Source organism: Saccoglossus kowalevskii, chromosome 2 (genome assembly GCF_978046115.1).
Source record: "Saccoglossus kowalevskii chromosome 2, keSacKowa6.1, whole genome shotgun sequence".
Taxonomy (NCBI): domain Eukaryota; kingdom Metazoa; phylum Hemichordata; class Enteropneusta; family Harrimaniidae; genus Saccoglossus; species Saccoglossus kowalevskii.
Window position 1 is genome coordinate 5,367,849 of NC_140642.1, and position 144,179 is coordinate 5,512,027.

The window sequence follows — 144,179 nt, forward strand, 5'->3', positions numbered from 1 at the left end:
CATTTGTGTTTGTAAAATCTTCATTTGTGTTTGTAAAATCTTCATTTGTGTTTGTGAAATCTTCATTCGTGTTTGTGAAATCTTCATTTGTGTATTAAAATCTTCATTTGTGTTTGTAAAATCTTCATTTTTGTATGTAAAATCTTCATTTGTGTTTGTAAAATCTCCATTTTTGAATGTAAAATCTTCATTTGTGTATTAAAATCTTCATTCGTGTTTGTAAAATCTTCATTTGTGTATTAAAATCTTCATTTGTGTTTGTAAAATCTTCATTTGTGTTTGTAAAATCTTCATTTGTGTTTGTAAAATCTCCATTTTTGAATGTAAAATCTTCATTTGTGTATTAAAATCTTCATTTGTGTTTGTAAAATCTTCATTTGTGTTTGTAAATTCTTCATTTGTGTTTGTGAAATCTTCATTTGTGTGTAAAATCTTCATTTGTGTATTAAAATCTTCATTTGTGTTTGTAAAATCTTCATTTTTGTATGTAAAATCTTCATTTGTGTTTGTAAAATCTTCATTTTTGTATGTAAAATCTTCATTTGTGTTTGTAAAATCTTCATTTGTGTTTGTAAAATCTTCATTTTTGTATGTAAAATCTTCATTTTTGGATGTAAAATCTTCATTTGTGTATGTAAAATCTTCATTTGTATTCTTAAAATCTTCATTTGTATTCTTAAAATCTTCAAATAGAGATTTGTCAAATACAAATGAATATTCCATGAATACGATTAGAAATGAAGATTTTAGGAATACAAATTATAAATACAAAATTTAAATACCATCTGTGAGTGAATAAATGAAGGCAATGTACAATAGAAACAACAGTTTTACAATAACCTGCTCCATTGGTGCATCAAAGGAGGTCTTCGATCCATTTTATATCACGTGTTAGCATTGCAACTATATAAAGTGTAAAGTAATCTCACGACTACTATCAAACATTATACAACAGTCATATGAATGTGCAAGAAAAGCATTAATGTAGCACACTCTAAACGCGTTAAGAGATGACTCACATCACAGCTGACTACTGTAGGAGTTGAAACAAAATGTTGCAAGGAGAACACTTTCAACCTCAGTAGTGACGTCTCTGGTGGTCATTATCTACGTCGTTCTAGTAATTGTATGACCTAGGTGATAACAATTATCAACTAGTCGACATTTTGAGTGCACAACTTTACCACACTGCTCTAGAGAAGTACTTTAATTTTGTTTTCTGAATGTTGTAAACGAAGTCCTGTTCATTGGCATACAGCTCACAGGCACGAATAAATTTACGTAGAATCTTAATAGAGGGCGCTATGATACTCACATCATCGGCGTAACTTAACTTGTTGGCAAATGCATGCTCCAACTCGACATCCACAAAACTGGCTGTTTACTTCACTTAACTCGTCCATGCAAATATTATTAAAACTCTATTTGACACATTCAACCCAGTTTACATAAAAGTACCCCATCTAACGCAAGCAGTAATATTGGCCGCAATACTAGCTCAATAAGCGAATAATGTGGGCTGGAAATTTACGTTTTACAAGCTTATTGAAAGAAGTTCAATTTTGAACTTGTCGAACGCTTTAGATGCGTCAAAAAACGAATAATCCACTGCCAAGATAATTATAATAACGGATGATCTCCTTAAGAATCAGTATGCACAAGCCAGTATGTCAGAGTGTTCTTAAAAAAATCGAGTTGATTGTCCGTAGTCTAAGCGCACATTTCACATCGTTCAAACATAATATTCTTCAAACATAAGACATCACAGAGGTAATCACGATTGTACGATAATTATTTCTGCTCGTTATATCGCCTCTTTTTTTCTTGAAATAGGAGAATGTGACAATTTCCATCCCGCATGGGGTAATACCACTAGAATTGACAACAATTGAATGCTTAAGGTTTTCAGCAATAAGACCATCAACACCAGCTGACTTAGCAGGCAATAATTGGTCAATATTCGAAACCTCATTCACACGTTAAAAACACGTGTAATGTCATTACTAATATTGGAAAAGTGAATTAACACAGAACCCTATAGCTTCAAAGTGGCTTGCCCACATATCCGCAATTGTCTCTTCACCAGTTGCATCGCCAACCGTAGACGAAGGAACTGAATATGCATTGACGTAAAGCAAGTTTGAATTTTGATCTCGATGATTTCATGGTATCAAACACAGTCCGCTATACATTGGAGATACGCCACAACCAGAGACAGTCCCGCGCTAAACGATCATTCCTCCCTGGTACGTCCTAGGATTGTGGGTAAAGTGTGACATCATACCCACTATTGGTATGCAAATGTTACGCATACAAATCTCATAATCCTTGTATTAGCATATTTGTTCATATTTAACTTTGGACCAATCAAAACGCCTGCGACGTTTACAGACGTAATCATTATTTGAATCGGTACTGAAAATAAAGGCCATGGCTATACATAATATTAACACAAACAACGGCACGATGCAAACTAACAAAATAGATGCAGTGATCAATCCATGAAATCATACCATGCGCCCTACTAATATCGTCGACACTAGTGTCAAGCAATACAGTGACCGATATTACAAGTCCCGCCTGTTGACAAAATTCCTGGATCTCGTTGCCAAAGAACGACCGTGTACAGGGATCAGTATTCCAGTCCCTCATTACAAAGATATTTTGCGTGTCTACCTGTTGGGCACCCGGTAATCATGGGTCATCGAATGTGTTAATTCTAAATGCGGTACCCATGGACTTTCTCCATAAATTAAGGGCAATAGAAGCATTCTGGTGGTATCGACAGCTTTCACCCCAAAGGCATACAAGCATATATAGTGGATAAATATCCCATATTATCCTTAACAAGCCAGTGTTCCTGCAACAGACATATGTCATGTACACCACACACAGTGTAAACAAGAAGTCTGCTGGACTCAATCAATCTAATTTAAAAGTTACAAAGTTAATTCAAGACATAACGACAAACATAGCTCATTGGGGGGGATAATGTATAACAGCCAGTCATTGTTGTAACTCGATGTTTTCGTAATTCGAACAATTCAGCATCTCCAGCAAAGGAGTTCACCGCGCGGTTAAAAGTCATTAAGGCATGTGCAGGTTTAAACAAGAACACAAATCTAGGTTGTCCAGGAACCCGTATGTCTACATCAAAATAGGGATGGGGAAATGTTCAAAAGCGCTGTAAGTTTTGTAAACAGATGCTTCGCACCACCAAATGAAAACGCCTATTTTTTCTTTTGATGTTACTTACATGTTTTACTTTTTTTTGTTACCCATATATTTATTGCTAACAATAGATAGAAATGTGTATTTTCTAAAGATGTAATAATTGTCACTGTTATTGTAACTGTTGCATGGCATTCACCAGACCATTCTTATGTGTATATTGCCAATTTCTCTGTGTACTTATCCCAATATTGAAAAACTATTGTCTCTTCTCTCAACATTCCAACCTTGTATTATTCGTCGCTTAGCTATATACTTGTTACAAGCATTCAAAAGACGAGATAATTACAAGACAAGTTAAAAATATCTTAGTGATTTATTCATTCTTTACATGTAAATTGATTTATAAATATTATTTTCTTCTTTTTTGTGGTGTTGTAATTAGTAGTATGTGTTTCTTTTTCTCTGTAAAAACACCTCTACCTATGTATTTTTAAATAAAGTACGATGGGTAGCGGCCCAGTACTGAATAAAGATTGATTGATTCTTATGTGTACACAAAATAGCTGCATTGATTCCAGGCTGCTGTACGTGTTACTTGAAAGTAGCAATAATGTTTTTAATTTAATGGAAACTACACACATATAGTACGCATCGGGATTCGTTGTGGAATTTCCAGAGACCGCTGTTCCAACGTGAAACAATATTTACTGTTGAGAGACTGCCGCAAAGTTATAGAAAATGCCAAAACATATAGCATCAAAGTTCATCAAATTTAATGTATTTTCTGGGATGATTATAATTTGTCCAAAGACATAGAATTTGAAATAAGAAATATCCATGCACATATAACCTGGAATCCAAACCTCTTCGCCTAATTATAGGTAATACAAAGTACATATAAAGGTCAGACCTACTTAGAGAGCTGTGAGAAATACAAAAATAGAACGAAATAAGTATCTGTGCAAACTTGGTTATAGAATTATTAAACAAACAGAAGGTTTGTTCAAACTGCCTCTGGTGGATTAATTGGAATTAGCTGGTTTGGCTGGTTTTATAAATATTTAAAATTTCATATATAATATGTTGAAATACATCTTCGCCAGCAACCCTCGTTTGTTCGATTCGTGGCTGGAGGAATATGTTTACATTGATCTCACGAAACCGTGCGGTTCAGACGACGGTCAAAATTAAGAAAATGACATAATTTGTACTTTTTGCACTAAACTCATCATACTAAAGTGTGTTTATCAATATTTTATTAGTTAATTAGTAGTTACCGTGACAACTCAGTTGTAGAATATATACGGCGCCGATTAAAGTCTTACTAAGTGCGCAGAAATATAACGATATTTTGTGTTGTTGTCATGGTGACTGAAAGAGGGAGGCATGCATAACGAATTTTAATTACTTTGTTTCGTGTGTTTTTCATCAAAGCGTTAATCGATAGCAATCGAGCCGTGACACAGGCAAGTTGTATGGATCAGTTTATCACATCAAAACATTCGGACGCGCGCCATCTAGACGCACTCTAGTTTGTCTTATACTGGAGATTTGTATAAGGTTTCACGGACAAATATGCTTAAATTATGAGACGTTTATGAATCAAAATTAAAAGAACATGGCATTTAAAATAAAATTTAAAATTTGTTTTAGGTGACTTGTCATTTAAATCGTTTTGAAGTGAACGTTTCAGTAACACCATGCTTCGCACAGTCGCTATCAACAGACACAAACCCCTGTAAACCTAGCATAGAAGTGTATGTAGTCCGTATTAGCGAAATGTTTCAAGATACCAAAATTGAAGCCGAATACAATTGGTATTGCACTCTATCGGTTTTGACGAACATATTGAAATGAGATGCCGGTCATATTGCAAATATATTTATATATTATTCATTTATTCAAAAAGTCACTTGTTTACCGCTTGTTGATCTTTCGTTAGGTATCTGATTAACTTGTGTCAGTCATAATACACAAATGACGTCATTAGATTATAACAGACGTTATGAGACGTTTATGAATCAAAATTAAAAGAACATGGCATTTAAAATAAAATTTAAAATTTGTTTTAGGTGACTTGTCATTTAAATCGTTTTGAAGTGAACGTTTCAGTAACACCATGCTTCGCACAGTCGCTATCAACAGACACAAACCCCTGTAAACCTAGCATAGAAGTGTATGTAGTCCGTATTAGCGAAATGTTTCAAGATACCAAAATTGAAGCCGAATACAATTGGTATTGCACTCTATCGGTTTTGACGAACATATTGAAATGAGATGCCGGTCATATTGCAAATATATTTATATATTATTCATTTATTCAAAAAGTCACTTGTTTACCGCTTGTTGATCTTTCGTTAGGTATCTGATTAACTTGTGTCAGTCATAATACACAAATGACGTCATTAGATTATAACAGACGTTATGAGACGTTTATGAATCAAAATTAAAAGAACATGGCATTTAAAATAAAATTTAAAATTTGTTTTAGGTGACTTGTCATTTAAATCGTTTTGAAGTGAACGTTTCAGTAACACCATGCTTCGCACAGTCGCTATCAACAGACACAAACCCCTGTAAACCTAGCATAGAAGTGTATGTAGTCCGTATTAGCGAAATGTTTCAAGATACCAAAATTGAAGCCGAATACAATTGGTATTGCACTCTATCGGTTTTGACGAACATATTGAAATGAGATGCCGGTCATATTGCAAATATATTTATATATTATTCATTTATTCAAAAAGTCACTTGTTTACCGCTTGTTGATCTTTCGTTAGGTATCTGATTAACTTGTGTCAGTCATAATACACAAATGACGTCATTAGATTATAACAGACGTGATCATGCTTGTTCATTTCCAAAACAACTGGAACATATGTACGTAATTAAATACAAAAACGCTCTATATTGCTGACTATCAGCCTGAATTGTCACTGTAGTTTATCTTTGAACTGCTAGCAGGTAACTATTTTCTTCGTCACGGTATACGCTGTGGTTACGTGGTGCGGCGAGAGACAAAATATGTGCGAAACTCACAACATATGTTGGCAGTGTTGGTTACATATTCCAGGTCATCAGATCGGGGTCAATAAACTTTATAATTGATGTTCGAGACGAGTGGTCGACTCTCACTTTTGCATTTTTGAAACGGCATTGGTATGCAAATTTGAAAGTATACGTCACAACTCACGTGTATTATTATATTTCCGGCAGTTACGTGCAGGAGCAGACGCGTGTTTGCTGGCGTTTTCGCGTGATTCCTTAAAACCCCTGTATTGGACTATGCTTGCTATATGATTTAAATGATTATTACGCCAATTATGATGGCAGATATTTCGGGAAAAGGCACGAACGTGGGGTGAATGGAGTACTTGATACATCATAACAACAATGACCTCTGTATTGACGTCTTCTTCATCGGCAGCGTTGCATTCATCTGGCACGCGCACGGAGGCCACGGAGATATGGGAGCTTCGGGAGCCGAATAAGAGAAGTTCAAATGGGGGAGTTGTGAATCCTGTAGCGATACGTGAATATCCCGAAACCTCGCGTCGACTTCCTGGCATAACCGAAAGACCTAACCAATCAACAACAGCCGCTACTAAAGGGCACAAACAGCCGTTAGCATGGTGCGAATTTATAGTCAAACGTCCAAAAATTGCTTTTGGTGAGTACATTTGTACATGTACATGTACATTTCCAAAAAAGACGGCGTAGAGAGTAGTAAGCGATCGGTTTTAATATCATACCGGTGTCAGCATGATGGATTGCATTAGGGGCGCTATGCAAGGTAATTACTCCTACCCTACACAATGAATATTAACATTGAAGTTCTGCCTTACTCTTCAACTTCGTTGCACACTAAAATGAATGAAAAACATCGCTGTATCAAACCTAATCCTCTCTATAAAGCCCCAGGCTCACAATTGACAATCGTATCTTTATTTTGCGTGCGATAACGGTCAAGTAAGTGTTCAATGAATTCTCGGAACAGCCAGCACTATGGTAGATCATGTTAAAGTATTTGACCGGTTCGGTTTACCTACACGGAAACTGAATGTTTTGAAAACGACTCTTTATATTTGATTCTGACATCTAAGTATATGGCACAGCGAGGGGTTCAATGGATAAGCGAGGCTGGTTGTTCTTTCAACCAATTTTTAAATCATCGCATAAAATATTATTTTATCTGATGTTTATTTTTTTAATTAGTTTTTCTTAAGATTAATAATTATATATCTACCAGCGGAATTAGTCCCAATATATCATGGTCTAAATAAACCTTGTAAATATAATTAATTAATAATTATTGACAAAACATGCGTATTTTGTCTGCAGCCGTGTAGTGAGTGTTTTTGTTGGTGCTCTGTAAATATGCGAGTTCATTCTGAAATCACTGGTGTGTGAAATGACAGAACGATCCATTACAGCATAGAGGTTAAGATAGACAGACCGTTAATTCCACTGTATTATATAGCATTTATCCCAAAGAATTACAGACCGTAAAGTTGTATAAACAGCATCATTTTCATTATAAAAATGATAAATGAGCAATCTTGTATTTTTTATAACAATTTGACGACATTGCGGAAGATTTAATATCCAATTATTTTGGATACAATTATTGGGAAATTTTTCTACAAAGAAATACAAATTTAGCTGTAACTGAATTCGCCATTTTTAGAAATACGTCATTGGTGTCTGGTGCGTGTATCTCACTAATGCAATCTGTTGAAATAACAGCTGTGGCAGCAAATATCCCACCGCCTATACTATTTGTATACGTTCTTTGTCGTGCAATGCATGCATATATATGTGTATAAAATCGGCGCATTTATCCTATGTCATGCATTTATTTTTGTATTCTCAATGATTACGAATGGCAAAAAAACAATCACAGGACCAGCTAAATAAACAAAGAATTACAAAACATATTATATTTAATGCATACATGCAAAAGGCAAGGTTAAACAAAACGTATTACACCAAATTTTGATTTGAACTTGCGGAAAGAACTAATTATTGCCAAACATTACTTGGTAAATATAAAAACTTGGTCAACCAAATATATAATCAATTACAAACGTTTCAGTTTCAAATCTTGACACCAGAGGGCGCAGCTATTGTTGTCCGCTTGTAAATAATCGGACACTTGACACATGACACTTACCTTAGAATTGTCAGTGTAATTAGATACATTTGATGTTAAAATACAATCCGACATATCACTGATTTGCATGATTCAGTAATGTCATAATTTTCAATATCTCTATATACTATGTTATACCATTCATGTAAATCTGATTGGTTCGTGCAAGCAGATTGACCTTTTGACATGATTGATGATTGGCTATCGCAAATAAGCCAATATCTCACAATACTCAGATTGGTGGTTTTACACAATATTGTTTTGAATTATTAACAATTATATTAATTTAAACATTCCAAGTAAAAATGTATATGTAAGATCTTCGTTTCAAATTCCCCGAATCTTAACTTCTCCGTTCACATAAATTTGTTTCTCTAGTGAGCGATTCGTCAAAGATTATGAAATGACAACGGTTTAAAGTTAATTGGAAATTTTGTTACCAATACAAACCGTAAATATAGTGATAACATCAAAAATAAACACCCAACCTTCCTATATAATGAGCATTTCACTACAGAACGAAACGACCACTCGGGGCCCAGTCACAATACAAATGACGGTTACAGTGAGGGTAAAGTATCAATATTACAATGTTTCCCCGATAAGCACAGCGTGATGCTCACAGTAGTGCAATAATCTTTGCATTTTCATTTCGAAAACTCACCACACGTCATTCAGACACAGGGCCGGGCATGTTCGGTGTAAAATTACAGTTTTGGTTTTGAAAAAAAATAGTATGAGTTTACATATTCACCTTAACTTGGTGATGCATATACTCTGGTTTCTACTACCCCTCCCCACCATATTCAAGTAGAAACGTTTTTATGAGCTCCATTTTTATTTTTGACGATTTTGAACTGTTCGCACTCGCTTTGTCAGTAGATAATAGCGATGCCAATTACAATACGAATGGTGGAATCAAAGCATAGCGTTTTGATTTGGATTCGATACGAATATCCAGATTGTCTGCAGCATTCAGTGACAGGTGTATATTACAAAAATGGAAATTACATTTCGCTGTTTTGTAGCAGCAAATTTAGCAAAACGAAATCTCATTTGTAACCACACTACAAAATACAGCGATGTTTGTGTTGATCGTCTTTCGACCAACGTAGTCGTACGTTTTGGGGGTCAGTTTCATATAAAATTGTGAATTTTTATTAAATATTTAATAAGTATGTTACATAGCAATCCACTGATCACTGAGTTATACATTTTATTGTGCCAAAAGAAAAATGAAGGCACACGTCCGCAACTTTTAGGAGTACAAGCAAATCGTGTAGCCGGACCGTGACATGCGTGAGATGCTAGCATACGGAGTTAACACCTCCGGTTGAAATGATAACAGCTGTCTACAAAGTACTAGTAAACAACTACACGGATCATGTAAATTACATTTCCCTCGACGCATTGGTGCAATTACTGAGCCGCGGTTTAAAATAAAATGCACACGTTACGTGCAAGGTGACAAATCATTGATACACTCAATAACACTGGTCATATGTAATGTCGATGTGATGCAGAGTATTCACCAATTTTAAAACTTCAAAAATATTCGTCCAAATTAAAAATAACTTACTGGACAAAATGAAAAATGACGTGTTGATGCGTATACGCAGTCAATTTGTTTCCGTGATCAACAAAACAAAACTTGCGTTAATAGTTCCATTATATGAAATTGTACTTCAAGATATTAAAAGATACAGAAAAACAAATTAAAAAGTAGGTTACTTAAGGTGAAGCGGAGAAAAAATGATATCACGGAAAATTCTAGAAAATGGTACAACGTATGAGAAGCAATGTATTAATGTGAATATGCGATAAGTTGGTACTATAATTGACAGCTGTTAAAACAAATCATTGGAAATGTTATTGTATAACTATTGTTTATAATGAGTTGACAATGGTAACCGTTAAATATTTATTATTAATAAATAATATGTTAACATTTCATGATTATGTTTTATAGTATTACTGAGCAGTTGACATGGGATGATTTAATCGTTAGCCCCAATCGTTAAAAACTGCATTGAAACAAATAGAAGATAAGTTTGGAATTATATTGTGTTGCTCAACTTTAACTTGAAATCATTGTCAAATGTAGTACTAACTCGATTTTTTCTTTTCTTTTCGTTACAGGTGTAACCCTGTGTTGCAATTTTTCATTTTTTCTCCTAACTATCATACTAGTCGTGTCTGGACAAAATGTTTTCCCGACTGTTTTTACTGATTTGCCGCTACAGCTAAAATACGACAACCAATGGTTACGGTTCATGGCATGGCAGGCCAGGGACAATAATTTCACGAGATATGTCCATACTGTCGACAGTTTGGGTTATTCCGCCGGTATTCGTTCAACTTTGTACCAAGGAATAATCATCGTCTACGAATTGCCGGGTGGTAATGTGCTGAGCAAGACGAGTTTAGAAGCAATTCGTGACTTGGAAAACGAACTGACTGCTAAACCTGGTTATGTCGATTATTGTCAACTCAACAGGCTTGGCAATTGCATTAAACCGATATCAATCGTTCGCTTCTTCGACGGTACATACGCAGCGCAGCACCCGGTGTTCAACGATACGAATTTCCAAAACATCCCTGCGGTGTTAGCGGCAGCAAATTCGGTGCCTAAACTTCGTAACATGCTCCAGTTTCACCTTGGAAAAGACTCGGTGATCGACGAGGTCAATAGCATCGCGATGTCTTCCTTAACTCGGTCCATCATCCCACATGGCTTGCCATTAGAAAATATGTCCGATGAAAAAGAAATGACCAAAATTGTAGACAACTTCATCACATCCACATACGAATCACGCCTACAAGAACTGAACAGGAACGGCTATGGCGGCTTGCGGATATTCTATAACTCACGATTACTTTGGCAGAATGCAGTTAACAAACAAGTAGAAAAGGATCTAGTTTTAGTGGCAGGAAGCATCGCTTTTATATTTGGTTTCATCTGGTTCCAAACTAATTCCCTTTGGATAACAGGATTTGCAGTTCTCGGCATCATTACGTCCTTTTTCTGTGCTAATCTAATCTACCGGTACGTGTTCGATTTTCACTTTTTTGGCGTATTTCACATTTTAGCTATCTTCATTATCCTCGGCATCGGGGCTGATGATCTGTTCGTTTTTATGGACACGTGGCGAGCTACGGAATTTGTGGAATACCCAGGCCTAGAATACAGGCTTTCTGATGCCTACAGACGAGCTACGGGATCCATGTTGGTGACGTCACTTACTACATCTATTGCTTTCTTCGTGAACGCAGTGTCCCCTCTTCTCGGCGTTAGTACATTCGGGATATTCGCGGGAATCCTCGTACTTGTCAACTATATCACCGTGATCATATTTTTTCCAACAGTAGTGATCACCTACCATCTGTTTTGGCGCGATTTCCTTTGGTGCTGTCACAGGCCCTGCATAAAACGCCCAGTAACCAATGAGAGTATGGAAGTCCTGAATGAGCAACGAAATAAACAAAAAAACATCGTTGTAAGATTCTTCGTTGGACGTTACTACAGATTCGTAACACATAAAGTGAGTCGCTGGAACATAATTCTCAGTTTCGCCGTTTTAGTGGCCGGGTTTGGTTATTCTGCATCTCTGCTTGGACCACAAGAAGAAGGGGTAAGATAATAAATGACGAGGAGCAAATATTCTTATAAACATAAAGTAAATTTTTAACCTCGGAGGCATTTTTTGTGTGTCGTGTGGTTCAAGTCTATTTGCATGTTTCGTTATTACGCATTCCTGTAACATATATATATTATCCAATATCATTATTTGGATGTAAAACAGAATAACAATTATTGTGATTGGCAGATGAATTAGTGTTGTTACCACCCGGATGTTTCCAATTACTTTATCACAATTTCTAGTATTTCCCGGATTAAAGTTACTTTAACTGCGTCAGATTTCTGTCGACTTTTCATTAATTTCAATTACTTTACGCTCTGACAGGTTCAAATTTTCAAAGATGGTAGCAACTTCATAGAATTTGCGAATAGGCGCAGAGACTCTTTCAAACCAAGCATGAATGATCGTGTGTCTAATGTGAATATAATCTGGGGATTGAAAAACCAAGATTTATCCAGATGCCACCACACCGATTACGAATGTCCTGGAGACACAATTTGGGACGATAGTTTCGATCTAAATCCACTACCTGCCCAAGCTGCATTGTTGGTAAGTTCGGTAAACGAGACCGATTTTACCTTTTTGGTAAACTGTACTGGTTTCATGCAAGTGTTACTTCAAATAGAACATATTAATTTATCATTTTAGAAACTGTTTTATAAATGTTTAAATTAGTCCATAATTTACATATTTGATTTTTCATATATCCGCAATTATAACTAAATTATTATCTAAAATCAATGCATGACATAGCGCATCACTTTTTCTGATTACGTACATTTATTTCAAGTCCGTTTTTACATATAAATGATATTTGCATTACTGTAACAGAAGTTTTGTGACCGACTTCAAGGGCTGACTGACAAGGAAATCGATGATCTTCACGTACGTCGTGATCTTGTGACTGGTCGTCCCCAGGTCAAGTGTTTTATTGAAAACATGGATACATTCTACAAGGTGAGACATCTGAGCATACAGGTTCCGTAAGAACGGGTTCAGTATTAGTATAATATTTGTATTTGTGATACATACCTTAGCCAAAAAATTAGTTACCAGTCGATGTTGATGATTTTTGCCGACTTTTGATGATTACAACGATTTTCACCATCTCAAATTTGAAATAATTACCAAAACGTGAACTTTTTAATAACAAATCATTGTTAATGACATAATTCCCGTCATGTTTTTAGTGACTTTAATTAAGTATTTTAGGTGATTGGAGGAGTCAGGCGGTAAATAGTGCAAATCCATTATAAGAGCACATTGGATTGTAGGAAAATCAATGTTTATCAACACAAATATAGAACATGCGCGGCGCGACGACTGCCGCCCTTTAAGGTGGAATTGTACTTTCAGTTTCACAACTTTATGATATTCGATTGTGATACAGTTAACATTTCACTTTAATTAACGGCATACGTAACTCTAAGTGCGATTATGGTTTCTCCGTCTCAGAATATAACACGTGTCAATGGCTCAACCGTGAACTGGAGTTTGCCGACCAGTGAAACCAAGATACGCTCACTGATGGACGCAAATCCTAGCATCTTTAATACGTCCCAGCTACATAACACATATTATCGATACTTTGAGACTGGACTTGGTTTCTGGCTCACACGCGGATACACAGGAAGAGCTAACCCTGATAATGAGGCTTTCCAAAATTACATTGGGGAACAAGAGGACCCAATGGACACGCTGAGCACATTGACTGGGAATGGTAAGTATGTGAACTGAAAATCATCAATTCAAGGGAAAGTACTAATCAGAATGTTTGCTCAATAATTCAGATGTCCGCCATTTAACTTTGGAAATGTGATTTTTTGAGTTACTGATGAAATATATAGTGTACATTCATTTTTTGCGTGTAATTTTGTGTAATTATTTGGCCGGCAGTATATGAAATACACACAGCTTAAACACATGTAGCTTGTAATACTTATTATCACATTACATAGTTTGTCCATTTTTTCAGACAAATACGGAACTCGATTACGCTATGCTGCAATATCCGTGACGACAACGTTAATGTTCGGGAGTATTGGTTACAACGACGGAATTCCTATTATCGATGCTTGGGAACGTTTTATTAACACCGAGGTAAATATAATATACTTTATAAATCATCTGTAATTCATGTTGTAGTTATCGTCGGTTCACCTGTAGGATTTCCCACCATTGCGCACGAAGTCCAAACGTTGTGTGTGATAAATCGTTCGTAAATTGAAGATGTGTGTACACGACCAGTTGTTAATAACAAAATCGGCAAGACATAAGACTATGTTTACGTCATCAACATAGATCAAATTAGCTGAGGGCATTCATTCATTATTTTAGTCAGAATACTAGTATAGACATATTAAATATTACGTATGTTCAATTGAAAAGACTGATAGACATTATAAAATTATCAAGTCAGCTTTAATTGTCGCTATAGGTGTGCCACTAAACAAATACATGTACACTGAGAGTGAAAAAGACAAATCTAAATTAATTAAGTGTATAAGTTTTCCCCCAAAAAATATAGCAATATAATTACTTTATCGGTCCCTAACATCCACAGTCAGCTGGCGCACACGTGATAATAAAATAAATACGATATTTAATATATGGGGGCCGCCATCTTGAATGACGCATAAAACTAAATATGAGACAAGTTGTGAAACACATTTTTCAGATTCCTACAAATCAGGACAAAAATACCAATCTTTCACAAAAATACGGTCCGTTGGGGTTATATTAAGCCAACCGATAACAAAATTCGGCCGAATTCGTCGTTTTTGTGTGGAAAAATCCCTTCCATACGAACACCTAATGGTTTCATTGTCAAAGTAAATAACATTCGAAAATCTAAATTCAGATAAATTTGTCCCAGCTATTAGAACACAATTATAGAGCTTTTATAATACTAATTTAAAACTCACTTCAAAACCACCAAACTTCTAGATGATTATTTCTGTGAAGAAATAGTATATTATTGTGCATGTGTTGAAAGAAAACAAAAACCGTTATTTTTCCATGTACTTGAAATATGTCATGGTAACACAATATTTGAACTCATAGTTCATGAATGAACTCCATCTCATTACTATGCTTGTATTGAAGCTCCACATGGTAAATGCTATAAATTGAAGATGAGTGCGACAGTATTTGATAGTGTTCTGAAAGACAAGTATATTTACTATTCATCAGTTCAAATTAGGCACCAATGTTTTTGTAAGATAAATACCTAAATCAAGGAGTTTCTGTAGACTGCTTTTCCACTGCTGTTTCAACTTGTTTGTATTCATATTAAAACAAACTTTGATAAATGAAATAATATTATGTAACAAAGGGCAAGGTTAACTTTAATTTCCGATGTTAACTTTGATTTCTGATGTTTACTTTGATTACTGATGTTAACTTTGATTACTGATGTTTACTTTGATTACTGGTGCTATCTTTTGTAGATGGCGAAGATGCCTCCATCAGTTTCAAATGGTTTCCAGTGTACCTGTGAAGGCAGTTTTAATTTATGGCACTGGATAAAAGTACAAAAAGTATGTACTTCATTCCTTGATACTGTCTATTCTGTATGTTTTTTTTTTTTTTATTTAATTTAATTTTGTTTTAAATTACTATCATGATAATCGTGACATGCATTGCAATTGTGCCAATACACGGTTGTTCAAATAATCCAATATAAGCTTGACTCGGTATGAACATTCTTAACTGTAGAGCTGTAGAAATTTGTGGAGATGTAAGGAATCAATCGAGATAGCAGAGTTGCTGTGGTAGTGATACAATCAGAATATTTATTGGTGTTGGAATGTGGAGATTAAAGTAATATTGCCTTGGAAAGTTAACACGTACACAATTGAATGCAGTTGTTATGTCATACGTATGGCAATATTTCTTAATGTAGACCACAATGTTTACAGAATGTTATTCATTTGAGTACTTCCTTATTGATGACATAGATTGGGTGTAATAGGACCATTGGGTCTGGGTGAGTGAAATGTTGTCAGTGTGATTACAAATTATTATACTGCAATATGGATATATGATTAGAATTATAATTGGATATCTTTAAAATAACGGAAGATATACGCGTTATAATGTGTCTTATTACTGCGTTCATAGAAAGCGTGTTTTCACTGATGTATATGACGGTTAATTAAATCTCAATTAAAAATCTGATTTTAAAAATGAGACCCATGTTCGTATAAATTTTATCAAAAATTAGTACTTTTCGAAAATTACATTCTGTCCTCTTTAATTATTGTCTATGCGCCATTCGACGTGAGTACAATTTGTGATATACACACAAGTCTAACTTTAACATTCAAGAACGTTAATTGACTGATTCTATTGTGTTTTTGAACACACATTATGTAATGAATGTCAATTGCGTAGGAAACACTGCAATTTTGTCAGAAATTAATCTCCTAAACATGTTGAGATTTATGCTATAAAAATAACTGAAATATGGAAATTGCAAAATAAACGGTCGTGATCGAGAGGTTTTCTTGTTCAATGTGTTTCATCGAGATGCGTGTGATGAACACAGGTTTGGCATCATTTAAGTTTTTAAAACCGTCATAACGTACCTCAGAGCCCTCCAAGCTGAAAATGACCCAATGCAACGAAACATCATCTACAGCTACCGGACATTCTGACCTCTATCCGTTCCGTTAAACTTTTGACTTAGTTTGGAAAGTGATTTGAAAAAAAAATAACAGAGGATGACATTTCAAGTCAATTTGTTTCTATTGTTATTCCTAAGTCAAAAACTGTATTTCGTTCATCTAGTATAATTTAAAATCAAAATTATGTGTGTCACCTATGCGTATTAATACGCAAATACACATATAAATATAGAAATATTTATTAATAGAAAAAGTATTTTAATGCTAATACATGTATGTCGTATCTGAATTGTATTTCCCTTTTTATTGGTAAGTTTATCGACTATGTCGTGTTCGACTCGTGCTGTAACTGAGGCGTGCTGCACGACAACTGTGGTGCTTTATAATAATAATCTAATTCAGTGTATGCACATTTTTGTTCCCATGAGGCACAAATACCAATCTTAGTTTAATTAGTGTGTTTCTCAATTATTCATGTGGTTATTGTGGTTTCTATGGTAACATTCGTCAATATTTGATGTACTATTATATTCATAACGAGTATGTTTTCACGACGCAACCGTTATATCACAACTCTCAATGATGTACATATTTCACACATAAAACAAAAACAAGGAAATATATAGGCTTTATCTTTCGGGTAGTACTGTGAAGTAAATTGATAAATATGTGTATCATTTTATTTCAATTTCAACAGACGCTAGCCGACTCAGCCATTAAGGGGATTATATATGGAATAGTTTTAGCTTTTCCAGTTCTCGTCATAGCAACACAGAACATTATCTTGGGCACCATGGCAACCGTATCAATCGCTCTTACTACGGTGTGCGTGGTGGGCGTCATCCCCATGGCAGGATGGAAACTTGGTGTGAGTATTGTGCATGGCTGATGGCTATCGGCGTCATGTTTGTGACTCGCTAACTGTGTACATTATACTCTTATTTCAATTGCAGTTTCTTAATCATGTCACATGACAATTAGTGCTTCCAGTATAATGATATATTCTTCTTTGTAGGTTTTGGAATCGTTAAATCTGTCTATCATCGTTGGTTTAGCCGTCGACTACGTAGTTCATCTTGCTCAGGGATATCACCTATCACAGAAGGAAGATCGTCTTGGAAGACTACAAGACACACTGGAACATGTCGCCGTGTCAGTCGTTTCTGGGGCCGCCACCACGCTTGGGGCATCACTGTTCATGCTCTTCGCTCAAATTATATTTTTCATGCAGTTTGGTATCTTCATGTTTGCCACCATCGGTTTCTCTCTGGTCTTCTCACTCGGCCTTTTCACCACACTTCTGGGGATTATGGGACCCCAGGGACAGACGGGTTCTCTAGTACTTATCTACAATTGGATTATTGGTCGGAAAAACGGCGACGTTGAGTGTACCACTTGTGACGGAAAGGGGTACCATGATCCGAAACACTATGACGTACGATCAGTAGCTCTCAGTCCGATCAACAGCCCGCTGATTAGCTACAGACCATCATTATGAATAACCTTTTCACCACGAGACTTTCGGCACTTTTTTTTTTGTATTCTTCAATAATTCTGGAAATAAACCCTAATTTTTGAGTATACAGACGAAATTTCAGTCAATTTTCAGTTTTTACTCAAAAATTATTTTGAGTATTTTTGTCTTCTGAAGGAAGACTATAAACGCGACTATTTTGTGAATTTGCGATGAAAAGCGGGTACTGTTGGTGAAAAGGTTAAAGCAAGTTCTGTTGTCGTTGTTGGTGGTGCATTCACCAAACTATATTCGTGAGCGGATATTCAATAATAGTTTTACAGAGAAATTATCAGACTGATAATTCATTAATACACTGCCTGATATAAATTCACAGTGCGCATGTATTTAATCGGCATACTATGGTATTTTCGTGGCGATGTTGTTTCATGCGCTTGGTGCTGAGTAATGCCGACAGTACTCATGAAGCTGAATAACTATTGAATAGTGAGTTTTGCTTCCTGTTAAATATGTGTTCAGTAACTGGCTGAATGAGTGGTATAGGAGGTACATGATTTGTATTTCGGTATTTGTTGATAAAACATTTACATTTGTGCTAAAACTTAACTGTTAATTGTGGAAAATTATGTGTTAATATTTTTCGCTTTTATTGTATATGCCTTGTATGTAAGTTATTTTTTGAGTATTGATTATCAAGGAAAATTTGTCAATTTAAATGTAGTATATCGTCAAATTAGGCGAGTTTGTTCAGCACTGCACGTGTCACGTCATAATAAGTTTCCAGTCAGTATTCAATTTAATTGATGTGGTCAGTTTTTCAATGTTTGATCAAGGATCAGATAAACCATTTTTTTTTTAGAACAGTGCTCATGATATTACCAGTATTCAATGATGGTATATTGTTTATTGATTCGCATTTATATATTATGTTTATTTACTGATACTTTACAATTTCAAGAAGGCTGATACTTGATACAAGTATAGCTAAATAGCTTCTAGGCGATGTTAAAACACCACCTCCCTCCCTCCCATGTGAACTATTCACACAAGTCATCATATACATGGGGGTAGTTGATATAATCAATGCCATTGTTTCAGTGTATCACTTATATTCGAAATTGTCGTATTGTTTATTGTATGACGCAGCAAAGCTGTGCGTTCAAGGTATTCGCGCCCACATTTATAGGTACTATCCAATCAAGGTATATTTAGTCATTTGCCATATCAAGTTAGGTCGCTTGATTCAACCTCGGGATCAAGGCACTATACCCGGGCCGTTGCGAAAGAAAATCAGGTTATAATCATAGAGTAATGTGATGTAATGTTTGGAAAGAAAACACTGTTTATTGTACTGGAATATGCCTTTTATATCTCCCAATAAAATCAGGCATATTTGCAAACTTGTATTGTTTTCTGTTTTGTTTATCATCGCGGACATTGCGTCATACTTTCACTGCACTTGAAGAAATAATTCTACTGGTGTAATTGACGTTGTCTTCACTACAGAATTTGGACACTGTAAATCGTTATTGACTAATTATTAACTTCGTGTATATAGGCGAGTCAAGCAAACATGATTCATTCTGTGGTAAAGTCATTTCATCATTGTGAAATTCTTTCGTTTTTATGCAGAAAAATGCAGTATTTTGCCAAGTAAAATCATGTTTATTAAATTTATTGTTCATACATGAGTTGTGAACACACTACATAGTTTGTAATTTTATTCAGCTTTTTTCAGTCATAATTCAAGACAAATGAAAGGCAAAATATAGCTTTTTTCTGTAATATTCTTGTGTAATCGGTAATTATGAAAATTATTCATGGGTGCATAAGGCATACAGTCTTTGTCGTAGTGTTGATCATACCAATGCAGCCACACTACTGTTACGAAAAGTAGACGTAGTACTGAGTTCTTATTCGCAAAAGGGTTGCACTTGCACTTGTAAGGTACATACCTTACGTGACAACACAAAAGAATTGCATAATATAAATCGGATGCAAACGCAGCTTTTTCTACTATTGACGTGGATATGTTAACAAGTCTCGTACCTGTCAAGACCAATTTCCAATATCACACAGCTTACTAGGGCAATGTATAGACTGCTTACAGGTAGATTTCTCCCAACTTCTCTTGCAATTTTATGTGTTGACATCGCATTTGGTGTATGAATTAGTATAAATCAAATACTTTTAATACCACAGACACAGCATATGACTCGTTTTTTAAGATGTTTTCTAGGATTTGTGATGCGCACGCGCCGTTCCGAGTTAAAACTATCAAAGCAAAAGCTAGCACTAACAAGTGGATCACTAGTGCTATTAAAAAAGACTGGAATTCTTACTTGGCAAAGACAAGAATTCTGACAAAATCCCAGAACAACTAAATATTATAGTTAATAGCGACGATCATATTCTTTCTGATCCTATTGAGGTTATCCGGGGCTTTAATACACATGTTGCTAGTGTTGGTGAAACTATTGCAAACAGCTTACCTCAAACCTCGGCCTCTAACATCTTTTAAAACTATCTTGACCGACCAAACGTAAATACATTTTTTGCCACCCAACTACTGTGAGTAAGGTAACACACCTTTTAAATAACTTGGACCCAATGAAGTCTTGTGGCTGGGATAACTTGCCACCTATAGTTTTAATTGATGAGGCAGATATTATTATTGCTCATCCCTTGACACATATTTTTAACAGATCTTTTTCCTCATTTCCCAATATGTTGAAAGTTGCCAAGGTAACACCAATTTTTTAAGAAAGGTGAAAAGCAGGATGCTAGTAATGCTAGACCTATTTCAGTAAAATATTGGAAACCATTGTGAATCAGCAATTTGCTACTTATCTTGAAAAATATAATATACTTCACAAACATCAATACGGATTCAGGAAAACGCATAGCACAAAACTGTCCCTAATTAATTTGGTAAATCATTTGTTACGTAATATTGACCAGGGAAAGCCCACGCTAGGTATATTTATAGATTTCAGCAAGGCCTTTGATACAATCAATAACAACATGTTATTATCAAAGTTAGACCATTACGGGTTTAGGGGGCTCTCACTTCAATAGGTCAAAGATTATCTTCATAATAGGTCCCAATATGTACATTGCAATGGAATATCATCATCTAAAACAAGCATTAATTACGGGGTACCCCAAGGTTCTGTTCTAGGCCCAACATTATTTTTACTCTATATATCTTCCCAATTCCACTATTTTTGTTAATTGTTGCCTCTTTGCTGACGACTCCAACTCATTCCATACTCAATTTACATGATGCAACCTCCCATTTAAATGATGTCCTGCTATGGTGTGATGCCAACAAACTTTCCATAAATAAAAAGAAAACGAATTATATTATTTTTAGTAGCAAGCAAAACTTGTCTAATGGAACTAGCTCAATTAGCATCAGAGGAGAATGTGTTCAGGAAGTCAGGATAGTTTCATTTGTTGGTGTTTTAATGGATAAACATCTTAATTGCTCATGTCACATCGATCTCATCAACAGTATAATTAGAAAGTGTGGCCTATTATATAAACTTAGAAAATTCATACCCCTTAACCTTTTAATATTGCTTTATAATTCCCTAATACAGCCGAATATTACTTATGGTCTGGAGGTTTGGGGTAATACATATCACTCACACTTAAATACCATTTATATGACCCAGAAAATGTTAGTTCGCGCAATGACGTTTAGTTCGTTCACTGAACACTCGGCCCCTTTATTCAAAAAATTAAACATCCCTGATATCTATAAAAAGGAAAAATTAGTCACTTGTACTTTCATCCATGACTTAATCCACCATAATTCTGCCCATAATATTAATAACTATTTCAAACCTATCCATCATCCATATCAAATCAGACAACTTCACAATCAAAATCTTTTTGTTGAATATACCCATACAACATTTGGCCAGTAACCGGTGACATACTCAGGTGCAAAAATATAGAATAAAATCCAGGCTAAAATTAGGTCAATTATCTCACGCAGTTCGTTCAAAAAAATGATTAAACAATTATTATTGACAGAAAACTAGATACATATGATTTTGTCCTCTACAATAAATTTCTTCCCTATTGCGACGTTAAGTCAAGCTTCTGTTAGCATAACATACAATTATATAGTGTCAATGCTGTTTATGAATGAGAACTCGTCATAATCAGAACTCGTCATAATCAGAACTCGTCATAATCATACTCGTCATAATCAGAACTCGTCATAATCAGAACTCGTCATAATCAGAACTCGACTAGCATCAGTGACTATCTGTGTTTCTGCATCAAAGTATTCTAGTGTTTCGGCACTTGCGAGGCGAGTCTCTGCACTTCTCTGTTTTCTGCCAAATTTAAATGGTACACCTTTGTTCGTTAGCTGTCGCAATGATCCTGGCACCGTCGTTAAATCAGAAATGATGAATGTGGCGCTGTAAATTCATCAATATGTTTCTCTACCATATGTATTTCTATATGTATGATTCATACCATATGTATTTACCTGGTAATATATGAAATGGTATGTATGTGATGAAAATGAATAATAAAGCTGATATTAGACGGCATTACGTAATCACTTGAGGGATAAAAATGCCAATACTCAGAACAACAACAATAATAATAATTATTATAATGTAGGTGAAAGTATGACCTAATTATTGGTTTTCAAGCGTCAATTAAGGGGCCTAGGATGAAATTCTGTATGAAATTGTTGGTCTTTTCAATATCATTCCTGACACTTTCTCGAACATACATTTTTTTTTTTATTTATCTCCAGTACCCAGTAAATTTGCGAGAGTTTCGAATTTCAAGAAATCAATATACTGTACTATATATATGAATTCCAACAAATGTTTCAAAATTACGAGTACTCGTCATTGTACATAGCGCCCTCTTTTGAGAAACCGAGCAACGAACAAACTGATCCCCAGCTGTCCAATGTTTTTGTGCATAAGTGAAGTGGACAAGTAGATTTCAACGCTACGATGTGGTCATTTTTCTCTCGTGATCCGACTAAAGACTTAGCTTGTGAAATAGGCGAGAAGTGCAGTTTAACTGAACTCGAAGATAAGTCAATCTGGAGGCTCCATGAAGGGAAACGGAAGGTCAGTTTCACTTCCGGTTTCGCTGCACGTCGTTTTACACACGTGAATGACGTGGCCCATTATAGTAGCTGTCTGGCACATGTCCTTTACTTGTTTATATGTTTGTTACTTATATTATTATAGAGTCGCACAACTACCTGTAAACAATATGTTATACAACTATAGTTATACCAGCCACGATCAACGATGAGCAAGCTGTTAATTATTATATAAGCATTTCTATTAAGTCATTATTTTTAGTATTTTAATGTATTGATCCAAATAAATATGACTTTAAAGAATTATGATAGCATTGAGGTACATTGTACACATTTAAATTATTCTATTTCTCGTTTAGCTTTCAACCATGTGTCACTGCCGCAATATTTTAAAATACAGTTTATACACTTGGATGAGTGATACAGTCAGACTCATGGAGGCATGAATTTTTTTTATGAGAATATTTTTGTAACATCCCCCTCCCTTTGAGTCTCTTAATGTTATTCAATTATTCATAATGTAACCTCAAAACAATATATAATGTTTTGTAGTAACTTTATACTCTATTATACAATGTGTATAGCTAGCCGCAACTTCAAACACCTATATATGTACTAGTAGATTATCTACCTAAAAGAATATTATATTTCATGCACTCACTGGCTGTGGAATTTTTTGAAAAAAACTGCACAAAATTGAGACCCTCAATACAAATTCCTTGGCTGGTCACACAGCCTCTACACACTGTATGCAATCTAAATAATCATGTACTGGTATTGTCAACAGGATAATGGGGAACCAGTGTCTGTATTTGTATATGGCATTAAAGGAAGCAATGAAACACAGGTAAGTCCAATCTCTGTGAAGTACTACATAGTTTATTATTATGTACAATTTCTTTCTGAGGAAGTAAATTGATTACAAATATTATGATTTGTTTATGTGCTTTATCTTGTGCAAGCATATTCTTTTCTATTAACCTTTGACCTCAAAATTATGAACAATCATTTTAGTCTGTTTATCTCGCACTAAGAACAGATCTGGATAAATTGCTGTCATGTAAGAAACTGAATCTGACATTATTCATAATTGTCTGAAATATTGCAACGGATTATTTTAATTAGGAGCCAATACAGCAATCAAATGTTTACGGAACATCATGGAAATTGATTATCTGTACAAATGCATTTAAGCTGCTTTTGTTCAGATGATGTGAGGTTATTATGAGAATATCGCAAAGTATTCACAAAGGCAGTATGGTGGTTGTATCAAGCAACGCATAGTGGAGGTTGATGCATTAGGCCAAAAAAAAAAAAAAACTTATGTTGCTCTCAAGTCGAAAAACATTTTTTTACTGCTTAAAATGGTGAGTTTTTAATATTTGGGCCTATTAAAGAAAAAAAAAAACGTGACCCGATATTTCATACTTTTAGGTTGGTCGCTAATTTTTTTTTTGGCCTTACCGCAATGCCAGAGTATATACATTTTCCCAGCTTGTACTAACATTTTAATAAGAGAAAGCAGATCGAACATTTCGTGCTGAGAAAACTTGGTACATGGATGGTCTTTGACATTGCACAGACCTTATTAGTTTTACATTAAAATCTTTGTATATTATTTACTTGATTTGCATAATAATTAGTCAGTTTTCAGATTTTCCATCAATATGTCAAGTACTTATCTTATTTCAATGCATCTTGGTACATAATTACTCTAAGACAATGTGACGTTCTAAATAGTTTTGAGTTTATATACATCCATAATAATTACCTAATTTTCATAATAATTAACTTTCCAACGATTTTTTTGAGAATTAATCATCACATTATAATGAATATTGAATAATGAATTATATTGATAATTCAATTATCATTAGCCAATTTCTGATATCTTAAAAATTAAATTGAACTTGTGGTCGAGGTGCTCTGGAATAAATTAGACTGAAAACCATAGATGTAAAATCAAATGTATTTTCTGTAAGTATTTTAAACTTCAATAATGTTAATCACATTGTGCATCTCAAATAGCAGACAAATATTAGTTGCCAAGATTCTTGTTTGAACAGCTACTGTGGAATACTTTATTTTCGCTGGAATTAATTTTCACTGAAAAGGCTTTTTGGGCGTTTTGCTTGGAATTTATTTTCATTGATTTTTCATGAGTTTAATGTGAAATATAGGAAAAAAAGTATATTCGCTGGATTTTATTTTCACGGAATCATCCCTTCAGCGAAAATAGCGAAAATAAATTCCAAGCAAAAATAAAGTATTCTACAGTAATTAATTTTTAATATGTCTTCAATACACAGGAGTTCTTTCTATGCTTTCTTTGATTTGGTTTATACAGGTTCTATTATGTTAGTACTATGAAAATAGCTGTGTGACTAGCCAAAAAAGTTTTGGATGTTTTTAGTACTGGTAATAAACTATTTGATGTACCATACTTCTCATGTAATAATTCATGTTATCTGTTATTACTAAACTTACCTGTACTTGTATCTTTTCAAGACCCAGACTGCAAAAACTGCTTTTAAACGGATAAAAACGCTTAGGCATCCTAATATACTGATGTACATTGATGGATTAGAAGTAAGTAAAGGACATTTGTGTTATTACCTGCCATAAGTGTTCAACGTCTACATAAGGATGGTCGCAAAAACATTAACAAGTTTAATCCAAAGCAAATTCTCAATATTTTGCTAAGCTATAGTGTTTCATCAAATAAATGACAAAGAATAAATAAAAAAAAGAGGCGGGTACTAAAATTGTTTCCATGGAGATAATGATAATGCGATTCCCTTTAATGTTGAACCCTACGCTGGCGGCCATTTTGAATTGAAAATTGGTCAAAATTTGTGTCTTTAAGAAGGAAGAAAAAAATGAGAATCATTAGTATGTGTTTTATTTCTTTTTTTTATTTCAGACAGAGGAAGCTCTTTATATTGTGACTGAAAAAGTACAACCATTAGAATCTTATTTAAAATTACAGAGTGTTAAAACAAATGAATTATCAATATCATGGGGACTGCATCAAATTGTGGTAAGTACACACCAACAGCCATCTTTTCTACTGTGTTGGATGTCACATTCATCATCTGTGAATTATTGTATTTATTTAGCCAGTACTTGTGTTAGACTGGTGGTCGTTACTGTAAAACAAACAATATAACAGAATTATGCAATATAATAATTTGACATGTAAATTTTAAATGCCAGTTTGTGAACAAATTTCAAAAGAAATTATGGAAATTCATTAAGTTAATTAAAATAAATTGCCTATAGTACATGGCACACAATGAGATAAATCTGAATATGAAACAAAATAATTTTGCAATGATTTTGGGGTTGGTTTGCAATGATTGTGAGGGGGATGCAGCAGCATGTATTTGAATGCATATATATGCAATTTCATGCAATATTGCATCTCAGAGGCTCACTGTAGTATTGTTGATGTGCGGTAGATAGCATGGGGGGGGGCATAAATTAAAGCTATGTTCAAGCAAGTGTTTCTTGGATGCTGATAATTACATTTCTGATTTCTTTTATAGAAAGGGTTAAGTTTCCTTGTAAACGACTGTCAGCTGATCCATAACAATGTCAATATGTCGTCCATATATGTAGATAAAGCTGGTGAATGGAAATTGTTCGGTGTTGATTATGTTTACCCAGCTGATCAATTTCCTCCATTCAAAGCACTGCGGGCATTAGAGAAATATGACCCACCCGAGAAAAGTGATGCCCAAAGAATGAAAAACAAACGTTCAAAGTGGTAGGCAACTTTAATATTTTTGACTTTCTGTTATCAGCTTAATCTGATTAAAATCCTATAAAGTTGTAGAATCTTTTTTTTCCATCATTCAATTGTCAAATGATAATAACTGATCGGGATACATGTCCCACAGTAGTTGCTTACAAAACCAATCAGAAATCATGTTTCCTACTAGTTGCTTACAACAGCCAATCAGAAATCTTGTTTCACATTAGTAGCTTACAAAAACCAATCAGAAATCTTGTTTCACAGTAGTTGCTTACAAAAACCAATCAGAAATCTTGTTTCACACTAGTTGCTTACAAAAACCAATCAGAAATCTTGTTTCACACTAGTTGCTTACAAACAGCCAATCAAAAACCTTGTTTCACAGTAGTTGCTTACAAAAACCAATCAGAAATCTTGTTTCACAGTAGTTGCTTACAAAAACCAATCAGAAATCTTGTTTCACACTAGTTGCTTACAAAAACCAATCAGAAATCTTGTTTCACACTAGTTGCTTACAAACAGCCAATCAAAAACCTTGTTTCACAGTAGTTGCTTACAAAAACCAATCAGAAATCTTGTTTCACACTAGGTGTGTACCTTTCATGCCTATAACAACCAAGTAGAATTAATTTGTCATCCTAATTAGTTGTTACGTCTCTAGATAATTTCTGCTGTCCTCAAAAGTGCATATTTAATTTTAAGGGCAAAAGAGGGTCAGGTTGGATTAGGAGTGGGCTACAATGGAAAGTCTTTTACTAATCAACAACCAATCAGGATTCATCTTTCACACTAGTTTTTTAGTTAACATGTATGGAGTTTTACTATTTCATTATATACAGTATACTTGTATGTTCTAGGGCTGCTGATATGTGGGGACTTGGCTGTTTGATTTGGGAAGTTTTTAATGGCCCATTACCAAGAACAGCATCACTGAAAAATGTGGGAAAGGTGAGAAACTGTAAAAGTGAAACACATTATAGATGATTTATTTCAATCATGTTTGCTTGATGATTTGTATATTAATTAAAGACTTTTGAAGTCTGAATTATCATTCCCTTCACATTTCTACATATATGTTTTGTATTTCTAATATGTTCTAATCTATTCTGCATATTTCAAGCAAATATACCATGTACTGTAGATGTGTTAGTCGACTTGTTCGCGACTGTAATCATAATATGATAGAATAAGTTATAGTTTCCATCGGGGATTAAATTATTGGAAAAGGAGTATAAAAATTTCCATTTTGTCATCGGTATTTGGTACATAATAATTATTAACTGGAATTTTCCTGACTGTATTTTCAATTCATACATTGCTTAATGTATTTATTTCACAGATTCCCAAGTCACTGTTACCCAACTATGCTGAGTTGGTGGGTGCCAACCCATTGTCAAGGCCGAACCCATCTAAGTTTATTCAAGACTGCCGTTCTCCAAATGGATTTATGAACAATAGATTTGTAGAAACTAATTTGTTTCTTGAGTCTATACAGGTGAGAATTCTAGTTTGCTTCACAGAGGTCTTTTATACAATCTGGATGTTGCTATGACAACTGTTTAGACAGATTTCCTGTTAATACATGGCTTTCAATCACTGTTCATTTACAAATCATATCAACATTAGAGCGAAGTGTTTCTCAGCATATTTTTGGTGATTTTTTTAGTAACAGTGGAGATATTTAGTAAAATATATTACCAACGAATCACTATGTGAACCAATTACAGCTACAAAAGAATTTCTCCTGAATAACCTCGCTACTTTGTCTTCTTATCAAATCTTAGATTAAAGATGCCACAGAGAAAACCAAGTTTTTCAGCAAACTCAATGAGGAATTAGAAGATTTTCCAAGTGAATTCTGTCGATATAAAATACTTCCGCTACTTCTACAGGCATTTGAGTATGGCAATGCTGGATCAGCAGTCTTAACACCCTTGGTTAGAGTGAGTATGCATCAAAGACACCTGATAATGACCTGACCTGACTCGACACGACCCGACCCGACCCAACACAGAGGTTATAAATTATTTATAAACTTAAATATCTATGAACTCAATCATAAGTTACAGATTGTATGAGTTTATGTAGCGACATAGACTGTTCTAGTTAGTTCTAATTTATGCATAAGTACTTCATAGGATGGAGAGTGGTGCCCGTCAAAAATTGTTTCTTTAGTATCCCCGGTAGTTAGTGCAATAAGCAGTGAAAATGAAAAGTGGATGGGTAATTCATAGAAATCATTTTTTCCCTCATTTATTCTTCAATTGTTAGATTCTTGTTGCATGGTGTAGATTTTGATATTTAATTATCAACAATCAAATAATTTATTTTGATTTATTACAGCTTGGGAAACTATTAGAAACTGAAGAATATCAAAAGAAGATTGTGCCATGTGTTGTGAAAATGTTTTCATCAACAGATAGAGCAACACGCATTAAATTACTTCAACAGGTAAACCGTTCATACATTTAATAAAGTAGTTGCACAGTATTGGTATAATGTATTAGTTGCTTTAAACCTTTAGTATGATATCACTGTTATACAACAGTAACTGAATGTATAACATATGCTATATTTGAGTTTGATCAGAGTTTTGAGTTTACTGATGTTGCATCAAGCATATCCCCATACCATTTACCCTTATATTGCAAAAAATTAGTTTTCAGTGTGGTCTGACCCTTCATAAATGAACACTGTATGTATGTTTTCTGTATTATCTTTCAGATGGAACATTTTATTGAGCATCTCACTCCAGCTGTTGTCAATGATCAGATATTCCCACCTGTCAGCCATGGGTTTATGGATACTAATCCTGCTATTCGGGAGGCCACTGTCAAGGTAGGTGTCTTTTAGTTACGAATTCATTACTCTAAGAAAGCTGAGCCTCCTACTGTGTACAGTTTTTCCTGTGAGATTCTGTCATTCTGTGCTATATATGTTATCCATCGTTGTTTGTTATACATAATGTTATGCTTTTTAGTTGGATTAGTTACTTTCCAATGTCAAGGAAAGGGTCATATAAAACTTCTCATTCTTGTTCGCAACTGTAATCATTATATGTAATAGTCTCCATCGGTCATATAACACTAATATTTCATTAAGACAAACTGTGCTTTTATTCACATAAGGCGATGCTGTTAATGGCACCAAAATTGAATGAAAAAAACCTCAATGTAGAAGTATTGAAACATTTTGCCAGACTCCAGTCAAAAGATGATCAGGTGGGTTCCTGGTTACACTGCACTACATTGCCTTGTACCACTATGTATTGTACCATACAATTACACTAAACCTTCTGGTATCACTAACTCAGCGATCTCCTCAGAACTTTTCAAGCATGGACCATTACTTTTCAAAAAATATCGTACTACACATTTCCCAGATTTATTGATAGTGCATGTTTCCAGAATTTATTAAAAAATTGTGTGAACTCACACCTTTATTTGCACTTCCTGAATTTACTTACATTTACATGCATATGTGGTACTTTTGCTTAAATTAGTTTTCAAGGAAAACAAAAAAAGCTTTTGATATCATAATGATAATTTATTTTAATGAGAATTATGACTGACATGTATATATGCAAATTATTCATCAGTTAACATTGGTATGTAAATTGTCAGTCATACTAAGGAAAATACTTGCGACACCACAAACAAATATAATTATACTATCGGTATTACTATTGTTGTTTTCAGCCTGGAATTAGAACAAATACTACTGTTTGTATTGGTAAGGTTTCTGGACATCTGACTCCTCAGGTCAGTAACAGTACTATGGGCATACAAATTACAAACTACTTTTGTATACTCTCAATAATAAGACATGTTTTGTATTCAAGCTATCTGTCCTAAGAATAATTAAAATATATAATAATTGTTCATAACTATTGAAGTTGATCTGTTGAAGAATCTATTGCTCAATTACAAAATTTCAATTTATCAATTTTATTGTTAAACGCTCATTTGTAGATGCGACAGAAAGTATTGGCATCAGCGTTTCAAAGAGCTTTAAAAGATCCGTTCCCACCAGCAAGGTCAGCAGGTGTGCTCGCTATGATATCAACGCAGAAGTACTATGCCTTGAAGGATATTGCGTATAAAGTACTACCAACCTTATGTAGTGTCACTGTTGATCCAGATGAGGGAGTCAGAGACCAGGTAAGCTCTCATTTGTATATTATTATTAATATACATACTTTCATTTAAAGCACTGTTAAAAAATAGCATTTAACAGATTATTATGTTCTTAATACATCTTTCCATTGATGATGAACTTGGAAAATAACTAGATTATCAATTTTATTTTTAGGCATTTAAAGCAATAGACATATTTCTGAAAAAGTTAGCAGAAGTCTCAAAACATCCAGAGAAAGCAATTGAAATGGGTGAGTATTGTAATTCGCCAATAATATACATTGTATTTTCATTTCAGAAAATCAAACTCAGGCAGTGAAGGACCAATAATGTAGAAGAAGCGATAACTTTGTACCGGTATGACATAGTGAGCAATGGCAAAGCTTGTGTAATGAACTACTTAAAGTTCATTATTAGCCATAATATTTTGTATTTATTAACACATCACATGCCTCCATGGGTAGCGGATAATAATGGTATATAATGGCATCTAAGGGCAATGTATTAATAATATTTAAATTACAAAATATAAAAAGGCCTATACAAAACATGAAAGAGCAACAAAAAAAACAATATTTTACTTGCCTAGAATTAATTTGAAGTTATGAAAGACAGCGAGCATGATAGACATGTTTATCATTGTAGACGTGCAAGCTTACAATAGTCTTACTAAGGTTAATTGTTTACTGTATGATTTTCCCTTTATCAGCCAAAATTGATGAATTGAGTTCACACTCCCTATATATCATTTCTATTTTAGAGTCTGACGTGAATGCTGCTGCCAATACAACACACAGTGCAACTGGTTGGGCAGGATGGGCAGTCTCATCAATTACATCAAAGTTTTATAGGGGTTCAAAGAAACCCAAATCACCAGACACAAAAACACCAGGTAAATATAAATTAATTAGATATTCGAGTTGTGAATAAATGAAAAAATAGCAGTTGTTGCTATTACTGTGATATCCTATCGTATTTACTCTGTTGGAAGCAAATGCACTTAATACATGGAAGAGGTTTATGTTTCAACGATCTAGCATACGATTTTTTGTTGATACAATGTATGTGCTTTTATTGGACATGTGTTTCTAATAGAAAAAAATACAGAGATGACAAAAACTTAGAACAGTCGGCAAAACCTGTAATGCTTTACGTGTTTTTGAGCTTCCATGACAAATTTAAGAAATCTACATGTAGGTCTACGGTATTTTCACTATCATCCCTCCTTAATTCCTTGTATTATAGCCATGACTGCCTCTGCTAACAAACAGCCAAATAAACCAACACCATCTATCCATAACGATGATGTCACTCAAAAACACCATGATGTCGAAGAGGAAGAAGAGGAGCAAGAAATTATTGAAGTTGAAGAAGAGGTTCATGATTCTAATTCAGATTATGGTGAAGGTTGGGAAGAGGATGACGACTGGGGTAGTATGGATGTAAGTTTACCTAATATCTTGGACTTGTACAGTCATGTCAAAGGTCATTCTTCAATGCAGAATGATGCAGCTATTTATTCATATTCTAGTCTTTTGACCACATTGAGTTTGCATTGGAAATATAAGATGACATGAAAGTGCAAATATTTAGACAAATCTGGGTGCTAATTGTTAAATTGAGTAATCAAATTTAGTTACAAACTAAAAAATATTCATATTGATGAAAGAAAATCATCTTTTTGCTACATGTATTCTGTGTTTTTGTAGGATTTCTCAAGCCCATCTCAAGTATCAACAACAAAGAAAAGTAGTTTTGCTGTCAAGGAGGAACCACAGATTTCAGTGGGATGGGATAACAGCTGGGAGGATATAACAACAACAAAACAAAAATCATCGCTGTCAAAACCTGCATTGACTTCTAAAACTGGCACTGGATCAGTTCCTTCAAGGACTGGAGGAATGAAATTAGGACTGAAAAAACAAGATGAAATTGCTGATGTATGGGGTGATGACTGGGGGAAAATACCGTCATCTTCATTAAGTGCAAAAACAAATGTTTCCAGTAAAACAAGCAGGACTATGAAATTGTCTAAAGATGACTATAGTGGCTGGGGAGGTGATGATGACTGGGGAAGTGTTGATGCTAAAAAGACAAATACAAAGGAGGATTTCAGTAGTGGTTGGGACGATGACGTAGAGGATTGGGGTTCCATTGATGATGTTACCGGTACTCTTGAAGGATCTCAGGTAACTATTCCTTTAGTAAAAATAGTATCTGTGAATTCCTCCTAAATTGCCTTAAAATTAAAGGAAGGAACAGAAACAAAAACCATTAAATTAATGTCTATATATATGGCCTCCTTGTGTTGTATAGTATCACATACATAATAGATATCTACATGTAAGTAAAAAAAATAGCGAGACAACACCCAAAATTAATTATTATTAATCACTAAATATATGTGGATATTTGCATATCAAATTATAATCTAACACTGTCCCTCAACGTGACTCAAAGCCATTCTTGTGATGTTTTTTGAACACTGTACACACAATTTATATCATGAAAGGTCTCTTATAAGACTTTAGGAATTAAAAATGAGCACCTTGATAATGAGCCCTGTTAAGTTAGCATGCACAGATGCCACTTGCATTACTATGCTTAGACAAACACCTGACTAATCTCCAGGCTCAGTCAATGACATCCTAGCCCTTTCTGGTGGGAGATGTGCAATCAAGCTGGAGCTTTTAGTAAGCCCAACACTTTCTGTTCTGGGTCCAGGGACTTTCCTCAAAGGCAGTTGTGAGAAAGAATCTTCCCGTATGTATCTTTGGTAGCAAGTCTTCAAGGTGCTACATTTTTGGAGCGTTATTGAACTCTATATATATGTGTTGTTTCTTTGTGAAAAACTGGTTGTGGTGAGCGAGACCCACAATCCTCGTAGATTTACATTTTTACATGATTTAACCAAGTAAAACCTTAACAAACTGGTTTTATGTAATCTATATTTTGCTTATTATTCTTAAATAGTTGAATGAAGAACAGATGAATATTTCCTTGTCATATAAATTACATAAAAAGAATACTGTCTGAAATATGCAAATTTTGTGCATACTAATGAGCATATTCTGATATTCTAGTATGATTGAATGAATTTGTGATCTTCATTTGCAATATTACTAGCATTTTAATTACAGTGACCATATGCATGATACTTTTACACTGTCCCTTGTAATAATTGCATGCCGGAATTTAAATTTGAAAAAAAAAAATAGCTGAGATTATTTTTCATTTTGTCTTGCATGTTACAATAGTCTTCCCAGGCTGGTGGTGGTGGTAGCAGTCTTCCAATGAAATCTAATCCAGTTTGCAAATCTAAACCACCAGTTAAACCACCACCAGGGTGGAATGATAATATAGACTTTAAGGAGGACAAACAGTTTGTAACAACCAGTAGTTATAACTGGGGTGCAGAATCAACTGCAGACTTTTTTAGTTCATCTGGGATTGCATCCGCAGAGGTAAAGATCCTTTTTGATTCTTGTCACATTGAATCAGTGGTAATGCCAATCTGATTAAAATCTTAGTTTGGGCTTTATTTTTTCATTGTTTAATTTATTTTTTATTATTCATTGCTGTCAGTTTTTTAAAAGTTTTGGTAATCATAAAAGAAATAATGCAAAATAAGATGTATGGAATAATAATAAAAAGAAACAGTACTAATAAAATTGAAAAAAATATAATTTTAATCAGATTGGAGATGTGCACGAGTTTACAAAATGCTGTGGTGATATATATTGGAAGCTTAACAGCTGACTGATATTATATTTACCTTTGACTTGACACAAATTAAGTTTGTGAAGCTGTACGCAATTGGTCAAATTTCTGTACAGTGAAACAAACACTGTCATCTGCGCAGTATGGCCATAAAGTCATTGATGCAATGGTGTTACTATATGTGCGTTGGTGAACGTTTTTGTCATCGGAAATGTACATGATTTTTAGGAGTTACGCAATGTCACTTGAGTTACCTTGACTTTGTTTACCCTGAGAAAAATTGCCACTGTTGTTATTGTAAATTTGCTTATACAATGTATGTAGATTCTTAGCTATCACTTCTCTATTAATGTTATAATGCATCACTTATTAGCTAACCTTATTAGTCTTATAATTCGGTCTCCGTCCGTGCGTTCGTCCGGAGTCATATCTCAGAATCCCTTGGGCCGATTCCGTTCATTCTTTGCATGTGCCTAGTACTTTATCTGGGACATATGCACATGCAGTGGTTTAGCGATTCGATTCAAAATGGCCGACTGGCAGCCATCTTGTTTTTTGAAAATGTTGTATTTTGGACATGCTTTGTCAGTTTTCATTCAAATTTGGTACATAGATTATACATGTTAGGATATATGTCCATGACATTTATTTCACAATTTGATCAAAGATGGCCGACTGGCAGCCATCTTGTTTTTTGAAAATGTTGTATTTTGTCAGTTTTCATTCAAATTTGGTACATAGATTATACATGTTAGGTTACATGTCCATGACAATTTATTTCGTAATTGGATCAAAGATGCGGTATCTTGGAAGTGCTCTGTCAGTTTTCATTCAAATTTGGCACATACATGTACATGTACTTTATACATGTTAGGATGCATGTCCATGACAATTTGTTTCAAAATCTGGTCAAGGATGGCAGATTGACAGCAATCTGACTTTTTGGCCTTACTACTATATTTCCACAATTTATGTACCATTTTCATTCGTATTTGGCACATACATCATACATATCAGTGTGTTTCATAATTAGATCAAAGATGGCCAAATAACGGCTGTTTTTATTTTTGGCCATATTACTACTACACGGAACACATGTTTTGATGTAAATAAACAATCTGTTGTATACGCCACTTGGAACTCAAGTTTCAAGGACACGCTCATGACAACCACCCCCGCTTTAATATGACAAGCACAAAAATTTCAAAAATTTAACGGGGACTGTGTCATTTTCAATGACTTGTTATTAGTAGTAAGGCATTTTACAGACAGATGAATTCTATTTTTCTCGCTGCCACATGTATGTTATATAAACATAATCCTTCTACTATTCATGTTAAGATGCACCATGGGAGTACCACAATGGACATAGTGATAGCCTGACACCTATATTTAGGTTGTTACAGTAATAATTTTCAGGAACCAATTAAGACATTGCAGCAGTGGTTGACAGAGGAATCAATCGGCAACAGCGCCAGCAAGTGGTGATTTCCTCTAGTGAAGCTGTACACAATTGGTCAAATTATTGTACAATGAAAATACAGTAAAAACTCTGTTGCATATTGAAAGCTTCAGTGTTGTTGAAAAAATAGAGGTATTTCAGGAAGTGAAGTCATAAAACAGGAGGGGTCTTGGCTGTTGAGTGGTCAGTGTCAACAGGTGGTAGAGGGAAGTGTGTTAACCTACTACTTCAAAATGAAGCAGCCCTTGACACACCACTGTCTGTGATGTTACCTATACATAATGTCAACAAAATGTCTTATTTTATCTACAGAACACAGGCAAACCTAGAAGTTTCTCAAACAAATCCTCAATGCAGAAATCCTCTATGACATCCAAAGTGGAAGTGAGCAGCAGTGGTTTTGAAGACTGGGGTGATGGATGGGGAGCCGATGAAAACCAAGGTACACTACATGAAGAATTCATTGCTTGACTTCTCAATCAAAATAACAAATACTATGGTAGTGAATATTACCAAATTATTTTAAAATACCTGCTAATCCAATCCAAAATATTTATGGAAAATGTATTAAACCTGTGTGGATAAAAGTGAGACTTGATTTATTTCAGGTCTCAGCAAAGCAGAGCTGGCACGGAAGCAACGTGAAGAGAGGAGGATACAGCGAGAAAAAGAAATTCAAGCAAAACGAGAAGCCAAAAAAACTGGTGGAATGAAACTTGGAGCCCGAAAATTTTAATTTTCATGATGCTTATTTACACTGACTGTTGGGCTGAATCTTGGGAATTGTCCCAAAATGCAATAACGTGGTCCTTGTGATGTTTAACATATGGTACTCATTGTGTTTCAATTAACATCTAATTGTTTGTGATTTTGTGGATCTGCCACACAACTGAACACACTGAATCAGTCTCTGCCACAGGCAAATATTCTTGTATTCTATAGTGACACTCAAAAACACTAGAAAGATGAACAGAGCATTATGACGTCACTTAACCAGAAAACGTTTGTTTTACTTTGTTTTTTGCGATTTATTCAGATAATTTTAACAGAATTACATCCCATCGCACATTTCTCATGCTAAATATTCTTCCCTCAACAACGCCACCAATGGCAGAAATCAGTTGAGGCTTGGAGAATTCCACACAACATAATCACTTGTCATCTTTTGTAGGTCACAATACTTTTCATATCGTTTCAGTTTCCATAAGATCTATTTGAGTCTCTTGCCATATGTCTACTATGGGAGTGGTGTACAAAATAACTTTGTAATAAAAATGTAAATACTTTTTTCTTTTAACTGAATATAAAAAAATAAATATGATTCGGTTGAAGTGTACATCATGTGTGGAGTGATCTTTGTAACGTAGCTTAGATTCTGAATACCAGACCACAAATAGATCAATCAACTTTCTGATGATAGTCTTCAACCGTGGTAAGTCAAGAAGTGATAAATAACATTTCTTGGTATCACATGCCCTCTCGCAGCTTCATGAGTTCTGACTTGACCTCAGTAATTTCAGCGTTGAGCTTTGCTTGAGTTTGTCGTAGTGAATTGACAGCGTCTGCCGAATAAATCACATCAAAATTTGTTTACACTCACTAAAATGTACTGTAAATATTAGCTGCTAGAAATTTGCCTGATGTAGGTATTTGCAAAGACCTCGCAGTGAAAATGTTCTTCATATGCATTCCCCATGATGAAGAGACCTCAGTGAAATGCTCACTGCTACTAAACATTTGTTGTGATTCGCTCTACTTGTAAAGTTTTGTCTTGCCTTAAAGTGATAGTTTTTATAGATTTGATAAGACAGTTGTACATTTACTTGCAAGCTAGTAACTGTTAACTCGAACAATTATTATAGTTGAAGGATTTTTGCGATGATGAAATACTGTTTATTGCATCCATTTAGAAAATACATTTCTTATTCTGGTTAGAAAGCAATAAAATAACTACAGGAGAAAAACAAACTGGGAAATCATAAATCTAATAGATTTGGAACGGGAATTGATTAAATTAATAATTAACTTATTAGTAATTGGTCAAGTAACAATACATGCACTTTTAATTCTAACCTTCCACAAGCTCAGGAGAACCTTTCATTTGTTCCACTATGGCCAGAGTTTCTGTTTCTGGGTCTACGCCCTTCTTCTCGGTTCCATCAGGACCCCATTTCTTTTCCAAATAATAAGTCTCCACTTCCTGCAAAAATGAGCGTTATTCTCACAATTGTTATTAAATGATTATTCTTAGGGCCTTAAATCTCAACATTTGGTTTATTTATTCACCAGTCTATAGTAGCATTCACACACAGCTGCTTAGCACAGGTTAAATCTGATTTGTTTTTAAGACCCGGTCCAGATCCTTAGCTACAAGGTATGTGCGAACGTATTCATTGTATTCAATTGGAAGATTTTCTATTATATTCATAACTATTCATTTCGGTATGCAATTTCCGACAAGACAATGATGAACACATCTAGGAACATTTTTCTTGAGAAAAATGAACTGACGGTGAGACTGTACTACCCGGTACTTCCTGTCAATCTGCACTTTCTGAATACTGTAAAATACTTTATTTTGGCTGGAATTAATTTTTGGTGTAATGTATGGAATTTATTTTCACTGATTTTTTGATGAGTTGAATGTAAAATATAGGAAAAAATTCTCCGTTCAGCAAAAATAAATTCCAAGCAAAAAAAAGTATTTTACAGTATGTGTTGGTAAAACTGTACATACTAGTAGTTAAAAGGACTGAAGATTTGTATATTCTTAACAAGTTTGAATGTTTGTTAGCTTGTGTTAACTGCTGTTCCCGCCTGTGTGTGAAGCAATTGCATGGGTCTAGCCACAGTCCCTGTATATGCTCTTTTTAGCATGGGCTAAGAGGCCAAATACCTCAGCTCATGCTAAAAAAACGTACGTGAATGCTTAGCACAGGGTAAGAAATGCTAAGTACGGATTAAATCTGGCCTGTTTTTAGGATTCAGTCCAGGCCCTTAGCACAGACTAACAAAGTTTATGTCAACGCCTTGCACAGGCTAAGTATATGCAAACGTATGAGATTACGTAAGCTTAAATCTATTATGATTTCATTTATTTACTAACACACAACATCAACCCCCATGGAGGGATTTTGTGAAATACTTTATTTTAGCTGGAATTAATTTTCGCTGAAAAAACTTTTTGGGTGTTTTGTGTGGATTTTATTTTCACTGATTTTTGAAGAGTTGAATGTAAAATATATAAAAAAAAGTATATTCGCTGGATTTTATTTCACTGAATCATTCCTTTAGCGAAAATTGCTGTTTTACAGTATTAGCAAAAGAAAAATAAATATGATAGAAGGACTAGTTATTACTTTTGTCAACGTCAGTCAAATTGTTTAGGAACTCTTTGTCATATACATGTACCTTGTTCTTGGCAATTTATTAATGTATACAACCATTTTATTTATTTTCTCAACTATCAAATTTTGGCTGAAATTTTGAAGTACAATAATACCCTTTGGAGGCTGCACATTCATTTAGTCGGCAGAGCTCCAGAAGGAGTACCTACACTTTATGCAAATTTTTTTAAAATTATGCTAATTTATTCATGACGTAGCAGTTTCTGTGCTCATGAATATTCATTAATTTGTGGGTCAATACATTTTAAAAGGGGCGATATATTTTTTTGGGGGGAAGAGTTAGAAAGGGGGATTAGCAATCCTTAGGGGGTCAATACAAAAGAAGGGACCCATTTGGAGAGCAGCCATGCTCCTTGTGTCTGTTGTTGCACGTGACCTACAGCTGTCAACTGTGTTCGTTCTTCGACTGTGTTCGTTCTTCGACGACTTCGACTGGCTTCCACATGGGGTAGTATTCTTGTGTTCTATTTGACTTGAGTTTTTGAATCCGCTGTTTATGTTTTTAACGTCTTTCATGTCTTTTGTAGGAGTGTCCAATCCGTGATTCGAACTTGCAATCTTTGAGTTCCCAGCGCACTGTCTTGTCCTCTGTACCACGAGTGTCTTCACACAGGAGTTAGGATTTAAGTCCTATTCATAGGAGCACTGTCTTCACTAGCATTCAAAAATCTAACTAAACATACTGGATTCGAACCAGCGATCGCTCACATTGCTGACATAGTACAAATCAACTGAGCTGTGTGGGTAGTCATGCAAATTAAATAATTTGTTGTCATATTTAGCTTTATTGCCAAATGGCGTTTGCGAGAAAAAGATGGGCAGGCAAGGGAATTGAACCCAGGTCCTCCTGATCACTATGCAGAGAACTGACCCACAAGACCACATTGGATTGACTGGATGTGGTTGCATTTGATAAGACTATATAGTGTGTATATATATAGAAATACAACATATTTCTATTATTGAGTTACAATTGTCCAAAAAATTGCCAATTTTGTGTTTTTACTTGTGTAAACTATATGCATGCCATAACCCGTTAGTGTACATCTTGCCAATTGGGTGTTTGCCATTTGCGTTGCCCATACCTGACCCGACCCTAACCCTAATGTCAAGACACATTCCTGTTAATAATTCCGTTGCCCATACCTGACCCGACCCTAACCCTAATGCCAAGACACGTTCTTGTTTATAATTGCTCAATAATGATACTCTGTTGTGCACTGTCTGCGGGTAAGTTGCATTGATGTCAACTGATTAAACAAGTCGCATTTAAGTAATTTCCACTATTAACAAGTGGTTAAATTGTGACAATAAATGTGTGGACAAATATTTGAGATTAATTTTGGTGTAGACAACTCTCGTTTAATTATTTTACACCATTACAAGTTGTTAAATTGAGAGAATAAATGTCTCAACAAATATTAAATACTTAGTTTGATGTAAACAACTCACGTTTGATTAATTCCCACAATTACAGGTTGTTAAATTGAAAGAATAAATGTGCGGACAAATATTTTAGACTTATTTTTGTGTAGACATCTCTCGTTTGATTAATTCCCACAATTACATGTTGTTAAATTGAGAAAATAAATGTGCGGACAAATATTTTAGACTTATTTTGGTGTAGACAGCTCTCGTTTAATTATTTTACACCATTCCAAGTTGTTAAATTGAGAGAATAAATGTATGGACAAATATTTTAGACTTATTTTGGTGTAGACAGCTCTCGTTTGATTAATTCCCACAATTACAAGTTGTTAAATTGAGAGAATAAATGTGCGGACAAATATTTTAGACTTATTTTGGTGTAGACAGCTCTCGTTTAATTATTTTACACCATTACAAGTTGTTAAATTGAGAGAATAAATGTGCGGACAAATATTTTAGACTTATTTTGGTGTAGACAACTCTCGTTTAATTATTTTACACCATTACAAGTTGTTAAATTGAGAGAATAAATGTATGGACAAATATTTTAGACTTATTTTGGTGTAGACAGCTCTCGTTTAATTATTTTACACCATTACAAGTTGTTAAATTGAGAGAATAAATTTCTCAACAAATATTAAATACTTAGTTTGATGTAAACAACTCACGTTTGATTAATTCCCACAATTACAGGTTGTTAAATTGAAAGAATAAATGTGCGGACAAATATTTTAGACTTATTTTTGTGTAGACATCTCTCGTTTGATTAATTCCCACAATTACATGTTGTTAAATTGAGAAAATAAATGTGCGGACAAATATTTTAGACTTATTTTGGTGTAGACAGCTCTCGTTTAATTATTTTACACCATTCCAAGTTGTTAAATTGAGAGAATAAATGTATGGACAAATATTTTAGACTTATTTTGGTGTAGACAGCTCTCGTTTGATTAATTCCCACAATTACAAGTTGTTAAATTGAGAGAATAAATGTGCGGACAAATATTTTAGACTTATTTTGGTGTAGACAGCTCTCGTTTAATTATTTTACACCATTACAAGTTGTTAAATTGAGAGAATAAATGTGCGGACAAATATTTTAGACTTATTTTGGTGTAGACAACTCTCGTTTAATTATTTTACACCATTACAAGTTGTTAAATTGAGAGAATAAATGTATGGACAAATATTTTAGACTTATTTTGGTGTAGACAGCTCTCGTTTAATTATTTTACACCATTATAAGTTGTTAAATTGAGAGAATAAATATGCGGACAAATATTTTAGACTTATTTTGGTGTAGACAGCTCTCGTTTAATTATTTTACACCATTACAAGTTGTTAAATTGAGAGAATAAATGTGCGGACAAATATTTTAGACTTATTTTGGTGTAGTCAACTCTCGTTTAATTATTTTACACCATTACAAGTTGTTAAATTGAGAGAATAAATGTATGGACAAGTATTTGAAACTTATTTTGGTGTAGACAACTCTCATTTGATTAATTCCAACAATTACGAGTTCTTAAATTGACAGAATGAATGTATGGACAAATATTGACCATTATATTTGTGAGTAAATACCTGTTGTTTAATTAATTTCCACCTCTACAAGGTTGAGAGAATAAATGTGTCGACAAATATTTGATACTTATTTAGGTGTAAGAACTCGTGTTTGACCAACTTCCACCATTGCAAGTTGTTAAAATAATGAAATAAATATACTGGTATCATTGGATATTTGATTTAATTGTGAAACTTTCTAACAAAATGTTAACTGCTGGCTTCGAACCCTCAATCAACAATTCCGCAGACACGGTATAAATTCAACAACACCACAGAAGATATTCGTCTGTTGCCTGAATTGTTTTCGTAATATAGGGAACGCCATCGACACTTTAACAAAACTTACCTTGACTTGGGTCTTGTTTATCTCTTGTCACAATCTGGAAACTGTTGAACAAATTGCGCGTCGTCCAGTTTAAGACATTAGTTATTTTATTATTTATTCATTCAGTTTTGTATGGTGGAGTTTTGTGAGGTTTATTATTTTTTTGCGACGTTCTTTGTTTACTTGTTTACGGTTTGAGAGATTTCAGTTTATTTGATTTACGTTTTTACGGTAGCTCTGAGCGGGACTCGAACCCACTGTCTTTTCAAGCTAATTTTGTTTTATTTTGATGGCACGCTTGTGTACCACGCCACGACGTTGGTCGTTAAGTGGTGTTCATTTTTCTAACTACTCCAGTGTTCCGATGAGTTGAACGGAAAAGCCAAAACGATTGCTGGTTTCTGACACCGTCCCTCAACACCGTCCCTCAAGAGGGACGGTGAGGGACGGTGTTTCTGATTGCTTCGGTTCTGGTGAGTGTGTATCTAGTGTGATTCGAACCCATGTCGTTTGTATTGGGCGTTTTTTTATTTCCCATGTTAGCTACGCCGTAATATGCAACCACTTCCCCGTTTTATTGTGATTTTGAGTGTTTAATGATGTCTTCCTCACGCGTCACGCCATGACCCAGTTTCAACCACACGGCCATTTTGCAACACAGTTCGTGACCCTCGGCGTCACCCGACTGACTATATGAGCGTTCTCTTCAACTGTTAAGCTAGTAGGATTTATTACCGTTATTATCATTATATTGTCACGTGATTTGTTTTACCTTATGTGTAATGTCTTAAGTATCTTTATTGTAATTTGTATATACCAATTCGTATATACCGAGGAAACGACCCCGATTGAAGGTCATGTATTTTATGACGTCACCAATTCGGGTGTAGGTACTGCTTCTAGATCTGTGCCCTTAACACACATACCAAGAGCATGGGGATAACAAAAACTGAGGCTCAGTCTCCCAACTAAGGGACTGTGTGTAAGGCTACCCCAAACGCAGTGGAACCAGAACAATGGCTATAACAGAATGGAAATAATACCGTAATACTAATGCTCAAAATCCCTGCCAAAGTACTTTGAAAAAGTCTGCAATTGACCAATTTCCTCCCTCCGAAGAATTCAATCGGGACACCCGTTCCTTACCTTTGACAGTGTATTGATATCACTGGATAATTTTGAAATGACAGATTGGGAAATCTCAATATCACGTTTCAGTCTGTCCCGTTCATGAACTTCCTTGACATATTGTTTTCTAAGTGATTCCATAAGTGTGAATGGAAAATAACACATCCAGCGTGCCTTTGATGATTCTAAAGTTAATCTCTGATTCGGTTCTCTGTTTCGAATTCAAACACTCGGGGTTGATCACTATTTGTTTCAGGTTGAAAATTTAAAGTGTTCTTTACTGGCTGGTCTGTCAATGTTGTGTGTGAAATACTAGTACAAAAAAATATGTATCTAGTAAAAATATACATTTACAACTATATACGCGAATTAAACAGTGAATATTGTCGAATTTGACGCTAACTTTGTTTCAACCCGGAAGTTCTTTTAACATAATGTCTGCGCCTGTGCTGAAACTCGTGAGTACATATAAATGTTTAAACCACAATAAAATGTGTTGTATTTCCCCAAATTTTGTTCTGGTGTTACTAGGACTGCAGTATAAACAGTGACTCGTCAACCTACTTGGTCATTTAGCTTTAACGTCAATCACGTACAATGGGGCGTCAGTGCTATCTTCTGCTGATCATTCGGCCCCACGAGTGATAAGCGGTAGAAGGCCAACCAACATGACTGTACTCAGGGCTTTGCTTCGCCCATCAGGACGATGTTCATCTCATTGACGCTTAAAAACACGACGAAGCAAGCAAGTGTACTGAGCTCCTGTGATACCGAAGTCTAACTATGGCCACTATGAAATACTACTTGTTTTTGTGTTTTCCCATGAATCCCTCGTTATGTACATGACCTGAGACTGTGCCACATGGATTATTTTACTACCGAGCGATCCATCAGAAAAATATAACCCTTACATTCCAAATACAGTAACTAGACGACAGAGAAGCAACTTCTAATTCCTATTTATGGACATAGGTCAGACCACAGTACCTCGATTCACACTGTCAGACCATGGAAGGTAGGGGAGAAAGATAGCTATTGTTCTCCCCTATTCTATGCTTTGACGTGAATACCGGTAATTACCGGTAGTATTCAAGTCAGCTTAGAAACAGTCAGAAGATAACAGAACATTTTTTACTTCATAGAACGGAGCAGTCTATCATCTACCCAATCTGGAAAACAACCAATAAGTATTTTATTTACGGTGCCAGGCCTTATCAATGATCTATATCATGTGAACCATTCTGTGCTTGTACATTGTATATTGTTGCCTCTCTTACTAGTTCAAGTTATTCAGTCCCCAACCCATTTTAAAAAAGCGGAAGTGATAATGCGGTGAAACGAAAACATAGATATTGATGATAATTTAAGGCTTGAAACAAAAGATATAAATTTTAATAAAACTTGTCCTGTCTTCTCTCCTATTTCCTTCCATGTTCAGAAAAAGACTGTGTCAGTACTGAAAAATAACTCACAAAAAACAACCCTTTCATTCACAATACAGTAGAGGAAAGAGAGGCAACTTCTGATGTGCATGAACAAATTGTTCTGTCCTAAAAAAGACAAAAATCAACTGTCCATTTCAAAAATAAATTTAGACGTGAAGAAATTGAACAAAAAAGATGGCGGTAATATGTCAGTCTTCAAAACACTGCCAGAACTAATCGCAAATGAGATTAAAAATGCTTTTCCATTCTGTTTTCACACCTTTCATACCTCAACTGCAGTGAAGAAATCATTTTTCTTATTTTTACTTTTCGTTCCAGTTTATCTTTAAGAATATTGTACAGTACACAAGTCAATGTGTGTGTTTTTTTACCTCGGTACATGTATATATATCATACTCAATGTAATTTTTGTTCTGCATTCCCTGAGGTAGCCCAGGACTCAGAACAAGTTTGTGAAGGAAACAGTTCATTCTATGAGTATAATTTTGGATATGACTGATTCTAATTTAGCTGTTGCCTAAATCAGGACCCAGAGAAGCTTATTATCACACTCCCAATTCATACAATTTTGAAGAGATTTATACATGTAGCACTTCTCCCTTAATGTATCATGTCATTGTGTTCAGAAGAGCCAATTTGACCGCTTAGGTCATTTTCAAGGCCTGCAAAATAAACAACAATGAAATCAAGTTAATTAAATAGTATATGAATAAATTAATCCTGATCTTGAGATCCCAATTCATGTTTTAATCTGTCCAGGAAACCATGGAAGATGATTCTGATTCTGATTGGAGTGAGGATGAGCATAGTGGAAATGAGGACAAACAAGCCGCCGATCCAGAATTACAAATAATGGTTTGTTAAAAATAGTGCATTATTTTTCAAAGAAAATCTGTTGAAAAATTAGATTGATAAGCTGATTGTTTCAAGCAAAGAATGTTTGTCAATTTAATATTTTATATCTAATATGTGGTGCAGTAATAATTGCAGAGTGATTTTCTTCATTTACAAAACCGATAAATGTCACTTTATACTTGAATACATTTTAACCACTGCCGATTACAATTCAAATTACAAATTTATGTACATACTATGAAAATTCTTCATCATGTATGCTTATGTTGTGACATGGAGCGAGGCTATTAGGCACTGCATGCTAGCGTGGGTTTGAGTCATGCATGCAGTACGTGTCTACCTTGATTTGACATGGTATTTATATTACAATGTACCGGTACCATGCTGTTTATTAGATGTTACATGTAGCTACCGGTACTATGAATTTACAATTATTTGGTGTGTTTTTTTTACGACGTTGCTAGCTATTCTAAAATTTGAAATAACAGCTACATTGCATGACGAATGCTCTGCATATTAATAAATGCTCTGAAAATATGTATTTGAGTAGCAAAGGAAGCATTGTTTTCTTCTTCGTAGTTTGGCAATCATGTAATCATTATAAATGTTGTCATTAACAAAAAGATATGTTTGTTTTACAGGCTGCAATAAGGAATGGTACGTATTGTTACATCTTGTGTTTTGATGTTGCTATAATCACATCATGTATACATTTTGTTACCTTGCCCGTACCATCAAAGATGGAAGGGAAAGGTATATTAAGGGAAAAATTTTGTCCGGCGTTGTCGTCGTTGTCGTCGTCGTTGTTAATTGTTATTGTGTACATAATAACTTTACTAATTCTATTCCAAACTTTATCAAACTTTGTCACCTTATTCATCAGTATAAAGTCTTCCTTGAGTTTGAACAACAGATGTCCTGTATGAAAATATCATGCAAAAATTGAGAAAATCTGATAAAATATTTTGACTGTTTCTACTTGACTGATCACTGGTGATACACATCAAAGGTCACTGATCTCAGTGGAAATATGCATTGTTGTATGTGTTCAATGAAGCAAATGATTTATCTTGTAATAATATCCTTGGTAATGTATCTCAGAATCCCATACTGGGTTTCAAAACCAACTCATGGAGAGATTGCACAGTCTGATACACATTTGCAAATCTACCAATAAAATCTTTACAGAAAACAAGATGTCAGAAAATCAATATAAGCACTGCTATGAACTGGGTGCCAAACTTTGATCAAGATCTGAAGCTAATAGAAAATCTGTTTAGTCAAAAGTTATCAAATCAAAAACAATACATAAAAAATACATTATAAGCAAAACATTTCATCCACATTTTAAAAAGAAAATTATTCTAAAATATATGTATTCTGTATTTGACAAACAGTTCATTCGACAAATGAAAACTCACAGGAATATGTTTCAGCTATTAGAACAGAATGATAGAGTTTTTATAATACTAGTTTAAAAACGCACTTCAGAGATTGCAGTGTTTGAAGATGTAGTTTCTCAGGAGGCAACAGTACTGTTGACTTCTCCCTCCACTGGACACCAACTATTTAAGTTGATTTGCATACAAAGCAGAGTTTGCAACATGATAGCTATTCATAAAGGGTGTTTTTTTTACTTTTCATATAATACAGTAGTCACACAATGAGGCAGTTCATATTTGTCTCAGTGAATCATTCATTTTTGACAGACACCTGTACAAAATACTTGAACTGAAGCCAGCTAAATTTTTCTGTTATCTTGCATGTTTTATGAATCTATTCACATCTAAATGCAGCACTTTTTTTTTGCAATGAGACATTTGTTTTTATTCTAAAATATCTCAATTACTTTCAATAAAGCTGGAAATTATGTTCCTTAAAATAATTAAACAAATAAGGCACCAATGTTTTTGTAAGATATTTACATCTTTTAAGGACATTCGGTAGACTGATTCCCCACTGTTGGTTCAACCCCAAAACTTGTTTGTATTCAAAATTAATTATGACAATGCATATTTATATTGAAACAAACTATGATAAAGGGAATTATATTATATAACAAAGGGCAAGGTCACCAGAGTTCAACTATGTTTATAAAGGCAATGATTCATATAGAAATAGGGCAGTGTGATTGGATAAACGAATCAGTGACAACGCCCATTGAATGCTACAATGCTACACTCAATCAGCATGTATTACATGTTTAACCACAATATAACCCAACAGAATTCTGTACATTCTTGGACTGCCCCAAATGATGCTCTGATTGTAATAAAATAAACTTTCTTTATTATGTATCATTAACACATTGCCTTCTGACGCCATTTTTTTTTCATTTATTTTGGCTATCTATGTAAATTCCAGCAATTGATGTGTTAACAGAATCCATCATATAGTCTAATCTGTGTTTGTGACCACATAAAAAGATCCAACCTCCATATAAAGACCACCTATCTATAAGAACCATTTTAATGAAGTCCATCACTATACACAGGTTTTACTGTACTGTTAATGTACTTCAAATAATTATGTTTTAACCCCCATACACTTTATTTGATATCAGCTGTGATTTTCTTTCAGAGTTGTCAGAAGTTACTTTTGAAGAACTTCAAAAGCTAAAAGAAAGGGTTGGAACAAAAGTGTGAGTATACGCTGTGAAATTATTGCTAACAAACTCCATGTTATTCTACCATACATGAAACCATCTCATGGTCAGAATGATGATCGCCTGCCTGTCTTTTAAGCAAATGGTGTCTTTGTGGTCACCATCATTTTAGGATATTTAAATTACTTAAATAATTAATTATTTGTGTCTTACTGTTGTTTTTCTCTGTGTTTGATGTTTTTAATTTTTGCTTTTGTTTGATGTAATTTTTAGTAGTCAGTGATATTAGCCTTTGGCTAGGTATTTCAAACTGAATTGAATTGACTATTCTTTTTTTCTTCATAATTCAGTTATAAAGAAGCCATGCTTGGTAAAAATAAGACGACAGTGGCAGAAGCAAGGAAGAAAAAATTCAAACGAGACAACAAGAACAGGTACTACTGGTATTATAAACCACACAACTCTTTGTCTCATATCTATTGTTCTAAGAGAGAAATATACTTGTATATAGTCGACATTTACTAGTTTCTTTGATCTAAGGAATGCCGGTTACTAGGAGAGGACTGTTTATTTGTTGAAAACTGTCTGCATTTACTAGTAAGGTAACAGTTTTATTCAAGCATCTGAGCACTACCATGGATTTGATCCAATGATTTTCAGCTGTGTGGGTAACTCTACTGAATAAACATTTGTGACGGAATGTGACAAGTTGCTCACTATTATACCTACCATGATACACCTTTCAATACAAGATGGTGGCCTGTCACAGATCTTCATCGATATTCATTTCAGATACATGTACTATCATTTCCAGTACATAGATTTTCATTTCAAATAGACATATCGTATAGCTGAATCGATTTCATTTAAAATATACATTAGTATTTATCAATATTCATTTTTCAAGTTGAAGTGCAGTTGATTAAGTCAGTTAATTATTATTTGCCAAATCTTGCATTGGAATTTTTGTTTCAACAACTATCTGTACCTTTGATTGATCTAATTTATTGGTACAGTTCAGTGGCATGTATTTTCATAATACTACTTCACCTTCTGACGGCAGTTCTGTCCAATCAACCTTCCGGGTAAGGTCATTGGCCCATTACCCTTCTACGAAAGGAGTTACTTAACTCACACATGTTGTTATCACACACAAACCATGACAGGGCTGAAGAAAACTCTATTCAGATTTGTAGCGTAACTTCGTTATAAACAATATCCTTCTTTGTATGTAACAAATGACCACATTTTAAGAGTCAGGTTAAAGTCCTTGGTACTACTACACACTACATGTACCAAACCTCAAGCATAAATCTGGCCGTCTATTAACATACTAGTATGGCTACAATAGTAGTAAAAATGTAATAATATCTGCTAATTTGCATATATGCTAATGACTACTTCACATAAATATCGGTTTTTACAATCACTCACTTAGCCAGTGACTTGATATTGACAATATGCCCAAATATGGACAATAACGTATGTTGTAATGTATTACCACTGAGATATGTGATGTGAGCATGCATGATTACGTCTTTTCAGACCAAGAGAAATGTCTTCCAAAATTCCAGTCTCAAGATATCGTGAAATCATTCCAGTCAAAAAACAGGTAAACACAGAGTGATATTTTTTAAACCTAAATCATATTATTTTTTTTTACATTAAAATTTAGCAGATTTTGGATAAAAATAAAGAGATATGGTCATATTCTGATTGACATCAAATGTGTTTCAAAAAATAATGTCAAACAAAATAAATAAGGTATTTGTCACAATTTATGATGACGATCCACAGATGGAGTTGTAGAAAACATTGTTGTATTAAAAGTTTAGACATTCCTGATACGATCCAATAATGGCAACACATAGATGCAAAAAGAAAGAACAAGGACTTATATATTTGCTCGTACAAGCGTCTGAAATGATGAGATGAGAAACATTTTTGCATACATGCATTTTTCAGGTCCAGCGAGATCCTAGATTTGATGATCTATCTGGGCAATACAAAGAGGAAGTTTTTAACAAAAGATACGACTTTCTTAAAGATATCAAAATGGGCGAAAAAAAGGTAACCAAATATAATATCGATGCTGGAAGAAATATTCATCAGATCAACAGGCAAATTTATATTCAAAAGTCTGTTTGTCTGAGAAATGGGTTGACAAGAACAGGGATTAATAATATGGATGGGTGATACTGAAGTTGTACTGTTTACAAACGACAGAGCTGACACCAGAGTGCGCTGTATACTGAACTAATTTTTTTTTATGTGAAGCAAGTTTTTTATACGTAACAAATCTGTTCCTTTCTCTTACCTACAATTTCTTATTAACTGATAGCTGGTTGAAAAGAAGTTGAGAAAGACGAAGAGTACCACCAGGAAGGAAGAATTAAAAGCCCTTATGCAGAGAATGGTAAGTTTATTTTTGATTCGGACAACTGACACTTGTCATATACATTGTACATATAGTTGATTCCATAATGAGTTTTTCAAATGAAGAACTTTATAAAATACTGAAAACCACTTTAATTTTATGACAGATAGACAGATTTAGTGACAGTTAACTACTCAAATCATTTTATTTTTTATAGGAATTTATGCAGTTTGATAAATTTTATTGCATATATGATTACAAAATGTTGTGAAAGTCACAGGATCCCAGAAAATGTTTTCAATGAGTTTCATTGCAACATTAAAGCAGTTTATAGTATATCTTTAAAGGGGAACCGCTCAATCCCATGGATTGCACCAAAGAATCATGGGACACTATTGTTTATGTTGTTTACAATGTTAATCTATCTTTTGTTATCCATTGTTATTTTAATCCAGAAAGTAAATTTGTTGTGAAATTAATCTTAACTGGAAGGTGCCCCTTTAAAGTCAATTGGTCACAGTGATTTTTACAAAATTATAAAAGCTCAAATATCTGATTCACAAGTAACAGGGATTTCTCCCTTGGTCACCATATTTTGAACAATCTGTACTACATGAGGAAATATGACACACTATGGTTTTGTTTTTTCTCATAACAGAAAGATGATGAGAGATCCCAGAAACAAAGAGAGCAAATAAGAGCAAGGGAGATGGAACATAAACAGAAAATCAAAGGATATGTAAAAGAAGGAAAAAATCCTTACTTTTTGAAGAAATGTAAGTTTAATATTTTTTCCTGTTGTATGTTAGATGGTGTATACCTGGCTATATCATCACTACAGTGGCAATGTGTACAAACTTTGAAGTGATCTAATACCTTTTTTTTTCAACAATGTGTGTTTGGATACATTCATAAAACATTCGGTACATTCATAAAACTAAACAACCATTCCGAAGGGTTTGTTACGTAGAATTTAGATACTGTATAGCAATTTAATTTCATGGGATACTTTTTTTGTTGTGGATTCAATATAACATATTTGTTTGAACGTAATGTGTGGCACAGTAGTTAGCATGTCCACCCATCATCAGAGAAATTGTGGGTTTAACTGCACACTGAGCAGTGCAAAATGTGTACATTTATCAGCCTTGTTGGATTTGTATTTAGGAGTATAACTGATGTATTCCTATCAACACAAGTGTATTATTAAGTTGTGCACTCCTTCATTCCTTTGACTGTAAATGGGCGCCGAGCCTGTTGACAGGTAGTGATAGCATAGTATCCTTAATCTGATAATTCAGGTTCTCAATACTTAATTATCTTTAAAAAGTTCATGCTATATGTAATTTTAATGCTATTATCTATTTCACACAGCGGACAAGAAGAAACTAGAATTAGCAGAAAGATACAACAATCTTAAAAAGAAAGGACAGCTTGACAAATATTTGGCCAAGAAGAGAAAAAGGAACGCTCATAAGGATAAAAAACATTTACCAACAAGAAGATCCCTGCCTGATGATAGATGATGAAATTTGACAACTTGATAACATACTCACAAACTACACATTATTAGGGTTTGACACATCTGTAAGCCAGCCATATTCTCAAATTTCAATAACTTTGTCTGTGGAATTGTGCATCTGTAGCTTATTATGAATATACCAATTGTGAGTGGGAAAATATTGATTGAAATTGAGCCAATATAATAGGTAGGAATAAGTGCTGGCGTTGTATGTTATAGGTGTGTACAATACATTGTTTACATATACTGTTTTCGCCTTTCCATGTGTGTTCATACCATGAGACATTACTGTATAATATTTATTGCTCGAAAATAAAAATCATAAATTCTGGCAATTTTAATGAAAACATCGCACTATCTCAAATGTGGGTCAATTTTAGTACTTCTTGGCAAAAGTTAGTCGATTATCTTCCCGTTCTTGTTTCTCTAGTTGTTTCCTTTCATCAAGTTCAACAAGGAATTTCCTATATTCATCTGGGTCTATTTCCTTCACTACTTTGATACCCATTGACCTTGCGGAGCCGATGATGGAACCACAAATCCTTTCCAATGATTCCTCCTGCCAAGCCTCGTCTTCACTTTTTATTTTCGCTATCTCGTATACATGTTTTAAAGTTACCATTCCTGCAACTTCATTGCCTGTAGTAAATAAACGACCATCATGAATAAATTGCCAAGGCTGTATTGCAGTTGTATTGAAAATACAACCCCCTAATTCAGGTTGAGTCAGCATATGTAACTTGAAACACAAATGCTGTGGCCCCTTGATTTTTACACTTTTATTTTGTTTATAAAATTCCATAATTATAGTAAGATGTTTTTCAAGATATCTATTGGTAATGATGATGTGCCAGTGAGTTATGTCATAGCAAACATTTGCATCATTGGCATGCCATATCAACTAAGAGGACAAACACTTTACTCTGGAGAGAACCCTGCCACCAAAGTTTACCATACCATAGGCAGGAGATAATCAAGTAATGTTCACGACTTGCATTGGTTACACATTTACTATTGCAAAATGTGCTTATTTCAATGGCAACAAAATGCATACAACAAGTATCCCAGTACATGACATTAACTCACCTGGAGTATTGGCTGCTTTTGACACCCCTGCAGCTGCTTTTAAAAAATATGACACAGGTGGTTTATTCATCTTGATTGTGTATGTTCTGTCTGCCTGGGAAAAGACACAAGTACAAGATATATTCACAAAACAGTGAAAATCAAAGTGAGGTCCTTCGAGACACGTCTTTTGCAAAATGTTGTTCTGTCAAATTATAAAATGAAATATTTTCGGGTTCAAAATTTAATGGTATATTTGAAAATAAGTGACATTATGCTCAGACACTTTTAAGGGATTTTCCACCAATCAAAAACATTCATATTCAGCCATAAATAATACCATCCATCCTTAGGATTAAATCACCCCAGTTGTCAAAATAGTCACAAATCTTTTTTGAGACTGACATTTCAGAAACTGGCATAAGCCACATCCATCAATTGCAAAGATTTGGCTTGACGTTCTGCTTCAATTTCGTTCATATAAAAGCTCAAATTTCCCACATGACTTTTCCCATTGATGCCTTAATACGAGTGCCAACATTTTATTCAAAAAAAAATTATACAGGATAAAAGTCTAGAAGTGCACAATGCATCGACTATGTGCCACTTTAGAAAATGCATTTCTAAAAAAAGGTGATTTGTTTTGAATATACAGTACATTTATTAAAGATGAAAGCAAAACCCACAATAAGTATGCTACCTTGACATATATTTTACACGGCAATGGAATTCCATCTTTTATTTTGCTAGTTTTTTCATTGAAATCTTTGCAGAACTGACCAATAGGTATTCCTTTCTGAAATACAAAACAAGAACATTGCAGTCAGAATTGGATTACATCAAATGTGACCATTTCACCATGTTCACCAAGAGGCCATTACGTAGCCTTCACTAAATAAATGCATATAGATGCTAAGTAGGATCCTGCTGGGACGACAAGCTAAGACCATTGATAAATGAAATAAAATGGAAAAAACATGTATAGAGTTAGACAGTATGCTGTGTCCCATCAGTGAAGTAGTAAATAAGACTGATCTTGACGATCTGTAGAAGGATAAAGACGCCCCGTAACATATAGCACATACACCTCATATTTAATTAATTTGTCTTTTGGTCTTTTGCTCTCACCATGAACAAAACTGGGTAAACAAAAGATTGTAGTGTGAACATACAAATAGAGTAGTTTTATTTTGTCCAAAAGGCAAACAGAATATACCATTGTTAATGTGAAATACTGAAGTCTGCTTAGCACACAAAAATGATTTGTGTGTATAATAGTAGATAAGTACAGTGTAAGCTGAACATACATCATGATTTCAGAAGACCTGAATGTAAAAAAAGTCACAGAGATGACCATTCGAAAGTCACGATCTAATTTGAAAAAAATATCCGCTTTTAGATGATGTATAGGTTATTATAGTAGCATGATTGATTTTTAACTCTTTTTAGCCTTTAATTGTGTATCACCATAAGTTCCTCATTATTAACATATGCATGCAATTTTGGGGAGATAAAATAAATCGGTTTATGTGCACTATGCATTCAACCCCCATCTAAGGAGTTTTACTTCAAAAGACATTCTTTTGTACGATCTTGTGTATATGTTGTGTTTTGGTAGCCATTTTTAGAGCATTGCTCAGTGTATGGAATATAAATGATTAATAATTAAACCTAATGTTGATGTGTCACTTGTAAATGTCTACATGCATGGTCAAGGTATTAAATGGATGCAAAACAAATTTATTATTGTATTTTGTATGGCTATAGACCTGACAATGACCTGACCTGACCTGGCATGTATTACTTAAAGTGTCACCATGACAACTAAACTGACCAGCATAGGTGCCTGGTTATGGATAATACTGAGTGGCACACAGATAAAGTACACCAGTTTGAATAGCTGTGTTGCTAGACAAGTACTGATGAACACCTAGCGTTATCTTTACAAATGACAATGTCACAAGTTTGAAGAGACAAAATAATATTAATCATCCTATACTTGTGACAAGTTGCCATAATAAAACTTGCAACTGTTAAGATAGAAATAAACAGCTAAGCAGTCAACATTTAGACCACATACATTGTTACATGTACCTAGTCAAAGAAGCAAGATGGGGCTGCTTTTCCGTACTGGTGATATAGTCTTGTCTATCGTCTTTATCTGCACAACCATGGCGATACTCGATGTCTACATGATTATGGAACAAAGTAAAGCAGGCATATTCCTCATCGCTGATGTATTCACACTTGCTGTCTGGATATTATTTTGTGTGTTGGCTACAAAGAAACTGACAAAACCGGCACCGTTTGAACAGCAAATTATTCAAACTGAGCTATGGACCGCCATGGTTCAATGGGGCGTCTTTATCCTCCTACAGATTGTCAAGATCATCCTTATTTACTACTTCACTGATCTGAATCAGTTCATGGGACACAGTGGACTGTCGTTAACTCTATACATTTTTATTCCCAGTCTGTACATTGTGTTAGTGGGTATCCACCACAACGTGAAGCCATTCTGTCAGAGAGGGGTCAGTCTTCGAGATGCCGTTGGCAAAACAGTGGTTGATCTACTAGATATCATTGACATTTTCACCATGTTATGGACCTTTGATCAAGCAGTGGACGATGTTGAATCTTCTATGGCATGGGATATTTTCATCTTTGTATATAGCATACTGATGTTACTGATCATGCCACTACTTTCTATCCATAACATTCGATTTGAGACGCCCATTGCTAATGCTGGAGATCACTCAATCCCATACAGCATCTTCTACGAATGGATAAGTTTAATTTTCGTGGACTTTGTGAACTTGACTATACGTCTGATCAACTGGCTCCATTTTGGACATCTTGCCGAGCTCAGCATGGTACTGATTGGTAAAAACTTTGTCAATCTCTTCCAGGAATTCAGATATTTTGTTTTCTTCTACAGCCCCATGGGACCAAAAAAGTGTTCGAACTGCAACCTTCGTTATTCTGAGTGTGATTTGCCAGCGCATGAGATCAGCTGCAAGAATGAAAACAGCATCAAACCCAACTACTGGAGACATACATCCACTAAAGCTAGATGTGCAAGAGAGAGAAGTATTCATCCAAGTGATGTGGATGTGGAGGAAACCAGCAACGGACAGATAAATCAAGCAGTGGATATTACAGAACTGAATTCAAGAAGTACAACTCCAGTCAGTAACAAAGAAGAAACAGAAGAATCAAAATAAAAGAACATGGTTGCTATTATTATGATAGAAAGATGACCACATCCCATCATGTAATGAAGATAAACAACAAAATCATTGAAAAGAAGAAAGACACTGGTATATAATGATTTTCATGTTCAGAGTATCAGCAACAGATGTGGCATGCGATCCATATTGATTACTGATTATGAATTGTGAAATTCTAGTCACTTTATTTTTTTTTTTTTGTAAATTTTTCTTGTTTATATTCACGATGTGCACAAGAGTCATACAACAATACAACTGTTGATAACACACATGTACATATACAACATATATATCAAATACAATCAACAAAAATGGCCTACATTTTTTTTTTACTGTATCGTCAGACTTATAAATAAGTTTACATGAATACTGATGATAATGCCGCCTGTGTACTGACTGATAATCTGTTGATAACGAATCCTATGTAATAACAAATGCTCTTTAAACTGTACATACATGACTTTGCTATCAGATCAGGAGATAAGGAGTATATTATAAACCACTTTTGTGAGAAAAATTTAATTTTGTAGTATTCAAATATGACTGGGATCACACCTACTTTTGTGTTATTGTGTCCTCACCAATGCAATTAGATTGCCAAATTTATAGTATTTGCCACATATTCATGAGTCGACATGGATACAATGTATTTTTAAACATCGCTATCAAAAGGCATAAAAATGTAATAACCGATAGTTTCAACTTATCAACACATCTATTTCATAGCAGTGATGTGAGTTTGTGATGTAGATGGATGTAAATGCAATGTTGGTAAAAATAATTTCTCTATTCTAAAAAATAATATTACTACACATTACTACAGTTATTGATATGAATGGATTAAACTCTATGACATTTACAGAAGTACTATGATGCTATAGAAGCCATGAGGTATTACAACAGTTATACATCTCAATTCTAATACTGAAAAAATAACAGTATTTGAATTATTTTTGATATAATGGCTTCAACTTGGCCATGCATGTAATTGACAATTTAAAAATAAATAAATGTACATTTATAGTGTACCCTGCATAATTGTATTGTTTAGTTGTTGATGTGCCAAATGAGTATCAAGAAAATCAGTCTATGCATAGCAGACACACATGGAAGAAATAAAGTGTTATTATGCCTATGCATGTAGAGAACAATGCCAAAGCCTTCATTATTGGACTTTGTTCAGAGGAACTAAGCAAGAAAAACTAATTTATTACATGTATGTCATATTGAGATTTAGAAAAGGCCACTCATTGGTCATGTTGTATAACAGTATACAGTATTAAAAATGTCATGGATGTCTAGGATACACAACACAAACACATTTTTCAGTGGAACAACAAAGAAAAGTACAGATCAAATATGTCTGCTATGTTCATAAAGTGAAATATTATTCTCAATATTCAAGAGTCTCAAAGCAGGTCTACTGCCCTAATGTAGGCTCACTGGAGCTGAGAGTCTCAAAATGGTTGCACTGCCCTAATGTAAGCTCACATGAGCTGAGAGTCTCAAAATGGTTGCACTGCCCTAATGTAGGCTCACTGGAGCTGAGAGTCTCAAAATGGTTGCACTGCCCTAATGCAGGCTCACATGAGCTGAGAGCACTGCACTGCCAGAATTTTTAAATGCTGTGACACTACTAGTATATCTTAATGGTGGTTGTTATGGCAAATCCAGTTATAAGGGCTGTAAATATACTGTACACTGTATAAATAAACATTTTTGTGATTACAAAAAAAACCTGCCCATCATGAAATTCCGGTTTATTAAAGGGCGGTGGTCATTTGAATTTCATGTAAACAATGTACATGCGTTGTATACGTCACTACGAGTTTCATATAGAACAGAATAGAATTCTTTATTAATACCGTAAAGATAATGTGACATTTCTTTTTTGGTTAACAAATTAATAAAGTTTTTGCATTGTTGAACTATCCCTGAATTGTAAAGGTAAGACAATTTACAATATGTAAGAATATGGTATATGTAGTTTATTTATGCCGGTAATGTATTTCTTATGTTGTAACACTGTTCAATGTACTTTATGGTTTCTTTGATTAGTGAAGTGTTCTTATTACTCATTATTTGTATGAATTTAGTATTGTTTGTCATATCTTGGAATCCATATATACAGGATTTGGCTGTTTAATATAGAACGTCTCTGTTGTTTACATATAAGGTGCATTCTGTTGTTAAATGTTTTCATCTTTAATTTTGGCACAGTTTTGACAAGTTCTGCTTTGTAGTGGTATTTTAGGTTTTTGATGACGACCAGTTTCAATTTTCAGTTTGTGGCAACTCATTTTAAATCTTGCAAATGTCCCTATTGCTTTTCTGTCATTGAGTTTTTGTAAATAGGTTTCTTGTTGGATGTTATTTGAATCAGTACTGTTCATGTTTGACATCCATGTATTCATATAGTATTCCTTACATAAATCTTGAAAGTGTTGTTTTGTTGTTCCTATATCAACAGGATTGCCGTTATTTTTTTTTTCAGATCATGTAGTTTTGAAAACCAGCTATTTTTTAACACTGTATTCTCCATCTTTTTAGGCACATAATATGCTATGTTGCTTTCATCAATGGATTTTAGGTGTTTATAGAATCTGAGAGCTTTGTATTGAATGTTACATAACAGTGGTAGTCGCCCTGTGTCCATTCTTACAGCAATGTTACTGGTAGTGTTATTTACATTTACTATATGCCTATGAAAATTCAGGTGATATCTTTCTGTGCTAGTTTTATCCCATCTACTCCATTTTGTGTATACCGATAGTCTCCATATTTCCTCAGCATATGTTAAAATTGGCAGTTGAGTTGTTTCAGGCCATTTTGTTTTCAATTTTACATGGTTGTTGTTACTACCACTGAAAAGATGGAGTTGAGCCCTTTCAGTTTTCCTAGCCTTGTCAGATAACCTGTCTATTGTATTGTTGCATTCACTGAACCATTTGTATTAAAATTCACTTCAAAATATATGTAATGTGTTGTTTTATCTAGTTCCTCATTGCCAACTTTGATATGCATCCTATCTGAGTTGTGTCCATTTTTGGCAAATATAATTGATTTGGTCTTGATTTGTAATCCCCATTTATTCAGGTAGTTGTGTGTAGTATCAATCAATTGTCATAGTCCTGGCACACTCTCAGACATAAGTACAATATCATCTGCATATAACAGGCATGGGTTTGACTTCTTGTTCAATGATGGTTGATTTGATGGTTGTTTGTTTAGTTCATCGATGAGGTCTTTGATGTATATATTGAACAGTGTTCAGCCTTGTTTCATTCCAACACAGGGAGCCCATGAACTATAATCAACTATACGCAGTCTCTATAAGGGGAGAGGGGGATATCGGCTGGTATCTAGTGTAAAGAATAGACAAGGGATGAAGACTCCAGCGAGCTCATATTTTTTAAACTGGAAAAAAAAGACGAACAGAATGAAAAATAAAATCTCTAAAAAATACCAGGTTGAAGAATATTAGTTGCTCTTGTAAATTTCGCCAAAGCCTTACCTATATCTGCAGAATAAATCAAGAAAAGTACACAAATTGACTTCATTTATGAATAATTGGCCCAAACGCACGGCACAGTTGGAGGCATGGCCTGTTTAGAATGTGTCAACAACCAATCATAAGACTGGTTACAAACCACACCGAGGTTACGACTCGGTTAGCCTCGCTCAACTGGAATGGGGTTGTTATTATCACTGTCACCGAACTTTAGTTTGTATTTCTTATTGTTGTACATGCTATCAATTAACTTGTATATAAGCCACCATTTATATTGTTGCTTTGTAGTTTGTACATCAATCCTTACATCAGTATATTTTTTTTTCTTTCATCTTGATATTTTTTAATCATGCAGGTATGTAGTGTGATGAGATATTATCTGTTGTATGGTGTTTGCTTCAGAAACCACCTTGATTTGGGCGTATAATATGGTTTTTGTCTAAATATTTGATCAGTCTTCTGATTAGTACTGCATAGAATAGTTTGCCAATGTTGCTGTTGACTGATACACCTCAGTAGTTGTTAGTGTTGAGATAATTACCCTGTTTATGTATTGGTGTAAGAATACTAGGCAGAGCTCCAGAAGGAGTACCTACACTTTATGCAAATTTTTTAAAATTATGCTAATTTATTCATGACGTAGCAGTTTCTGTGCTCATGAATATTCATTAATTTGTGGCTCAATACATTTTAAAAGGGGCGATATATTATTTTTGGGGGAAGAGTTAGAAAGGGGGATTAGCAATCCTTAGGGGGTCAATACAAAAGAAGGGACCCATTTAGGGTGCAGCCATGGTCCTCGTGTCTGTTGTTGCACGTGACCTACAGCTGTCAACAGTGTTCGTTCTTCGACTGTGTTCGTTCTTCGACGACTTCGACTGGCTTCCATGTGGGGTAGTATTCTTGTGTTCTGTTTTCCTGACTTGAGTTTTTGAATCCGCTGTTTATGTTTTTAACGTCTTTCATGTCTTTTGTAGGAGTGTCCAATCCGTGATTCGAACTTGCGATCTTTGAGTTCCCAGCGCACTGTCTTGTCCACTGTACCACGAGTGTCTTCACACAGGAGTTAGGATTTAAGTCCTATTCATAGGAGCACTGTCTTCACTAGCATTCAAAAATCTAACTAAACATACTGGATTCGAACCAGCGATCGCTCACATTGCTGACATAGTACAAATCAACTGAGCTATGTGGGTAGTCATGCAAATTAAATAATTTGTTGTCATATTTAGCTTTATTGCCAAATGGTGTTTGCGAGAAAAAGATGGGCAGGCAAGGGAATTGAACCCAGGTCCTCCTGATCACTATGTAAAGAACTGACCCACAAGACCACAATGGATTAACTGGATGTGTTTGCATTTGATAAGACTATATAGTGTGTATATATATATAGAAATACAACATATTTCTATTATTGAGTTACAATTGTCCAAAAAAATTGCCAATTTTGTGTTTTTACTTGTGTAAACTATATGCATGCCATAACCCGTTAGTGTACATCTTGCCAATTGGGTGTTTGCCATTTGCGTTGCCCATACCTGACCCGACCCTAACCCTAATGCCAAGACACGTTCCTGTTTATAATTGCTCAATAATGATACTCTGTTGTGCACTGTCTGCGGGTACTGTAAAATGACTAATTTTCATTGGGTTTAATTTTCACTGATTTACCATTTCAGGCATATTAAGTGGGTTTTAAATTCACGGTTTCGTCATTTAGATAATGTGTTCTATGCTAAATTGTACATATTCACTGTGTTTTAATTTAGCGCATTTTCCAGTCAGCGAAATAAGCTAAATTAAAACCCAGTGAATAATTACCCCATTTACAGTAAGTTGCATTGATGTCAACTGATTAAACAAGTCGCATTTAAGTAATTTCCACTATTAACAAGTGGTTAAATTGTGACAATAAATGTGTGGACAAATATTTGAGATTAATTTTGGTGTAGACAACTCTCGTTTAATTATTTTACACCATTACAAGTTGTTAAATTGAGAGAATAAATGTCTCAACAAATATTAAATACTTAGTTTGATGTAAATAACTCACGTTTGATTAATTCCCACAATTACAGGTTGTTAAATTGAAAGAATAAATGTGCGGACAAATATTTTAGACTTATTTTGGTGTAGACAGCTCTCATTTAATTATTTTACACAATTCCAAGTTGTTAAATTGAGAGAATAAATGTATGGACAAATATTTTAGACTTATTTTGGTGTAGACAGCTCTCGTTTAATTATTTTACACCATTACAAGTTGTTAAATTGAGAGAATAAGTGTGCGGACAAATATTTTAGACTTATTTTGGTGTAGACAGCTCTCGTTTGATTAATTCCCACAATTACAAGTTGTTAAATTGAGAGAATAAATGTACGGACAAATATTTTAGACTTATTTTGGTGTAGACAGCTATCGTTTAATTATTTTACACCATTACAAGTTGTTAAATTGAGAGAATAAATGTGCGGACAAATATTTTAGACTTATTTTGGTGTAGACAACTCTCGTTTAATTATTTTACACCATTACAAGTTGTTAACGTGAGAGAATAAATGTATGGACAAATATTTTAGACTTATTTTGGTGTCTACAGCTCTCGTTTAATTATTTTATACCATTACAAGTTGTTAAATTGAGAGAATAAATGTGCCGACAAATATTTTAGACTTATTTTGGTGTAGACAGCTCTCGTTTAATTATTTTACACCATTACAAGTTGTTAAATTGAGAGAATAAATGTGCGGACAAATATTTTAGACTTATTTTGGTGTAGACAACTCTCGTTTAATTATTTTACACCATTACAAGTTGTTAAATTGAGAGAATAAATGTATGGACAAGTATTTGAAACTTATTTTGGTGTAGACAACTCTCATTTGATTAATTCCAACAATTACAAGTTCTTAAATTGACAGAATGAATGTATGGACAAATATTGACCATTATATTTGTGAGTAAATACCTGTTGTTTAATTAATTTCCACCTCTACAAGGTTGAGAGAATAAATGTGTCGACAAATATTTGATACTTATTTAGGTGTAAGAACTCGTGTTTGACCAACTTCCACCATTGCAAGTTGTTAAAATAATGAAATAAATATACTGGTATCATTGGATATTTGATTTAATTGTGAAACTTTCTAACAAAATGTTAACTGCTGGCTTCGAACCCTCAATCAACAATTCCGCAGACACGGTATAAATTCCACAACACCACAGAAGATATTCGTCTGTTGCCTGAATTGTTTTCGTAATATAGGGAACGCCAACGACACTTTAACAAAACTTACCTTGACTTGGGTCTTGTTTATCTCTTGTCACAATCTGGAAACTGTTGAACAAATTGCGCACCGTCCAGTTTAAGACGTTAGTTATTTTATTATTTATTCATTCAGTTTTGTATGGTGGAGTTTTGTGAGGTTTATTATTTTTTTGCGACGTTCTTTGTTTACTTGTTTACGGTTTGAGAGATTTCAGTTTATTTGATTTACGTTTTTACGGTAGCTCTGAGCGGGACTCGAACCCACTGTCTTTTCAAGCTAATTTTGTTTTATTTTGATGGCACGCTTGTGTACCACGCCACGACGTTGGTCGTTAAGTGGTGTTCATTTTTCTAACTACTCCAGTGTTCCTATGAGTTGAACGGAAAAGCCAAAACGATTGCTGGTTTCTGATTGCTTCGGTTCTGGTGAGTGTGTATCTAGTGTGATTCGAACCCATGTCGTTTGTATTGGGCGTTTTTTTATTTTCCATGTTAGCTACGCCGTAATATGCAACCACTTCCCCGTTTTATTGTGATTTTGAGTGTTTAATGATGTCTTCCTCACCCGTCACGCCATGACCCAGTTTCAACCACACGGCCATTTTGCAACACAGTTCGTGACCCTCGGCGTCACCCGACTGACTATATGAGCGTTCTGTTCAACTGTTAAGCTAGGATTTATTACCGTTATTATCATTATATTGTCACGTGATTTGTTTTACCTTATGTGTAATGTCTTAAGTATCTTTATTGTAATTTGTATATACCAATTCGTATATACCGAGGAAACGACCCCGATTGAAGGTCATGTATTTTATGACGTCACCAATTCGTGTGTAGGTACTGCTTCTAGATCTGTGCCGAATACTAATGTTTCAGTTGTCTGGGTATGACGCGGTGTGACTACTGACCATTAATGAAAAATATAATTTAGGAAACCTAAGCTGCCTTAATTTTTTTGGCATTCAATTATTATTAATTATTACAGATATTTTAAAATTGGCAAACCCTTTTCAAGTTTCAATATTCTAAAAAAAAAATTTGATACGACAGCGCCCTCTATAACGTTTTTAAGTAATAGAGTCAATGCAATTTGCGTTCCTACAAATGTTAATTACTAAGCATCTGTTTTATTGCTATAATTACACATTATATTACTATTCGAATTACATTCATATAGATTCACTGAGTAGTTACAGTTTAACACAACATGGCCATGTGTATCCATATCTCACCTGACCGAGAACTGGGCCGAGAGGTGGTCCTGGAACCGCTTCTCCCGCCTTAATGTATGTTCTGATTACATTGCTTGGGACCACTTTCTTCTTCTGAAGCGCCTTTGTTCCCGACGATGCAAGTCTTGAAGTCCTGGACATAGTTAGCTTTAAAACGCCGCTCATGAACTCAGTGTCACATTTGTCTCAGTGCGCCGCCATCTTGTTTACCGCATTCATAGGTGGTCTGTCAAAATCCCTGATCACATGGAACAAATATGTCGTTTGTATTTTTGTGAAATGTTATATTTATAATGAGAAAATAATATATAATTGTAGTGAAAAACAATCACCTTAAAATAGTGTTATCAGAAAACTGAAATACTGCTGCTGTATGTACAGTAACTAATTGCTATTTTGGCGGACACCGAACTGCATCACGGTATAACTAGTGCATGCATCACAGTCTCGGATATGTACGTTTGGCGTTCGTCTGTTTGAAGCTTTCTGTTATGTGCATGTGTATTTTTTATCACCATGATTCCAACAATAAATGAACTCAAGAAACTTAAAGTAGTTGACTTAAGAGAAAAGCTAAGTTCTTTCGGACTTTCGACTTCAGGTTTGTGGATATTATATTACGTTCTAGTATTATTTACAAATCCAAACGGTACTACCGGTGCAGATTAAATATTCTGTTTAAGTTTTTTTCCTGGGCCTATTGTGTTGTGGTTAAATCTACATTGAAGTAATTATAACGGCAATTTTTAGGTATTTTGTCAGTGATCACTTTACCACGTCAAGCCTCACTGTAATTCTACAAAATGTACACATAGTGTAGTGTTTGATTCTCCCCGGCGTCATTCTATACTTTATTGATTGATTGATTGATTGATTAATTGATAAAAATGAAATATTTGTTATGGACTACATACCTATAAGGTGTGTGTATGGTAGCGGGTAAGAGTTCCTTAGGGCTCCCTCACCCATAACTCTAAACCAAAACCCTGCCCCTCCAGTACCCATCCTCCATTTCAATTATATGTACACCTTTTTTGGTCACTTATAATTATTTGGAGTTTTATTAATTGGCCTATTAAATTACATTAAGGGACTGGAGTATTAGGGTTGGTGTTCAGGTTAGGGATGAAGGGGTCTTACGGAATCATTTCTGATTCGTCTCGGGTCCACACAAGTTCATTTATCCCCAAATCAGTTTGTCTTATTTGTTAGGTTACTAAAACATGTACTACTAATTTGTTCAATACAACATCCAAACAAACTTGTATATAATCAGTCATTTAAGATGGTGAATTAAAAAGTTTTGTAACCATAACATCATCCTCCCATTCACATCAGTATCACATAATTACATGCTATTGTATTGTAATAAATTACTTACTACTACTGTATCAGCTGTAAATAGTACAGTTATTAGTCCGTGACTATGTGCATCACTACCATCTTGTGTTCTGTTTTATGATTGGAATGATTTTTTCATCAGATAATGTTTGATTAACTCGAAGACATGAGAAAAATGTCTTTGATTAACTACAATCGCAAAAATAAAAAAAATCAATATAAGCAAGTTTATTGTTGTAAATATCCATCACTATTTACAATGCAAATAGAGACCCTCATCTCCACCACGAAGACAATATCACAAATAATATTAGTATTTAGCTTTTAAGTTTTATTACGTGGATGTAATATAATTATCGCCAAATGAACGGACCTGTAATCTGACCTGAGATGTGATATTGCAAGCACTGTGAATGTTCCGTGAATAAAATGCCTGCTGTGTTATGTTACATGTTTGGTGTAGTAGTATGATTGTTTTGAAGATGTGACCAGAGACATGACCTGATGCATGAACTTATGTTTAAAATTACATTCTGTCTTTATATAGATAAGTTCTATGTTACATGCGAACTCGCTATCACTAGTCAAATGTACTCTGCAAACTGACAATCAAGAGTCCTGTGTTATTTGCAAACTCACAATCACCAGTTTCTGTCTTACCTTGGAACTTGTAATCACCAGTTCAGAGAAGCAACCTAATTCGCATTGGATATTGCCACATCTACATACCTTGAAATACCTCAGTAAATGTTTTTGACTGTCTTCGATATGAATTGAATCATCATGATACAGCCCAAGTTTTGATTATCCGCCCCTCTTGAACATTCTTTTGTCTTCCAGTGCATTTGTTGCATCATGGACAAAACGATAGTGCCAGACGACAGCTTCCAGCATGGGGAGAACCCTGATTATGACACACTTGCATAATCATTACCTACCCATAGGGTAAATGGTAATCTAACATACACTGTAACTTTGCAGCTTTACTGGTTTTGGTAAAACTCTTGCTCGTAACTATACATGTATATAGTTTTACATGGCATGTGAGTAGGCATTTTGCCTGGACACCCATATGATCAAGTACTAGTAGACAGTCAGTTTCCCTGTCAAGACAGTAACTATGGTTGCCTGGAATTAATAGAACTACCGTAAGAATCTTGGTTGCTACTGTGGTTGATCAACTTTGTCTATCATGTGCTCTGATACATCAGTTATATTTTTAGTGAGATCTCATAATCATGACAAACAATATAATTATGACATCTTTTATTGTAATTACAGGTCTGAAGCCAGAATTAGTCGCAAGATTACATAGCTACTATGAACATGAAGAAGAGCAGAACAAAGAAAGTGTAGGTTAGTATCCAGCCAGAAAAATACCAATGTTTAGATCATTAATGTTGTTAGATGAGGAATATTTAAAAATGTACAGAGTACTGTATTGTGTGAACTAAAAAAAAAATCATGATTCATTCATGTTTTGTTGACAGCAGATTAAACCCTAATTATACTTTCCTGACCCTTCATAACATGTATTGAAGAATTACCCTTATTTTGAGATTTAGTTCACTTGAGTATTTCTACACATGTATTGAAGAATTACCCTTATTTTGAGATTTAGTTCACTTGAGTATTTCTACACATGTATTTCCACGCACATGTAATCCACAATTTCTTTCATTACTGTTCCATTGAGTTACATTTACTGCAATCTAAAAATCCTAACGATAATTTCCTTTTCTTGTCTTGTAAAATCAGAGGAACCACCAGTTGACACTGTTCCAAGTAGTGAAGGATCTGGTGAAAGAAAGGGATTAGAGGGTGACGAAGCATTGCAGTCAGAAGAGGCTCTCAAGCTCATTGAAAGTGAACAGAAAAGAATTTTAGAGCAACAAAAAGAACTGTTAGCACAGCGTAAACAACAACAGCTTGAAGATGAGAAACTACGGCAACAGCAAGAGGCTGCGGCTGCAGCAGTGCTGGATGAAGAGACAAGGCAGAAAGTTTTACAGCAGCAGCAGTTGATAGAGCAGCAGCGAATTGCAGATGAACAGAAAGTGAGTTTCTTCCATACTTTATTGACATGTATCTAACACCAGAATATACAGGCATGGAGGCAATTGCCTTGGTGCTGTGTGAATGCCTTGATGCCCATATTAATTGTCTTAGGCATTTTTAGAAATAATGGCCATGAAATAAGGTACCCTTAGAATACCTAAGTTGAAGCCCCATAACATAGAAGACCAGGTCAAATTGATACATTTCCAGTATAAATAGTCTCTTTCTTTCATGCAGTTATTTTGGTGATCCACTTAGACATGTATTGCAGCAAATATTGTATTATTGTAAAACCATTTATTTTCACCGACATTTAATTTCACCAATTTGTGAAGTGAACAATAAGGGTTATTGTTATTTTAGATGTGTATTTTAGATCAAATTAAATGATAAGCATGTAAATGTATTTGTACTTCCGAAACTTTGTTTGTAGAAATTCCACTATACCAATGCTAGCTAGAAGATTCATTAAATGCATATAATTTTTATAACTTTTTTCAATCGTTGGCTGAAAAACAACTGAAAAAACAATGTTGATTTGTTGTAGTTACTGCAACAACAAGCTCTAGCACAGCAGCAGTTGATGGAAGAAAAGAAAAAAGAAGAAGAACTCTTACGACAGCAACAGATGGCATTGCTGATGAAACAAAGGGAGGAGGAAGAGAAAGTCAGACAGCAACAAGAAATGATTCGAGTACAAGAAGAACACAAAAGACAACTACAGACAAGACGTGAGTATTGCAGTATGCATAATTACCATGGTTTATGAAATATAATTTTTTTAAAACATAACTGTGACAAGGCTATGTCACATCAGTCAAAATTGAAGGATTTGTTGCATGGTGGAGTGGTGAAATACAATTGACTGAGGTACTCAAGTGTTGTCCCAACCTTGGCTGTACATCTACTTAGTACAAGCACACATGTGCATATGATTTGTTTAGTTTACAAAATAATTAAAAATAATTTCAACTAAATTACAATACTAAACGTATTTGTAATGCTATTATATATCCAAGCATTATCTAGTGACTTCACGACACATTGTGATGTTTCCATGCTTAAAACCCTACAAAGTTAACCTACAATGTAGATGGAAATTTTACATCTATGCGATGCTTATAACGGTATTGTTGCTTAATTCCAGAACCATTGTTACCAACACCAAGTACACCAGCAGGTCCGCTATTACCAACACCACAGCCACCTTCAACAGCACAGACAGGACAACCAGTTTCAACAGCAGCAGCAGCAGCAACAACACCACCTATGCCTTTGATGGCAACGCCCATACCACCTCCACAAAATAGAGGTCCTCCACCAGTAAGTCATCCTCCCACAAGACCTTTATTGCCAACCCCAGACATGCAGGATCATGGTCCTCCACCTCCAAGAGGGAGAGATTCAGAACCATCACCACCTCCAAGAGGGCCTCCTCCTCCATCTGTCACAGATAATGACGATAGTTCGAAGAGGCCAGTGAAGCTGCCCCAAGCACTGGAAAAAGTACTAGCATTTAAAGATGTCAGGAAAAAAGAAATAGGAAGTTTTGAAGATGAGGGTGAGTATTATACTAGAAAGATTCAATGCTGGTACTGACTAGGTTGGCTCTTTTTTTTGCATGGCCCTGTATCAACAAGGCAGTATGACTGTATATTATTGTACTACTAGTATATGAATTGTGATTACCGTAAAACCTCTATTAGAAGCTGCATCTCTAATATAAGTCGCACCCATTCTTTTTGAATATTTGAGAACCAAAAATTCACCATTTCTCATATGTGTAGATACTCTAATAGAAGCGGCATCCCCTCTGTTGCATTGTACCATTTTAATAGAAGCTGCAGCTAATACAGATTTTACAGTCGTCAGAATAGCTGACATGTGGTTATAATGACGATAGACAAGTTATCTATTCATGGATTGCTATTTTTTAATATAAAATAATTCACATATATACATGTACAAATAATTGTACAAATTTCTACTCACTACTACTGTATTTGCTCTAATATGTCAGCAATGTATTTATGGTCAAAATAAGTCGTGCTTTAATGATCTAGCATACAATAAATGTATTATTTTGGTTTATGTGTGCCTCTATTAAAAGTGTAACGGTACTTATAATACAATAAAGATGGTACCCCTATATTATTGCAAGCTTTGGTACAACCAGAATAAGGCAAAGTCTTTTAGATGAACCATCTCCTCTATAATCACCATCAAGGTAATGAAGAAAGACATCATTTTTTATTTACAGTGGTCAAAACACAAGCAGCCGAGAAGGGGCGAAGTTTTCGTGAAGTTCCAGACATTGAAATTGAAGACCTAGAAGCGATAGAAGATGATGTCGGTACAACGAAAACAAATGAACCAGCAAATAAAGAAGTATGTAATTTTACTCAATGGTGTACATTTATTAGTCGTTACTTTAAAACCAGTCTAATGTGTTTACTGTTATAATTTTTTGAATGCTTTAAATTTGTTCATTTATAAAAAAAGATATATCTATTGCCTTTTAAGTGGTTTTGATTTATCACAAGACTGGGTGAAAAATTTACATATTATCTGTAATGACTACTTGGTCAGCTATATCTGTTTGTTATTTTTGTTACCTCATTGATTGCAGTGTATCATATTTTTAAGAGTACTGGTACTCATTTACTCTTCTCTGTCTGTTATCGCTTTAATTGGAGAATTACATTCACAGGGGTCTGTATCTCAAACATTTTGTTTATTTAGTGACCAAGTGAAGTTTGTGAAATATGGACTGTCCAAGTTTGTTAGAAAAAATCAAATGTTTCAAAAAAATGGTAGACATCAAATCAGCGACAATCCCTGGTTTTGGGTAGTGTCTTTATTGTCATGTTAACAATAATCATTGTGTTCTAACAACTAATGAACCAACTATTTCTGATAAATAAATTTTTTTTGCAGTCTAAAAACAAAAGGAGGAAAATGAAAAAGAAGAAACGAAAGAAAGCCAAGCAGAAAGAGGAGGAAGAGAGGAAGGTAGCTGTATCCGCTGCTGCAGCTGATGGAGATGATGATGATGATGACATAGAAGTCGAGTATATCCAAGAGGACCTTGCATCAGACTTCATGGATCCAGCATTCAGACATTTTCAGCATGTCTTTGAAGCTTTCAGGGTAGGGTATCAAAAGCTGCATTTTAGTGCATGTACCATTGACGAGAGTTATAAGACTTGTTTTCTTGTTTTTAGATATACCAGGTAACTGCTACTACTGTCACCTTCCACAAAATAGTTTCTGTAAAAGATGTTGATCATACAGTATAGTATGTCATCACTCTTTATGTCTGATTGATTCAAACATGAATACTGATTTTAGAGAAAGTGTAGTAAAATCTATAATATCTAATTTTCTTACAGCTTACAGATGAGGTAAAACCTGAAAAAGAGGAAAAGTCAAAAAAGCATGAAGAAAAATTACCAAAAAAGGCAGAAACATCTAAAGAGTATAGTGACAGTGACAGTGATAGTGATGATGTAAGTTAATTGTTTATTTAATTACTGTACTCATCTAGCTTAGTGCCCAACCTCTAGAAAACATGATTTTTATGGTGAGTACCCTGGGACGCTAAATCGGACAGGTATGGTATATAATAACATGGTAATTTGTTTTGTATCCTTGTCAGAAATAGCTATCCTGGCCTAGTTGTACTCCCTGCAACATAGTTGTTACTGTATCCCTTGTTGGTCTTCAGCAGTTTTGTATAGATACATGCACGTGTAACATTCTCAATACCAATACTTGAAAATAATATTTTCTACTGTTTTTAGGATGTTATCAGAAATGACGATGACAAACCTAAGATATCCAAAAAGAAACTAAGAAAGCTGAACAGATTGAGTGTTGCCGAACTGAAGCAGTTAGTTAGTAGACCCGATGTCGTAGAAATGCATGATGTCACGGCACAAGATCCAAAGCTACTTGTTCATTTGAAGGTGAGGCATAATATTTCTATGATGTACCATAGTCTCGAGTAATGACATCAGACGAAGCTCACATTGTCAGTATTGACATGTACTGTCTAATAATAACAAGTTATACTTAATGAATGAATTTGACTTGATTTGTTGCAATTGGATTTGTATACCAATCCTGGCCTCATACCAAAAGTGCTTGACATGTGTCTGTTGTCATTGTAAATCACCAAAAATTGTTTAAATGTATGTCCGTTCTTCCCTAGGCAACAAGGAACACTGTGCCAGTACCTAGACATTGGTGTTTCAAGAGGAAGTACCTACAAGGTAAAAGGGGTATTGAAAAACCACCATTTGAACTGCCAGATTTCATCAAAAGGACAGGAATCATGGAGATGAGAGAGGCGTTGCAGGAGAAGGTAAGATTCAATCCCTGCCTGCTTATTTATTTGTTTTTAGCTCCTGCTTGGCACAACTACAAATGAGGGCTAGTGGAATGATCAGATTCTGTGAGTGAATTATGTGGGTAATTACTTGTACAAGGTTTTCTCAGCAATGAACAGTTAAGTTCAATTTCATTAAAACTTGTACATCATGCATGTTGGGTTTTTAGCAAATTATTTTGTTTTGTGATTACCAGGTACATTCAATTTCCTATATTTGCCTTTCTCGCAATGTGAATGAAGGAAAAGATACAAAAATGTATACAAGGAAAAAATGTCTTTCATTATCATTTTTTCTTATAGTAACAATAATTAGTGATGTGAATTAAATGCATGTTTCTTGTGCTTTATATTTTATTTCATTAAAATGAGTTACATTCTTTATCAGTATGTCATCATACAATGTATGTCACCTAGGTGAAATTTTAGTGTGAATAGCATGTATAAGTACTTTTCAAGATACAGTTAAAAATTTGGCTAGAAGAAAAAATTGTTAAACTGAAAAATGACTGCACATACATAAAACAATGAAGACATTAGCAACCAGTTTTAAGCATGATATTTCATTAGATTTTTAGTTATACTGTTATTGAAGAGAACTTATAAATCATTGTTCATTATCAATCCTTAAACAATTGGATTTTTTATTTCTGCCTGAAAACTGCCAGAGCAATAGCAGTGATAGTCGCAGAATGTTCAATTCTCTGTTCTTGGTGAATATTCCGTCTTAATATGCATAAAACAAGCAATTTTTATTTATCCAATAGTAAAAGGTTGTTGGAAGTGATTCTGACTCCTTCTTGTCTGGCAGACCTTGCAAGAATTTTCTTATGTGCTTTTGTGATACATTGTATAGTTACTGATTTATTGAAAAATATGTCTTTTTTTATTTACAGGAAGAAGCAAAGACAATGAAATCAAAGATGAGAGAAAAAGTGAGGCCAAAGATGGGCAAAATTGATATTGATTATCAAAAATTACACGATGCTTTCTTCAAGTAAGTTGTACCGTTAAAGTCCTATTATAAACCGCAGTTTATATTACAATGTATCAATTTAAAAATTGGGATCAAAAGCTCAAGTTCAGGGTGCGGTTTCTATTACGTACATATTGCAATCACTAAATGGGCGTGGTCATTTTTTGTCCACAACACATGCACAAATCAAACAATACACCGTACAATCTCTTGAATAGGCGTCGGGGAAGAGTGAAAGGCCTTACAGTACTCATTCCGCCCAACCTCCCGCTTTTATCGCTTTTTTTCCCGACCGCTTATCGCTTAATTTCCGACCGCTCGCTGCTTTCCGACCGGAAACCGACCGCTTTTTTTCCGCTCGCTCGCGTTCGCTTTTGTTCGCTCGCTCACTCCTGCTATGGCTGGCTTCAGAAACATCGTCCACTTGCCAGCCGACCGCTGGAGTAACAATGATCGTACATTGTATGTATAAACTTAAGTTTTTATTCGTAATAAATTTAGGTTTTAATGACGATTCAAAACACAACGCCTATTGCTTCTCTGTTTTGGAACAAAGACGCCTTCAAATCACTTGACACATTGTAACGTTTGCTACGCAAGTCGAACTGTGACCTGTATTTACATATTTACGTCCTTGTGTGTGTAGTTCAAGCAGCTATATAACTGGTCAATCGCGATATGTATCGAGTACTAGTATTTGTGTGTTGTGTGTGTGTTTCTGTGTGTGATTTTGACTAAATTTATTCCGAACGGCGCTCAAAATAATTTGACACTTTGTTATTTTCGAACGCAACTCACACTATGACCCTTACTCAATTTGCATAAGTAATACGAATGCTGTAGTTCAGAAAATCTATTGGTTAACTTTTGCTCGTGTCTGGGTGCGCAAAACAAAACTGCACATATAATTATCGCATAGCTGAATTTCTACAAATCAATTGGACTTAAGCTACTAGTATAATGACTGTGACGATTAATCGCTTGTCTGAGTACATGCGGCGACGAATTATTGGATTGGCAGCAGCCGGACGAAAAATGAAAGAGATCTCGAAACAGTTAATTTGTTGAGGAAAACAAAACAAACGCGGCCAGTGATACATTTTGAAAACAAAATTACAAAATAAACGCAATCAGAGACGCCGACCACGCGCGTTGGAAATAAATAAAACGTGTTGTGACAGTCTCACCAAACTCTTTCACTCGCGCAATATAATTATGTTATTTCCCAAAGCACTTATATTTAATACATTGACGAAAAACACCGCAAGAAAAATGTAAATCAGGCTTGTAATTACTAGTAACTCTACTCGAACGCAATGTTGATCACTGTAAAAGTGGATAAATTCGAACCGTCATCAAATTCAAAATTCAAGCGATCTCGTTGAATGTCAAAAATAAACTCGATGTTTAGAAAGACAAAAACAACACCATATTAGAGTGCAAAAAAAGTTAGCAGCAAAGAACGAGAAGTGCATGTGGGAAAGCGATGAGTGAACTCGAGGAAAATTATGCTGATGTGAGAACAAGCCATATACTCGCGGAGTACTCGCTAAAACATCGAGAAAATGTGCCATTTCAAAGGGCACCCTTACAAATAATGTCTGCGATTGTGTGAACATGATAACGTGCAAACAAGGAACAGAACTCTTGGTCCACCAAGGAAACTTAGCGATGATGCAGTTAGATGTATACGGCTGTTGAAAACAGAGACTCCTTCGATCTCATATAAGCAGGTTCACGTGGATGTATCATTTTCAACTATTACCAACAACGCTATGATGACAAAGACATTGTGAAATTCTTTTGTTTTTATGTAGAAAAATACAGTAATTTTACCAAGTAAAAGCATATTTATTAAAATTGTTGTTCATACACGAGTTGTCGAACACACTACATAGTTTGTAATTTCATCTAGCTCCTTTCAGTCACGATTCAAGACAAATAAAAGGCACAAATATAGATAATATAGCAAATTATTTTTTTCTGTAATATTCGTGTGTAATCAGTAATTATGAAAAAAAATTATGGGTACATATGAAATAGATTTCGTTATGAATTATTCTTAATATCAATTTCTAAATTATTTTGTCAAAATCAGTTTTTTTTCCAGGTTTTTTCCCCCAAAACGAAAGAATTTCATAATTTCGGGAAAAGTTTTTTTCTTACTATTATTTATAGGGAACGGAAAGTCTTTATCGTAGTGCTTCGCCTCGGTTGACAATGAGCTCTTCGGGTCGCTAAAACTGTATGTCCACCTCTGTTGGGGTGAACATTTGTATTATTACACTGAATAAATCTTAGAACAGAAATGGTGGCACTCAATTATGGCAATCTTCCAGCTCATCGTTAGAAAGATTTTCGGAGGCAAATTTAATCTTGAAGGATTGCAGGAAATTGACCCTTACCGATTCATATTTATGAATTAATCGGGATTCAGGTATCATAGTGTTTGTAACAGGAAAAAAAAACGCTTTCGCGTGGGATTTTTCATGCAAACATTGTGAATGGTTCCTCGACACTGATATTCCTTTTTAACTTTCAATTTTTCTAAGACGCGGCAAACCCTGCTCATGATCGGAGACGTCGTCGAGATGCAGGTGCGATTCCTCTTAGCAACGCGTTCTATTTATTTCCAAAGCGTGTGGTCGGCGCCTTTGATTGCGTTTATTTCGTTCTTTTATTCACGTAATCTATCACTGGCAGCGTTTGTTTTGTCGCCTCTCACAACTTAATGTCCAAGCTGACTTTGTTTTGGCTGTAAGTGAACTACGTACAGCTCATGAAAGTATTTCGCCCAGAGTTCGCAAAAAACGGAATACCCTGCAAAATTTGAATCCTTTATTTTATAACGAGACATTGGGCGCAAACATAAAAACCATAATTGTAATTCAACAGGTTTATGTAACGTGTTAGTCCGCTTGCCAGCCGCCTAGTTAAAAAACGCGATCTCCAGTGATGTCAGCTTCGACAACTTCGGACAAGTAAGATGGGCGCTGGCCGACATTACATTTGCAAGTATTGTATTTGCTTGACAAATTGTACACTACGGTCATTCTATAACAATCGATCAGTCGTTTTTTTCACAGTCTTACTATTCCTGCAGATATTCTTCAATTGTTATAGGTGCCACGGATTTTAACATAACTACATGTACATCTTGATCCGTGTTAAACCCAAACCATGCGTGCATGACAACCGTCACCCGACACACGGTTACTCAACGAATACCGTACTCTACAGTAGACATTTTTCGCTCTCCATCAAAAATAGAATGGTTTTATTTCATATTAGTTGTGTCTGTGTCAGTGTCGTATTTGATTTCACATGTTTGGTTCGATCTTGTTTATGGTGGACATTATTACTAAGCGTATGTATTATTACCAATTTTACATGGCCGTGTGATCCACCGTATTTTTTTCAACGGTCGTTCTATAAATTTCTGATTGTATTTATTCTTATTTTAATATCATAAAAACAAAAATGATACACTTGTACATGAAACAGTAGGTAATGAACTGTAAATGCGGGCGGTTGCGCTGTCAGGCGAGCGAGCGAGCGATTGCGCGAGCGGATACTTCCGGATTTGCGCGGTCGAAAAAAAAGCGGAAATTGCGCGGTCGAATTGAACAAAGCGAGCGAAAAAAAAGCGATCGAAATCCGGAAGCGGGCGGGAGGTTCGGCGAAATGAGTACTGTATTTTGGTTCTAAAATAGGCGTTACGAAATGTTGAAAAATTACAGTCAATCAAACAAAATTTCCACATGATACAAAAAATACTCAGTATTTTTAATGTAATATGCATTTATTTTTTTAATTTTCTTGGTAACGTAAAGTATATTCTAACAGAAGTTTCAAATAAAAACACGAATGCACTGCTTAGTAGCAAATGATCACAGAACGGTAGCTCGATCCGGCCATGCTGCGGGTCACAAGTGAATAACTTGTTTTCGAAGTGTTGATATTGGTGATTATTATTTAGTAGTGATTCGAAATGATTCGAAGTGTTGATATTGGTGATTATTATTTAGTAGTGATTCGAAGTGTTGATATTGGTGATTATTATTTAGTAGTGATTACAATAACGCACGAAAAATAAATTCGTTGAATTGTTATAAAATGCAAGTAAAATTCAACTTAGTTTCCCTGTAAGCGAATGATTTCAGTCACATGTAAACAGCCGATACGATATCCGCCATGTTTTTGAATGCTCATGTGACGTATTATTGATCGGATAGGTCAAGTCGCTAATTAACCAATCAAAATGCTGGATGGTGCCCACGTGTCTAAATTACATAGCTCATTTAATTATGTTAATGACAGTTCAGCGACCTCATGGTGAACGCAACACGGAAGAGATTTACCGATAATGTAGTGCGATCTTTTGCCTTTGATTTCCATGGGAAAACGGCATGATTTTTTTTTAAACCAAGAAATTATTTGTTTTCGAAAGATAAATTATTCTTCAATGCTTAGTTTAACACTTTTACGGTGATAAAAGTTCATTGTCTAAAACTTGTGAAACACAGACGTATTCAGAAAGAGTATTGACAGAGGTCGCCGCCAGAACAAAAGCAGTTTCATTGCCTGTCTGACATCTTATCACCGCTGAACAATAAATAGGTGTGAATATTTTTAGGCATGTTGTCGAAACAAATGAATAGGATTAGGAACAATGCCGTTTTAGAACAGCTGGTTGAAACAATGAAGTCAGTCACGGTCTTGTTGAATTGGGAGTGCAGTTAGTAATAGGTACTTTTAAAGTTTTCAATTTTTGTTAAGAACTCTTTAACCCCAAAGCCGGAATTGGGGTTGCGGTTACTATTACGTATGCGGTTTATATTAGGACTTTAACGGTGGGGATACTAAATAAATTGTTCTACACTACTACTTCATGGATACCTTACATTTCGGATTATTGCGCGTTTCCCTAAGTGGAAAATAGGTTATTGCTTTGATACTTGGCATGTAGGTGCCTTCAATTTACTATTTTTGGCAAATATTTTTAAAGTCTTCTTGTAGACTGCCAATATTTTTGGAACAACTTTGCTACCATAATGTTCTTGTAGGATAGCAGAGCTATTTCGACTGTCAGGTCTTGTTTTAAAAAAAACAACAACATTGTTTCCCCACACTGAAGGTGACCTTTTAATAATCTACGAAAAGCATGCCCAACATTAAACTCACAAATATTTGTGATTGATGGGAACTCGGCAACATTGATGAAGTCAAGCCCAATTGTTGATTGTAAAAATGACATTCTACTTTTTACAACTATTAAAAATCAAAAACTATCACTTGTGGTGAGAATGGTTTTATTGGTGGATCAAAGTTCAGGAGTAGTTACTGGTGGGCATGCAGTCTTTTAATAATTTTGACTGACTTGACGTGACTTAACTTTGACGTGTCTATAAATGCTCTGCTTCAATGTTTTATAATAAATTCAAGTGGACACCACGTGGTAGAAAATGAAATACTGTTTGAGAAAACAAGTCGTGGCTTTCTCACAAGATCTCGGCTGCCATTTGCAAATAAGGCAACTTATAAACATTCAATGCAGTCACTTATCTAACATTCCACCATGAACTTTAACAGGAGTGCATTCGCGCCACTCCCTCGGGGTGCCCAAGTGGTGTGGCAGTAGTGACCTTTGCAACGTAAGGGTTCCCAGAGGAAAAATAATCCTTGGAAGTAGTGTCACGTGATCGCATTGGTCCACTGCTATGCGATCGAAACTTGCGTAAAATGTATAAAATTTATTTTAAAATCACGCCCAGTTGCATTTTATGTTTGAAAAAATCACTTAAACATGTTTTACCTATCAATTTCGTCATTCGCTATCTTTTTATCAAAAACTGGGCAGGTGCCAGGCGCCCCCATTGTCACCACAAGGCGACAACACGAACACACTCCAGGTGTATTTTATACTTCTATTTTCTGTATTTATTCAGATGGCAAAGCAAACCCAAGATGACTATTCATGGTGATTTATACTATGAAGGTAAAGAGTTTGAAACTAGGTTAAAGGAAAAGAAACCAGGGGAGTTATCTGATGACCTTCGAACAGCACTTGGAATGCCAGTTGGTCCAGTAAGTGTCTTACTTTTAAGCTGGGTATAATTGAATACTATGACTTGTGTGCACTACACCATGAAGCTGTGTTTTAGTATATTGTTTTTGGTATACTCAAGCAAAAATTTAATTTGCAAATTAACATAGTCATCTAATGATAAATGCTGTATTTTAATCATGGAAATAATTGTCATTTATGTAATAAATGATCGCATCAATTAATGCATTTCATGTTCATCTTTCAGAATGCTCATAAATTCCCACCTCCGTGGTTGATAGCAATGCAACGTTATGGTCCACCACCCTCCTATCCTAATCTGAAAGTTCCTGGTCTCAATGCACCTATACCAGAAGTAAGCTTTGCTCACCATTATATGTTGAACTTGTATTTAAATGCAGACATTAGAAAGAACAGGGACAGCCAATGTCTCATCTATCTTTGTATTTAAATGCAGACATTAGAAAGAACAGGGACAGCCAATGTCTCATCTATCTTTGTATTTAAACGTGATTTGTCCAACCATAACAATTTTTGTCAACATGGTAAGTTGATGATGAATGTTTGAAAAAAAAAATTAATAATAAAAGTAAATCGTGCTGAATCCAAAGTTTGAAGCAAAGCAATTGTGTAATGCTCAATGATGTGCATTTCATTCACAATACTAGACCAGGTCAAATTTAGAGAAATGTTTTCAGAGACTGTGAAGTTATGCCATTGTAAATAACCTACTGTGATAAATATTACACACAGCAATCAGGGTTGTGTTGCATGGAATACTCAAACATAAGATACAACAGCAAAGATACCAGTGTTTGCCATATACATGTACCTGCTCATCTACAAGTTATTTAAAAAATTATTTTCTAATGAGTATTTCTAGTATGTATATTGTTTAAAGATTAACATAATTATACAGCTGTCTTTCTATTCTGTTTAGTAAATGATTACTTGCTTCGTTTTTTTCCTTCAGACATGTTCTTTTGGTTATCATGCTGGTGGCTGGGGTAAACCACCTGTTGATGAATCTGGTAAACCACTTTATGGTGATGTCTTTGGTACAAATGCTTCCGATTTTCAGGTAATTCTCTAACTACAGAATATCTTTAATAGTATTTCCAAATTGATCAGTATTATTGTAAGATGATCTAATTTCATGATGATTATAAAACAATGACCTGAATGTTTCTGTGACTGTGTTTTCTGACATAGATAAAATATGTTATAGGTCTGAGCAACAATAAAAAATGTGTCTGTCTGTTGATTCTCATTGTTAACACTGGGGGCGCTGTCTCAAACTATGTACCGGGCATGTGTAACATGTTAAACTTCCTAACTATATTTAGTCCCCTTTCGGACGTAGTCCGAAAACGGGGACTTATGTTTTGCCCTGTGTGCGTCCGTGCGTGCTTCCATGATCACCTGTATCTCGAACATGCATGGACCGATTAAGTTCAAACTTCAATCATACATCACACATTATATGGGACATATGCACATGCATTTGTTTCATGATCTCATTAACGATAGCCAAATGGCGGCCGCTTTAAGGCCGAAAATGCATTGAAATCACACATTTTCACCATTCCGAACGCGGATCTCAGTTATGCATGGACAGATTTTGTTCAAATTTGGTACATACATTAAACATAATAGGACCTTGATGCACGTCTTTTTTTTTTTCGGATCAAGTTCGAAATGGCCGACTGGCGGCCATTTTGTTAAAGAATTCAGTTCTGGATCCGTATCCAAGACATGTCTGGATTGATCAAGTTCAAACTTCACACACACATGGTACATCATGTCACAAATAGATATGTGCATTTGTTTCATGATCCGCTTAACAATAGCTGAATGATGGCCATTTTAAGGCCGAAAATGCATCAAAATCACGTATTTTCACAATTCCGGAACCAGATCTCAGTCATGCATGGATGGATTTTGTTCAGATTTAGTACAATGTGTTGTACATATGCAGGTGCATTTCGGTCATGATCTGCTTTGAATGTATATGTCATTGACAATGACTTGTTTTTATTGAGAACTCCCTAGTAATAAGATATCCTAATATATCCTCCTCGTACACTTTTGTTAAACTTTAGTTTCAGCAGTGGGCTGAATGGAATCTACCTGTGTTAATGACTATAAATATTTACATTTTTCAGACACCTAGTGAAGAGGAAGACATTGACAAGACACCTTGGGGTGAGTTAGAAAGTGAATCAGAAGAAGAATCAGAAGAGGAAGAATCATCAGAAGAGGAGGATGAAGTACCTGATGATACAGGTTTAATAACACCAGCTGAGGGGTAAGACAAAATACCATATGTGGTATTATTAACTAGTCAATAATTACCATGTTGTGTTTTATACAGCCAAACAGCCACCTGTAAAGAGTGACCACCTTTGTGCAGTCCTTTTGCTGTTTACACATCAAAGACACTGGATATAAAGAACATCTGTCTAACGTGACCACCGACCACTCTATTGTAAACCTGTTCACACTTGAACCTTTGTTTAACTACCACCCAGATTTCCATCAGGTGGTTGCAGCAATAGCCAATAGCTACTGGTGAATCGCTAATAGGAAAGTGGCCATATGTTATGTTCAGATTACCAAGTACGTAGTCTTTCAGGATAAAAGAAGAGGAGGTCCATCGCAACTTTGGGTTGTGAAGTTGCGAATAAGACACGATAATTATATCGTCTGAATCATTGGCATATTAACAGCAAAGTTTCAAATGAATTATAAAACTAGCTTGTTTTCGATCGACACTATAATATTGATACCCATTGTCATTGGGCACTTCATTGGACGGTCTAACACTTCTAAGGCAAATTCTCGTCATCCTGTAAACAAAGAAAAAAAGATTTTTTATTTACCTTACAAACAAAATATCCAAACTAAACAATAAAGCATTTGTTTGTTCTGTTTTTAATGTGGGATTGCAAAATGCGATCAATTTTGGCCGTTGATCGTTATTATTAAATTATACTAATCTGGTTGTACATGGGCAAAACATCTTTTTATTGAAAGGCAATTCTCAATTAACCATATTTCTGATTTGACCCTCTTTCTAAATAAAAGGTACCATAAAATTCCTAATATAAACTACATATTACGTAATAGTAACTGCACCCCTGATTTCGGCTTCAGGGTTTAAGGAATTCTTGACAAAAATTGAAAACATGAAAATTACCTATTACTAACTGGTCCGCCAATTCAACAAGACCGTGACTGACTTCTACTGACTGTCCTTTATGGACATTTTTGACCACTACTACTACTGGGCAAATTAAGATGATTCCTGCACAGTACTTATGATCAAACTACACTTTCAATGCTATGGGGAAAACACAACCAAAAACCACTTTCAATGGTTTGGGGAAAATCTTACCAACTATCACTTTCAAAGCTATGGGGAGAATTCTACTAACTATAACTTTCATTATTTGTTTAAAATGAAAATTTCTGCCTGTGAGATTTTGTTGTTAATGTTTACATGCAGTGAACATGTGTGCCTTTTCTGGCAGGGCAATACAAACATTGCATTTGTATTCACCTGTGATTTGCTTTGTTTCCTTGCAGTGGTTTGATCACACCTAGTGGAATAACATCAGTGCCAGCTGGTATGGAAACACCAGAAATGATAGAACTCAGGAAAAAGAAGATAGAAGATGCCATGGAGCAAGGTGGAGAGACACCACAGTTATACACCATACTGCCAGAGAAGAAAGCAGGTCCAGTTGGTGCCACCATGATGGGATCTACATACACTTACGATGTCCCACCTCCTGTAAGTAGCAATGTAATGTCTAGATCATTATTATCACATACACTAATAATGTCCCACCTCCTGTAAGTAGCCATGTGATGTCTAAATCATTATCATCATATACACTAATAATGTCTCACCTTCTGTAAGTAGCCATGTAATGTCTAGATCATTGCGTATTTGATAATACTTCTCTCTTTAAGTAAATCATGTTTTTCGTTGTTCATCAGACTAAAAAACCATTAATGCCAGGATCCGGTGGAGATTTAGGTGTTGCTGTTGCTCTTGATCCCAGTGAGCTGGATATGGACACAGCTGCAATTGAAGCCAAGTAAGCAAGTTCATTCTTGTCTTTCTGTGTTTCTATAATTATGACTCTGCTGTATCATATAAATATTATTATCACAATTTCCTCACGTTTGGAGATCAAGTCTCTTCAACCATTTTGGATTTTCCAGATCAGAGTTACAAATCTGTTTTTCTATTGCCGATGAGTAACTCCAAATTTGATATGTTTTTCTTTTATATAGATACGAGGAAAAAGTTCGAGAACAACAGAATCAGTTAGAAAAAGAGGACCTCAGTGATATGGTAGCAGAGCATGCAGCTAAACAAAAAGTAAATAATTGTATTTCGTTCATTAGTTTCCATAATTTTTGGATGGATATTCATTCTCTATGTTGATTAGATATGCACAGATTTTGCATAGCCAGTTGTACAGTTTAGTAGTCTATTTATGCCCCCTCTAGTGGTAAGATTTTAAATACCTCAGAACTTAAAATTATATTCAAGCATATTTTTTTTATAAATTCTACATTTCACATATTCTCTTTTACATATTATTTTTTTAGAAAAAGAGGAAACAACAGCAAAATCAAGAAAACAAGCCAAGCAAGAAATACAAAGAATTCAAGTTTTAGATTTGTCGTTCATACTCTTGGTTATTCTTTGCTACCAGTATCATAGCTGCAGATCATCTTAAGGGGTGATCAGGAGATCCAATTGTCTATCGCATTTTTAATCAAACTAAGATTTCTTTTCTGTTTTTTATGGAAAATGTATCTTATGACAAAATGAACTGCAGAGAAGTTAAAAAGTGGATTTTCTTGAGATTTGGTGGATTCTTATGCTTCTATTTTTTAAAGAATTTGTGTTTTCAGTACGTGTCAGAGTATCTTGTAAAAACTGCTTATTTTAAAAGCTGTATAACTTTGATGACTTAGTCAATAAATCAAGATATTTATATACCAGTACCCTCAAACACAAATGACTGTCAAGTCTGTCATTTGCTATTGTTATTTTGATCATTCAAATACATTTACTGTGTATATGCCCCTTCGCTATAGTACAAATATCACTGACAGGTTGTTTTGCACACAAATATTTACCGGTAACACAAAAAAGATTAATTCGGTGATAAGGATAATTGTTATTTCTTATTAAAGCCTCCAGACGTACTAGGTCATCTATTGATTGAACTGAATCTTTTTTTCTTTTCTTTTCTAAACTCTTTAAAATATATACAGTATTTAATTATATCACTTACTTGCCAACAACAACCTCCCCTGTGTGATACTACCTCTCCCCAATGTATAACTTTAAATGTGGGTGTCGCATATCATGTTACTTAGCTGCTTCTATTTTAATTTATTGATGGACTAATAAGAATTCAGACTTCCGAATAGTATTTGCTTAAAGGAATTTGCAGTAACATGAGCAATATCTTTAAAGCTTTGCATTACATAGTGAAAGTGTTTTGCAATATATTGCTTCATATAATGAAGGATGATTTCGCTTTCATTTACCACAATAAAATAGGACAAACAGAAAATTTGGTCAACAACTACCATTCTATATTAGTCGGGATATGCCATCAAATACGGCAGGATTTCAAAAGTTTTAGATGTTATTCTTTGTCCCGTTTTTTATGACTGTCCTGTTATGTTTCTACTTTGTTATTCACATACTGATCAAATTAATGTTTCAGATCATGGTTTTAAAGACAAAAATTGTTATCAGAACAGTGCTATGCAAGTATGCGCATCTTGTTTTAGATCAATATTAAAGTTGAATAAAGTTGTATGTTGGTCCTAACAGCTTTTTTCAACATTTTCGTCAAAACCAAATTGCTTTTATCATGTTGGACACCATTCAGATGATCCTGATTAGTATATCTCGCCAATGTTTATGTTCCTAACCAACCTGTGTCTGATGGTGATATGCCAGATTGTCGTGGACATTGTGAATAGAGGTACGATTACAATTAGTTGCACTCTCATCAGATTGGTTACCCTATTTATTGGTAGCATCTCGTGGGTGAACGGTAGGGTACCCTAGCTCATATCTTGTGAATAGCAAGACACAGTTTAATACTACACGTAACTACCGTATAGAAAATCACTGGAATACCTATGGTCAGTCTAAAATGTATGTTATCTTTTCATTAAGTGCTACGACACTAACTATACGTGTGTCCACGTCATACACCTTAAATAAACTTCACAATTACGGGTATCAAACAGAACAAGTTATAACATGTATCGCCATGACAACTATCAACTGGAGCAGATAAACAAGTTTTGAACAGTTTGTATAGAATCCCACAAGGTCTGTGGTACAACAGTTTAACACTGATATATCGACAACCCATGTAGTATGTACTGACGGCTCTGTAACTCCAGCATTTCACGTTAAGGCATATAAATAACTGTATATGTTGACTGTCACACATGAACTCTGATTAAGCGACTTTGTCATGTGGGACAAGTTCGTTTCAGATGTTAAGATTTTGGCTGCAAATAGATTTATCAATAGCCACACATGATACTAGTATATAAATTGATCAGCTGTATAATGTAAGCTCTGTGAGGACAACAGTAGATTTGTTTGAAGGAATGCGCATAGATATACTGCAAAGTGTTCCCAATATTATATACCTGATATCATAAACTTCATACAGAACTAATTACAAACATGTTGCAATAACTCAACATCCATGCTTAGCCTAATTGCTATGTGTTTATATACTGTCATGAATTTGTTTTCGCGTATCTGTTAACCGACTTAATTAGTTGATTACGAGCGAATTGCTGTGTTATGTCCGTCATCGTTTAGGTCTATTTGAAGTTTTGGACGGAATTTGGCTCAGTGATTTGGAACTAATTACCAGATAACCGTCGCGATTCTGACAGTTTATATCCGTAGTTATTAATGTAGTGAACGATTAATCAAAAGATATGACGTATTCAGTACTTAGTGTGATTGGCTTTATGATTGAAGGTTACGCCCTAGAGTCTTTTACTGTTTTGTAATTGGTTAGAGTTTTGAAAATGAATAAAGAGTTTGAGTTGGTCTTGGCGAATACTCCACGACAGACGCAGTCGCGAGTCCAGTCCAGGGGCGAGCCTTGAGGCAGTCCAGTCTTGGGCGAGTCTTGGTTCAGCCTTGTGAGAGTCTTGGGGACTTTTCCCCAGGGCGCTGTGTCTTACAGAGTGCTCGAAAGATCGACTAAGACGAGAGTTGAAACGTATTTCGTTGTGTGTGCCTTATTTGACTGTAAAGTTAAAGTGACTTTCCCGATCCCGTACCTCAAGGGGACGAGATATAGAGAGACGAGACGAGTTTTCCCCCTGACACGTGTGGAGAACCCCGTGGAGAAGAATTTCCCCCTGATAATACGCCAAACCAACATTCTTTAGGGGATTTAATTAACATCGCATATATTAAGTACAAACTATTTTATTGAGTGTGTTTATTCAGTAAAATAATAAATAGTATCAATGGGATACGTTAATAAACTTAACAGTTTGTCTAGCAAACGCACAATATACCTAATATGAAAGATCAACAACATGTGCAAATTACGTGTGTTCTTCAGTTCCGTCATATCGTGACATACAATCTATATAGCGATATTTATATATAAAATTTGTTTAGCATTTCAATTTGATGTCTATCAGGTAAGCATGTGGTTCATAATTATCACAGTGATGTCTTGATGATGCACAATGTTTACACGTCACTATCAGGAGACGTCATCAGCTCTGATGCACAGTTGTCAATTTCTACAAAAGGATTTCTTTTTGTCTTTAAATATACATATCATAATTCTTGATAACTTCGTTGTGGGTCACATGCTCACACGTCATTGTATTGATACTCGATGATAAGCTTATCATCCACTCAGTGCCACCACCTGAAATATCCGGCTTCTTGGGTCGCCTGGTTACTGTTTTGCTAACGTGAGTATCAAGGAGGTAAGCACTACGCCAACCAACGAAGTCATAGAGCTGGCTGTGCTTTCTGTAATAAATGACGAAAATAGAAACAATAACGTGACTAAATACCTTGTTATATTTTTAAATATAAATGCACCACGTTTGCAGCCGAATCATCTGATTATACAACATATCACCATAGTTACTAAAATTCTCACCACACTGACAGAATTGTTCTCTAAAGTTGGAGACAAGATTGCGAGCAACGCTTATTTCTAAATAATAGACCTAGGTTTGAGTCTTTTACGGAGAAATTAGACAACGTACCAGAATATTGTATTTAAATGTTACCATGGAAATATTTGGTGACGTGGTCGTTTATAGCTGGGGTATTCCAAACTCTAGGGTTGTCCTGATGATAACAAATTATTTTTTGGTTTAGTTTCACCTACTAGCTCGTTTGATTTATCACCAAGTTAAAGTATAATACTGGGTGGTTGTTTTTACCAACAAAATCCGTGCAGTTTGTGATTTTTTCAGTCTCGAAAAGTGTGTATTTTCCTGGGCGACAGTATTCACAAAGTATCCAAAAAATAGCAAAGATTTTATGTAATTTTCTCACCTTCAGTTGGGGTATCGATTGTTTCTAGATCCGTTGAGTTGGTGTCCCCGTCTGTAACAGATTCCGTAATCACTGGCTCTGCCGTCTGGGCCTGTATAGTTGCGATATACACGGCTAACACGCAGAGAAGAACCAAATAAATCTATGAAAATAGGGTTGTGTTAGATAATATAATAAAAAGAAAAGGTATATGAGCACAGTATATCTCCTGGTTTGCAAGTAATTTGGACAATATTTTCCATCTTACAATGTTAATAAAAGAAATTTTCATTTGAAACTCACCTTACTGTTCATCTTTCAGTTGCTAAGCGACACTACAGTCTAAATGAAACTACTGGTGCGTTATTAATGGTCAGGAACTGAAACATTTGTGCTTTGCTCTATCAAGTGTGAGACAACGTACGTACTATTTATACTTGATATGGTTCCACCCTTATAGTAAATACACTAATGATATGATTCTTGTAACGAGACCTGATTGGTTTATATCGTTCTTATCGTAATGACGTACATTTGCTTATGATTAAAACTGAATCAGTGTTACCATGGTTAAATACCAACACATAAAAATGTGATGCGCATCATTTGATCAATCATTTTGTTTATTCATACAGCCCTGCGGCTTCTTTCATTCAAAATTCTACACAATTCAGAAGTAGTGGCAATTTGGCACGAAGGGTACGACTACTCTTTGATGTGCTCCTGGAGTGAATCCAGTGACGCAAAACGACGCTGAGCGTCTTCGAATATTTCCGCTATTTATAAAAAATTATGCCCATGATAAATTCCCAACCTCACGATAATTCGCTGCTGCTTCAAAATATTGACACTACGCCCTCTCAAACAATCTCTGTTATACATGTTTTCTTGATGGCATGCCACGTCATATGTGTGAGACATTGGCACATGTATCGGGTACCATGTCAATGTGAAGGATTACTTTGATGTAAATTTGTGACAGAATAAGGTAACTAGAGGTCGAACCCGCAGTATCAATACTGATTTATTAACATCAGTTAAATGTGATAACCGGATGTCACCGTTCAAGGAGACAAATGAACGGCCGTTCCCATTAATACCGTGCATAATACTTTGGAAAAAATACAACACACAAAATAACAATTTATTGCTCATTTTTATTATATTTTCATTAACTTATTTCTGATATGCCAAAATTAGAAGTGTCAACATTCATGAACGGTTGAAATTAAGCGTTTTTTATCTTATATTTATCATATCATTTATCATTGACCCCGCGGCTTCTGTGTTTTTTTAAATCGACACAAACCAGAAGTAGCGGAAATTTGACTTGAGAGGCGACGTCTAACCGAAGTTACAATTTTACAGAATTCGAATACACAAACAGATGTATCTCGTCGTTAGTATGACAGCTGAGTGTACGACCATCGATGTAAAAATGGCTTTTGGATTTTTTAATAGGCTATAGGATGAATCATTTGAAGAACATTTGGTGACTCAACAGCTTTACTGATAATGATAAGCACGGTCTTATCTACAAAACTAAGCGTAACCACCTTGACACTTGGTGGAGGTCGATAACTATATGAAGTCCTGGGATGTGTTCATAACACAAAACGTCACACGGCCGTTTTCAAAACCTTCTGCCATGATGTATACAAGTTGGAACAGTGTATCATGGTGAATATTTTCACGAACTCGATAAAATGAAGGGTACTTAGGTATTGCATCGCGATGTCACGAACTCGCGATAACGGGTCATGTTTGCAAGACATGAGAACAAACATTGGGTGACAGGAGGTACTGTCTATTCTATTTCTGTTTCTATTCTACGAATTTGTGACATCATAAGTTACCTAGTCATCATTGATATCATGTGATATCAATGAAACTACTTTCTAATAACTGGTACGCTTGATGCGAAATCCAGCAACAACAAGGCATTACTAAGCAGTTCAATGTTGAGACATTTGTAACAGTGGACAGACCTGAGATAGTTACAATGTAAATTTATTTATTAGGCATAGTTAGGCAGTTATTCTTACAAAATTTATATTATGAGCAAAGGATGTTAGTATAATTATTACAACTATGTAATAAATCATTTTCACAGACTACTTGTGTAAACTAGTGAACTGTTACTAGGACACATTTATTTTTTGTTTGCCATGTTACCTTCATGAGATGATATTCGTGATATTTCCCGCTCCAGGAAAACACCAGAACCTTTGGTGTCGTGGGAAAAACTAATCTATATAAGTCAGTATTACGACAGGAACATGACAGTGTACAAACAAACAAAGTATAATCAGTACAAACATTCTTGGTGATTCAAGCCGCGTAGGCTTGTTCCTCAACTGAGATCTGTCAACACGAGAAGCGACTGATTCTGTCATTTGTTTTTCACTTTGAACTTGTAAAGATGTATCATGATGTTAATGTACATCGGTCGTACGTTAATCCCCGGACTTCGACGACAAAACAACGATTTTTAAATATGTAAAAATCAAACGAGTATACATACGAGTATACAAGTTGACTTACATCTGTCAACTGAATATTAAAATATGGAAATAATAATTTTTGAGGACTTTTAGTCTCGATGAACTCAATATGAACATGGATAATGAGGTTATTATTTAAATATCGTGATAGTCTAGCTCTGCCTTATATAAATATGATTAGGTTTACATTTTAAAGTGTGATAGGTATTTTTGATGGTTAAAAACCTTTCACTTAGGTAACCGGGATTCGGTCGTTTCCACGCTAGGCTGACAAAAGACACACACAAGCTTCGTTCATGTTCCCAAAACGATTCTCTGCCAAGTCCCCGGTTTTCACCCGAGACAGCATTAAATCAATCTTTATTTCTTGTCACCCCTTAACCAATTACAATCAGTATAAGAGACTCCAAGGCCTTGCCTTCAAACAAACAACCAATCACATGAAAGTTTTACACATCATAATCAATTAATTACTCGTCAAGCTATCTAGAAAAACACTACTATATATTGTCAACACCAACTAATATTTATGGGGTAATAGTCTTGCACTAACATTCCACAAAGATACCACCTTAGTTAAAATCGCAAACAACATTGGTTTAGAATTACAGCTACTGTCTTGTATCTTAAAAACTGCAGAGTCATAAGATGTTTTTGGTTGATTTCGACCAGCTCGCCATCTGGTCTTGTCATTAACCTTTATCAGTATATGTCATGGCAACCACTGTCAAACTGACTGAAATATAAATCATGATACAACCCCCTGTTTTACATTCTGCATGTTCTCCGAACATACCGTTCCAATACCAAGGATGTCATCACATTTATATTTCACACGTCAAATACATCAACAATTGTTATGCAAGTAAAATACACTCTAATATAACAAAATACATAGTTTCAAATGAGTAAATACAATGATTACATATGGTAATTATAATTTCAAATAAAAAGCTATAAATTTAAATACTACTGTTATGATTCTAAAATACAATAGTTATATATATTTAAATAAAAAGATTATGAGGTTAAATACATTGGTTATATTTTCGAATATCCTACTCTATCAAGGAGAGGTGCCAGCACTTCACTTGCTATCCCAATTATTCAGTATTGGGTTCCATATCTACTGCATACTAGTAATATCCCTGGGAATCTCGGTATATACTTCAGATAGACCTACCAATAATCTATAATGATTCCCCACCCCTTCCACAGCCATGCACTTACTATCTTTCCACTTTGGTATCTTAACGGCTTTGGGCAAAGGAATTACACGTTCTACACCATGAAATTTGTATTTTAAATCACCCCATTCGATATTCAACACGGACGAAATTATACCACGTTCAACTGTTAAATTCTCGATCACGGGTCGCTTTGCAAAGGCCAAATGACTCGGAGACACGTACAGGGTCATAACATTTACCAAGACATACAGCTTGTCATTGGATATCTCTAAAATTAACTTAGTACAGGGCAATTTAGGTGCACGATACATTATAGAGCGATTACAATAACACTTGCACAATCGAATAACCGCCAATATTAATAAGAATCCTGAACACATTAAAATCAGAATTAACGTTTCATTTCGAAGTTGGATCATGGAACTCTTCAAATCTCGCAAGGGGTGGTCCGTAATTAACTCGTCCACTGGCAAATATAACGTTTTAGCCCGGGCCCTGGGAAGGGTTGCAATCAATATGCTCAAAGTTCTCACCTTACAAACTGTATATACTGACAAAATCAGTGACCCTGTGCATATAATAGCCAGAATGGTTTCAATTATAGTAATAGTTTTGACTTCCAAAAACGGTAAGGCAGGGGTTTCATCCGTAATGTCGCTAAATAATTTGTCTGCTTTAGAATAATAAATTGGTTTATTTTTCCTTAATAAATCTGCCGTTCTGTTTAAATCTACCACCAAACGTGCGTCAGAACGTACAATTTCCTCGAAATTCCCTCTGTTAATGGTGATGTTAGGGAGTTGTACTCGCCACGGGTTTTCATACACCGATTCCCCCGTAATTTCTGTCAAATCATCTGGGTCATAAAAGGGTATTAAAAATGGCAAATTTACCGGATGCAGAAACGTGGGGGCCTCGTCTTCTGTGCAACTGGTTAACAATGGCGATATATAGCAATTGTCGGATTTTATAGCGCATCCACAGGGCAATTTAATTATACACATTGTACAACCTTCAATAGGCTCAGGGCTTTTATCCCCGCATGCTATTAACCATTTTGTATCATTGCTATTCACCAAAATATTCCCCTGTCCGATTTCGAGAATCTTAGGGTCGTATACTGGGTTGAGTATTAAATCTATTTTACATGTGTTATGAATTTCCTCTTTATTATCATAGAACAAGGCCTTCGTACACGACGACTTACGCATATTTATCATGGTAATCACAGAGGGACAATCTTTTACTGTCAGACCAGTACAAGACGAAATTTGGTCTGTACTCATTTCAATGTAGTAAGTTTCATCTTCATTAACCCCAAAATACTCTGCAACTGACGTTACCTTCGTGCGCCCGTTCTTTGCTGTATTATTGTCGAAATGCTGAGGTTTATCACCTAAATCATAAGGGAGGGGCATAGGCATGACTATCACTTTATACACTTCGAATATGTCATTTTTGTTGTAATGGGGATTCCAACCTTTACGTACACATTATTGTCTGTACGCCGAAATGTCACTCTCGCATTGTGGTAATAATAATTCAAATTCGTGTATGCTATATCAAAATTAGGATATTTCTTTCGTAGTTTCTTTCGCACTGCCCTTAAAGCATCCCCTAACACTCTCGGTCCTACCAACTGCAAAGGTAACCTTTCTTGTAATAACACGTCAATCGAACTCACCCTACGTTGTGTCTCCCTTTCAAGTAACTGTAACGCTTGCAGCCGTTGAATAGCATATCGAAACATTAAATGTGTGGATCGCCGTTCATAATTTAATTCTTTTTCTAACGCCTCTTGATTTAGTTCCATTCTGTTCAAGCGCTTTCTCCATTGCGATAAATCAGATACGATCGAATAAATGGCCTCATGATTTTCCTTAATCCCATTCAGAGCATTCTCTATTCTTTTATTCGTTGTGAAAACATATGAATTTAAATCATCTTCGTATGCAACAATTTGATCTGTCATAACCTCGGTGGAACTTTCCAATGCCGCTACATGTCGTCTCAAAATATTTACGTCGTTCGACGTGGCCGTTCCGAATAAAGATTTCGATACCTTCCCTACAAAGTCTAATAATCCCCTTTTTCGTCGTTCATTTCCCAAATTCTTTTTCTCTATCGTTGGAAATAACACACGAATCGCTCGTTCATCTCTCGAAATATGATATATATAGAACTTATTCTGTTGTTCGACTAACTTCAAAGTTTCCCCGTATTCCTCACAAAACTTCGGAATGAGGTGAACTGTTTCGTTCGAACATAATGACTCATTCACACTCATCATAGGAATATCTAAATAAGGTATTGCGAACGTATGATGCCAGTACGTTAAGCTGTTATCGATGTTTGCTACCCGTTCAAACAATACTCCATAATTGGGGCGCAGAACATAATCTCTCATCTGCACAGACGGTTTCCATCGTACGACCAGTAATACACTAATAAATATCAACGCTATTCTCATCTTGACATCAATTTCTCGGGAGACGCACTATAAATTAGTAATGAAATGAAAAGAAAGGGGTATGACACATGATAAATGAAAAATTCGTGGCCAACTCTCAATTTGCGTGGTCGAATGGTAGAATTAAGTACCCACCTAAAGCGTTTCCTATGTTCTCATCAAATTGTCCATGGCGTCACCGCCTGGCGTCTTCATGAAAGTGTGACCCCAACACCAAACCCGTACGTAGCTATAGCGCGGACATCACACCTCCATGTAATTTAAACTTAGGCTTTATCATGGATTCTTTCCACGCTCTTTGAGAAATGATCTCGTATGAATGAATTCGTTAAGTATTATCGTTAGTAATGAATGATGTGCGTCCCAGGGACTAAATAACACTCGTCTTGTCACACACTAATCTCTTTTTAATATACTTTTAAACCATTAATTAACTTTTCCCGCCTTCTTTTATTCGCTTTTGTCGACCCCATAAGGGGTATCGGATGGTCTTCTAAAAATAATCTCGCCTGTTCGTTTAAATTCTCATAACATTCCCAAGAATTTTGATCTTTTGGGTACCCCACCCATTTAATAAGATACTCTTTTCTACCGTTCCTCAGCCTACCCTTAATAATCTTTTCGATTCCAAAATATCCGCTATTCTTACTATTCATCTCTGTGTCTCTGGGCCCTACCGAATCATTTTCTCCTTCGGGTATATCATCTAAATTAGGAACATTTTCTCCAAGAATTTCCGTTTGAGTGGATGGGGGTTCACTTTGCATTTCCGTACCCCTCTCATCAGCATTCACGATTTCAAACTCAGGGGCTTTCCCAAATATATCCCCTTCATTTTGTTCCTCGCGTAAAGCTCCGCGTTTCAGTCTGTTTACATGAACTATATTTTTTAATATTTTCCCATCGCATACGCGTTGCAATCGAAAGTTCACGGGAGATACTTTTTCGAACGTGCGATATGGGCCGTGCCACCGATGTTCTAGTTTTTTACTCAATCCCGATGTTGCTTTAGGCGTGTACAAATAAACAATATCCCCAACTTGGAACGTACTTTCTTTCGCTCTCCTGTCAAAATAATATTTCATTTTTTCTTGATTAGCCTCAATGCATTTTAAAGCAGTCTCATGGGCAACCTTTAATTTTTCTTTCAGTAATTCCGCATAATCTCGTTCTGGTTCTAATAACACTGTGTCTATTGGCAACGTCGCCCGTCTCCCATATGTTAAGTAAAACGGTGTTTCTTGAATCGTTTCCTGTTTAGTTACTCTATACGCAAATAACGCGGCCGGTATAAATACATCCCAATCTTCCTGTCTAGAGTCGCAAAACTTAATATTTGAATTAATGTTTGATTAAAACGTTCCGTATTCGCGTTACATTGTGGGTTATATGGCGTCGTGTTTGCTTTTCTGATTCCAAACATTTGGCAGGTCGCTTTGATTACTTCCGACAAGAAATTTTGACCCCTGTCTGACAAGAGACATCTTGGTGCTCCGTACCTGCATATAATTTCATCAAATAGAATCCTAGCTGTTGTTCGAGCATTCATGTTTTCCGTCGCGAACGCCTCAGCCCATTTCGTAAAATAATCAGTAAACACGATAATATACCGATTTCCCGCCCGAGTTTTATGCATGGGCCCAATAAAATCAACTCCGACCCTATGCCAAGGGGCTTCTATTTTTAACGGTATCAAGGGGGCCTTGGAGCGTAGTTTAGGAGATTTCCTAGTGGCGCAATCTACACACGTAGACACCCAACTATGGATTTCAGAAGCCATTTTTGGCCAATAATAACGCTGCCTGATTGAAGCATAAGTTCTTGCAAACCCAAAATGACCTGCCGTTACTTCATTGTGAAATTGTTCTAAAACGCGATTTCTTAATTTATGCGGAATGACTAACTGTTTTACGCAATCCTGTTCTTTACTAAATTTACCCTTGGGGAACCAGAGGTGATATAATTTTTCATTCTCCATAACATATTCGTCTCTAGTATATGCTAATATTCGCGCCTTGCGCGGTTCAGGCGGTAGGGTCCCGTTTATTAAATAATCTATTATTTGGCTTATCTCTGGGTCGGCTCGTTGCATTTCGCTAACATTACACCAGCCTGTGTCTGCAGGCGTTCCACCGACTACATTTTCTTCACAATATACGTCTACTGTTCCTTCATTATTAATTTCCGGTTGGACTTTATCAGTTACTAAGGATACTATTCCAATCAAATCATCGTCTCCCTCTAATTCTGTAATCGTTTGGGACCCCTCATAGGTACGTCTAGACAATGCATCCGCGTTTTGGTGAATCTTACCGGGCCTATGTACAACTTCAAAATCATACTGTTGTAGGGCAATGACCCACCTTCCGATTCGGCCCTTAGGTCTTACTAACCCAAATATATACTTTAAACTTGAGTGATCTGTTATTACCTTGAACTTTGCGTGCCTTAAATACGGGTCGAAATATTTAATTCCTACCACTACGGCCAAAGCCTCTAATTACGCTCTGCCGGGGTCAACGCCCGCCCGCCATACGCAATAACTCTCTCACGTCCGTCTTGTATTTGCGATAAAATAAAACCGATGGCTTGGCCAGAGGCGTCGCAACTTAATATAAATGGCTTCTCAAAATCGGGGTATGCCAATATAGGCGGATTTGTTAGCGCTTCTTTCAGCTGTTCGAATGCCTGTTGACATTCTTCCGTCCATTCAAACGCAATATTTTTGCTAGTCATTGTATTCAAAGGCCTGGCTATTTTCGCATATTGGAACACTAACTTTTTATAATAATTACAAATACCTAAGAATCCTCTCAAACTTCTTACATCACGTGGAACGGGGAAATCCCTTATGGCTGCACATTTTTCTGGATCTGCTCTGATACCGTCCTTACTTATCACGTGACCTAAATATTTAACCTCTCTACACGCAAAATTACATTTTGATAACTTCAGTTTTAAATTAGCCTTTCTTAACTTTTGGAATATTTGATTCAGGTCCCCCAAATGTTTCTCAAAAGTATCGGAAAATACGATTATATCATCTAGATAAACTAAACAACTCTTCCAATTCAATCCCCTAAGCACAATATTCATGAGCCGTTGAAATGAATGTCCACTCCCAGCGACCCCCATCGGACATCGGTTAAATTGATAATTCCCAGCATGGGTCGTAAATGTAGTGAGTTCACAACTATCTGGATGTAGGTCTAATTGGAAATATCCACTTTTTAGATCAAGCGTCGAAAAATATTTGGGTTTGGCTATTCCTAAGGAGTCAAAACAATCCACTATTAAGGGTAAGGGGTATGGTTCTAATTTTGTGATTGCATTCAACTTCCTATAGTCGACACAGAATCGATAAGCACCCCCAGGTTTCGTAACCAAGACAACCGGAAAACTCCATTCCGAAACAGAAGGTGAAATTATATCTTCAGATAACATATCATTAATTTGTTTTTCAATCTCCGATCTTTTTTGAGGAGTGACCCTGTATGGCCGACAACTAATTGGGTCGGGGTCGCCTACTAATCTTATTCTATGTTGGATTAATTTTGTGTGACCCATGTGTCCGGCAATTTCGGCAAATATATCTCCATTCATATTTAGGAATTTCCTTAACCTTTCTTTTTGTTCAGAGTTTAAATCTGCCCTCGCCATGTCAATATTGAAAGGGTTTACTGTTTCACTAGGGTGATCATCGTACTTGAACTCATTCAAACTTAAGTGCTCCCCCTCTGAGCCGACGTTAATTATGCCAGTATCCGGGGTCAAACATTGTATCATTCCAACTTTAATGCCTCGAGGAATTTGAATTTCTGTGTCTAACGGATTCATTACTCTAATTGGCACCTTATTCTTATGTATTTCAAAAATGCCTTTTGCAGTCAATAACCCATACTTAGATAAATTATTCACGCACTTATTTTCTGCAATTACCCCGTTTGGATAATGATATCGAGTTTTACAAGTCATAATTTGCTGTGTCTTGGGAGGAATTGTAATACTATTTTGTGTCCATATTGGCGACTTCGGTCTCAAATGAAACTTTCGGGATGAGAAATCAATAACTGCTTTATGTTCCGCTAGAAAGTCTGCCCCAATTATCACATTACTTTTTGTATAGTCGACAATGTGGAAAGGAATAGTCACTTTTTGATCCGCTATTTCTGCCTTAACATAGATTCGACCCTTGAGCGGAACTATTTGACCGTTCACAGTACGTGCTGAACTTCGAGGGGGGGGGGGATATATTTTACGATTTCTCAAGTTTGGAAAGTTTCGTATGAAACTTCTTGAAATAACTGAAATCTCAGCTCCCGTGTCTACCAATGCCCATACATAATCATTATCTAATTTTACTTTAATTAAACTATTTCTATAGATATCGGTTGATACTGAACACAAAAGAGGGCTGTCTACCATCCTTTTCTTATGGCTAGTCAGTCTATTCTCCGCCCTTACTAAAATAGACTTCTTGGGTTTAAATTACCCCCTTGTTTTTCGTTATCACAATTTTTAGCAATATGGCCTTTCGCCCCACAACTATAACAAATTATATCTTTTGAATTTCCTTTTTGTGTCCCTCTTCGACACTATCTCGCCCTATGACCCCTTTTGCCACAATTATAACAATTTCCACTGAAATAACTTCCACGGCTGTAACAGCCGGCTGCTGAATGACCCTGCTTATTACAAATGCCACATATCGGAATTGTATTGAATTTTCTACCTTGGTAAATTAGGTTTGAACCAACCTGACTCTCTGGTCCCTGGAACTGCTGCGGGCTGTATACGTACTGCGGTCGATGTTGTTGTAATAATTGTTCAGTTTTCTGTGCTAACCTTTCCACACTGAATTCAATCGCTGATAGATCTGCGCCATTCTTTTTTTTCTCGCCTTCCTGCATCTGACAAGCTATCTCACTCAGTCTGGCTCTTCGTCTCGCTTCATCAATGGTTTGAGGCTGATGGACAATCACCTGACTCTTGATGTCATTCCGTAGCCCGGCGCGAAAATAACGTAATTGTTCTTCGGGTGTTTTACGAAGTCGAGCACAACGCGACTTGATATTTGCCGCGTAATCTTCTACGGATTCGTCGGCCCCTGTTTTCGCTCAGACAGTTCTTGTTCTAGTATCCAGTCTAAATCGGCGTTTTCAAAATATGCAATAAAGGCCGCCGTTAAAGCTTCATAATCATCTCTTACTTGGGCTGGCAATTCATTTACCCACATCTCGGCTGGGCCAGTCATCAACATTCTGAATCCTGCCGCTTTTCTATCATTCGGCAGTTGGTTAAAGTCTGCGTACGCATTAAATCTCTGTAACCAGGATGTTGCGTTCTCTGATTGTTTACCTTTAAACGGAGCTGGCCCGATTTCCATGTTGACAGGCGTTGGACGATTTTGAAGATCTTCCACCACTTCCTGAATTCCTTCTACCACTTGTTGTGTCATTCTTTGGTCTCCAGCAATGGCTTGTGTCATTTGTCCAAGATGTTCCGTTAAAACTTCACGAATCCCTTCCATCATGTATGTCTTTTGTCTTGTAATCATACAGTGTTCCCAGGATGATTTTTGTGTTGAACACAATGCCCGGATTCTCCACCACGTGTGATAGGTATTTTTGATGGTTAAAAACCTTTCACTTAGGTAACCGGGATTCGGTCGTTTCCACGCTAGGCTGACAAAAGACACACACAAGCTTTGTTCATGTTCCCAAAACGATTCTCTGCCAAGTCCCCAGTTTTCACCCGAGACAGCATTAAATCAATCTTTATTTCTTGTCACCCCTTAACCAATTACAATCAGTATAAGAGACTCCAAGGCCTTCCAACAAACAACCAATTACATGAAAGTTTTACACATCATAATCAATTAATTACTCGTCAAGCTGTCTAGAGAAAACATTTCTATATATTGTCAACGCCAACTAATATTGATGGGGTAATAGTCTCGAACTAACATTCCACAAAGATACCACCTTAGTTAAAATCGCAAACAACATTGGTTTAGAATTACAGCTACTGTCTTGTATCTTAAAAACTGCAGAGTCATAAGATGTTTTTGGTTGATGAGCTCGCCATCTGGTCTTGTCATTAACCTTTATCAGTATATGTCATGGCAACCACTGTCAAACTGACTGAAATATAAATCATGATAAAAGCATAAAACGCACGTTTTTGACAAAAATTTATTTATTGGCATTTGAAAACTATTGTTAATAAGATTAATGCGAGTTATACTTGTTTTAATTAAGGGGCTACGATGTAAAGAAAATTTATATGATGAATGGCAATTTTCTACGAATTCGTGACTCAATAATGATGTAATTGGGATGATCGACCACACGGTACTGTGATGAAGTTATACATTCCGAAAATATTTGGATGTTGTCATGGTAACGGCGAATCAAGACGATTGAACACTAGTTGAATAGTAAAAATGAGTAACCCAATAACGCTGTTACATATTGACAGCAATAAACCACACCATGTCCCATTTCAATTCCACGGGCTTTCAATATTGTCATTACACTTACATGTTTTTAAATGAAATAAACAACAACTCTTCCACCCACTCAAGTACAGTCCCTGGATTCCAAGATATTCAAATGATCCTATAAAAGAAGGTACTAGTACTTCTGAAGAGCTTTATTAGCAATTCTAAATAAATTCAATACAGCAGAGCCCTCTCCTTGGCACCTCAGCAACGATTCAGCAGAGTCTTCTCCTGGGATAGAACTCAGCAACGACCCAGCAGAGCCTTCTCCTGGGATAGAACTCAGCAACGACCCAGCAGAGCTTTCTCCTGAGGTAGAACTCAGCTACGACCCAGCAGAGCCTTCTCCTGGGGTAGAACTCAGCTACGACCCAGCAGAGCCTTCTCCTGGGGTAGAACTCAGCAACGACCCGGCAGAGCCTTCTCCTGAGGTAGAACTCAGCTACGACCCAGCAGAGCCTTCTCTTGGGGTAGAACTCAGCTACGACCCAGCGGAGTCCTCTCCTGGGCACAATCTTTGTACTATAATTGGATTATTTGAGTTTCATTTGACAAAGTTAGTGTCGTCATGTTAACGGAACAAGGCTGGTGTCATCAAATTGATAGAACACGGCTGGTGTCGTCTTGTTGACTGAGCTAGTCTGGTGTCATGTTGATGGAACAAGGTTTGGAATGATTTGAACCCATTTGTCATTAAAATGTATGTGTACATTATTTAGTGTCTACTCAAATGAAACACGTTAGCATTCCTATGCAGGATTTGTTTGAATTCTTGTTGCAACCAGACATTGAATGTCAATCGAATGCTAATAACCTTCTCCTGGGGTAGAACTCAGCAACGACCCGGCAGAGCCTTTTCCTGAGGTAGAACTCAGCTACGACCCAGCAGAGCCTTCTCCTGGGGTAGAACTCAGCTACGACCCAGCAGAGTCTTCTCCTGAGGTAGAACTCAGCTACGACCCAGCAGAGCCTTCTCTTGGGGTAGAACTCAGCTACGCCCCAGCGGAGTCCTCTTCTGGACACAATCTTTGTACTATAATTGGATTATTTGAGTTTCATTTGACAAAGTTAGTGTCGTCATGTTAACGGAACAAGGCTGGTGTCATCAAATTGATAGAACACGGCTGGTGTCGTCTTGTTGACTGAGCTAGTCTGGTGTCATGTTGATGGAACAAGGTTTGGAATGATTTGAACCCATTTGTCATTAAAATGTATGTGTACATTATTTAGTGTCTACTCAAATGAAACACGTTAGCATTCCTATGCAGGATTTGTTGGAATACTTGTTGCAACCAGACATTGAATGTCAATCGAATGCTAATAACCTTCTCCTGGGGTAGAACTCAGCAACGACTCAGCAGAGCCTTCTTCTGGGGTATAACTCAGCTACGACCCAGCAGAGCCTTCTCCCTGGGTAGAACTCAGCTACGACCCAGCAGAGCCTTCTCCTGGGGTAGAACTCAGCAACGACCCAGCAGAGCCTTCTCCTGGGATAGAACTCAGCAACGACCCAGCAGAGCCTTCTCCTGGGATAGAACTCAGCAACGACCCAGCAGAGCTTTCTCCTGGGATAGAACTCAGCTACGACCCAGCAGAGCCTTCTCCCTGGGTAGAACTCAGCTACGACCCAGCAGAGCCTTTTCCTGAGGTAGAACTCAGCTATGACCCAGCAGAGCCTTCTCCTGGGGTAGAACTCAGCTACGACCCAGCACAGCCTTCTCCTGGGATAGAACTCAGCAACGACCTGGCAGAGCCTTTTCCTGAGGTAGAACTCAGCTACGACCCAGCAGAGCCTTCTCCTGGGGTAGAACTCAGCAATGACCCGGCAGAGCCTTTTCCTGAGGTAGAACTCAGCTACGACCCAGCAGAGCCTTCTCCCTGGGTAGAACTCAGCTACGACCCGGCAGAGACTTTTCCTGAGGTAGAACTCAGCTACGACCCAGCAGAGCCTTCTCCTGGGGTAGAACTCAGCTACGACCCAGCACAGACTTCTCCTGGGGTAGAACTCAGCAACGACCTGGCAGAGCCTTTTCCTGAGGTAGAACTCAGCTACGACCCAGCAGAGCCTTCTCCTGGGGTAGAACTCAGCAACGACCCGGCAGAGCCTTTTCCTGAGGTAGAACTCAGCTACGACCCAGCAGAGCCTTCTCCTGGGGTAGAACTCAGCTACGACCCAGCAGAGCCTTCTCCTGGGGTAGAACTCAGCAACGACCCGGCAGAGCCTTCTCCTGAGGTAGAACTCAGCTACGACCCAGCAGAGCCTTCTCTCGGGGTAGAACTCAGCTACAACCCAGCGGAGTCCTCTCCTGGGCACAATCTTTGTACTATAATTGGATTATTTGAGTTTCATATGACAAAGTTAGTGTCGTCATGTTAACAAAACAAGGCTGGTGTCATCAAATTGATAGAACACGGCTGGTGTCGTCTTGTTGACTGAGCTAGTCTGGTGTCATGTTGATAGAACAAGGTTTGGAATGATTTGAACCCATTTGTCATTAAAATGTATGTGTACATTATTTAGTGTCTACTCAAATGAAACATGTTAGCATTCCTATGCAGGAATTGTTAGAATTCTTGTTGCAACCAGACATTGAATGTCAATCGAATGCTAATAACCTTCTCCTGGGGTAGAACTCAGCTACGACCCAGCAGAGCCTTCTCCTGGGGTAGAACTCAGCTACGACCCAGCACAGCCTTCTCCTGGGGTAGAACTCAGCAACGACCTGGCAGAGCCTTTTCCTGAGGTAGAACTCAGCTACGACCCAGCAGAGCCTTCTCCTGGGGTAGAACTCAGCAACGACCCGGCAGAGCCTTTTCCTGAGGTAGAACTCAGCTACGACCCAGCAGAGCCTTCTCCTGGGGTAGAACTCAGCTACGACCCGGCAGAGCCTTCTCCTGGGGTAGAACTCAGCAACCACCCGGCAGAGCCTTCTCCTGAGGTAGAACTCAGCTACGACCCAGCAGAGCCTTCTCTCGGGGTAGAACTCAGCTACAACCCAGCGGAGTCCTCTCCTGGGCACAATCTTTGTACTATAATTGGATTATTTGAGTTTCATATGACAAAGTTAGTGTCGTCATGTTAACAAAACAAGGCTGGTGTCATCAAATTGATAGAACACGGCTGGTGTCATCTTGTTGACTGAGCTAGTCTGGTGTCATGTTGATAGAACAAGGTTTGGAATGATTTGAACCCATTTGTCATTAAAATGTATGTGTACATTATTTAGTGTCTACTCAAATGAAACACGTTAGCATTCCTATGCAGGAATTGTTGGAATTCTTATTGCAACCAGACATCAAATGTCAATCGAATGCTAATAACCCACATAATTAATGAATCATTTAACTTCAGCGTTGCCTATCAAAGGTTAAATATCTATGCCCTATATCACCATTAAATCCAATTTGTGATAACAATCAACCATAAATTCAGGACCATCCTGAAATTCCCTTTGCCCTATACTTACTTTACTTTACTAGACTATGGTGGTAGAAACTGACTTCAGTCCAACTACACGGAGCAACGTACACAGACTTATACTTATATTTATGTTACAGGTTCCATACCAAATGCAAAGGCCCACTGGAAGTAATTAATAATGAGTTTGTTAGAAATCAGTGCTAGCCAACCGTGATAAAGTCTGTGTAGGATTCAAAGCAGATTAAACGGACTTTCACTAAATTGTGAATGTTTAGTTTGTCTATAGGATGTCTTGAACATTCAATGTCGGCACTGATTAGCCTTGCCTTGGTCCTAAACAGGTTCACTGTAGGTCCTCTGCTTTTAAATAAACTGTGTTTACCCTTTCACATATCTTTGCTGCTATTGCTTGGTTTTGTATAACCATTTTACCTTGTCATCAAACTTTACACTGGTTATCAATTTAAAGTTGATTACATTTGTTTTAATTCAGTCGATGATACTGGACCATCAGCGCCTACATACCAAAGTCAGACAAATTCTATCATTGCTGAACAAGTGTCTTCTACGGGAGTTGTGCATTTTAACCATAATTAATTTGAAACGAACTTTTAGCTCGTTATATTTGTGAAATATCTTTGTTAAAATTTTGACGACCTAGCGTCAGACATGTACATATGTAAAATTCCCTTTTCTTATGTTTCCCATTTCGGGTTTGGTTACCTTCATGAGATGGTCAAAATATAAAAATATCAGAGAAATGAACTTAATCACAACGTGTGCGATATTCCCCGCTCCAGAAAGCACTAGAAGCTTTGTTGTCGTGGGAAAAACTAATTTATATAAATCAGTATTACGACAGGAACACGGCATGTATATATGATCGAGAATATCGCTACCGGAAAGATGGTGTACATCTCTCTAAACACACATGATAGAAAACAGACATCGTAACATTATGTTATTTAAAAGACGTGACATCAAAACTGCATTTAAAATATTTTTATTGATAAAGAGAAACAAAATGGCATTGTTCACCTTTCGTGAAAAACTTTGATAACATCGCCAGGGTACGTCATACTGAGATAAATATCTAATTAGAGGTCGGCAACTGTTAAATGTACGTGCTCGTCAGTAAACATCTCATTGCCTCTCCACCTCCATATGTGTTCATTTTCATGCCGCCATTTGGGACTTTCGGGCAATCATAAAATGAAAGCAAGAGGGAGTACCAATTCATATATTCATAAATCATGTATCCAAAGCCATATTGGACAAGCTGAGCATGTGACATCATCAGCATTGCGTCTATGTGATATTCTGTAAGTTTTAAAAGTATAAGTGTAAAAACTATAAATCTGACGATAAAATGTTATGTACATAAATTCATATCTCGCGATAACGTTGTGGGTTACATGCTCTCACGTCATTGTACGGATACTCGATGATAAGTATATCATGTCACCACGAGAAATGTCTTGCCTTTAGAATCGCCTGGTTACTGTTTTGCTAACGTGAGTATCAAGGAGGTAAGCACTACGCCAACCAACGAAGTCATAGAGCTGGCTGTGCTTTCTGTAATCAAGAGAAGAACAATAACAGTATTAAATTAATAGATTCAACGTCATGGTAACGGCAATTCAGCTGTGTTTGATAGTTATGTCGGAAACAGCGTGACAGATCATAATCAGTACGAACATCCTTGTTGATATCATGCTTTCAGTGGTAATAATGATGGTGGTTACTGGGAGTTGCATCCCACCAAGTTTGAGATGGCTGTCTGTCTCTAACACGAGAGGAGGTGATAAAATGCCTTTTTATGGAGGGGGAAAAGTCGGCATAACGGAATCTAAAACCGAGAACCACGAAAATACTAAAAAAGCACCTTTGTTACAGACGATCATGTGCCGACAATTGCATTAAAATGGCAGCTTTGTTTTTTTAAGTAAAAAAAAAGTTATTGGTAATTGACCTACCTACAGTTGGTCCTGTATCAGTTGAGTTGGCGTTCCCGTCTGTTACAGATTCTGTAATCACTGGCTCTGCTGTCTGGGCCTGTATAGCTGCGATATACACGGCTAACACGCATAGAAGAGCTAAATATACCTAGAAACAGTATAAAACAGGTGGTTTAAAATATGTAAGGCGATGTCATCGACAAGCTTGCAGGTATAACGAATATGCTCTATATTAAAAAATCTATATAAAAAAAAACGTACCTTGCTCATATTCATCATTATTGAAAGATGTTCAAATCTAAAGACCTACTGCTACACTGTGAATCGACGGCGTCTATGAGCAATTTGGGACGATTCATTGCCTATTAATATGAAAATACAACAAAGATAGTGCCAGGATGTATCATGGTCGTCATAGTTATGAACCTTCTAAACAAGACGCCATTGGTCAATGTTTGTAACATAATCTCTAACTGGAGCAAGGTACAAGGGGCGGTGCATATGATGAACACAACAACTAATACCATGACTACGCTTTATACATGCTTTCACGTGAATCAACAAGCCGTACGTGTCGTCTTTTTTTCTCAAGTGAGATCTGTCAACATGAGAAACGGCCGCTTCTGAAATTTTTTTCACGTTGAACTAGTAAAGATGTATCGTGATGTTGCACATCGATCGTACGTTAATTTCAGGACGTCGACGACAATACAGTCGTTTTAAATATGTAAAATTAAACGATTATACATTCAAGTTGATTTGGAAATAATAATTTTGTGGACTTTTTGTCTCGATGAACTCATTATGAAAATAGGATAATGAGTTTATTATTTAAAGATAGTGACCGTCCATCTCTATATACATGAGGATGAGGTTGGCATTTTAAAGCATAAAACGCACGTTTTTGACATCAATTTATTTATTGGCACTCCAAAGCTATTGTTGATAAGACTAACACAAGTTATACTTGTTTTCATTTGGAGGTCACGATGTCAATAAAATTGGTATGATAAGTGGTAATTTTCTACGAATTCGTGACACAATAATTCCTATGATCAACCAATGCGTACTGTGATCAAGATGATTACACACCAATTGAATAGTAAAAAGAAAGTCACCAAATGAGTAACCCAATAATGCTGTTACATATTGAAAACAATAAACCACATCATGTTCCATTTCAATTCCACGGGCTTTCAATACTGTCACTGCACAAACTTGTTTCCAATGAAATAAAAACAACAACTCTTTCACCCACTCAAGTACAATCACAGTATTCGTCATGTTGATCGAACAAAGCTTGGTGTTGTCATGTTGACCTAACAAGGCTGGTGTCGTCATGTTGAAGGAACAAGACTAGTGTCGCCAAGTTGACGGTACAAGGCTAGTGTCGCCATGTTGACAGAACAAGACTGGTGTGGTCATGTTGGTGGAACAAGGCTAGTGTTTTCATGTTGACGAAAGAAGGCTGGTGACACAGCCATGTTGACAGAACAAGACTGGTGTGGTCATGTTGATGGGACAAGGCTGGTGTCGTCATGTTGATGGAAAAAGGCTGGCGTCACCATGTTAACAAAAGAAGACTGTTGACGGAACAAGGTTGGTGTCATCATGTTAATGGAACAAGGCTGGTGTCGTCATGTTGGTAGAGGAAGGGTGTGTTGCCATGTTGATGGAACAAGGCGTCATCTTGACGAAACAAGGCTGTCGTCATATTGATGGAAGAAGGCTGGCGTCGCCATGTTGATGAAAAAAGGCAGGTGTCGACATATTAATGGAACAAGACTGGTGTTGTCATGTTGATTGAACAAGGCTAGTGTGTCATGTTGACGGAATAGGGCTGGTATCGCCATGTTGATGAAGGAAGGCTGGTGTTGCCATGAGAACAAGGCTGATGTCGTCATGTTGATGGAATCAGGTGTCGTGTTGAGGGAACAAGGTTGGTGTAGTCATGTTGATGGAACAAGGCTGGTGTCGTCATTTTGAAGGAATCAGGCGTCATATTGACGGAACAAAGTTGATGTCATCATGTTGAAGGAACAAGGTTTGTGTACTCATGTTGACAGAACAAGGCAACTGTCGTCATGTTAACAGAACAAGGCTGGTGTCATCATGTTGATGGAACAAGACTGTTGTCGCCATGTTGACGGAACAAGATTTGTGTCGTCATATTGACAGAACAAAGCTACTGTCGTCATGTTGGCAGAACAAGGCTGGTGTATCATGTTGATGGAACAAGACTGTTGTCGTGTTTAGTGTCTACTCAAATGAAACACGTTAGCATTCCTATGCAGGAATTGTTGGAATTCTTGTTGCAAACAGACATTGAATGTCAATCGAATGCTAATAACCTTCTCCTGGGGTAGAACTCAGCAACGACCCGGCAGAGCTTTCTTCTGGGGTATAACTCAGCTACGACCCAGCAGAGCCTTCTCCCTGGGTAGAACTCAGCTACGACCCAGCAGAGCCTTTTCCTGAGGTAGAACTCAGCTACGACCCAGCAGAGCCTTCTCCTGGGGTAGAACTCAGCTACGACCCAGCAAAGCCTTCTCCTGAGGTAGAACTCAGCTACGACCCAGCAGAGCCTTCTCCTGGGGTAGAACTCAGCTACGACCCAGCGAAGTCGTCCCCTGGCCACAATCTTTGTACTATAATTGGATTATTTGAGTTTCATTTGACAAAGTTAATGTCGTCATGTTAACAAAACAAGGCTGGTGTCATCAAATTGATAGAACACGGCTGGTGTCGTCTTGTTGACTGAGCTAGTCTGGTGTCATGTTGATGGAACAAGGTTTGGAATGATTTGAACCCATTTGTCATTAAAATGTATGTGTACATTATTTAGTGTCTACTCAAATGAAGCACGTTAGCATTCCTATGCAGGAATTGTTGGAATTCTTATTGCAACCAGACATCAAATGTCAATCGAATGCTAATAACCCACATAATTAATGAATCATTTAATTTCGGCGTTGCCTATCAAAGGTTAAATATATATGCCCTATATCACCATTAAATCCAATTTGTGATAACAATCAACCATAAATTCAGGACCATCCTGAAATTCCCTTTGCCCTATACTTACTTTACTTTACTAGACTATGGTGGTAGAAACTGACTTCAGTCCAACTACACGGAGCAACGTACACAGACTTATACTTATAGTTATGTTACAGGTTCCATACCAAATGCAAAGGCCCACTGGAAGTAATTAATAATGAGTTTGTTAGAAATCAGTGCTAGCCAACCGTGATAAAGTCTGTGTAGGATTCAAAGCAGATTAAACGGACTTTCACTAAATTGTGTATGTTTAGTTTGTCTATAGGATGTCTTGAACATTCAATGTCGGCACTGATTAGCCTTGCCTTGGTCCTAAACAGGTTCACTGTAGGTCCTCTGCTTTTAAATAAACTGTGTTTACCCTTTCACATATCTTTGCTGCTATTGCTTGGTTTTGTATGACCATTTTACCTTGTCATCAAACTTTACACTGGTTATCAATTTAAAGTTGATTACATTTGTTTTAATTCAGTCGATGATACTGGACCATCAGCGCCTACATACCAAAGTCAGACAAATTCTATCATTGCTGAACAAGTGTCTTCTACGGGAGTTGTGCATTTTAACCATAATTAATTTGAAACGAACTTTTAGCTCGTTATATTTGTGAAATATCTTTGTTAAAATTTTGACGACCTAGCGTCAGACATGTACATATGTAAAATTCCATATTCTTATGTTTCCCATTTCGGGTTTGGTTACCTTCATGAGATGGTCAAAATATAAAAATATCAGAGAAATGAACTTAATCACAACGTGTGCGATATTCCCCGCTCCAGAAAGCACTAGAAGCTTTGGTGTCATGGGAAAAACTAATTTATATAAATCAGTATTACGACAGGAACACGGCATGTATATATGATCGAGAATATCGCTACCGGAAAGATGGTGTACATCTCTCTAAACACACATGATAGAAAACAGACATCGTAACATTATGTTATTTAAAAGACGTGACATCAAAACTGCATTTAAAATATTTTTATTGATAAAGAGAAACAAAATGGCATTGTTCACCTTTCGTGAAAAACTTTGATAACATCGCCAGGGTACGTCATACTGAGATAAATATCTAATTAGAGGTCGGCAACTGTTAAATGTACGTGCTCGTCAGTAAACATCTCATTGCCTCTCCACCTCCATATGTGTTCATTTTCATGCCGTCATTTGGGACTTTCGGGCAATCATAAAATGAAAGCAAGAGGGAGTACCAATTCATATATTCATAAATCATGTATCCAAAGCCATATTGGACAAGCTGAGCATGTGACATCATCAGCATTGCGTCTATGTGATATTCTGTAAGTTTTAAAAATATAAGTTTAAAAACTATAAATCTGACGATAAAATGTTATGTACATGAATTCATATCTCGCGATAACGTTGTGGGTTACATGCTCTCACGTCATTGTACGGATACTCGATGATAAGTATATCATGTCACCACGAGAAATGTCTTGCCTCTAGAATCGCCTGGTTACTGTTTTGCTAACGTGAGTATCAAGGAGGTAAGCACTACGCCAACCAACGAAGTCATAGAGCTGGCTGTGCTTTCTGTAATCAAGAGAAGAACAATAACAGTATTAAATTAATAGATTCAACGTCATGGTAACGGCAATTCAGTTGTGTTTGATAGTTATGTCGGAAACAGCGTGACAGATCATAATCAGTACGAACATCCTTGTTGATATCATGCTTTCAGTGGTAATAATGATGGTGGTTACTGGGAGTTGCATCCCACCAAGTTTGAGATGGCTGTCTGTCTCTAACACGAGAGGAGGTGATAAAATACCTTTTTATGGAGGGGGAAAAGTCGGCATAACGGAATCTAAAACCGAGAACCACGAAAATACTAAAAAAGCACCTTTGTTACAGACGATCATGTGCCGGCAATTGCATTAAAATGGCAGCTTTGTTTTTTTAAGTAAAAAAAAGTTATTGGTAATTGACCTACCTACAGTTGGTCCTGTATCAGTTGAGTTGGCGTTCCCGTCTGTTACAGATTCTGTAATCACTGGCTCTGCTGTCTGGGCCTGTATAGCTGCGATATACACGGCTAACACGCATAGAAGAGCTAAAGATACCTAGAAACAGTATAAAACAGGTGGTTTAAAATATGTAAGGCGATGTCATCGACAAGCTTGCAGGTATAACGAATATGCTCTATATTAAAGAATCTATATAAAAAAAACGTACCTTGCTCATATTCATCATTATTGAAAGATGTTCAAATCTAAAGACCTACTGCTACACTGTGAATCGACGGCGTCTATGAGCAATTTGGGACGATTCATTGCCTATTAATATGAAAATACAACAAAGATAGTGCCAGGATGTATCATGGTCGTCATAGTTATGAACCTTCTAAACAAGACGCCATTGGTCAATGTTTGTAACATAATCTCTAACTGGAGCAAGGTACAAGGGGCGGTGCATATGATGAACACAGCAACTAATACCATGACTACGCTTTATACATGCTTTCACGTGAATCAACAAGCCGTACGTGTCGTCTTTTTTTCTCAAGTGAGATCTGTCAACATGAGAAACGGCCGCTTCTGACATTTTTTTCACGTTGAACTAGTAAAGATGTATCGTGATCTTGCACATCGATCGTACGTTATTTTCAGGACGTCGACGACAATACAGTCGTTTTTAAATATGTAAAATTAAACGATTATACATTCAAGTTGATTTGGAAATAATAATTTTGTGGACTTTTTGTCTCGATGAACTCATTATGAAAATAGGATAATGAGTTTATTATTTAAAGATAGTGACCGTCCATCTCTATATACATGAGGATGAGGTTGGCATTTTAAAGCATAAAACGCACGTTTTTTACATCAATTTATTTATTGGCACTCCAAAGCTATTGTTGATAAGACTAACACAAGTTATACTTGTTTTCATTTGGAGGTCACGATGTCAATAAAATTGGTATGATGAGTGGTAATTTTCTACGAATTCGTGACACAATAATTCCTATGATCAACCAATGCGTACTGTGATCAAGATGATTACACACCAATTGAATAGTAAAAAGAAAGTCACCAAATGAGTAACCCAATAATGCTGTCACATATTGAAAACAATAAACCACATCATGTTCCATTTCAATTCCACGGGCTTTCAATACTGTCACTGCACAAACTTGTTTCCAATGAAATAAAAACAACAACTCTTTCACCCACTCAAGTACAATCACAGTATTCGTCATGTTGATCGAACAAAGCTTGGTGTTGTCATGTTGACCTAACAAGGCTGGTGTCGTCATGTTGAAGGAACAAAACTAGTGTCGCCAAGTTGACGGTACAAGGCTAGTGTCGCCATGTTGACAGAACAAGACTGGTGTGGTCATGTTGGTGGAACAAGGCTAGTGTTTTCATGTTGACGAAAGAAGGCTGGTGACACAGCCATGTTGACAGAACAAGACTGGTGTGGTCATGTTGATGGAAAAAGGCTGGCGTCACCATGTTAACAAAAGAAGACTGTTGACGGAACAAGGTTGGTGTCATCATGTTAATGGAGCAAGGCTGGTGTCGTCATGTTGGTAGAGGAAGGGTGTGTTGCCATGTTGATGGAACAAGGCGTCATCTTGACGAAACAAGGCTGTCGTCATATTGATGGAAGAAGGTTGGTGTCATCATGTTGATGGAAGAAGGCTGGCGTCGCCATGTTGATGAAAAAAGGCAGGTGTCGACATATTAATGGAACAAGACTGGTGTTGTCATGTTGATTGAACAAGGCTAGTGTGTCATGTTGACGGAATAGGGCTGGTATCGCCATGTTGATGAAGGAAGGCTGGTGTTGCCATGAGAACAAGGCTGGTGTCGTCATGTTGATGGAATCAGGTGTCGTGTTGAGGGAACAAGGTTGGTGTAGTCATGTTGATGGAACAAGGCTGGTGTCGTCATTTTGAAGGAATCAGGCGTCATATTGACGGAACAAAGTTGATGTCATCATGTTGAAGGAACAAGGTTTGTGTACTCATGTTGACAGAACAAGGCAACTGTCGTCATGTTGACAGAACAAGGCTGGTGTCATCATGTTGATGGAACAAGACTGTTGTCGCCATGTTGACGGAACAGGGTTTGTGTCGTCATATTGACAGAACAAAGCTACTGTCGTCATGTTGACAGAACAAGGCTGGTGTATCATGTTGATGGAACAAGGCTGTTGTCGTGTTTAGTGTCTACTCAAATGAAACACATTAGCATTCCTATGCAGGAATTGTTGGAATTCTTGTTGCAACCAGACATTGAATATCAATCGAATGCTAATAACCTTCTCCTGGGGTAGAACTCAGCAACGACCCGGCAGAGCTTTCTTCTGGGGTATAACTAAGCTACGACCCAGCAGAGCCTTCTCCCTGGGTAGAACTCAGCTATGACCCAGCAGAGCCTTCTCCTGGGGTAGAACTCAGCTACGACCCAGCAGAGCCTTCTCCTGGGATAGAACTCAGCTACGACCCAGCAGAGCCTTTTCCTGAGGTAGAACTCAGCTACGACCCAGCAGAGCCTTCTCCTGGGGTAGAACTCAGCTACGACCCAGCAAAGCCTTCTCCTGAGGTAGAACTCAGCTACGACCCAGCAGAGCCTTCTCCTGGGTTAGAACTCAGCTACGACCCAGCGAAGTCGTCCCCTGGGCACAATCTTTGTACTATAATTGGATTATTTGAGTTTCATTTGACAAAGTTAATGTCGTCATGTTAACAAAACAAGGCTGGTTTCATCAAATTGATAGAACACGGCTGGTGTCGTCTTGTTGACTGAGCTAGTCTGGTGTCATGTTGATGGAACAAGGTTTGGAATGATTTGAACCCATTTGTCATTAAAATGTATGTGTACATTATTTAGTATTTATTTAGTGTCTACTCAAATGAAACACGTTAGCATTCCTATGCAGGAATTGTTGGAATTCTTATTGCAACCAGACATCAAATGTCAATCGAATGCTAATAACCCACATAATTAATGAATCATTTAACTTCGGCGTTGCCTATCAAAGGTTAAATATCTATGCCCTATATCACCATTAAATCCAATTTGTGATAACAATCAACCATAAATTCAGGACCATCCTGAAATTCCCTTTGCCCTATACTTACTTTACTTTACTAGACTATGGTGGTAGAAACTGACTTCAGTCCAACTACACGGAGCAACGTACAGAGACTTATACTTATAGTTATGTTACAGGTTCCATACCAAATGCAAAGGCCCACTGGAAGTAATTAATAATGAGTTTGTTAGAAATCAGTGCTAGCCAACCGTGATAAAGTCTGTGTAGGATTCAAAGCAGATTAAACGGACTTTCACTAAATTGTGTATGTTTAGTTTGTCTATAGGATGTCTTGAACATTCAATGTCGGCACTGATTAGCCTTGCCTTGGTCCTAAACAGGTTAACTGTAGGTCCTCTGCTTTTAAATAAACTGTGTTTACCCTTTCACATTTCTTTGCTGCTATTACTTGGTTTTGTATGACCATTTTACCTTGTCATCAAACTTTACACTGGTTATCAATTTAAATTTGATTACATTTGTTTTAATTCAGTCGATGATACTGGACCATCAGCGCCTACATACCAAAGTCAGACAAATTCTATCATTGCTGAACAAGTGTCTTCTACGGGAGTTGTGCATTTTAACCATAATTAATTTGAAACGAACTTTTAGCTCGTTATATTTGTGAAATATCTTTGTTAAAATTTTGACGACCTAGCGTCAGACATGTACATATGTAAAATTCCCTTTTCTTATGTTTCCCATTTCGGGTTTGGTTACCTTCATGAGATGGTCAAAATATAAAAATATCAGAGAAATGAACTTAATCACAACGTGTGCGATATTCCCCGCTCCAGAAAGCACTAGAAGCTTTGGTGTCGTGGGAAAAACTAATTTATATAAATCAGTATTACGACAGGAACACGGCATGTATATATGATCGAGAATATCGCTACCGGAAAGATGGTGTACATCTCTCTAAACACACATGATAGAAAACAGACATCGTAACATTATGTTATTTAAAAGACGTGACATCAAAACTGCATTTAAAATATTTTTATTGATAAAGAGAAACAAAATGGCATTGTTCACCTTTCGTGAAAAACTTTGATAACATCGCCAGGGTACGTCATACTGAGATAAATATCTAATTAGAGGTCGGCAACTGTTAAATGTACGTGCTCGTCAGTAAACATCTCATTGCCTCTCCACCTCCATATGTGTTCATTTTCATGCCGTCATTTGGGACTTTCGGGCAATCATAAAATGAAAGCAAGAGGGAGTACCAATTCATATATTCATAAATCATGTATCCAAAGCCATATTGGACAAGCTGAGCATGTGACATCATCAGCATTGCGTCTATGTGATATTCTGTAAGTTTTAAAAATATAAGTTTAAAAACTATAAATCTGACGATAAAATGTTATGTACATGAATTCATATCTCGCGATAACGTTGTGGGTTACATGCTCTCACGTCATTGTACGGATACTCGATGATAAGTATATCATGTCACCACGAGAAATGTCTTGCCTCTAGAATCGCCTGGTTACTGTTTTGCTAACGTGAGTATCAAGGAGGTAAGCACTACGCCAACCAACGAAGTCATAGAGCTGGCTGTGCTTTCTGTAATCAAGAGAAGAACAATAACAGTATTAAATTAATAGATTCAACGTCATGGTAACGGCAATTCAGCTGTGTTTGATAGTTATGTCGGAAGCAGCGTGACAGATCATAATCAGTACGAACATCCTTGTTGATATCATGCTTTCAGTGGTAATAATGATGGTGGTTACTGGGAGTTGCATCCCACCAAGTTTGAGATGGCTGTCTGTCTCTAACACGAGAGGAGGTGATAAAATACCTTTTTATGGAGAGGGAAAAGTCGGCATAACGGAATCTAAAACCGAGAACCACGAAAATACTAAAAAATACTAAAAAAGCACCTTTGTTACAGACGATCATGTGCCGGCAATTGCATTAAAATGGCAGCTTTGTTTTTTTAAGTAAAAAAAAAGTTATTGGTAATTGACCTACCTACAGTTGGTCCTGTATCAGTTGAGTTGGCGTTCCCGTCTGTTACAGATTCTGTAATCACTGGCTCTGCTGTCTGGGCCTGTATAGCTGCGATATACACGGCTAACACGCATAGAAGAGTTAAAGATACCTAGAAAGAGTATAAAACAGGTGGTTTAAAATATGTAAGGCGATGTCATCGACAAGCTTGCAGGTATAACGAATATGCTCTATATTAAAGAATCTATATAAAAAAACGTACCTTGCTCATATTCATCATTATTGAAAGATGTTCAAATCTAAAGACCTACTGCTACACTGTGAATCGACGGCGTCTATGAGCAATTTGGGACGATTCATTGCCTATTAATATGAAAATACAACAAAGATAGTGCCAGGATGTATCATGGTCGTCATAGTTATGAACCTTCTAAACAAGACGCCATTGGTCAATGTTTGTAACATAATCTCTAACTGGAGCAAGGTACAAGGGGCGGTGCATATGATGAACACAACAACTAATACCATGACTACGCTTTATACATGCTTTCACGTGAATCAACAAGCCGTACGTGTCGTCTTTTTTTCTCAAGTGAGATCTGTCGACATGAGAAACGGCCGCTTCTGACATTTTTTTCACGTTGAACTAGTAAAGATGTATCGTGATGTTGCACATCGATCGTACGTTAATTTCAGGACGTCGACGACAATACAGTCGTTTTTAAATATGTAAAATTAAACGATTATACATTCAAGTTGATTTGGAAATAATAATTTTGTGGACTTTTTGTCTCGATGAACTCATTATGAAAATAGGATAATGAGTTTATTATTTAAAGATAGTGACCGTCCATCTCTATATACATGAGGATGAGGTCGGCATTTTAAAGCATAAAACGCACGTTTTTGACATAAATTTATTTATTGGCACTCCAAAGCTATTGTTGATAAGACTAACACAAGTTATACTTGTTTTCATTTGGAGGTCACGATGTCAATAAAATTGGTATGATGAGTGGTAATTTTCTACGAATTCGTGACACAATAATTCCTATGATCAACCAATGCGTACTGTGATCAAGATGATTACACACCAATTGAATAGTAAAAAGAAAGTCACCAAATGAGTAACCCAATAATGCTGTTACATATTGAAAACAATAAACCACATCATGTTCCATTTCAATTCCACGGGCTTTCAATACTGTCACTGCACAAACTTGTTTCCAATGAAATAAAAACAATAACTCTTTCACCCACTCAAGTACAATCACAGTATTCGTCATGTTGATCGAACAAAGTTTGGTGTTGTCATGTTGACCTAACAAGGCTGGTGTCGTCATGTTGAAGGAACAAAACTAGTGTCGCCAAGTTGACGGTACAAGGCTAGTGTCGCCATGTTGACAGAACAAGACTGGTGTGGTCATGTTGGTGGAACAAGGCTGGTGTCGTCATGTTGATGGAAAAAGACTGGCGTCACCATGTTAACAAAAGAAGACTGTTGACGGAACAAGGTTGGTGTCATCATGTTAATGGAACAAGGCTGGTGTCGTCATGTTGGTAGAGGAAGGGTGTGTTGCCATGTTGATGGAACAAGGCGTCATCTTGACGAAACAAGGCTGTCGTCATATTGATGGAAGAAGGCTGGTGTCATCATGTTGATGGAAGAAGGCTGGCGTCGCCATGTTGATGAAAAAAGGCAGGTGTCGACATATTAATGGAACAAGACTGGTGTTGTCATGTTGATTGAACAAGACTAGTGTGTCATGTTGACGGAATAGGGCTGGTATCGCCATGTTGATGAAGGAAGGCTGGTGTTGCCATGAGAACAAGGCTGGTGTCGTCATGTTGATGGAATCAGGTGTCGTGTTGAGGGAACAAGGTTGGTGTAGTCATGTTGATGGAACAAGGCTGGTGTCGTCATTTTGAAGGAATCAGGCGTCATATTGACGGAACAAAGTTGATGTCATCATGTTGAAGGAACAAGGTTTGTGTAATCATGTTGACAGAACAAGGCAACTGTCGTCATGTTGACAGAACAAGGCTGGTGTCATCATGTTGATGGAACAAGACTGTTGTCGCCATGTTGACGGAACAAGGTTTGTGTCGTCATATTGACAGAACAAAGCTACTGTCGTCATGTTGACAGAACAAGGCTGGTGTATCTTGTTGATGGAACAAGGCTGTTGTCGCCATGTTGACAGAACAAGGTTTGTGTCGTCATGTTGACAAAACAAAGCTACTGTCGTCCTGTTGACAGAATAAGGCTGGTGTCATCATGTTGATGGAACAAGGCTGTTGTCGCCATGTTGACGGAACAAGGTTTGTGTCGTCATGTTGACAGAGCAAAGCTACTGTCATCATGTTTACAGAACAAAGCTACCGTCGTCATGTTGACAGAACAAGGTTGGTGTCATCATGTGATAATCTGTGTAGGATTCAAAGCAGATTAAACGGACTTTCACTAAATTGTGTATGTTTAGTTTGTCTATAGGATGTCTTGAACATTCAATGTCGGCACTGATTAGCCATGCCTTGGTCCTAAACAGGTTCACTGTAGGTCCTCTGCTTTTAAATAAACTGTGTTTACCCTTTCACATTTCTTTGCTGCTATTGCTTGGTTTTGTATGACCATTTTACCTTGTCATCAAACTTTACACTGGTTATCAATTTAACGTTGATTACATTTGTTTTAATTCAGTCGATGATACTGGACCATCAGCGCCTACATACCAAAGTCAGACGAATTCTATCATTGCTGAACAAGTGTCTTCTACGGGAGTTGTGCATTTTAACCATAATTAATTTGAAACGAACCTGTTAGCTCGTTATATTTGTGAAATATCTTTGTTAAAATTTTGACGACCTAGCGTCAGACATGTACATATGTAAAATAGTTAGATTCCCTGTTCTTATGTTTCCCATTTCGGGTTTGGTTACCTTCATGAGATGGTCAAAATATAGAAATATCAGAGAAATGAACTTAATCACAACGTGTGTGATATTCCCCGCTCCAGAAAGCACTAGAAGCTTTGGTGTCGTGGGAAAAACTAATTTATATAAATCAGTATTACGACAGGAACACGGCATGTATATATGATCGAGAATATCGCTACCGGAAAGATGGTGTGCATCTCTCTAAAAACACATGATAGAAAACAGACATCGTAACATTATGTTATTTAAAAGACGTGACATCAAAACTGCATTTAAAATATTTTTATTGATAAAGAGAAACAGAATGGCATTGTTCACCTTTCGTGAAAAACTTTGATAACATCGCCAGAGTACGTCATACTGAGATAAATATCTAATTAGAAGTCGACAACTGTTAAATGTACGTGCTCGTCAGTAAACATCTCATTGCATCTCCACATGTGTTCATTTTCATGCCGTCATTTGGGACTTTCGGGCAATCATAAAATGAAAGCAAGAGGGAGTACCAATTCATATATTCATAAATCATGTATCCAAAGCCATATTGGACAAGCTGAGCATGTGACATCATCAGCATTGCGTCTATGTGATATTCTGTAAGTTTTAAAAATATAAGTTTAAAAACTATAAATCTGACGATAAAATGTTATGTACATGAATTCATATCTCGCGATAACGTTGTGGGTTACATGCTCTCACGTCATTGCACGGATACTCGATGATAAGTATATCATGTCACCACGAGAAATATCCTGCTTCGAGAATCGCCTGGTTACTGTTTTGCTAACGTGAGTATCAAGGAGGTAAGCACTACGCCAACCAACGAAGTCATAGCGCTGGCTGTGCTTTCTGTAATCAAGAGAAGAACAATAACAGTATTAAATTAATAGATTCAACGTCTTGGTAACGGCAATTCAGCTGTGTTTGATAGTTATGTCGGAAACAGCGTGACAGATCATGATCAGTACGAACATTCTTGTTGATATCATGCTTTCAGTGGTAATAATGATGGTGGTTACTGGGAGTTGCATCCCACCAAGTTTGAGATGGTTGTCTGTCTCCAACACGTGAGGAGGTGATAAAATACCTTTTTATGGAGGGGGACAAAGTCGGCATAACGGAATCTAAAACCGAAAACCACGAAAATACTAAAAAAGCACCTTTGTTACAGACGATCATGTGCCGGCAATTGCATTAAAATGGCAGCTTTGTTTTTTTACGTAAAAAAAGTTATTGGTAATTGACCTACCTACAGTTGGTCCTGTATCAGTTGAGTTGGCGTTCTCGTCTGTTACAGATTCTGTAATCACTGGCTCTGCCGTCTGGGCCTGTATAGCTGCGATATACACGGCTAACACGCATAGAAGAGCTAAAGATACCTAGAAAAAGTATAAAACAGGTGGCTTAAAATATGTAAGGCGATGTCATCGACAAGCTTGCAGGTATAACGAATATGCTCTATTTTGAAGAATCTATAAAAAAAAAACTTTTGAAACGTACCTTGCTCATATTCATCATTATTGAAAGATGTTCAAATCTAAAGACCTATTGCTACACTGTGAATCGACGGCGTCTATGAGCAATTTGGGACGATTCATTGCCTATTAATATGAAAATACAACAAAGATAGTGCCAGGATGTATCATGGTCGTCATAGTTATGAACCTTCTAAACAAGACGCCATTGGTCAATGTTTGTAACATAATCTCTAACTGGAGCAAGGTACAAGGGGCGGTGCATATGATGAACACAACAACTAATACCATGACTACGCTTTATACATGCTTTCACGTGAATCAACAAGCCGTACGTGTCGTCTTTTTTCTCAAGTGAGATCTGTCAACATGAGAAGCGGCCGCCTCTGACATTTTTTTCACGTTGAACTAGTAAAGATGTATCGTGATGTTGCACATCGATCGTACGTTAATTTCAGGACGTCGACGACAAAACAGTCGTTTTTAAGTATGTAAAATTATACGATTATACGTTCAAGTTGATTTGGAAATAATAATTTTGTGAACTTTTGTCTCGATGAACTCATTATGAAAATTGGATAATGAGTTTATTATTTAAAGATAGAGACAGTCCATCTTTATATACATGAGGATGAGGTTGGCATTTTAAAGCATAAAACGCACGTTTTTGACATCAATTTATTTATTGGCACTCCAAATGCTATTGTTGATAAGACTAACACAAGTTATACTGGTTTTCATTTGGAGGTCACGATGTCAATAAAATTGGTATGATGAGAGGCAATTTTCTACGAATTCGTGACACAATAATTCATATGATCGACGACTGCGTACTGTGATCAAGATGATTACACACCAGTTGAATAGTAAAAATAAAGTCACCAAATGAGTAACCCAATAATGCTGTTACATATTGAAAACAATAAACCACATCATGTTCCATTTCAATTCCACAGGCTTTCAATACTGTCACTGCACAAACTGACCTAACAACTAGCTAGTGTCACCATGTTGACAGAACAAGACTGGTGTGGTCATGTTGGTGGAACGAGGCTAGTGTTTTCATGTTGACGAAAGAAGGCTGGTGACACAGCCATGTTGACAAAACAAGACTGGTGTCGTCATGTTGATGGAAAAAAGGCTGGCGTCGCCATGTTAACAAAAGAAGACTGTTGACGGAACAAGGTTCGTGTCATCATGTTAATGGAACAAGGCTGGTGTCATCATGTTGGTAGAGGAAGGGTGTGTTGCCATGTTGATGGAACAAGGCATCATCTTGACGGAAATAGGTTGTCGTCATATTGATGGAAGAAGGCTGGTGTCGCCATGTTGACAGAACCAGGCTGGTGTCGTCATGTTGACAGAACAAGGCTGTTGTCGCCATGATGACAGAACAAGGTTCGTGTCGTCATGTTGACGGAACAAGGCTGGTGTCGCCATGCTAACAGAACAAGGCTGGTGTCATCATGTTGACAGAACAAGGCTGGTGTCGCCATGTTAACAGAACAAAGCTGGTTTTGTTATGTTGGTGGAACAAGGCTGGTGTCATCATGTTAACAGAACAAGGCTGTTGTCGTCATGTTGACAGAACAAAGCTACTGTCGTTATGTTGACAGAACAAAGCTACTGTGGCCATGTTGATGAAAACAATGCTGTTGTCGCCATGTTGACGGAACAAGGTTTGTGTCGCCATGTAGACGGAATAAGGTTGGTGTTTTCCTGTTGACAGAACAAGGCTGGTGTCATCATGTTGACAGAACAAGGCTGGTGTCGACATGTTGACTGAAAAAGGCTGTTGTCGTCATGTTGACAGAACAAGGCTGGTGTCGTCATGTTGACAGTACAAAACTACTGTCGTCATGTTGACAGAACAAGGCTGGTGTCATCCTGTTGACAGAACAAGGCTGTTGTCGCCATGTTGACGGAACAAGGTTTGTGTCGTCATGTTGACAGAACAAGGCTGGTGTCACCATGTTAACAGAACAAGGCTGGTTTCATCATGTTGACAGAACAAGGCTGGTGTCGCCATGTTAACAGAACAAAGCTGGTTTTGTTATGTTGATGGAACAAGGCTGGTGTCATCATGTTGATGGAGTAAGGCTGTTGTCGCCATTTTGACGGAACAAGGTTTGTGTTGTCATGTTGACAGAACAAAGCTACTGTCGTCATGTTGACAGAACAAGGCTGTTGTCATCATGTTGACAGTACAAAGCTACTGTCGTCATGTTGACAGAACAAGGCTGGTATCATCATGTTGACAGAATAAGGCTGGTGTCGTCATGTTGACAGAACAAGAATGGTGTCATCATGTTGACATAACCAGGCTGGTATCGCAATGTTGACTGAACAAGGCTGTTGTCGCAATGTTGACGGATCAAGGTTTGTGTCGTCATGTTAACAGAACAAAGCTGGTTTTGTTATGTTGATGGAACAAGGCTGGTGTCATCATGTTGATGGAGTAAGGCTGTTGTCGCCATTTTGACGGAACAAGGTTTGTGTTGTCATGTTGACAGAACAAGGCTGGTTTTGTTATGTTGACAGAACAAAGCTGTTGTCATCTTGTTGACAGAACAATGCTACTGACGTCATGTTGACAGAACAAGACTGGTGTCGCCATGTTAACAGCACAAGGTCGGTGTCATCATGTTGACAGAACAAGGCTGTTGTCGCCATGTTGACGGAATAAGCCTGTTGACGCAATGTTGACAGAACAAGGCTTATGTCATGTTGACAGAACAAAGCTACTGTCGTCATGTTGACAGAACAAGGCTGGTGTCATCATGTTGACAGAACAAGGCTGGTGTCGTCATGTTGACGGAACAAAGCTGTTTTTGTTATGTTGATGAAACAAGTTTGGTGTCATGATCTTGATGGAACAAGACTGTTGTCGTCATGTTGACAGAACAGGGCTGGTGTCGCCATGTTGACATAACCAGGCTGGTATCGCAATGTTGACTGAACAAGGCTGTTGTCGCAATGTTGACGGATCAAGGTTTGTGTCGTCATGTTAACAGAACAAAGCTACTGTCGTCATGTTGACAGAACAAGGCTGTTGTCTCCATGTTGACGAAATAAGACTGTTGTTGCCATGTTGACAGAACAAGGCTTATGTCATCATGTTGACAGAACAAAGCAACTGTCGTCATGTTGACAGAATAAGGCTGGTGTCGTCATGTTGACAGAACAAGACACGTGTCGTCATGTTGACAGTACAAAGCTACTGTCGTCATGTTGACAGAACAAGGCTGGTATCATCATGTTGACAGAACAAGGCTGTTGTCGCCATGTTGACGGAACAAGGTTTGTGTCGTCATGTTGACAGAACAAGGCTGGTGTCGTCATGTTGAAAGAACAAGGCTGGTGTCGTCATGTTGACAAAACAAAACTACTGTCGTCATGTTGACGGAACAAAGCTGGTTTTGTTACGTTGATGGAACAAGGCTGGTGTCACCATTTTGTTGAAACAATGTTTGTGTCGTCATGTTGACAGAGCAAAGCTACTCTTGTCATGTTGACAGAACTAAGCTACTCCCATCATGTCAACAGAACAAAGCTACTGTCGTCATGTCGACAGAACAAGGCTGGTGTCATCATGTTGTCAGAACAAAGCTGGTTTTGTTATGTTGACAGAACAAGGCTGTTGTCGTCATGTTGACAGAACAAAGCTACTGTCGTCATGTTGACAGAACAAGGCTGGTGTCATCATGTTGACAAAACAAGGCTGTTGTCGTCATGTTGACAGAACAATACTGGTGGCATCATGTTGACAGAACAAGGCTGTTGTCGCCATGTTGACGGAACAAGGTTTGTGTTGTCATGCTGACAGAACAATGCTGGTGTCACCAACCATGTTAACAGAACAAGGCTGGTGTCATCATGTTGACAGAACAAAGCTACTGTCGTCATGTTGACAGAAAAAGGCTGTTGTCGCCATGTTGACGGAACAAGCTTTGTGTCGTCATGTTGACTGAACAAGGCTGGTGTCACCATTTTAACAGAACAAGGCTGGTGTCATCATGTTGACAGAACAAGGCTGGTTTTGTTATGTTGACAGAACAAAGCTGTTGTCATCTTGTTGACCGAACAATGCTACTGTCGTCATGTTGACAGAACAAGACTGGTGTCACCATGTTAACAGAACAAGGCTGTTATCGCCATGTTGACGGAATAAGGCTGTTGTCGCCATGTTGACAGAACAAGGCTTATGTCATCATCTTGACAGAAGAAAGCTACTGTCGTCATGTTGACAGAACAAGGCTGGTGTCATCATGTTGACAGAACAAGGCTGGTGTCATCATGTTGACAGAACAAGGCTGTTGTCGCGATGTTGACGGAATAAGGCTGTTGTCACCATGTTGACACAACAAGGCTTATGTCATCATGTTGACAGAACAAAGCTACTGTCGTCATGTTGACAGAACAAGGCTGGTGTCATCATGTTGACAGAACAAGGCTGGTGTCGACATGTTGACTGAAAAAGGCTGTTGTCGTTATGTTGACAGAACAAGGCTGGTGTCGTCATGTTGACAGTACAAAACTACTGTCGTCATGTTGACAGAACAAGGCTGGTGTCATCCTGTTGACAGAACAAGGCTGTTGTCGCCATGTTGACGGAACAAGGTTTGTGTCGTCATGTTGACAGAACAAGGCTGGTGTCACCATGTTAACAGAACAAGGCTGGTTTCATCATGTTGACAGAACAAGGCTGGTGTCGCCATGTTAACAGAACAAAGCTGGTTTTGTTATGTTGATGGAACAAGGCTGGTGTCATCATGTTGATGGAGTAAGGCTGTTGTCGCCATTTTGACGGAACAAGGTTTGTGTTGTCATGTTGACAGAACAAAGCTACTGTCGTCATGTTGACAGAACAAGGCTGTTGTCATCATGTTGACAGTACAAAGCTACTGTCGTCATGTTGACAGAACAAGGCTGGTATCATCATGTTGACAGAATAAGGCTGGTGTCGTCATGTTGACAGAACAAGAATGGTGTCATCATGTTGACATAACCAGGCTGGTATCGCAATGTTGACTGAACAAGGCTGTTGTCGCAATGTTGACGGATCAAGGTTTGTGTCGTCATGTTAACAGAACAAAGCTACTGTCGTCATGTTGACAGAACAAGGCTGTTGTCTCCATGTTGACGAAATAAGGCTGTTGTCGCCATGTTGACAGAACAAGGATTATGTCATCATGTTGACAGAACAAAGCTACTGTCATCATGTTGACAGAATAAGGCTGGTGTCGTCATGTTGACAGAACAAGAATGGTGTCATCATGTTGACAGTACAAAGCTACTGTCGTAATGTTGACAGAACAAGGCTGGATTTAATCATGTTGACAGAACAAGGCTGGTGTCGTCATGTAGACTAAACAAAGCTGGTTTTGTTACGTTGATGGTACAAGGCTGGTGTCGCCATTTTGACGGAACAATGTTTGTGTCATCACGTTGACAGAACAAAGCTACTCTCGTCATGTTGACAGAACAAAACTACTGTCATCATGTCGACAGAACAAGGCTGTTGTCATCATGTTGACAGAACAAGGCTGGTGTCGCCATGTTAACAGAACAAGGCTTGTGTCACCATGTTGACAGAACAAGGCTGGTTTTGTTATGTTGACAGAACAAAGCTGTTGTCATCTTGTTGACAGAACAATGCTACTGACGTCATGTTGACAGAACAAGACTGGTGTCGCCATGTTAACAGCACAAGGCCGGTGTCATCATGTTGACAGAACAAGGCTGTTGTCGCCATGTTGACGGAATAAGCCTGTTGACGCCATGTTGACAGAACAAGGCTTATGTCATGTTGACAGAACAAAGCTACTGTCGTCATGTTGACAGAACAAGGCTGGTGTCATCATGTTGACAGAACAAGGCTGGTGTCGTCATGTTGACGGAACAAAGCTGTTTTTATTATGTTGATGAAACAAGTTTGGTGTCATGATCTTGATGGAACAAGACTGTTGTCGTCATGTTGACAGAACAGGGCTGGTGTCGCCATGTTGACATAACCAGGCTGGTATCGCAATGTTCACTGAACAAGGCTGTTGTCGCAATGTTGACGGATCAAGGTTTGTGTCGTCATGTTAACAGAACAAAGCTACTGTCGTCATGTTGACAGAACAAGGCTGTTGTCTCCATGTTGACGAAATAAGGCTGTTGTTGCCATGTTGACAGAACAAGGCTTATGTCATCATGTTGACAGAACAAAGCAACTGTCGTCATGTTGACAGAATAAGGCTGGTGTCGTCATGTTGACAGAACAAGACACGTGTCGTCATGTTGACAGTACAAAGCTACTGTCGTCATGTTGACAGAACAAGGCTGGTATCATCATGTTGACAGAACAAGGCTGTTGTCGCCATGTTGACGGAACAAGGTTTGTGTCGTCATGTTGACAGAACAAGGCTGGTGTCGTCATGTTGAAAGAACAAGGCTGGTGTCGTCATGTTGACAAAACAAAACTACTGTCGTCATGTTGACGGAACAAAGCTGGTTTTGTTACGTTGATGGAACAAGGCTGGTGTCACCATTTTGTTGAAACAATGTTTGTGTCGTCATGTTGACAGAGCAAAGCTACTCTTGTCATGTTGACAGAACTAAGCTACTCCCATCATGTCAACAGAACAAAGCTACTGTCGTCATGTCGACAGAACAGGGCTGGTGTCATCATGTTGTCAGAACAAAGCTGGTTTTGTTATGTTGACAGAACAAGGCTGTTGTCGTCATGTTGACAGAACAAAGCTACTGTCGTCATGTTGACAGAACAAGGCTGGTGTCATCATGTTGACAAAACAAGGCTGTTGTCGTCATGTTGACAGAACAATACTGGTGGCATCATGTTGACAGAACAAGGCTGTTGTCGCCATGTTGACGGAACAAGGTTTGTGTTGTCATGCTGACAGAACAATGCTGGTGTCACCAACCATGTTAACAGAACAAGGCTGGTGTCATCATGTTGACAGAACAAAGCTACTGTCGTCATGTTGACAGAAAAAGGCTGTTGTCGCCATGTTGACGGAACAAGCTTTGTGTCGTCATGTTGACAGAACAAGGCTGGTGTCACCATTTTAACAGAACAAGGCTGGTGTCATCATGTTGACAGAACAAGGCTGGTTTTGTTATGTTGACAGAACAAAGCTGTTGTCATCTTGTTGACCGAACAATGCTACTGTCGTCATGTTGACAGAACAAGACTGGTGTCACCATGTTAACAGAACAAGGCTGTTATCGCCATGTTGACGGAATAAGGCTGTTGTCGCCATGTTGACAGAACAAGGCTTATGTCATCATCTTGACAGAAGAAAGCTACTGTCGTCATGTTGACAGAACAAGGCTGGTGTCATCATGTTGACAGAACAAGGCTGGTGTCATCATGTTGACAGAACAAGGCTGTTGTCGCGATGTTGACGGAATAAGGCTGTTGTCACCATGTTGACACAACAAGGCTTATGTCATCATGTTGACAGAACAAAGCTACTGTCGTCATGTTGACAGAACAAGGCTGGTGTCATCATGTTGAGAGAACAAGGCTAGTGTCGTCATGTTGACGGAACAATGCTGTTTTTGTTATGTTGATGAAACAAGGCTGGTGTCATGATGTTGATGGAACAAAACTGTTGTCGTCATGTTGACAGAACAAAGCTACTGTCCTCATGTTGACAGAACAAGGCTGGTGTCGCCATGTTGACATAACCAGGCTGGTCTCGTCATGTTGACTGAACAAGGCTGTTGTCTCAATGTTGACGTATCGAGGTTTGTGTCGTCATGTTAACAGAACAAAGCTACTGTCGTCATATTGACAGAATAAGGCTGGTGTCGTCATGTTGACAGAACAAGGCTGGTGTCACCATGTTAACAGAACAAGGCTGGTGTCATCATGTTGACAGAACAAGGCTGGTGTCGCCATGTTAACAGAACAACGCTACTGTCGTCATGTTGACAGAAAAAGGCTGTTGTCACCATGTTGACGGAACAAGGTTTGTGTCGTCATGCTGACAGAACAATGCTGGTGTCACCAACCATGTTAACAGAACAAGGCTGGTGTCATCATGTTGACAGAACAAAGCTACTGTCGTCATGTTGACAGAAAAAGGCTGTTGTCGCCATGTTGACAGAACAAGGCTTATGTCATCATCTTGACAGAAGAAAGCTACTGTCGTCATGTTGACAGAACAAGGCTGGTGTCATCATGTTGACAGAACAAGGCTGGTGTCATCATGTTGACAGAACAAGGCTGTTGTCGCGATGTTGACGGAATAAGGCTGTTGTCACCATGTTGACACAACAAGGCTTATGTCATCACGTTGACAGAACAAAGCTACTGTCGTCATGTTGACAGAACAAGGCTGGTGTCATCATGTTGAGAGAACAAGGCTAGTGTCGTCATGTTGACGGAACAATGCTGTTTTTGTTATGTTGATGAAACAAGGCTGGTGTCATGATGTTGATGGAACAAAACTGTTGTCGTCATGTTGACAGAACAAAGCTACTGTCCTCATGTTGACAGAACAAGGCTGGTGTCGCCATGTTGACATAACCAGGCTGGTCTCGTCATGTTGACTGAACAAGGCTGTTGTCTCAATGTTGACGGATCGAGGTTTGTGTCGTCATGTTAACAGAACAAAGCTACTGTCGTCATGTTGACAGAATAAGGCTGGTGTCGTCATGTTGACAGAACAAGGCTGGTGTCACCATGTTAACAGAACAAGGCTGGTGTCATCATGTTGACAGAACGAGGCTGGTGTCGCCATGTTAACAGAACAACGCTACTGTCGTCATGTTGACAGAAAAAGGCTGTTGTCACCATGTTGACGGAACAAGGTTTGTGTCGTCATGTTGACAGAACAAGGCTGGCGTCACCATTTTAACAGAACAAGGCTGGTGTCATCATGTTGACAGAACAATGCTGGTTTTGTTATGTTGACAGAACAAAGCTGTTGTCATCTTGTTGATCGAACAATGCTACTGTCGTCATGTTGACGGAAAAAGACTGGTGTCGCCATGTTAACAGAACAAGGCCGGTGTCATCTTGGTGACAGAACAAGGCCGTTGTCGCCATGTTGATGGAATAAGGCTGTTGTCGCCATGTTGACAGAACAAGGCTTATGTCATCATGTTGACAGAAGAAAGCTACTGTCGTCATGTTGACAGAACAAGGCTGGTGTCATCATGTTGACAGAACAAGGCTGGTGTCATCATGTTGACAGAACAAGGCCGGTGTCATCTTGTTGACAGAACAAGGCCGTTCTCGCCATGTTGACGGAATAAGGCTGTTGTCGCCATGTTGACAGAACAAGGCTTATGTCATCATGTTGACAGAAGAAAGCTACTGTCATCATGTTGACAGAACAAGGCTGGTGTCATCATGTTGACAGAACAAGGCTGGTGTCATCATGTTGACAGAACAAGGCTGGTGTCATCATGTTGACAGAACAAGGCTGTTGTCGCCATGTTGACGGAATAAGGCTGTTGTCGCCATGTTGACAGAACAAGGCTTATGTCATCATCTTGACAGAAGAAAGCTACTGTAGTCATGTTGACAGAACAAGGCTGGTGTCATCATGTTGACAGAACAAGGCTGGTGTCATCATGTTGACAGAACAAGGCTGTTGTCGCGATGTTGACGGAATAAGGCTGTTGTCACCATGTTAACACAACAAGGCTTATGTCATCATGTTGACAGAACAAAGCTACTGTCGTCATGTTGACAGAACAAGGCTGGTGTCATCATGTTGAGAGAACAAGGCTAGTGTCGTCATGTTGACGGAACAATGCTGTTTTTGTTATGTTGATGAAACAAGGCTGGTGTCATGATGTTGATGGAACAAAACTGTTGTCGTCATGTTGACAGAACAAAGCTACTGTCCTCATGTTGACAGAACAAGGCTGGAGTCGCCATGTTGACATAACCAGGCTGGTCTCGTCATGTTGACTGAACAAGGCTGTTGTCTCAATGTTGACGGATCGAGGTTTGTGTCGTCATGTTAACAGAACAAAGCTACTGTCGTCATGTTGACAGAATAAGGCTGGTGTCGTCATGTTGACAGAACAAGGCTGGTGTCACCATGTTAACAGAACAAGGCTGGTGTCGCCATGTTGACGGAATAAGGCTGTTGTCGCCATGTTGACACAACAAGGCTTATGTCATCATGTTGACAGAACAAAGCTACTGTCGTCATGTTGACAGAACAAGGCTGGTGTCATCATGTTGAGAGAAAAAGACTAGTGTCGTCATGTTGATGGAACAAAGCTGTTTTTGTTATGTTGATGAAACAAGGCTGGTGTCGTGATATTGATGGAACAAGACCGTTGTCGTCATGTTGACAGAACAAAGCTACTGTCATCATGTTGACAGAACAAGGCTGGTGTCGCCATGTTGACTTAACCAGGCTGGTCTCGTCATGTTGACTGAACAAGGCTGTTGTCGCAATGTTGACGGATCGAGGTTTGTGTCGTCATGTTAACAGAACAAAGCTACTGTCGTCATGTTGCCAGTACAAAGCTACTGTCGTCATGTTGACAGAACAAGGCTGGTGTCATCATGTTGACAGAACAAGGCTGTTGTTGTCATGTTGACAGAACAAGGCTGGTGTCACCATGTTAACAGAACAAGGCTGGTGACATCATGTTGACAGAACAAGGCTGGTTTTGTTATGTTGATGGAACAAGGCTGGTGTCATCATGTTAATGGAGTAAGGCTGTTGTCGCCATTTTGACGGAACAAAGTTTGTGTTGTCATGTTGACAGAACAAAGCTACTGTCGTCATGTTGACAGAACAAGGCTGTTGTCATCATGTTGACAGTACAAAGCTACTGTCGTCATGTTGACAGAACAAGGCTGGTATCATCATGTTGACAGAATAAGGCTGGTGTCGTCATGTTGACAGAACAAGACTGGTGTCATCATGTTGACAGTACAAAGCTACTGTCGTCATGTTGACAGAACAAGGCTGGTATCATCATGTTGACAGAACAAGGCTGGTTTTGTTATGTTGACTGAAAAAGACTGTTGTCGTCATGTTGACAGAACAAAGCTACTGTCGTCATGTTGACAGAACAAGGCTGTTGTCATCATGTTGACAGTACAAAGCTACTGTCGTCATGTTGACAGAACAAGGCTGGTATCATCATGTTGACAGAATAAGGCTGGTGTCGTCATGTTGACAGAACAAGACTGGTGTCATCATGTTGACAGTACAAAGCTACTGTCGTCATGTTGACAGAACAAGGCTGGTATCATCATGTTGACAGAACAAGGCTGGTTTTGTTATGTTGACAGAACAAGGCTGGTGTCGTCATGTAGACTGAACAAAGTTGGTTTTGTTACGTTGATGGAACTAGGCTGGTGCCGCCATTTTGACGGAACAATGTTTGTGTCGTCGTGTTGACAGAATAAAGCTACTCTCGTCATGTTGACAGAACAAAGCTACTGTCGTCATGTCAACAGAACAAGGCTGGTGTCATGTTGACAGAACAAAGCTACTGTCATCATGTTGACAGAACAAGGCTGGTGTCGCCTTGTTGACTTAACCAGGCTGGTCTCGTCATGTTGACTGAACAAGGCTGTTGTCGCAATGTTGACGGATCGAGGTTTGTGTCGTCATGTTAACAGAACAAAGCTACTGTCGTCATGTTGCCAGTACAAAGCTACTGTCGTCATGTTGACAGAACAAGGCTGGTGTCATCATGTTGACAGAACAAGGCTGTTGTTGTCATGTTGACAGAACAAGGCTGGTGTCACCATGTTAACAGAACAAGGCTGGTGACATCATGTTGACAGAACAAGGCTGGTTTTGTTATGTTGATGGAACAAGGCTGGTGTCATCATGTTAATGGAGTAAGGCTGTTGTCGCCATTTTGACGGAACAAAGTTTGTGTTGTCATGTTGACAGAACAAAGCTACTGTCGTCATGTTGACAGAACAAGGCTGTTGTCATCATGTTGACAGTACAAAGCTACTGTCGTCATGTTGACAGAACAAGGCTGGTATCATCATGTTGACAGAATAAGGCTGGTGTCGTCATGTTGACAGAACAAGACTGGTGTCATCATGTTGACAGTACAAAGCTACTGTCGTCATGTTGACAGAACAAGGCTGGTATCATCATGTTGACAGAACAAGGCTGGTTTTGTTATGTTGACTGAAAAAGACTGTTGTCGTCATGTTGACAGAACAAAGCTACTGTCGTCATGTTGACAGAACAAGGCTGTTGTCATCATGTTGACAGTACAAAGCTACTGTCGTCATGTTGACAGAACAAGGCTGGTATCATCATGTTGACAGAATAAGGCTGGTGTCGTCATGTTGACAGAACAAGACTGGTGTCATCATGTTGACAGTACAAAGCTACTGTCGTCATGTTGACAGAACAAGGCTGGTATCATCATGTTGACAGAACAAGGCTGGTTTTGTTATGTTGACAGAACAAGGCTGGTGTCGTCATGTAGACTGAACAAAGTTGGTTTTGTTACGTTGATGGAACTAGGCTGGTGCCGCCATTTTGAAGGAACAATGTTTGTGTCGTCGTGTTGACAGAATAAAGCTACTCTCGTCATGTTGACAGAACAAAGCTACTGTCGTCATGTCAACAGAACAAGGCTGGTGTCATGTTGACAGAACAAGGCTGGCGTCATCATGTTGACAGAACAAGGCTGGTGTCGCCATGTTGACAGAACAAGGCCGGTGTCATCATGTTGACTGAACAAATCTGGTGTCGCCATGCTGACAGAACAAGGCTGGTGTCCCCATGTTGACAGAACAAGGCTGCTGTCGACATGTTGAAAGAACAAGGCTGGTGTCGCCATGTTGACTGAAAAAGACTGTTGTCGTCATGTTGAGAGAACAAGGCCGGTGTCATGTTGACAGAACAAGGCTGGTGTCATCATGTTGACAGAACAAGGCTGGTGTCGTCATGTTGACAGAACAAAGCTGGTTTTGTTATGTTGATCGAAGAAGGCTGGTGTCATCATGTTGGCAGAACAAGGCTGGTGTCGTCATGTTGACAGTACAAAGCTACTGTCGTCATGTTGACAGAACAAGGCTGGTGTCATCATGTTGACAGAACAAGGCTGTTGTCGCCATGTTGACGGAACAAGGTTTGTGTCGTCATGTTGACAGAACAAGGCTGGTGTCACCATGTTAACAGAACAAGGCTGGTGTCATCATGTTGACAGAACAAGGCTGGTTTTGTTATGTTGACAGAACAAAGCTGTTGTCATCTTGTTGACAGAACAAGACTGTTGTCGTCATGTTGACGGAATAAGGCTGTTGTCGCCATGTTGACAGAACATGGCTTATGTCATGTTGACAGAACAAAGCTACTGTCGTCATGTTGACAGAACAAGGCTGGTGTCGCCATGTTGACATAACCAGGCTGGTCTCGTCATGTTGACTTAACAAGGCTGTTGTCGCAATGTTGAAGGATCGAGGTTTGTGTCCTCATGTTAACAGAACAAAGCTGGTTTTGTTACGTTGATGGAACAAGGCTGGTGTCGCCATGTTGACATAACCATGTTTGTGTCGTCATGTTGACAGAACAAAGCTACTCTCGTCATGTTGACAGAACAAAGCTACTGTTGTCATGTCGACAGAACAAGGTTGTTGTCATCATGTTGACAGAGCAAGGCTGGTGTCGCCATGTTAACAGAACAAGGCTGGTGTCATGTTGACAGAACAAGGCTAGTGTCGTCATGTTGACAGTACAAAGCTACTGTCGTCATGTTGACAGAACAAGGCTGGTGTCATCATGTTGACAGAACAAGGCTGTTGTCGCCATGTTGACGGAACAAGGTTTGTGTCGTCATGTTGACAGAACAAGGCTGGTGTCACCATGTTAACAGAACAAGGCTGGTGTCATCATGTTGACAGAACAAGGCTGGTGTCGCCTTGTTAACAGAACAAGGCTGGTTTTGTTATGTTGATGGAACAAGGCTGGTGTCATCATGTTGATGGAGTAAGGCTGTTGCCATTTTGACGGAACAAGGTTTGTGTTGTCATGTTGACAGAACAAAGCTACTGTCGTCATGTTGACAGAACAAGGCTGTTCTCATCATGTTGACAGTCAAAGCTACTGTCGTCATGTTGAAAGAACAAGGCTGGTATCATCATGTTGACAGAATAAGGCTGGTGTCGTCATGTTGACAGAACAAGACTGGTGTCATCATGTTGACAGTACAAAGCTACTGTCGTCATGTTGACAGAACAAGGCTGGATTTCATCATGTTGACAGCACAAGGCCGGTGTCATCATGTTGACAGAACAAGGCTGTTGTCGCCATGTTGACGGAATAAGCCTGTTGATGAAACAAGGCTGGTGTCATGATCTTGATGGAACAAGACTGTTGTCGTCATGTTGACAGAACAAAGCTACTGTCGTCATGTTGAGAGAACAGGACTGGTGTCGCCATGTTGACATAACCAGGCTGGTATCGCAATGTTGACTGAACAAGGCTGCTGTCGCAAAGTTGACGGATCGAGGTTTGTGTCGTCATGTTAACAGAACAAAGCTACTGTTGTCATGTTGACAGAACAAGGCTGTTGTCTCCATGTTGACGAAATAAGGCTGTTGTCGCCATGTTGACAGAACAAGGCTTATGTCAATATGTTGACAGAACAAGGCTACTGTCGTCATGTTGACAGAATAAGGCTGGTGTCGTCATGTTGACAGAACAAGACAGGTGTCGTCATGTTGACAGTACAAAGCTACTGTCGTCATGTTGACAGAACAAGGCTGGTATCATCATGTTGACAGAACAAGGCTGTTGTTGCCATGTTGACGGAACAATGTTTGTGTCGTCATGTTGACAGAGCAAAGCTACTCTTGTCATGTTGACAGAACTAAGCTACTCTCATCATGTCGACGGAACAAAGCTGCTGTCGTCATGTCGACAGAACAAGGCTGGTGTCATCATGTTGTCAGAACAAAGCTGGTTTTGTTATGTTGACAGAACAAGGCTGTTGTCGTCATGTTGACAGAACAAAGCTACTGTCGTCATGTTGACAGAACAAGGCTGGTGTCATCATGTTGACAGAACAAGGCTGTTGTCGTCATGTTGACAGAACAATACTGGTGTCATCATGTTGACAGAACAAGGCTGGTGTCACCATTTTAACAGAACAAGGCTGGTGTCATCATGTTGTCAGAACAATGCTGGTTTTGTTATGTTGACAGAACAAAGCTGTCGTCAGATTGTTGACCGAACAATGCTACTGTTGTCATGTTGACAGAACAAGACTGGTGTCGCCATGTTAACAGAACAAGGCCGGTGTCATCATGTTGACAGAGCAAGGCTGTTGTCGCCATGTTGACGGAATAACGCTGTTGTCGACATGTTGACAGAACAAGGCTTATGTCATCATGTTGACAGAAGAAAGCTACTGTCGTCATGTTGACAGAACAAGGCTGGTGTCATCATGTTGACAGAACAAGGCTGGTGTCATCATGTTGACAGAACAAGGCTGGTGTCATCATGTTGGCAGAACAAGGCTGTTGTCGCCATGTTGACGGAATAAGGCTGTTGTCACCATGTTGGCGGAACAAGGTTTGTGTCGTCATGTTGACAGAACAAGGCTGGTGTCACCATTTTAACAGAACAAGGCTGGTGTCATCATGTTCACAGAACAATGCTGGTTTTGTTATGTTGACAGAACAAAGCTGTTGTCATCTTGTTGACCGAACAATGCTACTGTCGTCATGTTGACAGAAAAAGACTGGTGTCGCCATGTTAATAGAACAAGGCCGGTGTCATCTTGTTGACATAACAAGTTCGTTGTCGCCATGTTGACGGAATAAGGCTGTTGTCGCCATGTTGACGGAACAAGGCTTATGTCATCATGTTGACAGAACAAAGCTGGTTTTGTTATGTTGACAGAACAAGGCTGTTGTCATGTTGACAGAACAAAGCTACTGTCATCATGTTGACAGAACAAGGCTGGTGTCATCATGTTGACAGAACAAGGCTGGTGTCATCATGTTGACAGAACAAGGCTGGTGTCATCATGTTGACAGAACAAGTCTGTTGTCGCCATGTTGACGGAATAAGGCTGTTGTCGCCATGTTGACACAACAAGGCTAATGTCATCATGTTGACAGAACAAAGCTACTGTCGTCATGTTGACAGAACAAGGCTGGTGTCATCATGTTGATAGAACAAGGCTAGTGTCGTCATGTTGACGGAACAAAGCTGTTTTTGTTATGTTGATGAAACAATGTTTGTGTCATCATGTTGAGAGAACAAAGCTACTCTCGTCATGTTGACAGAACAAAGCTACTGTCGTCATGTCGACAGAACAAGGCTGTTGTCATCATGTTGACAGAACAAGGCTGGTGTCGCCATGTTAACAGAACAAGGCTTGTGTCATCATGTTGACAGAACAAGGCTGGTTTTGTTATGTTGACAGAACAAAGCTGTTGTCATCTTGTTGACAGAACAATGCTACTATCGTCATGTTGACAGAACAAGACTGGTTCGCCATGTTAACAGCACAAGGCCGGTGTCATCATGTTGACAGAACAAGGCTGTTGTCGCCATGTTGACGGAATAAGCCTGTTGATGAAACAAGGCTGGTGTCATGATCTTGATGGAACAAGAATGTTGTCGTCATGTTGACAGAACAAAGCTACTGTCGTCATGTTGAGAGAAAAGGACTGGTGTCGCCATGTTGACATAACCAGGCTGGTATCGCAATGTTGACTGAACAAGGCTGTTGTCGCAATGTTGACGGATCGAGGTTTGTGTCGTCATGTTAACAGAACAAAGCTACTGTCGTCATGTTGGCAGAACAAGGCTGTTGTCTCCATGTTGACGAAATAAGGCTGTTGTCGCCATGTTGACGGAACAAGGCTTATGTCATCATGTTGACAGAAAAAAGCTGGTTTTGTTATGTTGACAGAACAAGGCTGTTGTCATGTTGACAGAACAAAGCTACTGTCATCATGTTGACAGAACAAGGCTGGTGTCATCATGTTGACAGAACAAAGCTGTTGTCGTCATGTTGACAGAACAATACTGGTGTCATCATGTTGACAGAACAAGGCTGGTGTCACCATTTTAACAGAACAAGGCTGGTGTCATCATGTTGACAGAACAATGCTGTTGTCGCCATGTTGACGTAATAACGCTGTTGTCGCCATGTTGACAGAACAAGGCTTATGTTATCATGTTGACAGAAGAAAGCTACTGTCGTCATGTTGACAGAACAAGACTGGTGTCGCCATGTTAACAGAACAAGGCCGGTGTCATCATGTTGACAGAACAAGGCTGTTGTCGCCATGTTGACGGAATAACGCTGTTGTCGCCATGTTGACAGAACAAGGCTTATGTTATCATGTTGACAGAAGAAAGCTACTGTCGTCATGTTGAGAGAACAAGGCTGGTGTCATCATGTTGACAGAACAATGCTGTTGTCGCCATGTTGACGGAATAACGCTGTTGTCGCCATGTTGACAGAACAAGGCTTATGTTTTCATGTTGACAGAAGAAAGCTACTGTCGTCATGTTGACAGAACAAGACTGGTGTCGCCATGTTAACAGAACAAGGCCGGTGTCATTATGTTGACAGAACAAGGCTGTTGTCGCCATGTTGACGGAATCACGCTGTTGTCGCCATGTTGACAGAACAAGGCTTATGTTAGCATGTTGACAGAAGAAAGCTACTGTCGTCATGTTGACAGAACAAGGCTGGTGTCATCATGTTGACAGAACAAGGCTGGTGTCATCATGTTGACAGAACAAGGCTGTTGTCGCCATGTTGACGGAATAAGGCTGTTGTCGCCATGTTGACGCAACAAGGCTTATGTCATCATGTTGACAGAACAAAGCTACTGTCGTCATGTTGACAGAACAAGGCTGGTGTCATCATGTTGAGAGAACAAGGCTAGTGTCGTCATGTTGACGGAACAAAGCTGTTTTTGTTATGTTGATGAAACAATGTTTGTGTCATCATGTTGAGAGAACAAAGCTACTCTCGTCATGTTGACAGAACAAAGCTACTGTCGTCATGTCGACAGAACAAGGCTGTTGTCATCATGTTGAGAGAACAAGGTTGGTGTCGCCATGTTAACAGAACAAGGCTTGTGTCATCATGTTGACAGAACAAGGCTGGTTTTGTTATGTTGACAGAACAATGCTGTTGTCATCTTGTTGACAGAACATGACTGGTGTCGCCATGGTAACAGCACAAGGCCGGTGTCATCATGTTGACAGAACAAGGCTGTTGTCGCCATGTTGACGGAATAAGCCTGTTGAAAACAAGGCTGGTGTCATGATCTTGATGGAACAAGACTGTTGTCGTCATGTTGACAGAACAAAGCTACTGTCGTCGTGTTGACAGAACAGGACTGGTGTCGCCATGTTGACGGATCGAGGATTGTGTCGTCATGTTAACAGAACAAAGCTACTGTCGTCATGTTGACAGAACAAGGCTGTTGTCTCCATGTAGACGAAATAAGGCTGTTGTCGCCATGTTGACAGAACAAGGCTTATGTCATCATGTTGACAGAACAAAGCTACTGTCGTCATGTTGACAGAACAAGGCTGGTATCATCATGTTGACATAACAAGGCTGTTGTCGCCATGTTGACGGAACAAGGTTTGTGTCGTCATGTTGACAGAACAAGGCTGGTGTCGTCATGTTGAAAGAACAAGGCTGGTGTCGTCATGTTGACAAAACAAAGCTACTGTCGTCATGTTGATGGAACAAAGCTGGTTTTGTTACGTTGAAGGAACAAGGCTGGTGTCGTCATTTTGACGAAACAATGTTTGTGTCGTCATGTTGACAGAGCAAAGCTACTCTTGTCATGTTGACAGAACTAAGCTACTCTCATCATGTCGACAGAACAAAGCTGCTGTCGTCATGTCGACAGAACAAGGCTGGTGTCATCATGTTGTCAGAACAAAGCTGGTTTTGTTATGTTGACAGAACAAGGCTGTTGTCGTCATGTTGACAGAACAAAGCTACTGTCGTCATGTTGACAGAACAAGGCTGTTGTCGTCATGTTGACAGAACAATACTGGTGTCATGTTGACAGAACAAGGCTGTTGTCGCCATGTTGACGGAACAAGGTTTGTGTCGTCATGCTGACAGAACAATGCTGGTGTCACCAACCATGTTTACAGAACAAGGCTGGTGTCATCATGTTGACAGAACAAAGCTGGTGTCGCCATGTTGACGGAACAAGGTTTGTGTCGTCATGTTGACAGAACAAGGCTGGTGTCGTCATGTTGAAAGAACAAGGCTGGTGTCGTCATGTTGACAAAACAAAGCTACTGTCGCAATGTTGACGGAACAAAGCTGGTTTTGTTACGTTGATGGAACAAGGCTGGTGTCGCCATTTTGACGAAACAATGTTTGTGTTGTCATGTTGACAGAGCAAAGCTACTCTTGTCATGTTGACAGAACTAAGCTACTCTCATCATGTCGACAGAACAAAGCTGCTGTCGTCATGTCGACAGAACAAGGCTGGTGTCATCATGTTGTCAGAACAAAGCTGGTTTTGTTATGTTGACAGAACAAGGCTGTTGTCGTCATGTTGACAGAACAAAGCTACTCTCGTCATGTTGACAGAACAAAGCTACTGTCGTCATGTTGACAGAAAAAGGCTGTTGTCGCCATGTTGACGGAACAAGGTTTGTGTCGTCATGTTGACAGAACAAGGCTGGTGTCACCATTTTAACAGAGCAAGGCTGGTGTGATCATGTTGACAGAACAAGGCTGGTTTTGTTATGTTGACAGAACAAAGCTGTTGTCATCTTGTTGACCGAACAATGCTACTATCGTCATGTTGACAGAACAAGACTGGTGTCACCATGTTAACAGAACAAGGCTGGTGTCATCGTGTTGACAGAACAAGGCTGTTGTCGCGCTGTTGACGGAACAAGGTTTGTGTCGTCATGCTGACAGAACAATGCTGGTGTCACCAACCATGTTAACAGAACAAGGCTGGTGTCATCATGTTGACAGAACAAAGCTGGTGTCGCCATGTTAACAGAACAAAGCTACTGTCGTCATGTTGAGAGAAAAAGGCTGTTGTCGCCATGTTGACGGAACAAGGTTTGTGTCGTCATGTTGACAGAACAAGGCTGGTGTCTCCATTTTAACAGAACAAGGCTGGTGTGATCATGTTGACAGAACAAGGCTGGTTTTGTTATGTTGACAGAACAAAGCTGTTGTCATCTTGTTGACCGAACAATGCTACTATCGTCATGTTGACAGAACAAGACTGGTGTCACCATGTTAACAGAACAAGGCTGGTGTCATCGTGTTGACAGAACAAGGCTGTTGTCGCGCTGTTGACGGAATAAGGCTGTTGTCGCCATGTTGACAGAACAAGGCTTATGTCATCATCTTGACAGAAGAAACCTACTATCGTCATGTTGACAGAACAAGGCTGGTGTCATCATGTTGACAGAACAAGGCTGGTGTCATCATGTTGACAGAACAAGGCTGTTGTCGCCATGTTGACGGAATAAGGCTGTTGTCGCCATGTTGACACAACAAGGCTTATGTCATCATGTTGACAGAACAAAGCTACTGTCGCCATGTTGACAGAACAAGGCTGGTGTCATCATGTTGAGAGAACAAGGCTAGTGTCGTCATGTTGACGGAACAAGGTTTGTGTCGTCATGTTGACAGAACAAGGCTGGTGTCACCATGTTAACAGAACAAGGCTGGTGTCATCATGTTGACAGAACAAGGCTGGTGTCGCCTTGTTAACAGAACAAAGCTGGCTTTGTTATGTTGATGGAACAAGGCTGGTGTCATCATGTTGATGGAGTAAGGCTGTTGTCGCCATTTTGACGGAAGAAGGTTTGTGTTGTCATGTTGACAGAACAAAGCTACTGTCGTCATGTTGACAGAACAATTCTGTTGTCATCATGTTGACAGTACAAAGCTACTGTCGTCATGTTGACAGAACAAGGCTGGTATCATCATGGTGACAGAATAAGGCTGGTGTCGTCATGTAGACAGATTAAGACTGGTGTCATCATGTTGACAGTACAAAGCTACTGTCGTCATGTTGACAGAACAAGGCTGGATTTCACCATGTTGACAGAACAAGGCTGGTGTCGTCATGTAGACTGAACAAAGCTGGTTTTGTTACGTTGATGGAACAAGGCTGGTGTCGCCATTTTGACGGAACAATGTTTGTGTCATCATGTTAAGAGAACAAAGCTACTCTTGTCATGTTGACAGAACAAAGCTACTGTCGTCATGTCGACAGAACAAGGCTGTTGTCTTCATGTTGACAGAAGAAGGCTGGTGTCGCCATGTTAACAGAACAAGGCTTGTGTCATCATGTTGACAGAACAAGGCTGGTTTTGTTATGTTGACAGAACAAAGCTGTTGTCATCTTGTTGACAGAACAATGCTACTGTCGTCATGTTGACTGACAAGACTGGTGTCGCCATGTTAACAGCACAAGGCCGGAGTCATCATGTTGACAGAACAAGGCTGTTGTCGCCATGTTGACGGAATAAGCCTGTTGTCGCCATGTTGACAGAACAAGGCTTATGTCATGTTGACAGAACAAGGCTGGTTTTGTTATGTTGACAGAACAAGGCTGTTGTCGTCATGTTGACAGAACAAAGCTACTGTCGTCATGTTGACAGAACAAGGCTGGTGTCATCATGTTGACAGAACAAGGCTGTTGTCGTCATTTTGACAGAACAATACTGGTGTCATCATGTTGACAGAACAAGGCTGGTGTCACCATTTTAACAGAACAAGGCTGGTGTCATCATGTTGACAGAACAATGCTGGTTTTGTTATGTTGACAGAACAAAGCTGTTGTCAGATTGTTGACCGAACAATGCTACTGTCGTCATGTTGACAGAACAAGGCTGTTGTCGCCATGTTGACGGAATAAGGCTGTTGTCGCCATGTTGACACAACAAGGCTTATGTCATCATGTTGACAGAACAAAGCTACTGTCGCCATGTTGACAGAACAAGGCTGGTGTCATCATGTTGAGAGAACAAGGCTAGTGTCGTCATGTTGACGGAACAAGGTTTGTGTCGTCATGTTGACAGAACAAGGCTGGTGTCACCATGTTAACAGAACAAGGCTGGTGTCATCATGTTGACAGAACAAGGCTGGTGTCGCCTTGTTAACAGAACAAAGCTGGCTTTGTTATGTTGATGGAACAAGGCTGGTGTCATCATGTTGATGGAGTAAGGCTGTTGTCGCCATTTTGACGGAAGAAGGTTTGTGTTGTCATGTTGACAGAACAAAGCTACTGTCGTCATGTTGACAGAACAATTCTGTTGTCATCATGTTGACAGTACAAAGCTACTGTCGTCATGTTGACAGAACAAGGCTGGTATCATCATGGTGACAGAATAAGGCTGGTGTCGTCATGTTGACAGAACAAGACTGGTGTCATCATGTTGACAGTACAAAGCTACTGTCGTCATGTTGACAGAACAAGGCTGGATTTCACCATGTTGACAGAACAAGGCTGGTGTCGTCATGTAGACTGAACAAAGCTGGTTTTGTTACGTTGATGGAACAAGGCTGGTGTCGCCATTTTGACGGAACAATGTTTGTGTCATCATGTTAAGAGAACAAAGCTACTCTTGTCATGTTGACAGAACAAAGCTACTGTCGTCATGTCGACAGAACAAGGCTGTTGTCATCATGTTGACAGAAGAAGGCTGGTGTCGCCATGTTAACAGAACAAGGCTTGTGTCATCATGTTGACAGAACAAGGCTGGTTTTGTTATGTTGACAGAACAAAGCTGTTGTCATCTTGTTGACAGAACAATGCTACTGTCGTCATGTTGACTGAACAAGACTGGTGTCGCCATGTTAACAGCACAAGGCCGGAGTCATCATGTTGACAGAACAAGGCTGTTGTCGCCATGTTGACGGAATAAGCCTGTTGTCGCCATGTTGACAGAACAAGGCTTATGTCATGTTGACAGAACAAGGCTGGTTTTGTTATGTTGACAGAACAAGGCTGTTGTCGTCATGTTGACAGAACAAAGCTACTGTCGTCAT

General features: G+C 37.4%; 6 protein-coding genes, 4 long non-coding RNA genes and 1 other non-coding gene across 14 annotated transcripts; 4 read left to right on the plus strand and 7 right to left on the minus strand.

Annotated features, from left to right (window-relative positions):
* Positions 1-6,360: 6,360 nt before the first annotated feature.
* Positions 6,361-19,469, plus strand: LOC100372582 (protein dispatched homolog 1-like). Its single transcript, XM_002736470.4, has 9 exons — positions 6,361-6,844; positions 10,466-11,958; positions 12,292-12,516; positions 12,799-12,924; positions 13,423-13,687; positions 13,943-14,067; positions 15,417-15,506; positions 17,293-17,463; positions 17,611-19,469. Exons 1-9 carry the CDS (start codon positions 6,568-6,570, stop codon positions 18,091-18,093), a joined length of 3,255 nt encoding a protein of 1,084 aa, XP_002736516.1. The 5' UTR covers positions 6,361-6,567; the 3' UTR covers positions 18,094-19,469.
* Positions 19,470-22,996: 3,527 nt separating this feature from the next.
* LOC102804708 (N-terminal kinase-like protein) lies at positions 22,997-37,572 on the plus strand. 3 transcript variants are annotated; one of them, XM_006818635.3, is made up of 20 exons: positions 22,997-23,183; positions 23,949-24,008; positions 25,670-25,750; positions 26,085-26,201; positions 26,710-26,930; positions 27,776-27,866; positions 28,258-28,413; positions 28,703-28,861; positions 29,262-29,369; positions 29,643-29,756; positions 30,047-30,139; positions 30,617-30,679; positions 30,890-31,078; positions 31,230-31,305; positions 31,815-31,946; positions 32,300-32,496; positions 32,764-33,243; positions 34,312-34,518; positions 36,549-36,678; positions 36,845-37,572. In XM_006818635.3, the coding sequence occupies exons 1-20, from the start codon at positions 23,064-23,066 to the stop codon at positions 36,970-36,972; spliced, it is 2,922 nt and encodes a 973-aa protein (XP_006818698.1). In that variant the 5' UTR covers positions 22,997-23,063; the 3' UTR covers positions 36,973-37,572. The 3 variants fall into 3 exon arrangements, with proteins under 3 accessions (XP_006818698.1, XP_085364380.1, XP_085364381.1); XM_085508254.1 differs by lacking the exon at positions 34,312-34,518; XM_085508255.1 differs by lacking the exons at positions 22,997-23,183; positions 23,949-24,008 and having other exon boundaries at positions 25,680-25,750; positions 26,783-26,930.
* LOC146748069 (RNase MRP) lies at positions 33,598-33,852 on the minus strand. Its single transcript, XR_014928849.1, has one exon.
* LOC100372732 (uncharacterized) lies at positions 37,240-44,270 on the minus strand. Its single transcript, XM_002736471.3, has 3 exons — positions 44,109-44,270; positions 38,310-38,436; positions 37,240-37,798 (listed from the first exon to the last, which is right to left on the minus strand). The coding sequence occupies exons 1-3, from the start codon at positions 44,253-44,255 to the stop codon at positions 37,704-37,706; spliced, it is 369 nt and encodes a 122-aa protein (XP_002736517.2). The 5' UTR covers positions 44,256-44,270; the 3' UTR covers positions 37,240-37,703.
* A 214-nt stretch (positions 44,271-44,484) lies between these two features.
* LOC102804935 (ribosomal RNA processing protein 36 homolog) lies at positions 44,485-53,241 on the plus strand. Its single transcript, XM_006818636.3, has 10 exons — positions 44,485-44,548; positions 46,295-46,390; positions 47,032-47,047; positions 48,971-49,031; positions 49,346-49,429; positions 50,541-50,607; positions 50,961-51,065; positions 51,337-51,411; positions 52,031-52,148; positions 52,747-53,241. The coding sequence occupies exons 1-10, from the start codon at positions 44,525-44,527 to the stop codon at positions 52,896-52,898; spliced, it is 798 nt and encodes a 265-aa protein (XP_006818699.2). The 5' UTR covers positions 44,485-44,524; the 3' UTR covers positions 52,899-53,241.
* LOC100372280 (large ribosomal subunit protein uL11m-like) lies at positions 53,180-65,450 on the minus strand. The gene is made up of 4 exons (XM_002736468.4): positions 65,205-65,450; positions 54,660-54,755; positions 53,981-54,074; positions 53,180-53,533 (listed from the first exon to the last, which is right to left on the minus strand). The coding sequence occupies exons 1-4, from the start codon at positions 65,367-65,369 to the stop codon at positions 53,271-53,273; spliced, it is 618 nt and encodes a 205-aa protein (XP_002736514.1). The 5' UTR covers positions 65,370-65,450; the 3' UTR covers positions 53,180-53,270.
* A 146-nt stretch (positions 65,451-65,596) lies between these two features.
* Positions 65,597-85,078, plus strand: LOC100373031 (splicing factor 3B subunit 2-like). The gene is made up of 19 exons (XM_085508256.1): positions 65,597-65,805; positions 67,827-67,901; positions 68,304-68,602; positions 69,151-69,334; positions 69,751-70,164; positions 70,864-70,991; positions 71,541-71,753; positions 71,996-72,112; positions 72,407-72,571; positions 72,817-72,969; positions 73,890-73,990; positions 79,918-80,056; positions 80,284-80,391; positions 81,010-81,117; positions 82,202-82,344; positions 83,625-83,832; positions 84,042-84,142; positions 84,342-84,429; positions 84,663-85,078. The coding sequence occupies exons 1-19, from the start codon at positions 65,721-65,723 to the stop codon at positions 84,729-84,731; spliced, it is 2,898 nt and encodes a 965-aa protein (XP_085364382.1). The 5' UTR covers positions 65,597-65,720; the 3' UTR covers positions 84,732-85,078.
* A 2,469-nt stretch (positions 85,079-87,547) lies between these two features.
* On the minus strand, positions 87,548-89,034 carry LOC100372431 (uncharacterized). The gene is made up of 3 exons (XR_438392.3): positions 88,933-89,034; positions 88,651-88,792; positions 87,548-88,113 (listed from the first exon to the last, which is right to left on the minus strand). It is a non-coding gene; the product is annotated as an uncharacterized LOC100372431 (long non-coding RNA).
* Positions 89,035-94,674: 5,640 nt separating this feature from the next.
* LOC146748070 (uncharacterized) lies at positions 94,675-99,606 on the minus strand. 2 transcript variants are annotated; one of them, XR_014931042.1, is made up of 2 exons: positions 99,551-99,606; positions 94,675-94,820 (listed from the first exon to the last, which is right to left on the minus strand). It is a non-coding gene; the product is annotated as an uncharacterized LOC146748070 (long non-coding RNA). The 2 variants fall into 2 exon arrangements; XR_014931041.1 differs by lacking the exon at positions 99,551-99,606 and adding an exon at positions 94,929-94,957.
* Positions 99,607-105,703: 6,097 nt separating this feature from the next.
* Positions 105,704-107,012, minus strand: LOC144345921 (uncharacterized). Its single transcript, XR_013419435.2, has 3 exons — positions 106,936-107,012; positions 106,693-106,822; positions 105,704-106,291 (listed from the first exon to the last, which is right to left on the minus strand). It is a non-coding gene; the product is annotated as an uncharacterized LOC144345921 (long non-coding RNA).
* Positions 107,013-119,967: 12,955 nt separating this feature from the next.
* On the minus strand, positions 119,968-121,277 carry LOC146748071 (uncharacterized). The gene is made up of 3 exons (XR_014931045.1): positions 121,201-121,277; positions 120,950-121,079; positions 119,968-120,549 (listed from the first exon to the last, which is right to left on the minus strand). It is a non-coding gene; the product is annotated as an uncharacterized LOC146748071 (long non-coding RNA).
* Positions 121,278-144,179: the final 22,902 nt, after the last annotated feature.

Excerpts from the sequence above, each read along its gene's own strand:
- LOC102804935 (XM_006818636.3), top strand. The coding sequence starts at position 44,525 with ATGTCTGCGCCTGTGCTGAAACTC. Across the intron at positions 44,549-46,294 it reads CTGCGCCTGTGCTGAAACTC|GAAACCATGGAAGATGATTC; the intron begins GTGAGTACATAT and ends TAATCTGTCCAG. Across the intron at positions 49,430-50,540 it reads AAACGAGACAACAAGAACAG|ACCAAGAGAAATGTCTTCCA; the intron begins GTACTACTGGTA and ends ACGTCTTTTCAG.
- LOC100372732 (XM_002736471.3), bottom strand. The coding sequence starts at position 44,255 with ATGTGTTATTTTCCATTCACACTTATGGAATCACTTAGAAAACAATAT. Across the intron at positions 38,437-44,108 it reads ATATCAATACACTGTCAAAG|GAAGTGGAGACTTATTATTT; the intron begins GTAAGGAACGGG and ends TCATTTTTGCAG. Across the intron at positions 37,799-38,309 it reads TTCTCCTGAGCTTGTGGAAG|ACGCTGTCAATTCACTACGA; the intron begins GTTAGAATTAAA and ends TTTATTCGGCAG.
- LOC102804708 (XM_006818635.3), top strand. The coding sequence starts at position 23,064 with ATGTGGTCATTTTTCTCTCGTGATCCGACTAAAGACTTAGCTTGTGAA. Across the intron at positions 25,751-26,084 it reads TGTACATTGATGGATTAGAA|ACAGAGGAAGCTCTTTATAT; the intron begins GTAAGTAAAGGA and ends TTTTTATTTCAG. Across the intron at positions 33,244-34,311 it reads GTACTCTTGAAGGATCTCAG|TCTTCCCAGGCTGGTGGTGG; the intron begins GTAACTATTCCT and ends ATGTTACAATAG.
- LOC100373031 (XM_085508256.1), top strand. The coding sequence starts at position 65,721 with ATGATTCCAACAATAAATGAACTCAAGAAACTTAAAGTAGTTGACTTA. Across the intron at positions 71,754-71,995 it reads ATGTCTTTGAAGCTTTCAGG|CTTACAGATGAGGTAAAACC; the intron begins GTAGGGTATCAA and ends ATTTTCTTACAG. Across the intron at positions 72,970-73,889 it reads GAGAGGCGTTGCAGGAGAAG|GAAGAAGCAAAGACAATGAA; the intron begins GTAAGATTCAAT and ends TTTTATTTACAG.
- LOC100372582 (XM_002736470.4), top strand. The coding sequence starts at position 6,568 with ATGACCTCTGTATTGACGTCTTCTTCATCGGCAGCGTTGCATTCATCT. Across the intron at positions 6,845-10,465 it reads ACGTCCAAAAATTGCTTTTG|GTGTAACCCTGTGTTGCAAT; the intron begins GTGAGTACATTT and ends TTTTCGTTACAG. Across the intron at positions 15,507-17,292 it reads ACTGGATAAAAGTACAAAAA|ACGCTAGCCGACTCAGCCAT; the intron begins GTATGTACTTCA and ends CAATTTCAACAG.
- LOC100372280 (XM_002736468.4), bottom strand. The coding sequence starts at position 65,369 with ATGAGCGGCGTTTTAAAGCTAACTATGTCCAGGACTTCAAGACTTGCA. Across the intron at positions 54,075-54,659 it reads CGTGTAAAATATATGTCAAG|GCAGACAGAACATACACAAT; the intron begins GTAGCATACTTA and ends GTCTTTTCCCAG. Across the intron at positions 53,534-53,980 it reads AAAAGCAGCCAATACTCCAG|GCAATGAAGTTGCAGGAATG; the intron begins GTGAGTTAATGT and ends TATTTACTACAG.